This window comes from Sus scrofa, chromosome 13, assembly GCF_054392235.1.
Source record: "Sus scrofa isolate SSC_HxYL_T2T_F1_AM1 chromosome 13, Sscrofa_HxYL_maternal_Yorkshire_Landrace_v2.0, whole genome shotgun sequence".
Classification (NCBI taxonomy): Eukaryota; Metazoa; Chordata; class Mammalia; order Artiodactyla; family Suidae; genus Sus; species Sus scrofa.
This window is the reverse complement of record NC_139395.1, coordinates 81,093,914-81,215,809: the sequence shown is the minus strand read 5'-3', so window position 1 is coordinate 81,215,809 and position 121,896 is coordinate 81,093,914. Positions and strand designations below refer to the sequence as shown.

At 46.7% G+C, this 121,896-nt stretch overlaps 3 protein-coding genes across 20 annotated transcripts in view; all 3 read right to left on the bottom strand.

The window, feature by feature from the left end:
• Nucleotides 1–3,271: 3,271 nt before the first annotated feature.
• On the bottom strand, nucleotides 3,272–23,702 carry TATDN2 (TatD DNase domain containing 2). Of its 14 annotated transcripts, XR_014823812.1 has the most exons (11): nucleotides 23,633–23,702; nucleotides 23,041–23,344; nucleotides 22,502–22,909; nucleotides 22,113–22,185; nucleotides 16,718–17,209; nucleotides 9,665–10,543; nucleotides 7,512–7,639; nucleotides 5,918–6,101; nucleotides 5,621–5,717; nucleotides 5,325–5,500; nucleotides 3,272–5,161 (listed from the first exon to the last, which is right to left on the bottom strand). XR_014823812.1 is itself a non-coding variant. In XM_084989451.1 (9 exons), the coding sequence occupies exons 3-8, from the start codon at nucleotides 22,161–22,163 to the stop codon at nucleotides 5,360–5,362; spliced, it is 1,875 nt and encodes a 624-aa protein (XP_084845577.1). In that variant the 5' UTR covers nucleotides 22,164–22,185; nucleotides 22,502–22,909; nucleotides 23,041–23,702; the 3' UTR covers nucleotides 3,272–5,161; nucleotides 5,325–5,359. The 14 variants fall into 14 exon arrangements, 6 of the variants coding, with proteins under 6 accessions (XP_084845577.1, XP_084845575.1, XP_003132411.5 ...); XR_014823811.1 differs by having other exon boundaries at nucleotides 23,041–23,702; XR_014823809.1 differs by lacking the exon at nucleotides 22,113–22,185.
• Nucleotides 23,703–28,422: 4,720 nt separating this feature from the next.
• Nucleotides 28,423–110,742, bottom strand: IRAK2 (interleukin 1 receptor associated kinase 2). Of its 4 annotated transcripts, XM_084989433.1 has the most exons (14): nucleotides 110,414–110,742; nucleotides 107,442–107,564; nucleotides 83,910–84,092; nucleotides 66,628–66,774; nucleotides 60,934–61,025; nucleotides 57,916–58,110; nucleotides 57,769–57,833; nucleotides 54,393–54,507; nucleotides 51,509–51,618; nucleotides 49,225–49,420; nucleotides 45,047–45,109; nucleotides 34,779–34,979; nucleotides 30,574–30,865; nucleotides 28,423–29,587 (listed from the first exon to the last, which is right to left on the bottom strand). In XM_084989433.1, exons 1-14 carry the CDS (start codon nucleotides 110,709–110,711, stop codon nucleotides 29,475–29,477), a joined length of 2,193 nt encoding a protein of 730 aa, XP_084845559.1. In that variant the 5' UTR covers nucleotides 110,712–110,742; the 3' UTR covers nucleotides 28,423–29,474. The 4 variants fall into 4 exon arrangements, with proteins under 4 accessions (XP_084845559.1, XP_020924978.1, XP_084845558.1 ...); XM_021069319.2 differs by lacking the exons at nucleotides 107,442–107,564; nucleotides 110,414–110,742 and adding an exon at nucleotides 94,487–94,655; XM_084989432.1 differs by lacking the exons at nucleotides 66,628–66,774; nucleotides 83,910–84,092; nucleotides 107,442–107,564; nucleotides 110,414–110,742 and adding an exon at nucleotides 66,512–66,623 and having other exon boundaries at nucleotides 60,934–64,071.
• Nucleotides 110,743–120,658: 9,916 nt separating this feature from the next.
• The window catches only part of BRK1 (BRICK1 subunit of SCAR/WAVE actin nucleating complex), a 9,124-nt gene continuing 7,886 nt past the window's right edge, over nucleotides 120,659–121,896 (bottom strand). For both annotated transcript variants that reach the window (XM_084989447.1, XM_003132361.6), the window contains 2 exons: nucleotides 121,835–121,896; nucleotides 120,659–121,568 (listed from right to left, as the gene is read on the bottom strand). The exon at nucleotides 121,835–121,896 is cut by the window's right edge and continues 21 nt beyond it. In XM_084989447.1, coding sequence (XP_084845573.1) covers nucleotides 121,863–121,896 — 34 coding nt within the window. In that variant the 3' untranslated portion in view covers nucleotides 120,659–121,568; nucleotides 121,835–121,862. The remainder of the gene's footprint in view (nucleotides 121,569–121,834) is intronic.

The following is a 121,896-nucleotide window of genomic DNA, read 5'->3' as shown; positions in this document are numbered from 1 at the left end:
ACAGGCTTGAGAGCCGGTGGTGACGGGTGGGTGAGCATCATGGAGGAGCACCGCCAGCCTGCCCGTCCCCACACAGGCGCGCCATCAGAAACAGGCAGGATGCTCCTGCGCGGAACGGGGTAATATCCACTCTCTGCAAAATGCTTCACCACAGAGGGCCTCTCTAGGAGCCAAGTAGCTTCTCCAGGGAAATTCTGGCCACCTGGAATCCAACGACTCCAGCCCTAACGACTGATTGGACTTGGCGAGGCCCCCGAAACCCAATTGCCACCCCTCAGTGAGAAGCTGCCTGTGGTCCCTGGAATGTCATCCTGACTAGGGAACCTCTTGGCAGTGCAGAGGCTCAGGCATTGCAGAGCAGGATCTGTGTTTAACACGGCCCCCAGAGCATATATATAAAGGGGCTCGGAAGCAACAGGGTTGTACTCAGCAGGGCGCATTACAGAGCCACGTGGCTCTGTGCTGCTTAGAGCAGGTGTCAACTCCTCTAACAAGAAAATGCAGAGCTGGCCGGGGGCGCTCCACAAAACTGAGAATGCAGGAAAAAGCTGTCCTGTTCCACATCCACCCTAACTCTCTAAGCCCCAGCTCTGCTGTCAACTCCATGCCAGTCCATTGGGCAGATAACACACCCACAAGCACACATTCACTCTCCATCTCTCAGGCGACCACACACACACCTGACTATCTAGCTACGCAGTGACTTAGCTCACTGAATCGAAAGCACCTGCCTCTGTGTGATCATCACAGTTTGAAACGAGTCAGCCCCAGAGGAGTCTAAGATATCAGAGCGCAGGTAAACCAAGTGGGGGAGTTGGGGAGAGAGGACACACTCTGCTGTGTAAGCTAGCCCCTCTCTCTGATGCAGAGGCCCACACACCATCCTGGAGCTGAGCCTCATCCCAGCTCTATCGCACTTAGTAGGGGTGCTACCCTGCTCATCCCCAACCATGCCTGTGGCCCTCTTCTCAACTGCCAGAGGAGGCTCCAACATGGTCAAATGGTCCAAGAAACCAGTTTCTGATCAGTGGGGCAGCAGCCACAGACTAGGCTCAGAGGAGGATGGGTGCCAGGCCCTGGGGGAACGCTGGTCAGCTGATGATTCCCCTATGACTCACTCCTTCCTCAAGGGACACACCAGGCTTCTCTCCCATGTGCCTGGGTCAGAAACAGATGCTAGGAACCCTGTCTGGACCAGGCTCTCTGACCTGGGTGAGGCAGCACGATGTGGTAGAAGCATGGGCTTCAGACCCAGAGGCAAATGTGAACACCAACTGTCTGCTCCAGAGCAAGACACGATTTCTCTGTCTCCTCTGATGTCCAACACCCTCCTCCCTGCGTCACTGTCAAGACTAAACCGTATCTCCCATGAAGACACCTGTATAAAATAGGCATTCAATCACCCTAAGAGCCACCATTTACTGCATTCTTGCTGTGCACCAGGCACCATTCTAAACACTGGCAGGAAAGGAAGTTAGGGTCACTGCAGTTAATTTTCACGACAAACACACTTAGGAGGGAGAAAAAAACTTAAGTGACTTCCCAAGGTCACACAGTAAACACGCTTCCAACTCACCCAGAGCTGTAGGCTGGGGCCCATGCTCTCCGATGTCCTACTGCCTCTCAACCAATGTCACCACCTTGCCCTGTTGCCTGGGGTCCAAGTGATCCGCTTTTCATTTTCCTTAATAACACACTGAGTCAACTTGGAGTGGGCTGAGGACCATTTCAAGTCAACAGCTGGCAGAAATAAAATTCACTGCAGAGAACAGGGGACATACCTGAAAAAAATGCAGCATTTCTAACCAGGTCCCACCTCAGCCCTCTAGGACTGCTCCTGCACACATCACTTCCTGACAACACCAAATTCCGGTTCTCTGAAGCAGGTGGATTTACCCCTGGGATGAGCAAGAAGGTATTTGCTGCAGGAAAAAAATCCTCCTTATAAAAAACTGTTGTTTTATAATATACCCAGTACATTAGTATAGTAACATGCTCATTTCTTACACACTCAGAGGTGTGTAAGAAATTATCTTATGACAGTGTACACACACAAGAACAGAGACCCACAGTGAGCCACCTCCCTTTAGTCTGAATCCACTTCGAAACACCGCAGACAGATGAGCATTTATAGCAAGCACAGGGCTGCCTGGCCACTGACTGACTTTGCTCGAGCAGTGGCCATTTGCCCTAATTTTATAGAAATGACTAATGCAAAACCCAAAGTGATTAGTATTGGCCCCAAATTTAATACAGTTAGCAAGATGGTTAACACCAAAAATGCCAAGAGCAGATTTCCAGCCACTGGGTGGACACAGCTGCCGAGTGAGGAATGTGCTGAAAATACCTAAACCAACGGTTGTGCCTGAGATGAAGCATCGACAGATTGCAAATTTGTCTGGCATTCTTGGAACAGAGCCTTCCCTTTGACAGGTTTACTTTTGGCTTGAGCATTTGTGTTCAAGGATACCTTAGGACAAAACTGGAGGATGAACTGCAAGCAGTGAAACAGAGTTTCCTCCCAAGTTTACCCAGAGGCATCAGAGGTGACAGTCCAAAGCCCACAATACAACCAATTCATCAACTGCACCCCATGTACTCAATTTTTCTTCCTCCTATTGCACTGCTCTTGGAAAAAAAGGCTATATATTTTTCACAGCTAAGAAGCAGAAGTAGAGCTGGGTGCTCCCAAGCAATAAAATGACACTTAATGCTCAAAGGTAGTAGAATTTGGTTTTCCTTTTTCTCTTTTGGTCAGTCCACAGCATACGGTGTTCCCAGGCCAGGGATCAGATCTGAGTTGCAGTTACAACCTACGCTGCAGCTGCGGCAATGCCAGATCCTTTAATCCACTGTGCTGGGCCTGGGATTGAACATGCATCCTAGTACTACAGAGATGCCTCCAATCCAGTTGGGCCAGAGTAGGAACTCCAGCAGTAGAGCTTTTAAGAAGGTGTCAGGGATTATTTCCAGCGTCAACTTTCTGAGATATATATATTCAAGAATATCTCCAGGCCTTTGGATTCTCAGGTTGCAAAGCTGGTCAACTCAACCACTGGTGGAGTTCCCTTGTGGTGCAGTGGGTTAAAGTTCTAGCGCTGTCACTGCTGCAGCTCAGGTTTGATCCTTGTCCCTGGAACTTCTACATGCCGCGTGCAGTGAGGCCAAAAAAAAAAAAAAAAAAAAAAAAAAAAACCCCAACCCCTACCCCACCACAACTAAACCATTGTTATCACTCTGAGGAATACAGACAAACGTGGAGACGATGGGAGCTGGCTGAAGATCCGTCACTTTATTTTCGCCAAAGGGGGCGAGGGGGCAGAGGTACAGAGGCATTCTGCCAACACAGCACAATCAAGTCAGCCATTCAGAAACTAAATTAAAAACAATGCCAACCAGCTTTCACGCCCACACAGGTCATGTTTCACTGTGTAACAGAAATGATAATCCTAAATCCTAGAGATAAAAGTATGTAGCACCTTGTGCTTTACCTTGGCAGGGAGACTGCAATGGCTCAGAGACGTCCACTGAGTTAACCGCTCTTAATCCTTGGACCAGGTTGGTTTCTTGTGTAGGCAGTTGTGACATACAGGCCTTGCTGTGCAGGAGATGGAGAGCCTGCAGTTCATCTGGGTGACAGTAAAGCACTCTGAAATACCTAGTCCTCCAAATCTTCCAGGCAGGAGAACAAGGCCCTGGACTCCCCAAATCTGAGGCACAGATGCTGCACAGCTGATCCACGAATGGTCGAGAGCAATCCCACTTCTCAGGCCAGCAACTCGGGTACCAGGGCAAGAGGGAAATACCAGACAGGAACTGCCAAGTCCATTTCCTTGCAGCTTCCAAGGCTCAAAAATATCTTCCAAATTCACCTAAAGGAATCCAGCCTAAGTGATGGATTTTATGATTTAAGCCACTGGCCTCCAAAAAACAGACAAGGGACTAAGGGTGGCCTGTCTCCCTGAGGAAGATTGGAATAAAGGATCCTTTTGTCCAAAGTGCAGAGGGTCCTCACACTTAAGCCTTGACCATTGTAACCTTCCAGGGCCTGTAATGAATAGACCTTCACAAGGCACCAGCAAGGAGCAGAGCACAGCTCAGAACTTGAGATGAACTGGCTGCTCCAAAGTCCAAGGAGGGGCTCTCACTGCCACCAGGGAGACAGGGCATCGTGGAGGCAAAGGCAAGGGAGAACCTCAGAGAGGGATGGGAGACGCTTGTTCTGCACAGAGCGACAGGGCGAGGCGGCACCGGCAGGGGTTTGGAGGCAGTTTACCTCCCCACCTGGGTGGGGCACACAAGGGGCTGTTACATGAGATGAAACCAGAGTATTTTTGGTCCAGGGTTCCAGGAGAAGGGGGCACAGTGGAGCAAAGGGCAGCTGGGACCCCGATAGCAGATGGCTTCTGCTACAAACTTGACCCTCATCAGTTTAACGCAACTGAACTGCAGCCCTGGGGGCATCTGTAACTGGGAACACCTTCCCTGGGGTCTTCTTCCTCAAGAAGGACTTCCTCAAGTCCCCCAGTCTGTCCAATCTCCCCTGGCCAGGCCTTGCCCTGGACAACGAGCGCCCCTTGGCCCCCTCCACATCGACGTCAGTAGAACCAGTGAGACCGGCAGCCGAGGTCCTTCTGCCTCTGCAGACGCAGAGCCGACACGGCAGCAGTGAGAGCCAGATGGAGGAGGGATGCGGGGAAGGGCCAGCGGCTCTTGCCAGCTGCGGGAGCAAAAGCCTCTGAGACAGGTAGGTCTCCTGCAAACGTCCCCAGAGCTTTCCCACTTGGGAGGTCGTTTTCAGAGTGCAGAACCAGGAACCAAGTTACACGCTCACATGCGCTTTAGCTGAAGAGGAGTGTGACTTTATTCACAGACTGCTTAAGACCACAAGCTGCAGAGGACTGGGTTGGCAAGCTCGTTGTGCCCTTACATCAGCCTCTCTCTTCTTCACTGGCCGCCCCAAGCCCCAGGGCCAGGATACTGGCCCCCAACCCCTCGCCCACACCACCCACCCACCGCCCACCGCTGAGAGCAGAAGCCTCCAACGCTGTCTCAGGCAACACTCTGTCCAGGCCTCCTCCATCCCAATGGGCTCCCCAACATCCTCAAGTGGCACCAGCAGAGTTCCCATGGCCTTTGTCCTATCAGGCCACTGGTTGTCCTGGATGGAAAGGAAGAGAAAAAGACAAAGGTTAAACATGAGTTCACTCGGGACAGACCAGGTGTAATGCTCACCCTACGTCTACATGCTCCACATTAAGAAAACATAGCAAAAGTCACCTGTGCCCTGATTTTTTAAAACAACATATTATGATTTTTATCACCTTTTCTGGGAGACTCCTGATGGCACGCTCTCTGTTCAAAGACTGTAGAGGCGACAGGTGTTCTCACGCAGGGTGACCAAGGTGCTGGCGAGCGGCAGGTCTTTGACCCTGGCAATCTCTCGAACTGTGTGCAAGGCCAGGCCCGGGTGGGCATACTGGCAAAGGCTCTTGGGAACCTGGAAGACACCAAGCATTCAGAACATCGCTGTGCCTTCCGTGCACAGCCATCACGCACGACGCCCTCCCCGGCCCTTCCCCAGCAGGGCCTCGCTGGAGCTGTGTCGAGACCCCTTTACCTGCAGGTGCAGGGAGAGTCCCAGTCATGGGGGCTCTGGGTGAGCAGGGTCCCACGCTTCCTTGGACCACCCTCTACAGGGTGGGGCTTTGCACTGCCTGGAAGAGAGTGGTTACCCTTCAGCTTCTCAGCCCCCTAGACTTTGGTTCTGCAAAGCAACAGAGAGGAGACATCTACACAGCCAAGGGTGGGACCTGAAAAGTTGCTGTGGCTCCAATCCTGCCAATCTTGCATGGGTGACCGCCCCCCTCCCACCCTCCTCTCCTCATGCCTCAACTCAGCTCGAAGTCACCCTCACCTGTCGAGGCAGGAAGTAAGGAGCATCCGTTTCCACGATGATCCTCTCCAGCGGGATCTGCTTCAGAGCTTCCCGGGCCTCCCAGGCAGAGGAGTAGGTCAGGACTGCTGTGAAGCCCACGGACATGTTGGGAAAATACTTCAACAGGGGCTCAATGACCGGGTAGCTGCCAGTGAAGCAATGCCTGCAAGAAGGAGAATTCCAGATCAGGGCTCGCTCATAAACCCCTCTACCTCTTTGATATAATTTTCTGTGGATAAATTCTCAGAAATGCAAACATTACATCCAAGGGAAGGACTCACATTAAACATAGGCAGAAGCAGAATCAAAAACTCTTGCCCCAGAGTTCCCATCATGGCTCAGTGGTTAGCAAATCCAACTAGGAACCATGAGGTTATGGGTTCGATCCCTGGCCTTGCTCAGTGGATTAAGGATCCGGCGTTGCCATGAGCTGTGGTGTAGGTCACAGACACAGCTCGGATCCTGCATTGCTGTGGCTCTGGTGTAGGCTGGCAACTACAGCTCCAATTGGACCCCTAGCCTGGGAATCTCCATATGCCACGAGTGCGGCCCTATAAAGCAAAAAAAAAAAAAAAAAAACCACAAACTGTTGCCCCTCTGAAACACAACCACAATAGGTAAAAATTATGTCCACATGATCAAATAAACCGGAAGGAAACAAAAAACAAAAATACTGGGGAGTAGGCCTGTGGGTAAATTTCCTTCTTTTGTCATTGTTGTTGTCTTTTTTAGGGCTACACCTGCGCTATATGGAGGTTCCCAGGACAGGGGTCAAATCAGAGCTGTAGCCACCAGCCTACAGCACAGCCACAGCAACACCAGATCCTTAACCCACTGAGTGAGGCCAGGGATCGAACCCATATCCTCATGGATACTAGCTGGGTTAGTTACCGCTGACCACGATGGGAACTCCAAGGAATGAAAATTTCTTTTCAGGTGCCCTGCAAAGGTCTCTGTGTGCTCAGTCACTGGCCCCACAGCAGCCTCTCCCAAGATCAGCAGCTCTCCTTTCTGAGGGCTGAGCCTCCAATATAACCTGCTGGCAGGGATGGGGGTCACAGCGATCTAGGGTCTTAGCTCAAACCATGTCAAGCTGCCATTTGCTAAGTAAAAACTGGTCAAATACCTGAAATTGCCTTTTTCTTTTCTTTTTTTTTTTTTTTTTTGCTTTTTAGGGCCACACTCTCGGCATATGGAGGTTCCCAGGCTAGGGGTCGAATCGGAGCTACAGCTGTCAGCCTACACCACAGCCACAGCCATGCCCAATCCAAGCCTCGTCTGTGACCTACGCCAGAGCCACAGCAACAAGGGATCCGAGCCGCATCTGCAACCTACACCACAGCTCACAGCAACAGCAGACCCTTAACCCACTGAGCAAGGTCATGGATCAAACTCGCAGCCTCATGGTTTCTAGTCGGATTCGTTGCCACTGCGTCACGACAGGAACTCCCCAAAATTTCGTGAGTCAACCTGAGAGTTAATCTTCAGACAAGACTCTATGCAAAGCTGTAACAGGATCAGTGCTCTCCTCCCTGGGTTCTTCCTTTGCCCACTGAAGTTCTAGTCCTCTCACCTGTGAATCTTGTAGTCTGGAGGCACAAATTTTCTCATGATTTTCAGCAGATCTTCATCAGCATCTCGGCAGTGGATCACCAAGGGCTTCCTTAGAGCCACAGCCAGCTGCAGCTGCCGCTCAAATACCTGGCAGAAGACAGCGACAATGCCTGTGGGTTAGACCACTTCCCATGTCAGTTTCCCAGAATGGCCAGTCCACTGGGCAACCCCTTCTGCCCTCAATTCTTTATTTTTAAACTATATAATAATATATAACACTGAGCGCTTACTAGGTAGTGTTATTATTCAGGTGTATTCTAACCTGTAATCCTCACAAGCACTCTAAGATAGGAACTACCATTAGCCCATCACATGATCAAAGAAACCGAGGCTCCAAATGAGGTCAGGTAACTTGCAGCTGGTAAGCTGCAGCACCAAGACTCAAATCTAAACCCAGACTGCCCATAGAGTAAGCACTAGGTGTGCTTATGTGAGGTTACATGGGCAGGCAGGACTCAGGAGCATTGATGCAAGCTCCACGGCCAGCCTTCACAGCCCCAACCTCTACTCGTACTTCCCATGGGAAGGCCTATATACATCTTCCCATGCAAAAAGCTGCTATATACACATATATACATATGTGTATATAATATGTATATATATGTGTGTATAAAGGTCCATATGTATACACACACACATATATTACACACATATATGTATGAATGTGTGTGTATATATATATTATACATACATATTTAAGGTGCCACAGATATTTATGGAAGGAATAAATACTAATGTATTTTCTGCAACTTGCTTTGTATTTTTTTTTTTTGTCTTCTTAGGGCCCCACCTGCAGCATATGGAGGTTCCCAGGCTAGGGGGTGAATAGCAGCTGTAGCTGCCGGCCTACGCCACAGCCACATCAGATTTAAGCCTCATCTACAACCTGCACCACAGCTAATGGCAAAAAGCTGGATCCTTAACCCACTAAGTGAGCCCAGGGATTGAACCTGCGTCCTCATGGATACTAGTTAGGTTTGTTACCACTGAGCCACAATGGGAACTCCCACAACTTGCTTTGTTTTTTAACCAAAATCAGATTGCCTTCTAGGTGAATAACTATAGATATACTACATTTTTTAAAAACTCTAGCCACTTAAAAACATCTTCAGCAGTTAAAATACACGTTGCTAATAATTTTAATGAAAAAAGTAGAGTTAGAACTTACTCTTTCCTCTAACAAGTTCAGGTTTAGAAAAAAAGAACAAAAACATGAATTAATTATAAGCAAATTACCTGATCTTAAAGTTTCTAAGAATAGTTTCTTCAATGTTGGAATATAATTCATATTTGAATCTTTAATATCAAGTAAGAAGATGCTTTTGATAATCTGAGTCAGGTGATATTCACTTGAGAATGACATTTTCTTTTTCTTTTTTTTTTTTTTTGCTTTTTAGGGCCACACCCGCAGCATATGGAGGTTCCTAGGCTAGGGGTCGAATCAGAGCTGTAGCTGCCAGCAGATGCCACACCAACAGCAACGCTGGATCTGCCACACCTGCAACCTATATCACAGCTCATGGCAACGCTGGATCCCTAACCCACTAAGCGAGGCCAGGGATCCAACCCACAACCTCATGGTTCCTAGCCGGATTTGTTTCTGCTGAGCCACAATGGAATCCAAGAAGGACATTTTCAAGTCCTGCATCTGCACTACCTCTTTGCAAAATAGTGGCACTGGACCGATACCAATTCTGATATAACTCACATTTAACCTGTGTTTGCAACTAAAGGAAAGTGACCCTAGGAACAAACAGTACCGAATGCTTGCCAGAGACTTTGAAGATAGGCTGGTCCTAGCATCTACAGCTGGCTGGAACCCTCCTTAGCATACCTGCCCTCCCTGAATCCCTCCAGAAGCAGGAGACTCTAATTCCAACATTTAATTCTTGCTTCTAAAAAATGATCCCTTGAGAAATTCAACTATTACAGCTATGTAAAAAGATTATATAGCTGAGCTGAAAAGTAAGCAAAGTGTGAGGCCTCTGACCAAGGACATCTAGATGGTGCAGATAAGAGCGATCAAACTTTCAGATTCCAAATTCTTTGGTTCAAAAAGTAGATAAACAACTAAAAGAACTGCAACTCCAGGCAAACTAAGGAAGACATTACCTTGTGCTGCTCTGGGACGGACGTGGTGCACTTGTGAGAGTAATCCAAGCCCATCTCCCCAAATGCCACAGCCTTGGGGTGCCTTAAGGCTTGCAGAAGCTTTCTTTCTTGACTCTCGTTGTAGTAACGTGCGAAGTGGGGGTGACAGCCGAAGGCTCCCCACACCAGATCCTCTTTCAACAGATCCTCCCAGAGGCAATCTGTCAGTGTCCGAGGATCACAGAAGTCAGAGATGCAGCCCTGAAACTCCTTAGGGAAGGAGCTGCTATAAATCTTCCGAAACTTTGTGAAGGTCCCTTTGAAGGCCAACTTGGAATAAAGCATGTCCAAGTGACAATGGGTGTCAATGAAACCCTCTAGCCTGGGCTCCCGACGGCTCCTGGGCAGGGAGCTAGATGCATGTCCTCCACACGGACGTGGGGGAGCATCCTCCTGGAATGTTCTTTTCTCCTTCACGTCTTCCGAGCTTCTGGAGAAACGCAGTGAGCGAGATTTCCGGGATCTGCCTTCCTCGGCGGCCTCTGGCCCCCTGGAGGTGTTCGGGGGGCTCACCGTAGAGCGGGGGGAAGAGCCCCCGCCCCTCCTCCCCGCCTGCGCCGTGTCACTGCTGCCACCACTGCCACCGCCACCGCCCACAGAGGGGTAGCTGGGGGTCTTGGGACTGCTGGTCCAGTAGCTGGCGTAGTCACACCAGGGACTACTGTACAAGTGAGCTGGGTACATGACGTAGTCGGTGGGGAAGGCAGAAGGCTCTGGAGCTGCGGAGAGGTGCAGAGACACGGGCTCCTCCTGAGAGAATCTGACCGTGGAAATCTCATCCACATCAGACCAGTCACTTCCGGAAGAGGAACGCTCTATTACCACCTCTCTTTCTTTAGGCTGCAGACAAGAAAAGAGAAGGTCAGCCTTCTTCCTGTGGGAGGACAGCCACCCCTACTCTGCCATCTACACAACAGAAGCCCCTGGCTGTTTTTCTGGCTGTGGTAATGGCTTTGCCATGAGCACTTTGGAGAAACTGTGTCACCTCATTTCCTGGGTATTCACAGAAAGTGAGGCAGATTACAGCTAGGAAAGTCCTTTGGGCTTCAGGGAATAAACTGTGACCATGGTCTCAGGACGCCATCCCTAAAAGGAATGCCAAGCATGCTTTCCCTTTCCGAATGGCCCGTCTTGGGAAAAACTGCTCTCTCAAACACACTGTGCGTTGGGGCTCTGAGAGGAAAGTAGTGCCTAGCATCTCATCTCTAACAACAGGTCTCACAAGTTCAATGCACAACCAAACAGCTGTAATGGTTTTAAGATGTGTCCCCAAGTTCTCTGACATTACTTAACACTCCATTTAAAGTTGGAGTTTGTGACCCCTCCCCTTGAACCTGAGCCCACTTGTAAACGACAGAACCAGAAGGAACACTGCAGCTTCCAGGGCCAGGTCAGAGAGGCCTTGCAGTTCCCCTGGTTCTCTCCGCTTGCTCCTACGGGGAGGTCGACCACCACATGATGTCAGAGCACCCATGATGCTACACGCCAGCATCAATTGCCTAATGTGTTCACTTTTGAGTGAGCATCGTGGACGGCCAGCCTTGCCAGGCTTTCAGACCGCAGCCTTCCCACTATCTGAATGGATCCACAGGAGAGACCCCCCCTCACCACCGCCCCCCCCGCCCCCCCGCAAGCAAGACCTGCCCAATCTAGACTTTTCTGAAAGTCCTGACTCACAGAACTGAGAGCAAAATAAAATGGTTATTTTACACCACTTGATAGCAATTGTAACTGAACAACCATATTGCATTAAATCAATTTAGCCTTGCTAGAACACCTGGTCCACAAAGTCAAGAATTTTTATTTTCTTCACTGATGTCTCCTGAACACCTAGAACACTGTTTGGCAATAGAGTAACCGCTCATAAATACTATATTTGAATTTATTTGTAGACTACATGGTACAATGATCCTGAACTTGTACAATGGAACCAATGGGGGGCTTTTTAAGGCCTACGACAAAGAGACACTGTGATTCAAAAGGTTCAGAGTGAGGCCAAGTAAGATATACTTATTCTCCAGGTAATTTTTTTTTTTTTTTTTTTTTTGCTTTTTTGGGCCACACCCGTGGCATATGGAAGCTCCCAGGCTAGGGGCTGAATCAGAGCTGCAGCTGCCAGCCTACACCACAGCCACAGCAATGCCAGATCCGAGCCACGTGTGCGATCTACACCACAGCTCACAGCAACACGGGATCCTTAACCCACTAAGCAAGGCCAGGGATTGAACCTGCAACCTCATAGTTCCTAGTCAGAATCATTTCCACTGCACCACAAAAGAACTCCACATTTTTATTTTTAAACAATGGAAATACATTTCCTAAAAAAATAATTAGACATGATTAAACTGTGGCACTCCCAAAAATATACCTCCAAAAAAATGAACACAAACTGCGTGAATGCAATGGAAACAGCTATTTGCAATTAGTGATAAAATTTCCAGAGACAGAATAATACAGTATTTATTTTTTCTTCTTTTTACTGCTGTACCTGCAGATACGGAAGTTCCCAGGTTAGGGGTCAACTGGAGCTGCAGCTGAGGCCTATACCACAGCCATGGCAACACCAGATTCAAGCCGTATCTGTGATCTACGCTGCAGCTTACAGCAATGCCAGATCCTTAATCCACTGAACAAGGCCAAGGGTCAAGCCCGCATCGTCATGGACACTATGTTGGGTTCTTAACCCACTAAGCCACAATGGAAACTCCGAATAATACAGATTTTTAAACAGGCTACAGCTCATCAGTGAAATCGCAGCTGTAGGAAATTCTACAAGTCAAGTGACACTTTTTTTTTTTTTTACAACAAATAACAACATGGGGTTGGGAGGGGAAGAGGACTCTACAGAAGCAAAGAGACCTACATGACTCTTCAATCCTGTTTCAAACTAAAACAACCACGAAACAGGGAAAAGTAATCACTTACTAGAAATTTGATGCTAATAAAGATTATGTGTGTATGTGTGTGAGGAGGATAGGGAAGGGAGAGAACACGAGTGTAGTTATTTTTTTTCCTAAAGATCCTGTATCTAATTTGAGAGGTAGACACTGAAATATTTATGAAGGAAATAATACAGTAGCTGGGATTTGCTTCCAAATAATTCATGGAGAGGGATACAGAGGGATACAGAGCTAAAACAGACAAAACTAGGAGTGAGTTAATACTGGCTGCAGATGAGTGATGGGTATGTGGATAATTTTCATAGATGTTTTAAATATTCCATAATAAAAAGTTTAAATAAAAATAATAAAAGTTAAAATTCCAATTCAGATGGGAAGGTAGAGATGTCCTCTGGCTGCATCACAAACTTCTCTCTCATCCCAGTATTTGCTTATAAAAAAAATACCAATTCCCAGAAGTTCTGATGTGGTGCGGCCCCGATTAAGGATCCACTGCTGTGGCGCAGGCTGCAGCTACTACAGCGAGGGTTCCATCCCTGGCCTGGGAACTTCCACATGCCCCAGGCGGGGCTGAAAAACAAACGAACCAAAACAAACAGTAACTCCGGTGACAACAAAGACCACATTAGAAACACACGTGAAAAAGTTTAATGAAATTATTGGAGGAGGGGATGGCAGAGTGGGGGAAAATTGACTTGAAAGAAAGGCATATGTACCTAGAAATACATCCGATAAACAAACTTATGATAGTCAAGTTGGTCAAGAAAAGGTTTTTGTATTTCCTTTGTGGGAAAATGAGAAAGAATAAAAAGAATTCAAGATTGCCTAAAGTTCGAGCCCATATGGTAAAATTTAAAGCTACATTTATTGAGAGCCTACTATAAACTAGGCACAGAGCAAAGTATTTTCATGTATTGATCAGGGTAAAACAAATAGTGGCCCTCAAGCCAATGCATTGCCTACTGGTTTAAATAAAGTTTCATTGGAATACAGACCTGTTTGCTTAAACAGTGTCTATGGCTGCTTTCACGCTATTGCAGCAGAGTTGAATAGTTCCAACAGAGGCCATATATACTCCCAAAGCTGAAAATATATACTACGTAGCCCTTTACAAAGTTCACTGATCCTTGTATTAGTCTGAGAATATTTAAAGAACCATGCTTTTTTATACAGAGGAAGAAACAAGGTTCAAAGAGGTTAAGTGACTGTCTCACTATTGCAGCTCAGGTGGCAAGAGCCAAGATCTGAACCCAAACGGTCTGATCCCAACACTCATGTGCTTACCTAATCTACACATCCAGTCTGACCAACTCAAGCTGGGGCATGTAAGTTTTGGAAAATTCATGTATGCAATGGAATTCTAAGCAGCCAAACAATGATTTACATTAGACAGGAAACACAGACAACCTACTGTTCTTGGGATTTCCAATTACATACAGCCTATGTGGGTTTTTGTCCTTCCTGCCAAAAAAAACTCTGAAAGTTACAGGAAATATAACTAAAAAGGCATACACCTACAGAGAGAAAGCGTATTAACAGCAAGCAAATTAAATAAAAATTAGATGCTAGAAAGCAGAGAGATGAATGGTTACTGGATAAACAGATCACAGATGGCCAAAACCTAAGCCTGCAGTGAGAAAAACCTAGAAACATGCTGAATCACACTACAGGAATTGGAAGGACCAGACATCTCAAAATGAAGGTGACAGTGCAGATGAAAACTGGAGAATCTGTGAAGTTAGAGCCCCAGATCCCTGCCCTCACCCTGAACAGATGGCTCTGCTCCTCCCCCACCCAGTAAAAGACTATGGCTCCTGCTTGGAAAAGTTAAAACCAGAAGCCTGTGCAATAATCAGGGCCAACAGACACAGGTGAGAGACCATCACATGTTGGACAGTGAGAACCTGGGTGCCTGCCTCAACCTGACACCTAAAGCACCAGCAGCCAGATGTGTGGTCCTAGGCAGACAGGAGGATTCCTCAGCCTGAGGACAGACCTACAGACCCAACAGGAAGCCCCCAGGTTATTACCCTACATTGAAACCACTAGCTGATAAGCCCCTCCATGCACACAGAACTGCTGACCAGCTCTTTAAGCTTCATCTTTAAAATACAAACAGACAGCCAAAACACCTGAGCAAAGCCCTACCACAAAAGACAGAAACCAAAATATTTAAGAAAAAACTCCGAAGGAAAACTCAGAACAAGCAGTGGCAGAAGGAAAACTTGAAAACAAACTTTTCATATTCTTAGAGAAACAAGAAAAGGTATTGTAATCTCAAAAGACGAACAGGATGTTTTTAAAAAGAATAATCAAAAAACTTAGGAGTTCCCGTCGTGGCGCAGTGGTTAACGAATCCGACTAGGAACCATGAGGTTTCGGGTTCGGTCCCTGCCCTTGCTCAGTGGGTTAACGATCCGGCGTTGCCGTGAGCTGTGATGTAGGTTGCAGATTCGGCTCGGATCCTACGTTGCTGTGGCTCTGGCGTAGGCTGGTGGCTACAGCTCCGATTTGACCCCTAGCCTGGGAACCTCCATATGCCGCGGGAGCGGCCCAAGAAATAGCAAAAAGACAAAAAAAAAAAAAAAAAAAAAACTTAAGCCAGGTGTTCTCAGATATTAAGTATGTCAAAAAATTTTTAAGTATATATATCATTATATACACTCACCTTAATTATTCATAAGGAAAGCAGAAATGAAAAGAGACGGGGAAAAAAAGAATCCTAAGGAAACAATTGAAGGAGGTAGACTTCAAAAAAAAATGGGGGGGGGGACAGTTTATTTATTTTGACAGAATTGAGAAGAACTGTATGGCACTAGCAGTTTGAAGATGAAATAATCAAAGGTACAGAGAAAACTAATGGAAAAAAACAAGGCAAGATGAATACCAAGGAAAATAAACTTTTATAAGAAAGGAAATGTAATCATAGTATACTAAGTAACTCAGATATGAATATGGGGATAATAAGTCTTAAATAGATTTAGCTGAAAACTGCATTATGACACAGGGACCTGCAGAGAATACACTTTTGGGCATGGATGCTGTCCAAGGGTAGAGAACTAAATTCTCATCTTCCTCGGTAGGAAGACCACAGACGTCTAAATTTTTAAAAAATAAACCAAGTGAAATTACTTAAAAATACAGAGGTAATATTAGAAGAAAGAGCAGTATGAAGGGAAGGCAGAGATGGGTACGACATAGGAATGCTTTTTCCTCTAAACTATAAGCAATGTTAAAAATCACTTAGTTGCCTATTAGAGTAGATAAGCAATGAGACCCTGCTGCAAAGCACCGGGAACTATATCCAGTCATTTGTGATGGAACATGACAGAATATGGGAAAAAGTATATATATATATTTATTTAAGTATGTGTATGACTGGGTCACTCTGCTGTATAGCAGAAATTGACAGAACACTGTAAATCAACTATATGTAAAGAAATTAAAAAAAAAAATCACACATATACACAAATCTCTCATTTCCCTCCAACAGCATTCAGTATCACTCCTTCCTCTAGAGCAACAGAAGTTTATCTGGGTACAAGGCTCCCCAGATGGAAGTTAATTTCCCAGATTCTCTTGCAGGGGTTGGCTAGGTTTCTAGATTCTTGTCAATGGCTATGAGCAGATACCATGTGGCTAACTTCCAAGCCAAGCTCTTAAAAGGGGGGAATGTGCTCTGCTCTTCTTCTGACCCTTCTGGCTGCAATGTCAGTGTAAGGTGCCGAGTCCCATCACAGTAGCTAACTTGGATGAAAAGCCGGAGACTGCTGAGGGGCCACAGAGCATTGAGACAGAAGGCACCAGGTCCCCCACACTGAAGAGCCATCCTCCTTAGGCTGTACTATTTTCTTTTAGCCACTGTTATGTTGGCGTTTGTTACACAGGCAAACGCGTATCTTATCAAATCTATAAATCAAAAAAATAAAATATTCCACTGAATTGAGGTTTCTTAATAACTCTGAAAGGTATGCTGGAAGAAAACTTGAGCTGCTTCCCGGAGCCATGGGTAAGTAAAGTACTGTGTTAAATGAGTAACACTTAGGATCAAACTAAAAAGACCAAATGCATTTAACAGAACTAACAACCCATGCCTGGCATGAGGCTGACTCACCTTTTGGCTGTTCAAATGGGAGTCAGAGTCATCCACAAACTTCAGGGGTGGAGAGCGCTTGTCAATGACCATCCTTCGGTCACCTAGGGGCTCCTCCTCGGGCTTCTCCTGAGGGTCTATCACCACTCTCCTGTTGCAGAAGCCGCTCTTCTCCTCAGCCTTCTCCTCTTCCACTCTGCCCTCTGGGGTGGACTCTTTCTCTTTCTGAGGAGCAGACACGGTGATACTCGTGGCTGGTCCCTCTGGGCGGCTGGGACGCTCCGCCGCTTTGGCTTTGGACCGAGCGGCAGCCTCTCCCTTCCTTTTTGGCATCGACGTGCCCAGGATGCCCTGGATGGCCTTCAGGTAGATCATCGTAGAGCCTTGGTCTTGAGGTCTATCCCTCTTCCTTTTCTGGACCTTGTTTGATTTCTCCATTGTATCATTTTGACTCTCAGCTTCAGCTGCAAATTCAGAGTCCACGGAGTTACGAGAACTATCTTTGGAATCAACCTGGAAGAAAAAAAAAAAAACAGATTATGAAAGGTGACTTCCCATAGATGAACCACTTGGCATATGAGACAGTGGAGATGTGGTTCCAGCCCTAAGCACCGTTAGGCTGCCCCAGGCTGCTCCCTCCCATCCTTTCCCTCCACGAGCCACAAAGAGTTCTAAAATCCCTCAGTGTTGTACCTCTGCTATAAGCCTCTGCATCTGCCTACAGAATATATTCCAAACACCTGAGCCCAACACCAGCAGCCCTCCCCAGCCTTCCACCACGTTGGCCCCCAACCTCCCTTCCACGTTGTCTCGCACCTTTCTCCACATACCCAGGGGTCCTGGGGATGAAGAAAACACTGGAGAAGGAGGAAAGGAGGGCCCCTGGTACAAGCGGTGTCCCAAGTATCAGACCAGCATTTCCTGATCTTTTCTGGACACTGAGTGTGCCTGAAATGACACTTTTGTCCACCAGGAAAAAAATCAAAGGACACTTTTTCGTTAAGGACTTTGCTGGTGGTCAGTCACTTGTTCCTTTGAGCCCTGGTACCTGAAATATCCCTGTTACACCACTCCACACATTGCACTATGACGAACGATTTTTCAGTCTCTCAACCAATGACTTATTCTCTGCACCTCCAGCCCCAGCACAGCCTTCCCCCCAAGCACTGGACGTCTGCCGAGCGAAGATGCACAAAACGGGCTCACGCATGAACCCTCACTCAAGAGTCAAGACGCACAATGCTTTCTGGTGTCTGGGCTGTGTGATTCTGCATAGACCTCCAGGAAAGGATCCTGCCCTCTGCACCTCCCCACCCTCACATCTAACACTGGGGCAGGACGAGCAGGTGCTCACAAGGGGGTGACAGCACAAGGAACATAGGCTTTTTTTTTTTTTTTTTTTTGCTTTTCAGGGCCACATCCACAGCATATGGACGTTCCCAGGCTAGGGGTCTAATCGGAGCTGTTGCTGCCAGCCTACACAGCCACACCAGATCTGAGCCACGTCTGTGACCTACACCACAGCTCATGGCAACACCAGATCCTTAACCCACTGAGTGAGGTCAGGAATTGAACCCAAGACTTCATGGATATATATTAGTTGGATTCGTTACCACTGAGCCACAACAGGAACTCCCGAAACACTGGCTTTGAGGTCGGACTGATCTGAGATTACACCAAAGCTCTGCACTGTACAAGCTGTGTGGCCTTGGTCAAGTCATTTAACCTTTATGGGCCTCATTTTCCCAGTGCCTACAAACAGCAGGTGCTCAAACACACATTCACTGATAATCTAAGTATTTGTGAACTGATGTGTAAAGATAACACCGCCTACCTCACAAGAGGATTATGTGAGTCTACAGATCAAATATTGAGACTCATAGCTGACAAGGTCTGTCACATCATAAAAGCTCAGATTCCCAGAAAAAGACTCAGAGCCTTCAAAAACAAACTTATGGTTACCAAAGGGGAAATTTGCAGGGGAGGGATGGAGTGGGGATTTGGGACTGGCATATGCACACTACTGTATATGAAATGGATGACCAACGGGGACCTGCTATATAACACAGGGAACTCTACTCAATAGTCTGTGATAACCTACATGGGAAAAGAATCTGAACAAGAATGGATGCAGCTTGGATTTCATCCCTGGCCTGGGAACTGCCATAGGCTGTGAGTGTGGCAAAAAAAAAAAAAAAAGATGTGGGTGTATGTATAACTGAATTACAACAGAAATTAACACAACACTGTAAATCAACTATACCAAAACTCACACAAGAATCATTGCTGTTGAAAAGGTGAGAGGGGAGTTCCCACCGTGGCTCAGTGGTTAACGAATCTGACTGGGAACCATGAGGTTGCGGGTTCGATCCCTGGCCTTGCTCAGTGGGTTAAGGATCCAGCGTTGCCGTGAGCTGTGGTGCAGGTTGCAGATGCGGCTCGGATCCCGAGTTGCTGTGGCTCTGGCGTAGGCCAGTGACTACAGCTCCGATTCGACCCCTAACCTGGGAATCTCCATATGCCGCGGGAAGCGGCCCTCGAAAAGACAAAAAAAAAAAAAGTGAGAGGGACTGAAAAAAGAGAAAAGGAGGGGACCTCAAATTTTCCCTTCCACTACTCCTTCCTTAAACTTAATTAGAAATTTAGATATACACACTAAAAAACTAAATATATGGTAAGTGAAGGTGCTCATAATAGACGCATTTAACCTTCACTATGAAGTAAATCAAGATCATTAGCTACCATTAGAATTTGAAAAAAACCTCGAAAACAAGGATCCTGGAGGTACAGGGCACAAACAACGAGGCTGACCACAACAATTTCCATGGATTCCAAAACTCCAGTCCAGCTACAACGTCCAGCTACAGTCTGAGTCCAGCTACAGTCTGAACGTGTTCTCCACAAAATTCCTCCTAAGGTGAAAGCTGACCCCAAGGTGATGCTATCAGGAGGTCCTTTGGGAATTGATTACGTCATGAAAGTGGAGCCGTTATTGATTGGATTAGGGCCCTAGTGAAGAGGCCACAAGAGTGCTTCTTTGCTTCCTTCTGCCACGTGAGGACACAAAGAAGTCCGCAACCCAGAAGAGGGCCCCCACCGGACGCAAGGTGCCACCCTGATTTTCAGACTCCAGCCTCTACAACTGTGAGAAATAAGTATCTGGTGTTTATAAGCTACCCCAGTCTGGGGCATTTTGTTACAGCAGCACCAATGGACTAAGACAAATACACTCCCCTGTGAACAAACCATGACTTGACACAGACACCTCTGTGCTGAGGGAGGGGTGGGCACACCAAGCTAAGAGCATACCCCTCAGAGTTTACAGAACAAATGCAGAAGAGCATGTGGATGGGTGGGTGGAAGGTAGGTAAGTGGTGACAGGACCTTGGAAGGACCTAGGGAGAAAACAGGCTGTTTTGCGCCTGCCCTTCAGCAATGCTCACTGACAGGACTTTGCACTTATTAAACAAGTTCTCAAATGACTGCAGAAAAGAGGGGGAAGAGGAGCAAACAGCAGAAGCTAAGAGGCACTTGCAAATTCACCAAGAGGAGTATTGTACTGTACCCAGTTTTCAAACTAACACAGGCGCTCCAGGGAGAGCTCTTAACAGTGCCTGAGAAGGCCAGCTGGGCTTAAGCCTAGGGAATATCTACCCTCTCTCAACATGAGAGATCTTCCCCAAATGCAAATCTGCCTGCCCTCTGTAGACAGCTCCCTAAAGGCTCCAAATAAAATTCAAATTCCCTTGGCTCCTAACACTCTCCTGTTCTGTCCCCCGTCTAGCTCCCCAGCCTCCATTCCGGGCTCTTTGCTCCAATGAACCAACCCCATGAGACAGCTTTCAAGTGACTTCTCCAGCCCTCCCACCAGATGTGATGCTCCTTAGAAGCCATCTCTCGGCTCCACCCCAAGAGAATGGTTGGCACACACCCCTCAAGTGCTTATGTCTAAGAGGGAGGCATGGACAGAACCCCAAGACTTCTGGGATGGACTTGTCCTCCGTGGTTAACCATTAAATTGATTTTGGCAAAACAATGCCCTTCAGGCCAAAATGAGCAAAAGGTGGCCCTGTGATAGGATTGGACTGGTCACACCCTCAACTCTCAGAACTCCAAGGGGCGGGATGAAGCATCTGAAAGAAAATCAAGATTAGTCCACAGGCCCCCTGATCGTGTTACTGAAGTTCAGTTTGAGCACCTGATCATAGTACAGCTGTACCCAATCCACTGAAACTGTTTGGAGGATTAATGACAAAATTAGCCTCACATGTAACCAGACTCACATTTTAGTCTTATTTGGTATTAAGTCAGAGACCAAGATTCTCAGCTCACCATTTAAAAAAAATCATCCATGAGCCCATACAAGTGTTCTGACTATGAGGTCCATGTGGAAAACACCCAGAACACTTCAGCAAAGATAGTCTTGAGTGAGGATACATGGCTAAATACAGCCTCACTTCTCAGTTCCATAGAAGAAACCACTGAGCAACGGGTTAAGGACAAACCACTTTCCTTAGGACCAATTTTGGTTTTTTTCTTTGGCCACCCCACAGCATATTGAGTTCCTAGGCCAGGGATGGGATCAGATCCGAGCCACCATTGGGAGCTACACACAGCTGCAGTAACACGGGATTCTTTAACCACTGTGCCCTCTGAAGAACCTATGTCAGGGCGCTGCAAAGATGCCACTGATCCCACTGCACTGCAATGGGAACTCTCAATTTTTTTTTTTTTTTTATAACAACTTTATCTAGGGGAAGCCCATTTCACCCAAGCCAGCCTTCCTTTGTTCCCCAAAGTACAGAACTTCTCCCTCATCTCTCAAGGCCCCAACCTCCAAAACCTTGAAGGCAACTAGAAACACTGCCTGGCACAAACCAGGCCCTCGATAACCATTTATTCAAAACCTGATTGAAGGGGCGGGTGATGCTCACACAGCTTGGGTCGCAACATAAGCTAAGACTCCTCTCCTCTAACCAGGAAACTGCAGACTGCAGGAGACAACCTTTCCAAACTTACGGTCCAGTTATACATACCTGTATGCATACACATACACACACGCACATGCACGAACACAAAGAAAATTAATCTTTTTAAAAAGTTTACACACACACATGCACAGAGAAAATTTAATCCTTAAAAAAAAAAAGTTAACATAAATTGAGTAAATGAAATGCACCTCCTCCGTGAGGCACTCCTCACTCTGCTCCCAAGTATGTTGAAATCCTCCTGTGTGTTCCCGCTAGGGAACCAAATGTTTAGCCTCCAAAACAAACCCTGCCCCACCATGCAAAATTCCAAGGTTCTGAAAACCATAACATCAGTTAAAAGCCACACGAAGAACCAAACTCTTTCTCGGTTCTGTATTTCAAAGTACAAGGGCAAAATTCCTTAAATTGACAACCAAAATACATACATCTGTGTCTCCGGAGCGCACCATCCACCTCCTAGCGCAGCGAGTCTCCATGCTGACTGACGGTTACAGGCACCTGAGGAATAGTTACATACCTGGAAGCTCCGCCCACATCAACATAATTGGATCAAGGGTAGAAAGGCACAAGAATTTTATAGTACCAAAGTGCTGCCAAGTTTGCAAACCATCTCTTCACGGTATTTAGGCCATCCCCTGGTCTTGCAGTCTGCGCTTCAACCTCTGGGAAGACCCCAAGACCGTAAGAGACAAGATCTTTTTTTGGTATCCTTTCACCAAAAACAAAAACAAACAAACAAAAAAAAGTCCCACCCCCGACATATCAAGCCAAGCGGAAAGAGCTTCAACGTTTGCTAGGCGTTGAGGCCACTTACCTTAAGGCTGCAGGTTTCCTCCTCTAGAGAAGCCATTTCTTCTAGAGAGGGTTTGCCAGGGGAGTCCCCTGACGAAAGGAACCCCTGTGAGCTCCGAATCAGGCCTCCCTTGGAGGCGGCCCCACCCACACCTGGGCCAGAGGAATGGGAGGAGGAAGAAGAGGAGGAACTTCTGCGGCGGGATGAGCCCCAGGACAACCTCGGCGAGCAGGCCACATCTTCCTCCTTCTGGGCTTTCAGGCGCTTGGGGCTGCTGGCCCCTCCAGAACGCGCTGCAGAGCTGTGAGTTGGCCGGCTGGAGGGGGCCACATCACTGGGCTCCCGGAGGCAGCTGCGCTTGCGGGAACTCCGCTCCGAAGTGCTGCTCCAGTGGTACTTGACCTTGCGCCGCTCCGACGCCATGGGCACCTGCAAGGTAAAGAGGGGGCTGGAGTCCACCACCAGGCCTGCTGGCAGCCGCTCCTCAGACTCCCGCCATCCCAGGATCCCCTGGGGTAGGGCAAGCCAATTTGTCAGAGCCAGGGTCTGGCCTCACTGACCTTTCCCCCTTCTTTCCACTGCCCATCACAGTTCAAGGCTTCAGAGATGCCAAAGCGCTTCGAATGTGTGCGATTCCAAAGCGCTTCAGAGAATTCCAAATGATCCCAGGATTTACCAAAGGCTTCGTTCGATTCGGTTTCCAAGCCCACAACGTGCTTCCGCGATTACCAAGCGCTTCAGTTTGCACAGAGCTACTTTGCAGATGTCAAAGCGTTTCCGGGACTACGATGGAGCTGGCGATACAAAGCCTTTCAAAGGTGTCAGAGCTCTCCGAAAGGCCACAGGGAGCTGTTAGATCCACACCTGGAGGCCAGACCCGCAGTCCCTAGTCGGGCGCGCGGCCCGGAGGCCCGGAACGCCGAGCACGGGCCGCAGAGCAGGGCGGGACCCGGCGTGCAGTCCGCCCTGCCCCCGCGGCCCCGCCGACCAGCCCCGGGCCGCAAGGGGTTGAGCCGCCCTTCAGAAGCCGGCGGCGTACCAGTCCGCCTGCTTAGGGCGCCCCTGGGCCCGCCCCGCCCCGCCTTTGGTCCCTGCTGCAGCGGCCCAGACGTCGACCCCGCACCCCCCCCCCACGGCCCTGAGGTTTCGCACCGGCCGCCTGCTCGCTGACAGCCTTAGCCCCGCGGGGCTGGCCTTGCTTCTCCGGAGCTCGGACCACACTAGCCTTCGCTGCGTCCGCCTCCCGGAACGAGCCCTACGGCTCGCAGCTCCGGCGTGCGACGGGGGCGGGTCTTGCGCTGAACGAAGAACGCCCATTGCTCAAATGGAAAGAGGCGGGACTCCAAGCAAGACGGAGCTTGCCTGCTGGTCAGGAGGCTGGGAGGCGGGGCCCTACGCCTTACGAAGCTCATTCATTGGTTGGACGCTAGACCCGGCAGGGCCACTCACGTGTGCTGTAAGAGCGCGAAGCTAAGGCTGGGCCGCAGTGTCTCAGGTCTGCCAGCGATGGAGGTAGGGGGCGTTGGCGATCCCGGGTTCTCAGATTGCGGCTCTCTGCTGCTCAACGCTTTCCCTCCGCTTAGCCGGACGCATTCTGATCTGGATGCGCTCGTGAACCGACACCAACCTCATCAGCCCATTTACACAGGAGGAAACTGGCTCAGAGACCAAGTGACAAACCCGGAAAATGAAAGAATTGGAATTAGAAATTAGAAGCCGAGAGAGAGGGAGAAAGCTACCCCTCGCAAAAAAAAAAAAAAAAAAAGACAAAGTTAAAAGACAACATACAAACTTGGAAAAATATTGGCAACACATGACAAAGGACTGATGTCCTAAACTACGCTAAAACTCTGGCAAGAAGATAATTTAGTGGGCGAAGGAAATGACCCGATGAACAGAAACAAATCACCAAGGCTAACATGAAAAAATGGCTCATTTAAAAAGTGCAAATAAAATTGTTTTCACTCATTAGATTAGCAATGATCAAAAAGCATGAGAATATCATTTGTAGCTAAGGATGTGGGGCAAAGTGCCCCCATATATCACCAATTGACGGTAAATTGGTGTAACATTTTGGAAGGCGGCCCTGTAGTAGCAAGAATGAAAACAGTATCCGGTGAGTGAGGCTAGTCACATAAATTACAGAATACCCATACAAAAGAATACCCGGCAAAAAGAATGAAGTAATCCAAAAGTACTGTTGAAGAAGATGTGAAAAAACACAGGATCCAGAGCATGAGTGAAAATATCTGTAGAAAAAAAGAAAAATATATATATATATAATAAATGAGAGAGAAGCGGAGCCTTAAGATAAAAAAATTATTAAATATGTCAGAGTAACCACTGTGTATTTGTATTTCTAACAGCTTTACTGAGATGCAATTTACATAGCATGAAGTTCACTGATATATAATTCTATGGGTAATTTCATGTAATCAGAGTTGTCCAACCAGTACTGTAATCTAATTTTAGAACATTTCGTTACCCTAAAATCTTGTTTTCATTACCACTCCCCTCCAGAAAGCAACTCACACCCACCCCCAAGTACACACACACACTTGGTTTATCTCCATGGCTTTGACTGTTCTAGACATTTCATAAAAATGGAATTATATATAATTGGCTTCTTAGCATTATCTTTTCAAGATTCACCCATGTAGTATGCATCAGTCCTTTTTTTTGTCTTTTTAGGGCCACCCCCATGGCATATGGAGGTTCCCAGGCTAGGGGTCCAGTTGGAGCCGTAGCCACTGGCCTACCACAGCCACCACAGCCTCACCAGATGAGAGCCATGTCTGCAACCTACACCACAATTAACAGCAATGCCAGATCCTTAACCCACTGATAGAGGCCAGGGATCAAACCTGCATCCTCATGAATGCTAGTCAGATTTGTTTCTGCTGAACCACAGTGGGAACTCCAAGTACTTCATTTTTTATGGCTGAAAAATATTCCATTGTATGGATGTAGCTCATTCTGTTCATCTATTGAAGGACATTTGGGTTTTATCTACCCATGGCTATTAGGAATATTGCTGCTATGAACACTGGTGTGCACGTTTTTATATGAACATGTTTTCATTTCTCTTAGATTGATATCTGAGTGGAATTGCTAGGTCATATGGAAACTATGTTTAACCTTTTGAGGAACTTCCAACTGCTTTCCAGAGTGGCTGGCCATTTTACAATCCCACCAGCAATGTGTGAGGGCCCTAATTTCTCCATATCTTCCTGACACTTGTCTGCCTTTTTCACCCAGCCATCCAAGCAAGTGTGAGTGCTTATTTCATTGTGGTTTTGATTTTCATTTCCCTAATTGAACTCAGATAGTCAGCAGTGAGTAATGGCTCGAAGCGAGATTTTCATTTCCTGCTTAAGAACTGAACCTGGGTGGCATGGGTGAAAACCAGGAATCCCAGCCACTAGGCAACCAGGAGCTAGAGGCTAGAAATAGAGCTACCTTTTTTTTTTCTTTTTTTTTTTTTTTTTGGCCTTTGTCTTTTTAGGGCCGCACCTGTGGCATACGGTGGTTCCCAGACTAGGGGTTGAATCAGAGCTGTAGCCGCCTGCCTATGCCAGAGCCACAGCAACGACAGATCTGAGCCACGTCTGTAACCTACACAACAGCTCATGGCAACGCTGGATCCTCAACCCACTGAACAGGGCTAGGGATCAAACCGGCAACCTCATGGTTCCTAGTTGGATTTGCTTCCACTGTACCACAATGGGAACTCCAGTAGAGCTATCTTGATTCTTGTCCCTTTCAAGCAAGAATATTTCAAAGAGGCAAACAGAGCACTTCTGGGACAATACACAGGGAAGCAGTTTGGAAATAAAGCAGCACACTCAGAGAGGATTGTGGATGTCCCTGCAAGTGGGGAGCTGCCAAAGGGGTGATTTTTTTCCACTTTTTAGGGCCACACCCCCAGATATGGAGGTTTGCAGACTAGGGGTTGAATCAAAGCTTCAGCTGCCATCCTACACAACAGCCACAGCAACACCAGATCTGAGCGGCGTCTGTGACCTACACCACAGCTCACGGCAATGCTGGATCCTTAACCCACTGAGCAAGCCCAGGTGAGTGAGGCCAAGGATTGAACCTGTGTCTTCATGGATACTAGTCATTTTCATTACTGCTGAGCCACAATGGGAACTCCCCAGAGGGGTGATTTAAATCACTTGTGTAGGGGCAGACTTTCTGGGTCTTTGGCCAATTATCTTGTTTTATTTCCCACACCTGATGAACCCACGCCCCTCCCCAATGTACATGTGCTTCTTTTAGCCAAGATGGATTCCAGCGTGGGGGTTCAATGGACTACTGACACCTCCTATTACAGGGTGGAGCCGCTCCTTTTTGACCCTGAGGAGTCTTTCTGTGAATGTGTAGTCAAGATCTTAGCCCCCAACTTCGTCCCTCTGCCCCTGCCACTATGTTATTTAAAAGTGTCCACAGGAGTTCCTGCTGTGGTGTGTGAGGTTAAGAATCCAACTGCAGTGGCTCAGGTCTCTGCAGAGGTGAGGGTTGAATTCCCAGCCCAGCACAGTGGGTTAAAGGATCGGTGTTGCTGCGGCTGTAGCATAGTTTGCAGATATGGCCTGGATTCAAGCCCTGGCCTGGGAACTTCCATATGCTGTGTGTGCAGCCATTAAAAAAAGAAGTGTCCACAGGAGACAAAGTCCAGTTACTTACTTTTTTCCTGTTGTTATTTCTATCTCGAAGTATAAACAGAAGGCTGGTTGTAAATGTCTGGCCCGGAGCCCACCTATCTTCTGCTTCATATTGACTAACGAAGTTGAGCAAAAAAGGCTTTCTGAAAAATGTCTTTGTCATCTCTGGAAGAATACCCCAAACTAGTAACAGTGGTTGCCTCTGGGGAGAAGAAATGATGGGCTATGATCCCAGTGGGGAATCCCCCATGTAATCTTTTGTGCCCTTTGGGTTTTTTGTCACGTGCATCTATTAATATTTTTAAAGTCAGGCCTTCCCTCTGGGGATTCATGGAAAGACATCATGGCGTTCATATGTAGAACCGTTTGTAGGGTTTTTTTTTTTTTTGTCTTTTGTCTTTATAGGGCCACACCCACAGCATATGGAGGTTCCCAGGCTAGGCTAGGGGTCTAATCGGAGCTATTGCTGCCGGCCTACACCAGAGCCACAGCAACACCAGATCCAAGCCAAGTCTGCAACCTACACCACAGCTCACCACAATGCCAGATCCTTAACCCACTGAGTGAGGCCAGGGATCAAACTCGCAACCTCATGGTTCCTAGTTGGATTTGTTTCCGCTGCACCACGACGAGAATTCCTGTGGAATTGTTTAAGTGTGAATTTTCAGCTTGCTGAGGGAAGAAGGTTGGAAGCTTTCAGATTCTGAGTGGTTCACTGACTTCTTCAGAAACATATGAAGCCCTGGTCTGCAAACCTGCTAATGCAAATATGTCTGAGTAACATTACCCTTTTGGCATCAGCCTTCTGTTGCTCAAAATGCCCCAGAAACATACTGATCATAATTTTAAGGTGCTTACCACACACCAGGTCCTGTTTGGGGCATGTAATGCAGACTCTAGTTGAATCCTCATGACCATCACAGCTTAAGAAAGGAGTGTCAGTACAGATCACTGTTAACCAGGGCTGGAGCCTACCTGGCTTTATTGCACACTGATACAAACCTGACTTTGCTGGGGGGCTACTGAATACTTTCACCAGGCAGAATCTACCCCTTGCCCTGACAACAAACCTACAAAACAGGTACTTTTTATTCTCCCCATTATATGGATGAAGAAACAGAGGCTCAAAGTAACTCCCTAACTTTGCCATGACCACGCAACTATTAACAGCCAATATTTCGCAGTCAGCACCCAATCTCTAGCCACCCCACAATATACCCCTCATGGATGCAGAGCGCCTTCTCCAAACAAATTCATTTGGTTACAGGATATCTATTGACTTTACCAATGTATTTTTATTTTATTTAAAAAGGGAGGAATCACTATATTAGGTTTATTTAAAATAGGACACAATGAATTTAAAATAGCATTTCACAAAAAGCTTTGCAACATGACTTTTTAGAAATATATCCACTGCATAAATGTTATGGCGCAAATAAATGTTCAATGTCTTTTTTTTTTTTTTTTTTGTAGAACAGGACAAGTGCATGTTCAAAATGCTTCTGTAGCCATGTCTCACCCATCCCTCTGCAACAGCCCAGGGAAGGAGAATGAGTGCATGATACTTACAAGGAAACAGAGGTTCTGGAAAGTAAATGATTGGCTTAGTTAGCAGCAGAATCAAACATGAAACTAGGTCTCCTGGTTCTTCATCCAGCCATAAATAATACATATTCTCTAAAAGCTTTATTAAAAATATTAGCATTAGTGGGATGGGAGGACAAAGGTGCAGAGTGCATTAAATAAATATCTGTGGGTTGCAAGATTTCCAAAAGAGAAAGCAGAAAACTTCTAGAACCCTCTGCCAGGTGTCTGGCATTTGTAAAATTTAAGACCCTGAGGAGGGAGTGAAGAATTGCACTGGGATGTGAGTTGAAAGTCTTCTGGGTCATGGAAGTTTGCAGGCCATTGGCGGCAAGTATTACCCAGAGATCTTAACTTTGGAAAGTGCCCGTGGTGCTCAGAATGCTGTGTCAGCAGTCAAGGGTAATGGCATCTCCTGGGTGGTTATTGTCACACACTCCCTAGAACCCCAAAATTGCCCATATCCTGAGCCCATGTACCACGGTTTCCCCTTTAGTCTCCTGATAACTCTGAGCTCTGACTGACAAATCTCAGAAAGGAAGAGGACTTGGATTTTTGTGTCCCTGAAAGCAGAGGTCTTGTCTCCCCCCAACCCACTCTGTCAAAATAGAAGTGTCTCTCCCCTCCAGGGAAGCTGATGGTTGGTGTTTCCTGGGAGATCTTGATTCTGCCTCAGATCTTTTTCTTGATTAGACATGCATCTTTCCAATGGAAGAACATGGTTCTCAGCTGTGTTCAAATCATCAGGGGCCAAAGAGCTCAATGCTATCCAGTTTCTCCTCTTTGTAAAGTAGAATATTCTCCATCAGTTTCCTTTTGGCCTCATTGATCTCAATTTTCCACGAAGTCTCTGTAGCTGATGTTCAATGAAAAGTTTTTAAAAAAAGGAGAGCAATTTAAACAAAAGATATTTGGAAACAGTTACCATTATCACTATAATTCTTAGAAAGTCAGACTTGGTCGGAATTTCTCACTTAAATCAGGCTTTGGAATCAGGCCCAGAGCTGAATGAGAACTGTCGCAACTTTTGTTTTCACAGGGAAGCCCTGCCCCCTGCCCCCACCTCTCAGAAAGGGGAGGCTTCCATGCTTCTCCCCTGGGGAGGGGCAGTTGGAATGAAGCTTACACCCTCTCTCTTCATCCTCTCACCTCCATGTGGGAGGAGGAACAATAGGAGAGGTCAGAGCCTGAGACAATCATAAAGCCACGTTTACTAGAGATGAGAGTGCTGAATTGTAAAGGCCTTCCAAATTTTTATTTCAGAAGGAAATCTGGTGTATTTGGACCCCAGAGGGATAAATAGAAGGCATTTTTGGAAGCAGCTGGCAAGGTGTAAAATGAGGATGGAGAGGCCGGTGACGACCGACCACAGGGGCCCTTGCTGGTCCCAAGGGAGAGTTCTGACTTGGTCCTTAAGTGCCATGGGGAGGAAGGTCTTTTAAAAGTTCTTTTAAAAGCCACTCTGTCTGGCCCCTGGAGAAGGAACTGGTGAGGGGCCAGGGTGGATCAGAAAGGACACAGGAAGGCTATGTGGCCATCCAGCAAGAGGAAAGTAGCTTAGAGGAGGCGAGGGTGGGGGTAGTGGTAGTGGTACAGGGACAGGCAATGCAGGGAAGCCAAGAGGGCTGAGGTGTGTTTAGGTCAATGGATCTGAGTGAGGGACCAGACATTGGGGGTCAGAAGAGAGGGGCGATGGTTCCCCAGGTTTCTCTTTGTGCAGCCAGCGGGTAGGTGAATGGCTGAATAACCAAATGAACGCATGAATGAGGGAGAGAAGGAATAAATGATGGGCTGAGTTACAGACATAAATGAGCATGTACAACACTCAGACCCCATGCTTACCATCCTGGGGAGGCTCTGGACAGGCGCAAGCTTCAGAGAAGGAGTCAGCTTCCACTTCCCCGCTGGCTGGCAGCCTGCCTTCTCCATCCACTGTGGGGGGAGGCAAGGCGGCAGCCCCAGCCCAGGGGGCCTCCCTCATGGAGCTGGAGGATTCCAAGCTGGAATTGTCCACATCATCCGTTTCTTCTGGGGTGTTGGAGGAAAAACCTGTGCCCTCAGAAAGCCCACTCCAAGAGACCGACATGTCCTGAATCCTCAGCAGCTCTTCTACAGCCGCCACAGAGCCACACACCTTGGGGAGGAGACAAAGGCACTCACTGAGAGCTCTTCCTGAAATTAAAAATCTAGCAGGTCTCCCAGGTCTCAGGAGAGAGAGAGAGACACTGAAGAATTAAATGCTCATTGCGTTGCCTGGAAGAACGTCATCCTTCCTTTGAAAAGAGCCAGTCTTGCCTCCATCCACCATCCATTCCAGCATGTGACCCAGATGGACCAATGACAAAATCCCATAACACTGATCTTAATGATTGATCCAGGTGTGAGCACATGACCCAAGCAGGCCAATCAGAAGCCTTCTGTGGGCTTCTTCCACCTAAAGCTTATTGATGAAAAAGTCCCCTTTCTTTTCTAGTGGCAGGGCCAGATTTCCCACCATACATGGAAAACTCACAGTAGGAGAAAATGGAGCCCCCACATAGAGTGAAACAGAGGATAGAGATGGAAAGAGAGACAAAGCCTCAGAGATACAGATAGCTGCACTTTTGCTGGTTGAGACCCTGGGTCTAGCTGCCCCACAATGCCTGTCCTGCCTACAGTTTGTTTAAATGAGACAATAAATCATTCCCTCATTCACATTCTCCCTGCTTCCTTCTTTTTGTGTACATGTGTGTCTGTATCTAAGAATTTGAGTTGAATTTCTATCACTTTTTTTTTTCCTTTCTTTTTGTTTTTTCTAGGGCCACACCTGCAGCATATGGAGGTTCCCAGGGTAGGGGTCCACTAGGAGCTACAGCTGCTGGCCTACGCCACAGCCACGGCAACTGGGGATCCGAGCCTCGTCTGCAACCTATACCACAGCTCATGGCAATGCCAGATCCTTAGCCCACTGAGTGAGCCCAGGGATTGAACCGGCAACCTCATGGTTCCTAGTCGGATTCGTTAACCACTGCGCCACGACGGGAACTCCGGAAGTTTTGGAAGATTAAAGGCAGATGGGGAAGAAGCATTGTTTTCTTTACACACACACACACACACACACACACACACGGCACATAAACAATCCCTGAGTAATAATAGCAAATCTCATTTGCTCAGTGCCTTGCTATGTCCAAAGCACATTTGATACATGATGTACAATGAGTTTTTATAAATAAAAGAAAATTAAAAGATGAGAGAGGTTAAGTTCCCTGCCTAAGGTCACCCAGTAAGCAAGTGGCAGAACCAAGCATGAAACCCAGGTTGGCTTGTCTTCAAGTCCAAGACCCTGTTGATCTCTCACTTCCTATCTTGGTTCTGAAACATTGGGGGCAAGGACCATTTCTCATTCTTCTTTGGACACCTCAAGTGCCCTATCTCCTTTATTCTACACAGCAAATGCTTCCTCATCCTTCAAGGCCCAGTTCAAATGTCACCTCTTGAAAAAAATCTTCACAGTATATCCCCAATAAATATTTGCCAAGGAGTTCCTGCTGTTGCACAGTGAGTTGAGGATCCAGCATTGTCTCTGTGGCAGCACAGGTATGACCCCTGGCCTGACACAGGGCATTAAGAATCTGGTGCTGCCACAGCTGCGATGTAGGTGGCAGCTGCAGTTGGGATTTGATCCCTGGCCCAGGAACTTCCATATGCCACAGGTGTGGCCCTAAAAAAAAAACCTGCCAAGCTGAAAAAAAACAAATTCACTTGGGAGTTCCCTTTGTGGCTCAGCAATAACAAACCTGACTAGTATCCATGAGAATGTGGGTTCAATCCCTGACCTCACTCAGTGGGTTAAAGATCTGGTGTTGGCATGAGCCGTGGTATAGGTTGCAGACGTGGCTTGGATCCCAAATTGCTGTGGCTGTGGTGTAGGCCGGCAGCTATAGCTCTGATTTGACCTCTAGCCTGGGAACTTACATGTGCTGCAGATTTGGCCCTAAAAAAAAAAACTTCACTAGGAACTAGGTGTTGCCATATAACTAAGTTCTGGCCTACAGGGTGTGGGAAAAAAGTAACGTGTGCATTTCCAGGTCACACCCTTAAAAGGCAGAGGGTATGTTCTCCTCTTCTTTTTAACCTTCTTTTGGTGGCTGGAGTGCAGGTGTGATAGCCTGAGCCAGAGCAGCCACTGCTACTTCTGAAATGGAAGCCACAGGGTAAAGATAGCAGAGCAACAATACAGGAGCCTGAATCCCCAATACTGTGGCACTGCCACATCAGCTCTGGACTGTCTACATTAAAACCGTTAAGCTAAAGAGAATAAACTTCTATGTCATTTTTCTTGGAGTCTCCTCATTATAGCAGCTTCTTTGAATGTGCTCTAACTGAACAAAAGAATGAAATGAATGAAGGCATGAGTCTGAATGAAAGAATAAGGCGGTTGATGGAGAGAGTTCTTTTTAAAACATAAGTCTGATTATGTCCTGCCCCTGCTTAATACCCTCAGTGACTTCCTCAAAATTCTGACTGTGCCTGCAAAGCCCTCTATTGTCAGGTCCCTTCTCTGTAGCAGCCTCATCACAAGCCACTTTGCCCCATGTGCTCTGTGTTCTAGCCACTGTGACCTCTTCCAGGCCCTTGACCTTGCCAGGCTCTCTCTCAACTCAGGCTATTTGCATGAATTGTTCCTTCTGCCTGAATTGCTCATCTGCTTACACATCACTTCCTTGGGAAAGTCCCAGGTGGGGCCCCCTACACTACTCCAGTGCTCACCAGACTATGACTGCACAGTGTCTGAACTCCAGGAGAGTGGAACTGGGCCTGCCTTGTTCCCCGACATAACCCTGGGGGCTAGCACACAACTGCTGAATGAGTGACTGAATGCTGTGGCACTCAGGCAGCTGGAGCACAGCCCAGGCTGACAGCAGTGTCTTGGTCTCTAGCTCATGCCACGTACTGATGCCAGAAGGCACTGACAGAAACTCCCTCTGGACTTATCTTCTCCTCTCTTGGCCTCGACATCCCCATCCATAAAATGGGAGGCTTGGGCTAAGGCAGTGGTATTTGAAGATTATTTTTCAGCTAGCAAAACTTTTCCCCAAATAAAATACTGAGAACCCAGTACATTATGAGAATCGACTGTGGATGTCGGGCTAGAGTCTTGGGTGGGTCCTGCAGCCCCCACAGCAGTCTTCCTGCCAAGAGGTATTCTCAAGGAGTCCCTCTCTGCCAGACACCACTTGAAAAGCACTCAGTGGGGTGATCTCTGAGAGCCCTTTCAGGCAGTTATTTTGTCCTTGAAAAGTCCTAGCAAATTTGGTCCCTAAATTGACACCTGTTACCATGGAAACCGCCTCCACATAAATATTCTATCTGCTGTGGTGGTTGATTTCTGGGGTATTTGCTAAAGAATGAGCCCTTTCTCTGGGACCTGGCCTTCCTACCTTCCGGGCTTGCCCCCTGGCCACCAGGTTTATATAACTGAGCCCACCTCCCACCACCTTATCTAATTGGCCAAAGGCGGGGACACCTTATCCTAGCTAGATCAAACAAGCTCAGTCACTGAGAAGCTGGAATTGCACCTGGAGATTCGGTCTCTCAGTGAAGACAGAACCATGACAGTTAAGTGAATGTGGTTTATCCCCTGACCTAAAGGATGGCTGGAAGGAGAAGGGCCTAGAGAGAAGGGAGAATAAAGCACTTACAGAGAAAGCAAATGGACTTTGGAAGGTGATGGGCCAGGGGGCCAGAAACTGAACCTGCACCACAGCAATGACTGGAACCACAACAGGGACCATGCAGGATCCTAACCACTAGGCCACTAGGGAATGCTGAGGGTGTGGTCCTGAGGGCGAGTAGGACCACACCTCCAGTCTGGCTGCCCTGAGCAACCAAATATTGCAAATATTGCTATTTGCAACCAAATATGGCCCCAGTGTATGAAATCACTTCTCCATAAAGGGACTGTGACCAAGTCCCTGGTAAAGCAGGCCCATTGGGCCCACAAGGTGAGGCCCATCTGACCCAGGATGGGCCTCTCTGGGGGAAAAGCTGAGCATCAGGCTCACCTCGGCCAGGCTGGCGTTGCGCCTCCGCAGGCAGACGCAGGCGGCAGTGGCCAAGGCCTCAGCGCAGGCCTCGGGCAGCCTCCCTACTCTCTTCTCCAGGTATCTCTGGCAGATCTCCTTGGCCATCACCTTCTCCACGTCCGTCCTCCTGGAGCAGAGCGACACGGTGCTGCTGGGAATTTCATTGAGGAGTAAATCCTTCTGTGGGGAGAAGAGGGGAAACACCCGAGTGTGAGCAGCAGGGGTGTGGGGTCCAACCACACGCACCTCGCCCACCTCCAGGACTGCCCCAGAGCTCCAAACACACAGAAAACCAATGGGATTAAAAAAATAATTGCCAGGGTCCCAGAGACAAGTAAGACAGCCAAGAACTGGAGAACTGCTAAATTCCCCACATGTACAGAGCCCTCCATAGCACACATACCACCGGGCAGGCCTAACCTTTCTAGGCCGCGGTTGCTTCGCCAGGAAAATGGGGAGAATAGAACTAATACAAAGATTAAATGACCCTGTGCATCGAAAGCATGAAGTGTGATACTTTTTTTTTTCTGCTTTTTAGGGCCGCAACATACGTATGTTTCCAGGCTAGGGGTTGAATCAGCTACAGTTGCTGGCCTACACCACAGCCACAGCTGCATCTGTGACCTACACCACAGCTCACGGCAACGCCAGATCCTTAACCCACTGAGAGAGGCCAGGGATCAAACCCACAACCTCATGATTCCTAGTCGGATTCGTTTCCTCCTCACCACAACGGGAACTCTGAAGTGCAATACTTGACAGAGAATTAACATCAATAGTCTATTAGTAATAATAATTTATCTTACTAACATTTACAGGAACAATTTATCTTTTTTTTCTTTGTCTTCTGTCTTTTTAGGGCCACACCTGCGGCATGTAAAGGTTTCCAGGCTAGGGGTCTAATCGGAGCTACAGCTGCCGGCCTACACCAGAGCCATAGCAATGCAGGAACCAAGCCATGTCTGCAACCTACACCACAGCTCAGGGCAACACTGGATCCTTAACCCACCGAGCAAGGCCAGGGATCGAACCCTTGTCCTCATGGATACTGGTCAGGTTCGTTACCTCTGAGTCACAACGGGAACTCCCAACAGAAAAATTTCTTTTTTTTTTTTTTTTTTGTCTTTTTGTCTCTTTAGGGCTGTACCCATAGTATATGGAGGTTCCCAAGCTAGGGGTCTAATTAGAGCTGTAGCCACCAGCCTACGCCACAGCCACAGCAATACACTCTCTGAGCCTCGCCTGCAACCTACTTCACAGCTCAAGGCAACGCCAGATCCTTAACCCACTGAGCGAGGCCAGGGATCGAACCTGTGTCCTCATGAAGGCTAGTCAGGTTCATTAACCTCTGAGCCATGAAGGGAACTCCAGGAACAATTTTTTTTTTAAAGGAACAATTTCTTATGATATAAATTAAACATTTTAGGATGTGGGATTCTGGCCCATGTATATTTACTAGGATATTGTATATCCTATTATATAATAATATATAATCATGTATATTTAATTATTCATGATTACACATGATTATATATACATGTTACATAGTAATACATATTATATATAATCATGCATAATCGTAAATTTTTACATGTTTTTATATTTTATACATTTTGTATTAACATGCTATAACATCTTATTCCACTTAGAAAGCAGAAATCTAAACCATGCATAAAACAAGGGAGTTCCCATTGTGGCGCAGAGGAAACAAATCCGACTAGGAACCATGAGGTTGCGGATTCAATCCCCAGCCTCGCTCAGTGGGTCGAGGATCCAGCGTTGCCATAAGCTGTGGTGTAGGTCTCAGATGCAGCTTAGGTCTGGTGTTGCCGTAGCTCTGGTGTAAGCTGACAGCACAGCTCCGATTACATCCCTAGCCTGGGAACCTCCATATGCCATGGGTGTGGCCCTAAAAAGACAAAAAAAATAAAGAATAAACTATGCATAAAACGAGATATGCTATATAAATAATAATAAATATATTTCTATATATTTGTATAATACAAGTTACATGTCACATAGTGTATTTCATATGTATGTATTCACTTATTTGCAGCTTATATATAAACCAACTTACATAAATGGGTTACAAATATATTACTTATATTAATTAAATATATTAAATATAGGAAATTAATATGTAATATAATTATAATAGTGACTGATATAATATATAGCGCATTCATCTATAATATATTACATTGACATAGGAAACATTTATATTTGTTTTTAGGGAGTTCCCATTGTAGTGCAGTGGAAACAATTCTGGCTAGGAACCTTGAGGCTTTGGGTTCGATCCCTGGCCCCGTTCAGTGGGTTAAGGATCTGGCATTGCTGTGAACTGTGGTGCAGTTCGCAGATGTGGCTCAGATCCACGTTGTTGTGGCTGCGGCACAGGCCAGCAGCTGTAACCCTAGCCTGGGAACCCCATATGCCACGGGTACAGCCCTAAAAAGCAAAAACTAAATAAATATATATATAAATATATATATATATTTGTTTTTATATTTGTCATATATTTGTATAAATAATGCATTTATATATAAATTTTCTGGAGTTCCTTTCATGGCACAGCAGAAACGAATCTGACTAGGAACCGTGAGGTTTCGTGTTCAATCCCTGGCCTTGCTCAGTGGGTTAAGGATCTGCTGTTGCTGTGAGCTCTGGTGTAGGATGCAGCTAGGATCTGGCGTTGCTGTGGTTGTAGCAGCAACAGCTCCGATTAGACCTCTAGCCTGGGAACCTCCATACGCCGTGGGTGCAGCCCTAAAAGGACAAAAGACAATAAATAAATAAATAAATTTTCCATGTATATTCTACATATATGCATATTATACATAATGTTCTACATATAAATGTTATACATATGTTATACATTCTACATATAATATTATGTACATATATAACATTCTCTACTTTAAAAATATTATATATGTACATATTTGTATACTTCATAGATATGGAGTATTTTATATAAACATATTAACTATATAAAATCTTTTATATAACTACAAAATATATAATGTATATTTTAAATGATATAAAGTATATAGAAATATTTCAATATACTTTGTTATATGCTATATGCATTATATGTAAATATTGCACAATATTTCATACTACATAAGTTGATGTTCATACATGCAAAAGTTGATGAAAATCCATTGCAATAAATATCAGATATAAATAAATATTTAAATATGAATATGTAAATAATGTAAATTGTGTGTATGTATACATACATAAAATAATAGCAAAGGACAGGGTATCAAATATTAATAGCGGTCATCTCCAAGAATTATTTCTATTTTATTTTTTATACTTTCATATACTTACCAAATATTTTACAAGTCTGCTTTACATTTATATTTGGAAAAATTACAGGGGTTTTGTGTATTTGTTTTAACATCAAGCATTCCTGATGTTAACTATGGCCTTCAGAAACCCCTGACTCGGTGACAGTCTGGCCCCTGCCAACCTACCCATCTCTGCTCCTTCTCTCCCTCTAGCTCACTGTACTCAGCCACTCTGTCTCTTCCTTCCATCTTGGAAGCCTCTGTGCTGCCTCAGGGCCTTTGCACTTACTGTTCTCTCGGTCTAGTCTGCACCTCCCTTGAGTTCTACCATGTCCTGGTCCCTCACTTCATTTGGGTCTCTGCTCTGATGTCACCTCACCAAGAAGTCTTTCCTGACCTAAAATAGCCCTCCCCCGGCCCCTTCACTCTCTCCTCTAACATTACTTCACATTTCTTCATAGCACTTACTGCTGGCCTGGAATTACACATATTTTCATTTACTTAAATAGCATCTGTTTTCTCCCACTAAAATGAAAGCCCCATGAGGGTAGGAAATTTACCTTGCTTCACCTTTGTTTCCCCAGCACCAAGAACAGAACCTGGCATAGAGTAGGTGCCTCATAAATGTCTCCACAAGTTGTACACACTTATTTTTCAGTTAAGTATCATCTTTTCCTTTTTGGGTAATTTTCTTATTTTTTAATAGAAGTGATTTGTTAAATATAAAACTAAATTTTTATTGCTTCATATAGCTTTTTATATAAATACAGTCATAATTCAAAATAAAAGATTACCAGAGATTATCATCAGACATAGTTGTAATATTAGCTTCAAAAACAAAATAAGGGAGTTTCCCTTGTGGCTCAGCAGTTAATGAACCCAACTAGCATCCATGAGGATGCGGGTTTGATCCCTGGCCTCACTCAGTGGGTCAAGGGTCTGGCGTTGCTGTGAGCTGTGGTGAAGGTCGCAGACGCGGCTCAGGTCTGGCATTGCTGTGGCTGTGGCGTAGGCTGGCAGCTACAGCTCCACCTGGATCTCTAGCCTGGGAACCTCCATATGCCAGGGGTATGGCCCTAAAAAGACAAAAAAAAAAAAAAAAGTTCCCACTCTGCTTCAGTTTCCCCATTGAGAAAAATGGGTTGTCTAAGGATCCAAAAATACTTACACACTTAACACTATTAGTAATTCAATACATGGAGATTAAAACCCTCAAGGTGGCAAGGAGTTCATTTTTTTTCCTTTTTTTTTTTTTTGGAGGAGGGGAGGTCACCCTGAAGCATAAGGAGTTCCCAACTCAGAAATCAGATCTAAGCCACAGTTGCAACCTACACTGCAGCAGCAACACTAGATTGTTTAACCCACTGTGCCCTGCTGGGGATCAAAGCTATGTCCTGGCACTGCAGAGACATTGCTAATCCTGTTGCACCACAGTGGGAACTTCAAGGTTTTTGTTTTGTTTTTTTGTGGGGTTTTTTTTGTTTGCTTGTTTGTTTTTTGTCTTTTTAAGGCCACACCCATGGTGTATGGAAGGTCCTAGGGTAGGAGTCTAATCGGAGCTACAGCTGCCAGTCTATGCCACAGCCACAGCCTACACCATAGCTGACATCAACACTGGATCCTTAACCCACTGAGCAAGGCCAGGGAGTGAACCCACATCCTCATGGATACTAGTCAGGTTCATTACCGATGAGCCACAATGGGAACTCCAAGGCGTTCTTTTTTTTTTTTCCTTTTTTTCTTTTTACTGCTGCACCTTGGCACATGGAAGTTCCCAGGCTAGGGGTTAAATTGAAGCTGCAGCTGCCAGCCTATGCCACAGCCACAGAAAAGCTGGATCTGAGCCACATCTGTGACCTACTCTGCTGCCTTTGGCAAGACCAGATCCTTAACCCATTGAATGAGGCCAGGGATTGAACCCGCATTCTCATGGACACTATGTCAGGTCTGCTGAGCCACAAAAGCTGGATCTGAGCCACATCTGTGACCTACTCTGCTGCCTTTGGCAAGACCAGATCCTTAACCCATTGAATGAGGCCAGGGATTGAACCCGCATTCTCATGGACACTATGTCAGGTCTGCTGAGCTCACAGCAACACCAGATCCTTAACACACTGAGCGAGGCCAGGGATTTGAACCCGAGTCCTCATGGGCACTAGTCGGAGATCTGCCACCATGGGATATCTCAGCCCAGGGGTTCATTTATAAATGCCCTCTGCACAACTTTCTTATGTGAACTCTGCCTTTTTAGATGTTTATCTTTTTAAAAAGCGTATTGGTGTTTAAAGTTGGCAAATCAGTAAATAACAAGAGAAGTGTATTATTTATGGATATGGAGGTTACCACCATCTGCAAACGGAATCAGAAACTGTTCAGTGGCTGCCCTGAAAGAAGGCTGTAAGGAAACACTCCCCACTTGACCACCGCCAATGAAATCATGGCTCTCACCCAGCAACATTGGTCAGAAGATGCTGTCCTTCATCAAGAATACAGGGTGGCAGGCAGAGTGACAGGGAACTGAGTAAGGGAGGGACTCAGCAAATCCACCTCAACCCAGAGGACTCTCAGCACTGAAAGGAGGAAGATCTGCCACATGCCTCGTGCTGTGACCCAACGGGAGGTACACAGGACCATCTAGAAGCAACACTGACCATGATTCTAATCAAATCTCAAGAGTGGATAATCAGGGTACAGGAAACAGGAGGAACAGAGAAACAATGCAAGGGCACCACAAGACGCAGTCAGAAGATGCGGTCCGTGAACCCGCCATACAAGTGACCTACTTAATGCAAAAATGCAATGCCAGGCAGAAAGAAAAGGGGGGGGTACGGGTGCAGTGAGACAACTCGTCTTCAGAAACATGTGGACCTTGCTTGAATTCCATTTCAAATGAACCAACCTTAAAAAGCAATTTTTGAGACAATTTGGGAACTCTAAAGATGAAATGGGTATTCAATGATAATAAGAAATTAAGAAAACTAAGTTCTGAAGGAAAAATAACAATATCTGGGGTTCATTTGAAAATACACAGACAAGGATTTCCTGCTGCTCAGCAGTGTTGTCACTGCAGCAGTTCAGGTCACTGCTGTTGATCCCTGGCCTGGGAACTTCCACAAGCCACAGGCACAGTAGGAAAAAAAGAAAATACACAAAAAAGGTTTCAGAGGTGCAAAAGAAATAAAAGCACTATGTGGAAAACTGATGAAATGGATAAATGGAGATTCTTTATATTATTCTCCTGACTTTCCTGTATGTTTGAAACTCTCCATAATAAAAAGGGCTTTTTAAGCAAGTGATCCTCCCTGAGGGCAGGCCAGGGAAAGAGATATGGAGTAGATGACCGGAAGGTTACGTTTTCTAAGCCAAGTATGCAGATTACTTGAATTTTTTTAAAAATGTGGGGGCTGTTCCCACTGTGGCACAGTGGTTAAGAATCCAACTGCAGCAGGTTGCAGACCTGACTAGTATCCATGAGAATGCAGGTTTGATCCTTGGCCTCAATCAGTGGGTCAAGGATCCAGTGTTGACATGAGCTGTGGTGTAGGCTGGTAGCTACAGTTTCGATTCAGCCCCTAGCCTGGGAACTTCATATGCCGCAGGTGTGGCCCTAAAAAGAAAAAAAAAAAAAATGAATCTAACTACAGCGGCTTGGGACTCTGTGAGGCATGGGTTTGATCATCAGCCCACTGCAGTGAAAATGATCCATTGACACAACTGCAGCTGGGATTTAATCCCTGGCCTGAGAACTTCTATAGTTCATGGGTGTGACCATAAAATTTAAAAATAACAAATAAATAAATAAATAATTTAAATATATAAATTAATTTTAAAATTTTTTGGTCACACCTGTGGCACGTTGAACTTTCAAGGCCAGGGATCAAACCTGTTCCACAGCAGTGACAACCCCAGATCCTTAACCCACTAGGCCACCAGGGAACTCCCTAAAATTTTTATTTTTATTTATTTTTGTCTTTTTAGGGCTGCACCCGCAGCATATGAATGTTCCCAGGCTAGGGGTCTAATCAGAGCTGTAGCTACTGGCCTACACCACAGCCACAGCAACGCATGATCCGAGCCGCATCTGCAACCTATACCACAGCTCATGGCAACGCTTGATCCTCAACCCACTGAGCGAGGCCAGGGATCGAACCTGCAACCTTGTGGTTCCTAGTCGGATTTGTTTCCGCTGAGCCACAACAGGAACTCCTAAAATTTTTAAATTAAACAGAAATTATTATAAAATCAATAATGTTATTAAAAACATTTTTTGTTAAAAACTAAAATAGAAGCAAGTTGACGTTTTAGGGCAAAAGTTAACCTTTTCCTTCATTTCAACTCTCCAAAGGTAATCCCTGCTGATAGTTTGGGTTACATTCTTTTAGACTTTGTGCTAAAAAAAATCCACAGTTGTAATTACTTTAGTTATATACAATAATGGCAAGCAATCCCCAAGAGCTATTAAAATAAGAGCAATAATAATAATAATAGCTATGGGGAATTTCCATGTGGCACAGCAGAAATGAATCTGACTAGGAACCACAAGGTTGTGGGTTCGATCCCTGGCCTCACTCAGTGGCTTAAGGATCTGGAGTTGCCTTGAACTGTGGTGTGGGTCGCAGACGCAGATCAGATCCCACGTTGCTGTGGCTGTAGCGTAGGTTGGCAGCTGTAGCTCCAACTGGATCCCTAGCCTGGGAACCTCCATATGCCATGGGTGCAGCCCTAAAAAAAAGCAAAAAATAAATAATAAAAGCTACCACACAGAGTGCTAACCATGTTCTAGTGACTGTTTTGGCACTTCTCATATTTTTAATCTTCACTGAACCCTATGAGGTTAATCCGGTTATTAGCCCCAAATATATAAGAAAACATGCAATTTTTAAAATTCATTCATCTATTTATTACCAAAGATGGGATCACACTATACACTGTTCTTTTTTTCTTTTTCAGCAGCATATGGAAGTTCCCAGGCCAGGGGTCAAATCCAAGCCACATCTGCAACCTACACCACAGCTGTGGCAACACTGGATCCTTAACCCACCGTGCCAAGCTGGGGATCAAACCAGCAAGGCTACAAAGACAAGTCGGATCATTAACCCACTGTGCCACAGAGGGAACTCCCTGTTTTGTTTTGTTTTGTTTTGTTTTTTAAAAATAAGAATGTTTAAGTCAGCTTTATTTAGAATTGCCAGGACATGGAAGCAAGCCACTTATCTGGCAAGTGGTGAAGAGATAAACAAATGGTCAGACATCCATACAATGGAACACTCGCCAGCAGTAAAAGGAAGGGCCACTGATACACACAACATGGATGAACATCAAAGGCATCATGCCTTCAAGTGGAAGGAGCCCGAAAGCAACAGGCATGGGCTCTGTGATTCCACTTACACAACCCTCCAGAAGGGACAGAACTACACGGACAGAAACTAGATCAGGAGCTGCCAGGGGCTGGATGTGGGGAGAGAGCACTGAGTATAGAGGGGTATGAGGGAATTTTCTAGAATGACAGAAATATTCCATATCTTGACTCTGGTGATGGTTATGCCACTGTCTAGATTTGTCAAAACCATACCATCGTGTACATCTCGAAAGTGTGACTTACACCGTGACAGAAATGGACACGGGTCCACGCTGAGGCCTCCACACAAAGGTCGCAGCATTATTTGTAATGGTCAAACACCCCAAATGTCACCCACAGGTGAATGGACAAATTGGGGTATATCCATGAACCAGAACATCACTCAGGGCCCTGAGAAATGAACTCCTGACACACAGAGAGCACGGGTGCACCTCGAAAATGGCAACTTCTGTCCAGCTGTACAGTGATAGAAAGCAGACAGATGGCTACAGGGGACAGCTGGGGTGGGGAGGGCTGTGAGGGGAGGTGACAAAGGAAAAGAGGTAACTTCTTGGGTAGTAGTCATGGCCATTATCTTGTTGGGGTTCTGGGGGATTTTTTTGTTATTTCTTTCTGGCTGCAGTGCCATGGCTTGATGTGGGAGCTCAGTTCCCAGACCAGGGATTGAACCAGGGCTGCAGTGGTGAAAGCACCAAATTCTAATCCCTAGACCACCAGGGAGCTCCCATCACCATCTTGTTTTGGTGATGACATCACAAATATACATGTATGTCAAAATTTATCATATTATATACTTTATCCTCATTGTAAGTATTTACAAACATATTTATAAAGGTTTTTAAATTTTTTTATTTGTTTATTTATTTATTGTCTTTTTAGGGCAGCACCCATGGCACATGGAGTTTCCCAGGCTAGGGGTGGAATTAGAGCTGCAGCGGCTGGCCTACACCACAGCCACAGCCATGCCAGATCTGAGCCATATCTGTGACCTACACCATAACTCACGGCAGTGCTGGATCCTTAACCCACTGAGGAAAGCCAGGGATCAAACCTGGATCCCCATGGACATCAGTAGGGTTCACTACTGCTGAGCGATGACAGGAACTCCCATAAAGGTTTTTTTTTTATAAATAACTTCATGGTATTCCATGGTCTATATGATTATATAGTCTTTTTGGGGGTGGGGGGGACCCACTGCACATGGAAGTTCCCCGGCCAAGGACTATTACTACCTGCACCACAGCTGCAGCAACACCTTAACCTGCTGTGCCACATGGGAACTTCCAGAAGTTATTGTTTTTATTAAAGGGCTGAAATTAACTTTTACCAGTGTAAAGACAAACCCTATTTGATTGCCTGACATATAGAGAGAAAAAACAGATTTTCCCCAAACATTCTAAACTCCATTATCAAGAAAAAGTATTTACTGGTTGGCTCGCAAAGTGGGGAGGTTATCGCGACTTTGCACAGGGGCAAATCAAACCCTGGACCAAGGCCTCATTGGCATCTGTAAAATGGGTACAGTAGAGGTCCCTGCCTGCCCACCCCTCCACCCCTCACAGCTTCGAACCACAAGCACTGGGTTGTCTTACCAAGTAAACCGGGCTTCGGGCGGTATCCACAGCAGGGATGCCAGTGAGCACCTCAGCTAACACCTGCAGAGAACACAGAGTCAGCATGGGGCAGACACCCATGCACAAGTTTAGATAGGAGATTCTGGCCCAGAGAGAGGCTTCCTCTTGGGAACAAAGCCTGAGCTCTAGGCCTGGCTCTCCCATTTGCCAGCATAGACATTTACCCAAAATCTGGAACATGGGAACATCACTAAATCCCTCTTCCAACTAAACATGCCACTCAGCTGACAGGAGAAGGTTTGAATTAATTGATAGCAAGGCACGGAGGATGAAAACCAAATGTGTGTGTATCAGATAGACAGATAAATACATCTCTCTCTCTCTCTTTATACACACACACACACACACACACACACACACACATACACTATACATCTATCTATCTATCTAACTATATATACATACACCCACACTATAAAGATTTCATTTATTTATTTATTTATTTATTTATTGTCTTTTTGCCTTTTCTAGGGCTGCTTCCTGTGGCATATGGAGGTTCCCAGGCTGGGGGTCCAGTCGGAGCTGTAGCCATCAGCCTACACCAGAGCAACGCGGGATCCGAGCCGCATCTGCGACCTACACCACAGCTCATGGCAATGCCAGATCCTTAACCCACTGAGCGAGGCCAGGGATCGAACCCGCAACCTCATGGTTCCTAGTCAGATTCATTAACCGCTGCGCCACGACGGGAACCCCAAAGATGATTTCATTTAATACCCATCAGAAATGGTAGGCAGGCACTGCTATGTCAATCTCAGGAAAAGGAGGAACCACATGCAGATAAGCATTCTAGACAGAAAGTCTCAGCAACATCCACAGCATGTTTCACCCACAGGCTTTTGCTAACATCCTCCACTCGTTAATTCATCTGTTCCCAAAAAAAGCACAGCCCTGAGCCAGTGTGAGCCACCACAAAATCGACCAACTGTGATTTGTGTCTTAAACGGGAAACCTGCTTTGAACAGGAATTCTCAGCAGAGGTAACAGCATGCTGGCTAAGGAGTCTATAGTCAGGCCTGGGTTCAAATTCTCTGGGTCTTACATGCTTAGGTGATCTCTGGGCAACTAAAATCTGAGCCTGTAACCTTCTCTGGTAAATGGTGACCTAGCAGTTGTAAGTATGAGGGAGTGAGTACCCCATCTGTGGTGTCAAATCTCCCTCCCACAACTTCTCTCAAAGTCAGAAAATAGGTCACAGTACTGCTGAGAAATCCTCTGCCCTCAAAGGAAGGGCCTGCAGGGTAACTAACAGGCGGCAGTGGCCAGGAAAGGGCAGCAGAGGGCACCCTTGCAGTGGGCAGACGGGCCCTTGAAAAGGGACTCCTGACCAGCTCCTGCAAGGGAGGGGGAGCTAAGGGGAAAGAAACAAACATTTCCTCTGCCCCTTCCACATGGTAGGCCTTTGACAGACGTCATTTAGTGCTCATCAAAAAACCACAGAGAAGCACAGCGCTCTCCACAGAGGAACCAAAGTTCAAAATCACACCATCCATCAGTGGCAGAGCTGAGAAAAAGACTGAAGGGAGCCAGGAGGCACTCACTGAGTGAGTGAAAGAAGGAAAGAAGGAAGGAAGGAGGAACTCAAATGAGCTGATTTAAAAGGTCAAGATTGGGGAGTTCCCGTTGTAGCACAGTGGAAAAGAATCCAACTAGTATCCATGAGGATGAGGGTTCAATCCATGGCCTTGCTCAGTAGGTCAGGGATCCAGGCTGCTGTGAGCTGTGGTGTAGGTCGCAAACATGGCTCGGATCCTGCGTTGCTATGGCTGTGTGCAGGCCAGTAGCTATAGCTCCGATTTGACCCCTATCCTGGGAACTTCCATATGCCACGGCCCTAAAAAAATGCAAAAAATAAAATAAATAAAAAATAAAAAGTCAAGAGTGAACAAAAATAAGGAGTGAGGGCATGAAGGTAGGAATAATTGCAATAACCACAATAATCATCATCTTGATCTATGCAAGGTACTCTGCTAACCAGTTTATATACATTACCTCCATATGTATCATTACCCCCATTTTACAGAGGATAAAACTGAGGCCCAGAATTATAGGTGATACCCTAGGTCACATAGCTGAAAGCAATTGCAACCCCGTGCACCTAAGTTCTTCTACACTATAGTGCCTGCATCCTTAGGGTCCAGTTCCCCTACTTCTCAAAGGAGCAGGAGCCTGGGCTGGCCTTACTGAACTCACCAAGCCCCTGGCAGTGGGGCTGGGGGAGGGTGGGGGCATTAGAGGGCAAGGAAATCAGAAGGCCCAATGGGCTAAAAGGCAGAGGGAAGCAGAATCTGGCATTTGTTGGGCTGAGGGCAGAAGTGGCTCAGAGGAAGGGCATTAGTGGGAGAAGCAGAGGACAGGAGACCGTGGTCACAGAAAGGAAGTGGAGAGTTTGAGGCTGGAGAAGAGAAAAGGCAAAAGGTCCAAGACGCAGCTAGTGGCTCTTGGCAGAGGTCACTTTTCTCAGCCAGCATTTCCCAGGCTGGGATCTATGGGTCTCCGATGTTTAGAGATACGAAGAAAACAAGGTTCCATAGTCAAATGAATTTGGGAAACGCTACATATGTTTGCTGGGCTATGGTAAATTCAGTTACCAGGTTGAAGGCTCATTACCACATTAAAGGCTCTGATTTTGTGGTCACTTTCTTTTCTTCTGCTTAGCTTTGTTCAACCCAGCATTTCTCAAACCTATTTAAACATGTCAAAACCTCTTTTTTTTTTTTTTTTGGCTGTATGTGCAGCATGTGCAAGTTCCCACGTTAGGGATTGAACTCACGCCAGGGCAGCAACCCAAGCCACTGCAGTGACAATCCGGATCCTCAACCTGCTGTGCCACAAGGGAACTCCCATTAAAATCTTTTAAACACATGTAACCTATCGAGTTCTCAGGGAACTTGTGTGCTATAGAAATTACTTTGGAGGTCTACACTCAGGCCATGAACTCGAGGGGGAGGGATTGTGTTTTAGTTACATTTACTTTCCAAGGGCGTGGCACACAGTAATGATGGATGGGGGTGGTGACAGGATGGAAGGGTGGATGGGTAGACAGACACCGAATGGATGGGTGGCTGCTGTGTGGCTGAACAGACAATTGGAGAGACAATTAGACGGCTCGATGGATGTGAACCAGGGAAGTCAGGAGATACCTGTAGCCTACCGGTATCTGGACATGTGTGAGTAGCTTTATGTCAGGGCTGGCAAACTTTTTCTCTAACAGGCTAGATAGTAATATTTTTGGTTTTGCGAGCCACAAGCAGTCTTTGTCACATATTCTTTTACTATTATTGCTATTATTAAATATGATTAAATCTTTTATAAGCATAAAAACTTTTTTTTAATGGCCACACCCATGGCATATGGAAGTTTCTGGGTCAGGGATTGAATCTGAGCCGTACCTGTGGCAACAGTGGACCCCTTAACCCATGCACCAGGCCAGGGACTGAACTAACGCCTCCCCAGCAACTGTAGCCACTACAGTTGGATCCTTATCCCACTGTACCACAGAAGGAACCCAAAAAAATTCTTAATTATAGGCCATACAAAATAAACCATGGAGGAAAAAAAAAAATAGACCAACAGGAGTTTCCTGGTGGCTCAGCAGGTTAAGAATTAGGCCTTGTCATTGCTGTGACTCAGGTCGTTGCTATGGCACAGGTTCAATTCCTTTGTATGCACAGGAGCAGCCCATCCTCGCCCCAAACAAACAAACAAAAAATAGGCCCTGGAGTTCCCATGATGGCGCAGTAGAAACGAATCCAACTAGGAACCATGAGGTTGCGAGTTCGATCCCCAGCCTCGCTCAGTGGGTTGAGGATCCAGTGTTGCCATGAGCTGTGGTATAGGTTGCAGATGTAGCTTGGATCCTGAGTTGCTATGGCTATGGCTGTGGCTGGCAGCTGTAGCTCTGATTTAACTCCCCAGCCTGGGAACCTCCAGATGCTGTGGGTGAGGCCCTCAAAAGCCAAAAGCTGGGGGGAAAAAAAAGGCCCTGGGCCAGTTCTAACCTGTGGCCATAGTTTGCCAACCTCCTCTGTACTTGATGAAACATTTCTAAGACCCTCTGTTATGTGCTTCCAAAGCAGCCAGGGAAAGGACAAATGTGTGCAGGCCCAAATTTAAGCTGAGAGGGAAGCCCTTACTACGCCACAGCTGAAGATATCCACTCGCTTTGTCAGCTGCCCCACTCTGATGAAATCCTCTGGAAGATATGCAGCTGAGGCCTGGAAAAGGTGAGTCTTCATCATGGTATATTTTGACCTTTTGTTGACAGGACACAGGTGAGCCATCGGATGAGCCAGCTTGGGAGTGAAGTTTTGGTCCAGCAAAACGTTGGAGCTGTGGGAAAGGAAGCAGAGAACCTTCTCATTTTCAGGTGGACAAGAAGAGGCTGTCATGGAAACCCTTTAGGAAAAACACTTAGTGAGCAGTGCCAACAAGTCAGAGTCACTGAGGACCCTCAACAAGTTCATGAGCCAGTCTTTATAAGGGGAGGGGGGAATTGGAAGCCCATCCCCGCCAGCAAATGGGGATGGAGCTGAGATTATCCTACTGCCCCAGAAATGGCATTTGGTAGCCAAAGAGGTACAGCCATCCTGATCCCCACAGATGTCAGCCCTGATCAACCTCAGCCTGATGAGCACATGGGTTGTCGGCTCTGTTCCTTCCAAAGCTGTTCTAACCCCCAGCTCTGGCCCAGCTGACTCTAGATGCCAGCATCCTTTGGACTTGAACCTGCCCAGATTGTGGGGAATAAGAAGAGCAATAAAAATATTCTTGGAGCCAGTCATCTAAACTGTGGGAATGAACACTCTCAGAAAGTACAAAGGAAAAAAATTTTTAACACTAAGCGACATGTATAAATACATTCAAACTAAACCCCAAATGGTTTTTAAAAAGTAGACACTGGAGTTCCTTGGTGGCCTAGCAGGTTAAGGATCTGGCATTGTCACTGCTGTAGCTCGAGTCACTACTGTGGTGTAGCTTTGATCCCTGGCCCGGGAACTTCTGCATACTGTGGGCATGGCCAAAAATATATAATATATGCATTTGGGGAGTTCCCTGGTGGCCTGGTGGTTAAGGATCCAGTGTTGTCACTACTGTGGCTTGGGCCACTGCTGTGGTGTGGCTTCAATCCCTGGCCAGGGAACTTCCGCATGCCCCGGGAGAGGAAAAAAAAAAAAGTAGACACCAATTCCAATATTCACTATTAGGAATGATTATGTAAATCAAGGGCAATACCTTCAACAGAAGAAGTCATGAAAAATGATAACACGCAATGTGGGAAAATGTAATCATGGGAGAAAAAAGAATATGAAGTAGTAACTAGGAAGTGGTGCTCCCTTAGGGCTAAGACTTCTGTGCAGACAGGGGCTGGGAAAAAACCAGAATAATGGAGGTCAGCTGGTGCGTCAAGGCAGCCGGGCCAGCATGACCTCTTGCCCTTTCATTTCCTTTCTTGCTATTACAATTGTTTCTGCAATCAAATAAAAATCAGGGGGAGAAAAGAGGAAAGGGATTCTACTCGCCAAACGGGGAGAGAACTTTGGGGAAGTGGGAGTTCTAGTTTCGAGGTCAGCTTTGCCAGATTTTCCAGAATCCCTCCCCACAGTCCCAGTCTTCAGATGGGGCGCTCTTGCTCCTGGGAACAGGTACTGAAATGCTGCAGTGCACCCTTAACCCCTGTCACAGTATCTATGACAAAAAGATACACAAGCGGGGGCAGGTCTCCAAGAAGAGCCTGAGTTAGGAGCTCAAAAGTCCAGGGGGCCTGGCACACATGGCCCACAGTGCAAGGATGAAGTCCAGGCCAGCTGCTGGGGCAGGAAGTGAAATACCGCAGGGGTACAGAGAGCCTGCTGGGGAAATACCAGCTCAGAAAGAGACAGGTATTTAATGCTAGAGAGAGGCAGTTAATGCTGACAGCAATCAGAGACAGACTACAACCCAGACTGCTGTTTTGTTTTTGTTTGTTTGTTTGTTTGTTTTGTTTTTTGGGTTTTTTTTTTTTTTTTTGGTCTTTTGTCTTTTCTAGGGCCGCACCGCTGCATATAGAGGTTCCCAGGCTACAGGTCTAATTGGAGCTGTAGCTGCTGGCCTACGCCAGAGCCACAGCAATGCCAGATCCAAGCCACATCTGTGACCTACACCACAACTCACAGCAACACCAGATCCTTAACCCTGGGCAAGGCCAGGGATCGAACAGCAACCTCGTGGTTCCTAGTCGGATTCGTTAACCACTGAGCCACGATGGGAACTGAAGACATGCTGATTTCTGAGGGCAGAACCAAGGAAGAAGAGACCCAAGGGAGGCAAGAAGAGGAGAGAAAGTCAAGAGGAGACAGGGAGAGGAATGAGACCCAGGAGCCTGTTCAGTCTCATCCCCACAGCCCCGGCCCTGAGCAGGGCACAGCCCTCCTCCCTCACCTCTTGACATTGCCGTGGATGATCTCCAAGCCGTGCAGGTGCTCCACGGCATGAAGCAGCCCTGAGCAGATGCTGACACGCTGGGGCCAGGGGAGGGTGTCTGAGCCACCCTAAGAGAAAGAAAAGGAGGGGAAAACAGTCACACCTGTGCCTTTTTAAAGTCTCAATGGCAGGGTCCTGGGCTCCCTCCTCCCCTCCAGCCCTCAGATCTGCTGTAACAGCGCTTGGCCAGCAGGGTTTACTGGCAGGGTACCAGTTCTAACATCAGAAATATCTAGTTATACATCCCTGCTCAGATGCACACTACCTGTGTGACTTTGGAAAAGACACCCAACATCTCTGAGCTTCCATTTCTTCAGACATAAAATAGAAATGTTAATCCCTATGCTTTAGGGTTGTCATAAGGATTCAAAGGAGTGTGTGGTATGCCCTCAGTATCGTGCCTGCCACACTGTGGGTGCTCAAACAGCAGCTATTTTTATCACAACTCTCACAGTGGCAGCTCCAGAATTCTCTAGAAGGGGCTGGTTGGGAGAGGAGCTAGGGATCCTGTGCTGGCACACCAAACACGTGGACCAATTTTATGAATATTTGGGGAGATTCCACAAGAGCCAAGGGGCATTATGAGTAATCTAAAGCCCCCACCTGCCACTTCTGTTTTAAGACTGAATGTCCAGGAGAAATCTGAACTTATGTTTTAGGTCTCTTGTCACACATCTTCTAAGAACTAGCCTTGCTAATGGATTTTTTTAAACTCTAGCCCTGACATTTGTCAGCTGTGTTTCTTTGGGTAAGTCACTTTGCCCCTCTGTGCTATAGACTCCTCTTTTTGTTTGTTTGTTTGTTTTAAGGGCCGCAACCACGGGCATATGGAGGTTCCCAGGTTAGGGGTCCAATCAGAGCTACAGCTGCCAGCATACACCACAGCTGTGGCAACGCCAGATCCTTAACCCACTGAGCAAGGCCAGGGATTGAACCCACAACCTCATGGTTCCTAGTTGGATTTGTTTCCACTGCGCCACAATGGGAACTCCTAGACTCCTCCTTTGGAAAACGGGGGAAACTTCTGGGGTTCTGGCAAGGCCTGAAGGACATATGTAAAGCCATTATCAGTGTCCTGCAAACAGTGAGAGCTCAACAAGGCTAACGATCATTATTATACCATGAATAACTGCTTTGTCTGGTCCTTACCAAAGGAAGCAATAATTCTCTTGTGGAATAACTTTGTTCCTTCTGTTTGAAAATTTTATGGAAAGGAGGTTTGCCTTAAAAATCGTAATTTTGTGGGAGTTCCCTTTGTGAATCAGCAGTTATACGAACCCGACTAGTATCCATGAGGATGCGGATTCAATCCCTGGCTCCCTGGCCTCACTCAGTGGGTTAAGGATCTGGCATTGCCAAGAGCTGTGTATAGGTCAAAGACTCGGCTCGTATCCTGCATTGCTGGGGCTGTGGCATAGGCCAGCAGCTGTAGCTCCGACTTGACCCCTAGCCTGGGAATTTCCATATGCCACAGATGTGGCCCTAAAAAGAAAAAATAATAATAATAATTTTGTAGGTCCCACATTCACATGATATGATATGCAAAAGGTCAAAAGGGTGTGTAGTAAATGTTTCCCTCCCATCCAATGCACCAGCCACCTGTTCTCCCCAGAGGCAGTCAAGGCAACAGTTTCTTATATCTTTAGAGATATTCAACAAATTCATAAGCAAATAGGAATTTATTAGAATAGCATTTTTCTTTCTGTCTTTTTAGGGCCACACCTGCAGCATATGGAAGTTGCCAGGCCAGGAATCAAATCAGCGGCAGGGCATACACGACAGCCACAGGAACATGGGATCCAAGCCAGGTCTGTGACCTATACTACAGCTCATGGCAATGCCAGATCCTTAACCCACTGAGTGATGTGAGGGGTCCTCATGGATACCAGTCGAGTTTATTACTGCTGAGCCATGACGGGAACTCCTAGAATAGCATATCTTAATAAAAATTTGCCTCCACATTTCCATACCATACCTGTTAATTCCCTTTTCTTGTCCTATTGCATTGGCTAGCACCTTCAAAATAACGTTTGAACAACGTTGAATAAAATTAGTGCGATGGGGTAACTTTTTCTTGGTCTTGACTTAAATGGCTGTTGTCAAAAACCTTTTTATTTTTTTAATTTATTTTTATTTTTATTAGAGTATTGTGTTGACTTACAGCGTTGTGTCAATTTCTACTATACAGCATAGTGACCCAGTCATAGATATATACATTCTTTTTTTCATACTATCTTCCATCATGTTCTATCCTAAGAAACTGGATGTACACAACCTACATCCAGCTATACAGCAGGACCTCATTCTAAATGTAATAGTTTGCATCTACCAACCCCCAACTCCCAGCCCATCCCACTTCCTCCTCCCTCCCCCATGACAACCACAAGTCTGTTTCAAAAAACCTCTTTAAATACTTTTTTACCTGAAGATGTTTGGCTATATCTTAACTACCCTGGCCCAACTTCTCTTTTTGTCTTTTCAGGGCCACACCAGCAGCATATGGAGGTTCCCAGGCTAGGGGTCCAATAGGAGCTACAGCTGTTGGCCTACACCAGAGCCACAGCAACTCGGGATCCGAGCTGCGTCTGCAACCTACACCACAGCTCAGGGCAATGCCAGATCCTTAACCCACTGAGCAAGGCCAGGGATTGAACCTGCATCCTCATGGATGCTAGTTGGATTCGCTAACTGCTGAGCCACAAGGGGAACTCCCCAACTTCTCTTTTTGAAGGGCTCCTCTGGATAGCCCCTTTCACCTTTGGACTCCTAAAAGTTCTTACCCTTGATTCTCTAAATGGGTGCTGCCTTAGTCCTATTCTTTGATCATGAGCTGGCCACTTACCTGACCCTGAAGTCTGTCCTGTAAAGAACCATTTGTCATGTATGGATAAATCAAGCTGTAAAACTGTTCTCCGGTGCAGAAGCCCAGCAGAGGTAAGATGTTGAGGTGGCAGCATCTGAAATCAGGCATCAGTGCAGGAAGGAGAAGTCAGACAGAAAGAATACTCAGACTGCTCCATTTCCTACCTCCTCTTCTGCCCTTTCTACCTCCCTCCCAGGAAACAGTAACCTCCCAGGAACCTAATGCTCTGACCCCTAAGGGCCCAGCAACAGGGTAGAGAGATGACAACTGCATGCCTTCAAGGAGCTTGAAGTCAAGGAACTCAAAGTTATCCTGACTCACTACTCTGTAGCACATGATACCCTACACATCTGTCTTCCAGAAACAGAGGTTTAGAGGTTAAGGAACTTGCCCAAGGTCACAACTAGCAAACTGCAGCCAGGACAGAAGACAGGTCTGTCCAACTCCCAGGACTGGGGTTCTCCCCCTGAAACCCTTTTTTGCTGGGGTCTGCGTCACTGTTCCTTCCTGACTGTCCTCCTGCCTCTCTGCCTATTCTTTCTTGGCTTTTTCTGCTCAGACCCTCCTCCTTTGCCTTCGAAATCTGAGTCTCCCCAGCTGGGCTCATCATCTTGCCTTTTTTTTTTTTATTTTGGTCTTTTCTAGGGCTGTACCTGCGGTATATGGAGGTTCCCAGGCTAGGGGTCCAATCGCAGCTGCAGCTGCCAGCCTACACCACAGCTACAGCAACACCAGATCCAAGCCGTGCCTGCCACCTACACTACAGCTCACGGCAACACCGGATCCTTAACCCACTGAGCAAGGCCAGGGATCGAACCCGAAACCTCATGGTTCCTAGTCAGATTCGTTAACCACTGAGCCACGACGGCGACTCCGTCATCTTGCTATTTATAAGCTGCTCCTCCAGGAACCTCTCACCTCTAGAAGGACTGCCCCCCAATCTCTCATCTCCAGGCCCATCCTACCTTCAGACATGAACATCGAGTTGCACCCCAATGCTCCAGACGAAGAGCCTTAGACTCGACATGTTCCAAACCTGCCTCTCTGCCCACCATTATTTTCTCAGTGAAGGGCACCACCATCCAGCCAGTGTCCTACAAACTTCCTTTTCTCCTCTATCTAATTAGTCACCATCCACAGTCACAAACAGCTTTCAAATGCCCCCTTCATTCTCCCTCCTGCCTTGGGTCAGACCCCAATGGACTCTCCTTGGCACTGTTGCAACAACCTCCTGCCTGATCCCTCAGCCCCCCTCCACACCCCTAGGCCACCCTACTGTACACTTTTCACTCTCATTAATGTTATTTACACTTCACTCTCCTCATTGGGCCATAAACTTCCCCAGGGCAGGCGCTGGGTATTCTTCACATTTGCACTCTCTAGAACCAGAAACAGCCTTGACAATTGGCCAAATCAATAAATGAAGGACTGACTGTCAACTCCAGAAAGGCACTCTGGCAAGGAGGACTTGGCAGTTTCCATTAAGTGTATATGTGTAGATAAGTGTGTGTGTGTGTGTGCACAATGTGTATATTCATACATATGTATGAAGAGAGGAAGGATTAAATATATCAAAATATAAATACAGCAGTAGTTATTTATAGGTGGTATGGAAAATTGGTGATTTCTGTTTTCCTTTTTGGCCACACCTGTGGCATGCAGTAGTTCCAGGGCTGGGGACTGAACCCACGACACAGCAGTGACAAAGCAGGATCCTTAACCCACTGAGCCCCCAGGGAACTCCTCTGTTTTCCTCTTTATAATTTTATTTCTGAAAATACTTCAGAATCATCATGCTGGCCTAAGGCTGCACACTGGCAGAGGAATTCAGACAGTGATGTGCCAGGCTGAATGACAGCTGGTGTTCACACCAAGGTGCTCCATGTGCATGTGTTAAATCCATCAGGCAACGATGGCAGAGCCAGCACAAGTGTCCAGGTGTCCAAATGACCTCCCTTTCAGATTCCCAGTCTCCCTAAGCTTTGTGACAAGGAGGCTCACTATACTTCTCCAGCCCCACTTTCCTTATTCATAAAATCTAAGTTTGAGGAGGACTTTTTTTTTTTTTTTTTTTGCTTTTTAGGGCCACACCCATAGCATATGGAGATTCCCAGGCTAGGGGTCGAATTGGAGCTACAGCTGCCAGCCTACACCACAACCACAGCAACACGAGATTCAAGCCGCATCTGCGACCTACACCACAGCTCAGCAATACTGGATCCTTAACCCACTGAGCCAAGCCAGGGATCAAACCTGCGTCTTCATGGATACTAATCGGTTTCGTCACCGCTAAGCCACAACAGGAACTCCTGAGGATAACTTGTGAAGGCCGTTATTGCTCAAGACCAAAGATCAGCAATATCTCTCTGTAAAGAGCTAGACAATATATTCTTTAGCTTTTGGAGGCCATCTGGCCTCTGATGCAATTATTCCACTGTGCACTATCACATGCAAATGCAGCCATACGCAACACAGAAATACACGGGTGTGTCTGGGTTCCAATAAAACTTCATTTTAGAGTTCCCATTGTGGCGCAGCGGAAATGAATCCGAATAGTAACCGTGAGATTGCAGGTTTGATCCCTGGCCTCACTCAGTGGATCAGGGATCTGGTGTTGCCATGAGCTATGGTGTAGATTGAAGACACAGCTCGGATCTGGCACTGCTGTGGCTCTGGTGCAGGCCAGCAGCTGCAGCTCCTATTCAAATCCTAGCCTGGGAACCTCCATATGCCACGGGTGCGGCCCTAAAAAGCAAAAACAAACAAACAAACAAAAACTTCATTTTAGACACTGACATTTGAATTTCATATACTTTTCACATGTCATGAAATAATCTTTTTATTTTTTTCAACACTTTAAAAATGTAAAAACTACTCCTAGCTCTCAGGCCATAAAACAAAGTCTGGGCCGGACTGAGTCTGTGGGTCATCATTCGCCCTTAGGGATAGAATCAGTAAGTCTCTGTCTGTCTCAAAAAAATGGGACAGAAACAGATTTCTTGACCCCCGGAAGGAGGGAGCTGAGCCAAGCGAGCCAAGGTTGTTTTACAATTCTAATCTATGCATAGGGTGGCTACACAGAAAAAGCATGGACTATAGAGCCAACCTAGGTTCAAATTCCAGCTCTGTCACTTATTAGCTTTGTGACCCTGGACAAGACATTTAACCTCTCTGTGCCTCAATTTGCCCATGTATAAAAGAATGTGATAATAGTAGCTATGTTAAAGGGTTCTCATGAGGGTGAAATGAGTTTAAGCAAAGAGAGTTTCTAAAACCTGGCTGCTACACAGGAAGCACTATCTATATAGGTTAGCTGTCATCATTAAACAAAATATTTTCCAAAGGGGAGGCTTACCTACAACAAATTTGTACCTCTGCCTGTAAGAATTTTTCAATCAATCCTGGACCTGAGCCAACCATCTGCGGAGAAAAGACAATGAAACATGAAAATCCAGTCTCACCATCAGCCTCCACCCATTACTGGAAACCAAGAAGTGCCCACCTCTCGGAACTTCTTGAAGACAAATGGCGTGCCGTGCCTTTGCCCTTTGTAGATGTCAGCAAAGGTCCCCTCGCTGATTTTGTGGTTTGGGTTGAAGTTATCAGTTGCCTGGGCCACGTCCACCTCATTCCAGAAAAGGCTATCTCCAGTCAGGTTTCCAAGTGTTTCCTTCTTAGGGAAAGAGGTGCTGACTTCCTGAGAATTCAGAGAAGGAGATTAATATGGAATTAATACAGAAAATGTTATTTTCCCTAGTACCTCAGGGAATCTTAGAAATACCAGAGCTGGGGGTGGGGGGGAGACAACCATCTCCTCCAGTGAGGAGGGATGGCACAAAGAATAAATCTGCTTCTAACTTGCTCCTTGACCTTGGACAAGTTACTTAACCTCTTTGAGCCTTAATTTCCTCATCAGCAAAAATGAAGATAACCAGAGTACCCTGGAGGGTAATTTTGAAGATTAACTAAAACTGGGAGTATTCCAGGAGTTCCCATTGTGGTTCAGTGGAAACGAACTCAACTAGTATCCATGAGGACGCAGGTTTGATCCCTGGCCTCGCTCCATGGGTTAAGGATCCAGCATTGCCATGAGCTGTGATATAGGTCGCAGATGTGGCTTAGATCTGGTATTGCTGTAGCTGGGGCATAGCCTGGAAGGTGAAGCTTCAATTTGACCCCTAGCCTGGGAACCACCATATGCCGCACCTGCAGCCCTAAAAAGAAAAAATTAAATTAAATTAAAAAGTAGAAAATAAAATAAATAAAATAGGAGCATTCCTGGACCCATGAATGATGTTTTCCTTTTTTTTTTTTTTTTTCAGTTTACAAATGTGAACACCAAGGGAGTCAAAGAGCTGAAGTGAGGTCACAGCAGATCGATGGCCGGGCTATGCCCCCCATCCTGCACATGGTATACTTGCTGGGAAGCAGGATACAGGTTCACATAACCACACACAATTCTGTGTAAGCCTAAGAAACGTAGCTCTGCTTCAATTACTTCCTTTCTTTAAAAAAAAAAAAAAGTGACATAAACTTCCATTTATTTTCATTTACATATGCTCTTTTTTGGGGGGGGCGGTGGAGGAATGCCAAAGTTCCACATGCCAAAGTTCCTGGGCCAGGGATTGAACTTGTGCCACAGCAGTGACAATGCTGGATTCTTAACTACTAGGCCACCAAGGAACTCCTAAGTTATATATGCTCTTATAAACTGTTTTAGAAAATTAGAGCATGGTTAATTATCCACGATCCCATTATCCATTTAGTGTAATCCTTACCAGTTAGATTAGATACACAGGTTTTCTTTCTTTCTTTTTTTTTTTTTTTTTTTTTTTTTTGTCTTTTTAGGGCTGCACCTTGTGGCCTATGGAGGTTTCCAGGCTAGAGGTCTAATTGGAGCTACAGCTGCCAGCCTATGCCAGAGCCACAGCAACTGCAGGATCCAAGCCACGTCTGCAACCTACGCCACAGCTCACAGCAACACCAGATCCTTAACCCACTGAGCAAGGCCAGGGATAGAACCCACAACCTCATGGTTCCTAATCAGATTTGTTTCCACTGTGCCATGACAGGAACTCCAAGGATTTTTTTCCTAAAAATTGTGATCATGTCACACACATAGTTTTGATTTTTGGTGTTTTCTCTTAACATTATACCATGATCATTTCCCCAGTTATTAAACCATTTTTGAAAATGATTAATTATTAGAAAATAAAACAATCTTGCTTAAGTGACAGTCCCCTTTAAGGATGAGTTCCACTAATTATACCCATGTAAGCCCTGGCTTCTCCGCCAGGCACCCAGCCCAGGACACTTAGGGGCCCATGAAAACATCTTAACATAATTTCTTTCAAAGTCTCAAGAGCAAAAACGAACTTTTTCAAGTCGAAGAGGAAAATTTTTTTATTTTACTTTTTGGCCACAGCATTCAGTAGCTTGACGTGGGATTGATCCCAGGCCAAGGTGGTAAAAGCGCCAAGTACTAACCACTAGACCACCAGGCAACGCCCCAAAATGTTTAAATTTTTAATCCAACTTGGATTAGGATCATCTTTATACTGGTGCCATCATAAAATATAATTTAAAAAATTTTTTGAATGAAAGAAAGGGCCTTGGAAGGCAAAAGTGCTTAAGACCCACAGAAATCACCTGCGATCCAAGTCATTAAAAATTCAGAATAACACATATATTTTCGGCAAAAAAATGGTTGGAAGGGAGGCAGGCTGCAAGCAAGAGGTGAGGGAGAAGCTAATTATCAGCTCTCCCTTAACACAAATAATGGAAAAGCTCATTAAAAACTAAAGTGCTGGAGTTCCCGTCGTGGCGCAGTGGTTAACGAATCCGACTAGGAACCATGAGGTTGCAGGTTCAGTCCCTGCCCTTGCTCAGTGGGTTAACAATCCGGCGTTGCCGTGAGCTGTGGTGTAGGTTACAGATGCGGCTCGGATCCCATGTTGCTGTGGCTCTGGTGTAGGCCGTGGCTACAGCTCCGATTCGACCCCTAGCCTGGGAACCTCCATATGCCGCGGGAGCGGCCCAAGAAATAGCAAAAAGACCAAAAAAAAAAAAAAAAAAACTAAAGTGCAGAGTTCTCACTGTGGCTCAGTGGTAATGAACCCATGAGGATAAGGGTTCAATCCCTGGCCTTTCTCAGTAGGTTAAGTATCCAGCACTGTTGTGAGCTGTGGTGTAGGTCACAGACACTCAGCTCAGATCCCACAGTACTGCGGCTGTGGCACAGGCCAGCAGGGGCAGCTACAATTTAACCCCTAGCCTAAGAACTTCCATATGCTACACGTGGGGCCCTAAAAAGAAAAAAAAAAAACCTAAAGTGCACCCTCTCTGCACCCCCTCACCCCCGGCCCAGTTTTATTGAGGACCAGACTTAGAGTCTTAGAAGCTTAGAGAAATTCAATGGGTCTCCTTTCTCCCCCTTCCCCCCAACCCCTAACACCCAAACTGGTCTCTAGGAATAAAAACGGTGCATTTCTGAGAGAGAGACACAAACTGGAGGATTTACCTTTGAATCAGATGAGGGGAGAAGGTCGGTTTTTAAGGAAGAAGGAGCATCTTCAGGAGGCACCAGGAGGCTGGCTCTGGAGAGAGTGGGCCCTGAAAAGAAGGGGCTGTGGGTCAGGCCACGGCTGCTGGAGGAAGGCGGGAGGGGTCCCCGTCTGGGCTCCAGACCAAAAGCCAGTCTCCCATTCACTCCAGAAACACCTATTGTCAGTAATGATGGCTGTCCTCCCTGACACCCCAGCACCAGCCTACACACTGCTCTGGTGTTCCCTTCAAGAATTTCTGGCTTATATTATCAGGAAAGGAGTGATTAGTCTGGAACTTTGGCCATTAAAAAAGCTAGTTTCGGAAGCCTGAAAGATCACTATGGCAAAACCAGAATCAGCCTTTCACAACTCTTAACCCAAGCAGCTGATAAAATAATACTCACCTGATACAAAGCCTGAGACTCTTTCACCCCCTCGGAGCCCAGGAGGAGGACCACCCAGCGCCTCTCCCCCAATATTGTCTGCTGCTTCTAGAGTCGTTCCTTTGTGTTTTGCTTGTTTTATTCCCCCTACCACCCACCACATTTCTCTGAATTGGCTTTAAGTGAAAGAACTACACTTGAGAAGGTAGCACATTGGCAAACCCACAGGGCACCAGAGAATGCAGACCCCAGAATGGCATACTAACAATAAAGAGCCCTCCCCAAAGGACACAGATGCACACATGCAGTCACACACACCCCTTCTGTCCCTAAGTGCACTGTCACTTAAACTGAGCTTCCAGCTAAGAGCTACAGCTCAGACATGGGAAGAAAACTTTTGTCCAAAAAAGTAAATAGGAAAACCAGAATAAAAAGTAAGATAAAGGAGTCCCATCATGGCTCAGTGGTTAATGAATCCAACTAGGAACCATGAGGTTGCAGGTTCGATCCCTGGCCTTGCTCAGTGGGTTAAGGACCTGGCATTGCCATGAGCTGTGGTGTAGGTCGCAGACACGGCTCGGATCCCGCGTAGCTGTGGCGCTGGCGTAGGCCTGCGGCTACAGCTCCGATTAGACCCTTAGCCTGGGAGCCTCCATATGCCACGGGAGTGGCCCTAGAAAAGGCAAAAAGACAAAAAAAAAATAAATAAATAAGATAAAAAACAAAACACGAGTTCCCTAAGGGCTCAGTGGGTTAAGGACTGCTGTGGTGTGGGTTCAATTCCTGGCCAGGGGACTCCCACATGCCAGTGGGTGCTGCCAAAAAACAAACATAAAAATCAACAAAACCAGCAATGTATTGCAGATCAGATGCAGACAACCACTGGCAGCATAACTCCCCAGAGTCCCGAAGCTCATGAGGATCCATCCATGCATCTGTGTGCTTCAGAGGTTGCTCCCACCCTGCCACCACCCACGCGACCTGGGGCAGAGTGGAGACTGCCTTGCAGAAAGGTGCCAGGCCACAGCCACTCCCGTGACGGAGGCCTCCACCCTGGCCCTGCCTTCTCTTGGCCTCCACTCAAACACCCTTGGACTGAGTCATCCAAACTGCGGTCACAGTCATCCATCTACTAAGTTTTGCCTGTGTGTCTCTGCTTCTCCACAATGAATTACTTGATGTTTTCTTTCAATCCACTCGAATTAAGGTGTTAAGAATTTAGCTTTAAAATCCCTAGTTTTTGGTGCATGTGATATGTGCCTTTTTTTAACACCAGTGCTCTCACCTATCATGGGGGGGAGGGGTGGGGGGGGACCCACACTCTGGGGACTGCTGCTCCTGCCAACTCCACTTCCCTCCTGCTGCTTTCCTACCCGCTCTCTCCGCTCCCCTCCAGCCTCACAGCAGCTGCACACATGGTCAGCCCCTTTCCTCTCCCACTGCCCGCCCAGAGCTGGCCCCACACAATCATGATTCTCCCATCTGACTGATACCTGGGGATCTGACTCTCAGGGCGGGGGGATCGCTGAGGTCTGCTCTTGTGACACAGGTGGGCTACTAGGGGTGGCTGAGTCTATTTATCCTGTTGATTTGCAGGGGCAAAGGGAGGGAATTGGGGCTAATACTGCAAGCTGAGAAATCAGGTAAGAAATAGCCCTTGCTTTGTAAACACTTGTAGGAGGTCTGGGTCAGAAGACACTGGTCTACACAAATGTCATTTCCAAAACACTAAGAGTTTAACCTTCATGTGCCATTTTCCACAGAAATCTTTCTAGAATGTTCTCTCTCAAATGGAATGCACTGAATCTTGTCCTGCTGAGTTGCGTCCCTGTAGGCAGGAACAGAGAACACAGGGCCGTGCTGTACCTCATTTGGGGTCTTCCAGCTTCTGCCCTGTGGCTGGCAGTGGTTCTGCCCAGCTCTCCCATCTCCGTTCTTGGCAGCAGGCAGAACTGAGCTCAAGTCCTGGCTCTGTCATGACTAAAGATTTGACCCTGGGTGACTTGTGCTTCATTTCTTGAGCTTACTCCTTAGATGTTAAAAAAAATAAATAAACAGTAATAGTCCATTCTTTGTAGACTTCTGGTCCAGGTTAAAAGAGACAGTATAAAGCACAAAGACCAGTCTCTGGTACACATGGAGAACAGCAGCTGGTAAAACTACATGCAGAAGAAGTGTAAATCAATTCTGATGGACACCCAGTGGCCTCTCCTACAGGTAAGGCTTGCAACAGATATTGCAGCTGCTCAGAGCCCTTTAATCTGCATTCTAGCTTTGAGCATCTGTTTGTTTTAGGAGATGCCCAGAACCTGTCTGTGGCTCATCTGCTCATGTGCTTTCCTCCTCCATGCCTCTCCCACTTCCTCTCCCACCTACGTTGAGGGGGTCAGTAGATACAGAAGTTAAGATGTGGACTCTGGGAGTTCCCATTGTGGCGCAGTGGAAACAAATCTGACTAGAAACCATGAGGTTGCGAGTTCAATCCCTGGCCTTGCTCAGTGGGTTAAGGATCCGGCGTTGCTGTGAGCTGTGGTGTAGGTCGTAGACGTGGCTCGGATCCGTCATTGCTGTGGCTCTGGCGTAGGCCAGCAGCTGTAGCTCCAATTAGACCCCTAGCCCGGGAACCTCCATTTGCCATGGGTGCGGCCCTAAAAAGGCAAAAGACAAAAAATAATTAAGATGTGGGCTCTGGGAGTTCCCTGGCGTCCTAAGAATCTGGCACTATCACTGCTGTGGCTCAGATCACTGCTGTGGTGTGGGTTTGATCCCTGGCCCTGGAACTTCCCCATGCCTCAGGTGCAGGAAAAAAAAAAAAAAAAAAAAAGGTTTGTGGGCTCTGGAACAACTTGTCTGAATCCCATCCCACCACTTTTTCAGCCATAGAGCTTCGGCAGGTTATGTCCCCTTCCCCAGCTCTCAAGCGTCCCTCTCCCTGGGTTGTCAGGCTAAGGCAGCAACAGTGGTCAAGCACCATTCCCACCTGTCTGCGCCCTCCTCCCCAGCCACCTCCACCTCCCAGATCTCCACTCCTACGAGATAATCAGCTTGAACTTTGGGGCCCAGTGGTACCTTGAGGTTTTCCCAAGAGAAGACAGACTTTGGGTTATTTGATGCAATTAATGATTATGCTCTCATTTTCAATTTGGGCAATTAATGTCCCAATTTGGGAAAATTGATTCAATTTGATAGACAATTGATGTCTTGTCTCCACCTACAGATGATACTTATCATCCAGGCCTGTCTAGGCACATGTCCTCCCAAGTGCCAGCCAAGAAAGCAAAAGGTGCAAAGCTGCCAGAGATCTGATGTTTCTTTTCAGGGTAGCCTAGATAAGGAACCTCTGGCAAAGCTGCTCTACCTGTCACCTCATTGCCCTATTGTATTATTATCATTCCCCTTGGTCATCAATTAGCTTTAGGACCATTTCTCCTTATCTTTAATTGCTGATCAAAGTCCTGCCTCTTTTTTTTTTTTTTTAATAAATAGCTACAGGAAATAATTCAGACTCCTTGACCTAGAATGAATTTTCCAAACTCAACCTCGCTGGGGTATCTAGAATGTTCCTAATATCACCTAACGTGTAAGGAGCACCTACATTAAGGTACATGATTCCTTACTACATATGATGACATAGCTTCTGTTATTAGGCTTATTTTTTTAGATGAGGAAGATCAGGTACAGAGAAGCTAAGTCACTCCTGCTGGAAAGTGGCAGAGTTGGGATTCTAATACGGGTCTGCCTGGTATTAGGTGACGCAGCTGCTTTCAGGTGACGCTGACCCTGGCTTCAGGAGCCACATCAGTGGACTGTGGATTCATGGATTGGGATCTCTAGTTCATCACTCAGGAGCTGCAGGAGAGCGGAACAGGGGCAAGGCTCCGAGGGATCGGTGGTGAGGGTGGTGTAAGGAGCAGTTCCCCTTGGGGAAGTCACCCTCTGGTTGAGTACTTTCATCATAGTCCCTGAGCCCATCCCTGGGCATGAGGGCATGGAGACAAGGCTGGAGTGGGCCCCAAGGCTTTGGGACAGTGGGGGGTGCAGTGGTGGGGACATAGGTGTTCAAATCCCATGGCTCAGGTGCTACTTCCTACTCTAATTCCAACCCTTGAGCAAGTCACTTTCCCACTCTGCACTCAAGCCCCAGAGAACAAAGCAGCAGATCTGTACCTGATGAGGGGATGGGGGAAGGTAGGTGGCACCACCCTCACATGGATGTGAGGGGCAAGGGGCCTGTGGAGGGCAGAGAGGTCACCAGGTTTCCAGCCCAGAGCCTGTGCTGGGGCCTTGGGGGACCACAGGTAAAATACCTGGGCCCTGTAGCGTATGACCTTGGCAGGCTGTTTAACCTCTTACTGCTTCAGTTTCCTCCTCTGTGAAATGGGGAGAATAACAAGACCAAACTCATACAGTTAATGGAGGATTAAATAAGTCAACATCTTTGACAAACTTAGAACACTGTCTCACACAAAGAAAGACCTCAATTACTGAGTTTCTTTTTATAAAAATGGTAATAGATGGTACATGGCATGTGGAAATTCTTTGAGCCAGGGATGGAACCCATGCTGCGGCAGGGACCCGAGCCACAGCAGTGACACCAGATCCTTAACCTGCTACACCACCTGGGAACTCCTGTTATCTTACCTTTTTTTTTTTTTTATGGCCACACCCACAGCATATGGAAGTTCCCAGGTCAGGGATCAAACCTGCACCTCCTGAGCAACCCAAGCTGTTACGGTCAGATCTTAACCCACTGAGTCACACTGGGAACTCCCTCACATTTTGAATTTTATAAACTCAATATAGCACGAACATATTTCCATGTATGTACACATGCCTACATCACTGTCAGCAGGATTTCATTATTACCAACATCTGTGATCAATTTTGCCATCCACATTTGTTTTTCCAGTTTTTTGCTATTATATTCTGAGCTAAATAGCCTTACAGATAAAATAGTTCCTAAAGTAAGTCTCCTTTAAATTAAAAAATTAAGTTTAATTAAGATTACCTGGGCCTGGAGTGCCCCTCATGGTGCAGTGGTTAATGAATCCGACTAGGAACCATGAGATTGCGGGTTTGATCCCTGGCCTTACTCAGTGGGTTAAGGATGCCCACTGCGTTGCCATGAGCTGTGGTGTAGGTCACAGATGAGGCTCAGATCTGGCATTGCTGTGGCTCCAGTGTAAGCCGGTGGCTATAGCTCCCATTCGACCCCTAGCCTGGGAACCTCCATATGCCGCTGGTGCGGCCCTAGAAAAGACAAAAAAAAAAAAAAAAAAAAATTACCTGGGCTTGGAAAAGTGGCTGGCCTCATGGGCCACCCCATTTCCTGTTTGTCCTCAGCATTTTGTACAGAAGCTGGAAAAGGCTTTCTGGGCTTCACAACATCCAGGGAGTCTGGGATGGAAGATTTGATTTCAGGAACAGGTTTCCCTGAAATGGGATAGGAAGAAAGCAAGCTCTTATTATTTGATGTAGCAGGTTAGTCATCAAGAGGCTGGGTGGAGAAGTCACAGACCTGGGTCAGAGCCTTAGCCCAGCCTTGACTTCACACTGTGCCCAGCAAGAGTTGCCTCCCTCTCTGGACCTCAGCCTCCCCATGACTGAGGGGTAGTGCTCAGAACCAGCAATCTCCTGCCATGGGCCTGGTTCCAACACACTGAGTCAGATACCCCTGGCTTCTAAACCTACCAGCTGTGTGACCTTAGACAAGTCACTTTCCTTCTCTGAGCCTGTCTCCTCACTATGAAACAGCGATGATAATCATGATCACATTTGCTGGCCTCCCTCACAAGGCTGCTAGGCGGGGGGACTGAGGGTGCAGACATGAAAGGGTTCCCTGAACATGCAGCCAAGTCAGAGCTCTCCCTCCCACTGAGTCCCCGTGGAGCCCCTAAAGAGACAAGACCTGGAAGTCCTCCAGCTTCCCTTTCCATGAGCAGCACAGACATGCGTGTCCTTCCCTGTTCTAAAGACAGGAAGCCTGAAAATAGCAGCCACATTAACCGCATGCTGACGATGCCTGGTCAGGCCCAGCTCTGCACAAAGTCCTTACAAGGTCCTTCCCGGGATCCTGGAGGAGATGAAGCCTGAGAGATTAAGTGGCTTGTCCGAGGTCACACAGCTTGGCCAGGCAGGACCAGCTGCAAGAGCCTAGGTGAAGGTCACCTGTCTTTTGAGAATAATCACTTCCCCTTTGCACTGATTTGGGAAACCCCAAAGGTGCCAGAGGGCGTGTCTACACAGCTTCCACAGAGCCTGCTCCCTGTGAAGTGGCTTCCTCTCCCCTCCCCCACATCTATCGTCATCTCTCCAGTAGGGCTGGTGGGGCCTCTGGCTCAGGCGGCTTCCATGCCCTCCCCAGGATACATCTGACCAAAATACAGAGCCAGTCTCTCCACTTCCCTGTTTAAAGCCTTTCTGACTCCCCCCTGCCAGGATAAACCACCACTCTTCATCAGAATCCTCCCGTCTCCCCCGTGCCTTGCAGACCAAATCCTCCAGCCTGCATTCGAGGCCTTTCATGCTCTGGTGGTGTGAGGTGAACCCACATTTGAGAACGAAGAAAACTGGAGTCCCAGGAGGGGGCTGCCACTCGCTCTCTCTCTCATACTGCACAGCCGCTGGGATTTGGGGCAAAGCACCTCCAGTCTTTGAGGCTCTGGGAGCATTTATTCCTCCAGGTCAAACATGTCTCCCTCTGAACACAACTGATTGTGACTACAGGACCAAGCTGCTTGAACCCAAGCTTTAGCCACCTCTGTGTTTTGCCACCAAGTCATGCACTTGACACCTTCACTGTGCGTGTCCTCACCCCCAACCTTGGGGGAAGCAGGGAGAGAAACGGGAACTCAGGGAGGTATAACCTGCAGGGGGGGCAGGGAGTGCTGGGGCAGGAAGGTGGGGGCCCTGGGGGACGCACACTTCGTTTCTCCCCACCTGCAGTCCTCGGGTCTCCACTGTCCCCACCCTCATCTCATCAGGCAGCAGCCCTTCTGGCCTCAACTGTGACGCCAGAAGGGAGGTTCCTCCCCAGGGGCGGCCCTGCCAGCTAGACTCACGGAATCCCCCGTCTCTATTTGTGTCACACACTGCCTTCCACAGGTGCAGGGTAACACACAGTCTGTCAGACAAAATGACAACAGAGACAACTGCGGGCAGGGAAGCCTGGCTCGTGGGCAGGTCCAGAGAGAAGCTGCCTGCTCAGGGTGTGTGCAGAAGTGAGCACCCCAAGAGGAAGGGGCCCCCGTGCCACACACGGCCCTCTCCTCCCTGCCCTCCCCACTCTGACTCCTCCTGCCCCAAACCTCTCTGAGTGGGTTCTGCCCACGCTCCTCAAAGGGCCACATCCATGCCATCCTTATGACGGCATCTGTGGATGAGGCACAAGGCAGAGATGACTCCTCTGAGGCCCCTGCCCCCCTTGTGCCAGACCTGCTGGTGACAGGGACCCCAGACAGCCCACCACAGGAGGAGGTGTCCTCAGCTGCACTGGCTTCTAAAGGTCCCACTTGTACCCCAACTGCCGGCGGCCCCAGAATAAGCAGCACCTTCCCCCATCTGAGGCCTGGCTGACACCATTTTGTCACCAAATGGGAGTGAAGGTGACCCTCCTGGCCTGACCTAACTTCAACATCCTAGTCCTTTTCTCTTTTCCTTTCTGCACAGATCTTTGCCTCTCGCTCAAGACCTATTTGGCAAGAACACTGAGGCCACCAGCCCATTTGTAGCTGACCTCTCTGGCCTCCACCCACAGGGAAGAGAAAAGCTTCCATTACATTCTCAACCTAAGGAGAGTCCACAGGGACATGCAGTGGCCTACAGCTGGCAAACACGTGGGAACAGGGCACATGCCTGAGGGGGAAGAAACTATCCCAGCACCAGTGGGGGCTCCAGCCTGAGACTGAGCTTGCCAGTGCGTTTTGAGCTGATACCCACCCTCCCACCTAGTCACGCAGGAGGTCCACACCCAGCCACAGAGGACAGATGACAGCCCCACATCAGGGCCATAGTGACAATCTGATGAGAAGCTTCGTTTCCTGTGAAACCTCTGTCTCAGCACGCTGTGGGTTTTCAGATGGTTTTTAGATGCACACAATAAAATAAGATGCATAAACATTACACATCTTCACTTAGACTCCTGGGTTGCTAGTGGCTGATCTGAGTTGGAAGGTGCAGGCTGAAACTAAAGGTTCAGGAAGACTTTGCTGGCTTCTTTTCTTACCATCAAAGCCAGAGGGGGGAGAAACTGTAGCTTTTCGGCTCTTTGTAACTGATCTGAAAGCTGAGCAGATACAATGTCCACTCCTTTGGGCTGGAACATACACCAGAGAGCCATTTAAGTAAAAATAGAAGAGCAAGGTCAGGATGGGGAAAAGGAGGACAAAATGTTCACAAGAAAGGGTCATGACAAGCTTTAAAGGTCACTCGAGTTTCCTGTCTGCTAAGGCCAAGCCCAAGAAACAAGCGGTTGCATCATTTATCCTTATGACTGACACATGAGAGCCACCTCACGCTTCTGGGGCAGCTTTTACTCCCCCTGGAATTATATTCTCAAAAAGATTCCACACATTAAGTTGATTCTGCAGGATCCTGAGATCCAAAGATATGAATTGTGATCACAGAGCAGAAGCGAGAGTAAATGTGGGAAAGCAACTGTTTGCGGAGCCGGCCTCTCTAAGGCCTGGCTGTGCACCCGAGGGCAGATTTCTTAATTCTCTGAGCTTCCTTTGCAATTTCTGTGGGGTCAGATTAACTCTTCTGTCCCAGGACTGTCCCTTGACTCAGTGGGCCAAGATCTGGAAAGCATCTGTGCCAAGGCCAGGGGCAGGACACAAACTGTAGTGTGCTCATCCCCTGACCTCTGTCCTCTCTCCCTGCTCAACCCTCTAATGGACACATGATCCTCAGTAGGCAGTGGCAGGGCCTTGAAGGTGCAGTGGCAGTGGGGCCGAGCAGTACAGGAGCCCAAGAGGGAAGCATGACCTGCTTCTGCCCGCTGTGCGGCTGGCAGCCAGCCTGGTCACACACAGGATGGCAGGCAGCTGGAGGTTCTCCCTGGGGATCCTGGGGATGGGAGGAGGTGTCGCCTGAGGGCTGAGGTCCTGGTTCTCAGAACAATTAAGTCAGAGTCTGGATGGTTTCATGAGTTCCCCAGGTGAGGCTGAGAAGCACTGGCTTAACCCAGAGTGATGAGGGTAGAGTTTCTGGCACCAGGGGGAAGAGGAAGGGGGGCAGAAGAGTTTCTCTGTGCTTCTCCAGGGTTCCCAGGGGATGACAACACAATTCCTTTTTCTCTCTGCTTTGTATTTCAGGATGCCACTCTCTTTCTCTCTCTTTTTCTTTTTTGGCAACCCCACAGCATATGGAGTTTCTGAACCAGGGATCAGATTCAAGCCACAGTCACAACCTAAGCTGTAGCTGTGGCAACGCCACCTGGCCAGGGATCAAAAATTCATCCCAAGGCGCTGTCACAGGGGGAACTCCAGGATATCCTACTCTCTCCATTGAGCATGAATCACGTGTGCCATGGAGCCCAAGGATGAACTCTCAGCATCCAGCCCACAGTGCATGCCGCAGCCAAGCTCATAGACAAGGGACCCTCCCCAAGTCTCATCCAACAAAGTGGAACGAGGAACTGTACCCTCTACCCCAGAGAGTTGCCATGGGGATGAAATAAGTAAGTGCTCAACAGTTATTTACACTTGTTATTATCATCACCCAAGTCTAGGTCAGGCTTTTTCTGTCTTATGTGCTTTCCCATACATGCGGCCCATTGAACTTAGGTGACAGCTCTGGAGAGAAGGCCCAGTTGCTATTTCTGTTTTATACTGCAGTTAAGTGAAACCTGAAATTGTTCTCTTCTTTCTTTTCTTTTTTTTTTTTTCTAGCCATGCCCACAGCATGCAAAAGTTCCTGGGCCAGGGATAGAACCTATACCACAGCAGTAACAATGCTGGATCCTTAACCTGCTGAGCTACCAGGAAACTCCTCACCCTCTTATTTCTATTTTGCTTATTCACACCCCACTTCCTTTGGGTGAAAGGCTTATGCATGCTGGGCCCTTGGCAGAGGCCACCTGGGAACATTTAAACAGTGGCACATCTAGGAGCCAAGCGCCCGATCAGAGGGAACTCTAGCTGCTGGCAAGGTCTTTCCTTGGTGAGCACACTCTGGAATCCCCCCCACCCTTCACAGCCCTCAACTTAAACAGCCACGTAATATTTACATCTTTGTTTCTATTCTTTCCATTCATTCTGACTCATGTGGCTGAAATAGACTCTTCCTAGAGCAAATGAAAGTAATTCTGCCCTAACCAAAGAACTCAGGTGCTGGCTGGTCAAATCAAGGATAAACAGAACTTTCCAGGCCCTCTCTTTTCCTTTTCCTTTACCTCCCAGTCCCTGAGTTCAATCCTCCTGGGCGTCCCAAGTACACACACATACCACTCAAAACTCCCAACTCAAGCCAGACACAAAGATAGGCAAGTCTGGGGACGTGCCCTCTCTTCCTAATCACCTTATCTCTGCTCCTCCATTGCACCTGCTCACCAGCTACTGAAAAGACTCATCCATCCCCATTCATTTACTCATTGGGTTAGGGACTGGGGATGCTAACCATTGTCAAAACTCACATCCTCCTGACTTTAAGAGAGTTAAAAGAGGAGTTCCCGTCGTGGCGCAGTGGTTAACGAATCCGACTAGGAACAATGAGGTTGCAGGTTCGGTCTCTGTGCTTGCTCAGTGGGTTAACGATCCGGCATTGCCATAAGCTGTGGTGTAGGTTGCAGACATGGCTCGGATCCCACGTTGCTGTGGCTCTGGCGTAGGCTGGAGACTACAGCTCCGATTAGACCCCTAGCCTGGGAACCTCCATATGCCGCGGGAGCAGCCCAAAAAATAGCAAAAAGACAAAAAATAAAATAAAATAAAAAAATAAAAATAAGAGAGTTAAAAGATATCTCATTATAAACTAGGAGGAGTTCTGTGAAGAAAACAAACTGGAGAGAAGTAGGGCTACCTGACACTTACTTCCATGGGGTGCTCAAGGCAGGCTTCTGTGGACAGGTGCCATTTAAGCAAAGACCCCAAAAATGAGAAGGATGAGCTAAGGGAAAAATTCAAGGGAGTTGGGGAGAGACCAGCATCCTAGGGAGAAGGAATAGTCTATGCAAAGGTGCGGAGGCAGAAAACAGCTTGGTGCATCTCATCAAATAAAGGACAACCCTAGTGGCTGAGTTGAAAGAAGAGGTGGGGAGAGGAAATAGCAGAGATGAAGTGAAAGAGCTGGGCAAGGGTTAAGATCATGTGAGACCCCGAAGGCCATGATTAGGTAGGACTTTACCATAAACCCCTCTGAACTAAGGTTACCTATGGTTGACACAGTACTAACCAAATAGTCATATGCTCCCTCTCAGACCCAAGCCTCCCTTGCAATTAGTTGGGACCATGTGACTTGTTCTGGCCAATGGATTTTTTTTTTTTTTTGGCTTTTTAGGGCCGTGCTTACGGCATATAGAAGTTCCCAGGCTAGGAGTCCAATCAGAGGTACAGCTGCCAGCCTACACCACAGCCACAGCAACGCAGGATTGGAGCCAAGTCTTCGACCTAAACCACAGCTCATGGCAACACCAGATCCTTAACCCACTGAGCGAGGCCAGGAATCGAACCCATATCCTCATGGATACTAGTTGGGTTTGTTACTGCTGAGCCACGACAGGAACTCCCTGGCCAGTGATGGAAAAGCTACTGTCACTTCACGGACAAAACAATTAAAAGCAACCAAGCCTCCTCCATCCCTCTCTTCCCCTGCAACAGTGACCCTGGAAGCTGTGTGTTCCAGATGACCCGGCCAAGTGCAAAACACAAAGGGCAGCGTTCCCTTCGTGGTGCAGTGGAAATGAAACCAACTAGGAACCATGAGGTTGGAGGTTTGATCCCTGGCCTCGCTCAGTGGGTTAAGGATCTGGTGTTGCGTAACTGTGGTGTAGGCTGGCAGCTGTAGCTCCGATTAGACCCCTAACCTGGGAACCTCCATATGCCCGCGGGTGTGGCCCTAAAAAAAAAAAAAAAAAAAAAAAGCAAAATGCAGGGGGCAGCACTGGCTTTTGAGAAATCAATCATGGCTGTGTTGAACAACTAAGATTTCAGGGTTTATCTGTGACTGCAACGTAATCTAATGTATCCTGATTAATGAATAACCTTAGTATGTGTCCAAAGCCCAGGAGTTTCCACAGTGGTGCAGCAGGTTAAGGATTCGGTGTCGCTGCAGCTCAGATTCAACCCCTGGCCCAGGGCACTTCCATATTTAGTGGTGTGGCCCAAAAAAACCAAACCAAAACAAACAAACAAAAACAAAGCATGTAGCCCAGGGGAGCTGCTTACAACAGTGTAGCACAGAGCAAGAGTTCGATAAACCACAGCTCCTCTGCCTCCAGCTCCTTCTCCACCCCTGAAAAACTGGGGGCTGGTTTAGAGGCCCTGCACACACACCCCTGTCTAGCCTCACGTTAACTCCCAAGAAACCTACAGTGATTAAAGCCTCGATTTTCTGCAGTGGAATGTGAGTCAGGAGACCACCATGAACCACACAGCAAGGATGTAGAAGAGCCTTACATGGCTTACATTCTGAAGCTTCCCTGTTTCCAAGAAAAGCATAAAGGGCAATATCTACACCTATTCTACACCTTTTTTTCTGGGGGTAAATGAGACTCCATCTGCCAAGTGGACACCCAACCCCCCCGCCCCACCACACACACACACACACACACACACACACACACACGAGTAGAGTAATTAGGTCAAGCAGACCGGCCTCCCTTCCCAGCCCATTGCTTACTGACCGTGTGGCTTTGGGGGCATTGCTTAATCCCCGCACCTCAGTTTCCTCATCTATAAAATGGCACCTTGAAGTTCCCATCATTGCTCAGTGCAAAGAAATCTGACTAGCATCCACGAGTCAGGATGGATGACTGACTTGCTCAGTGATCCATCAATCACAGGTTCGATTCCTGGCCTTGCTCAGTGGGTTAAGGATCCGGTGTTGCCGTGAGCTGTGATGTAGGTCGCAGAGGTGGCTTGGATCTGCTGTTGCTGTGGCTGTGGTGTAGGCCGGCGGCTACAGCTCCAGTTTGACCCCTAGCCTGGGAACCTCCATATGCCACTGGTGTGGCCCTAAAAAGACGAAAAATAAAATAAAATGAATAAAATAAAATGGCACCTCTTTGGGAGAGAAAGAGTTTATTCACTTTCATTTCACTTTAGGCGGGAGACAAAAATTCCCCACTCAGTAAAAGCCTGATTGCAGGAAGAAAATGACTGGCTGAGACACCAAACCAAGAGTTAGAAACTGCGAAGGTTGCACAATCCAGAAGAGACAGTGTGAAAACTGGGAAACTTGAAAGAAAACTCTCGGGAAGATGGTAATAGTGAGAGGAAAATGAAACCTTGGTCACCTCCCTTGGAGTCCCTTCAGGTTCCAGAAGCTTCCTGCTGTCCTAGGCAGCTGACACCGGAAACTCACAAACCCCCATTCCCCACTGTGGCCAGAACAATGGGGGTTCTCCTTGGCAGAACCCTCTAGAATCTCTCCCTCATTCTTGATGAAAGCAGACCTTGAGTTCCTGCAGGGGTTCAGCGGTAATGAACCTGACTAGGACTCATTAGAACTTGGGTTCAATCCTGGCCTCGCTCAGTGGGTTAAGAATCCAGCATTGCCATGAGTCGTGGTGTAAGTCACAGATGCGGCTCGGGTCTGGCATTGCCATGGCTGTGGTGTAGCCCAGTTCCAATTTGACCCCTAGCCTGGGAGGGGGGTTGGGAAGGAGGAAACTGGTCCCACCTCTCCCCAGCCCACTATACCCACCTTGTCCTCTAGCTGAGGCCTCCATGCTCCCTATGGGTCCTCAAGCATCACTCTTCCTACCACCAGGGCTTTGCACACGCTGTACCCTCTGCCTGGAAATGCCTGCATGGTCACCCACCTGAGTTGGCCCAGCCAGCCTTTGGATGGAGGCTCAAGTTTAAGTTCCTCAGGAAAACGTCCCCAGATGAGATCAAACCATCCCCTTTCCCACTCTTCTACCTAATAACCAGCCCTACCTATGCTTCTCCTTCCAGCACTCCCTCTGCAGTTGGGCACAGGTCTCTATGTCATCATCCTCCCCCCCCCTTTTTTTTTTTGGTCTTTTGTCTTCTTAGGGTCACACTCACGGCATATGGAGGTTCCCAGGCTAGGGGTTGAATTGGAGCTGCAGCTACTGGCCAGAGTCACAGCCACAGCAATGCCAGATCCGAGATGCATCTTCGACCCACACCACAGCTGACGGCAACACCGGATCCTTAACCCACTGAGCGAGGCCAGGGATCGAACCCGCAACCTCATGGATGGTAGCCAGGTTTGTTAACCCCTGAGCCAGGATGGGAACTCCCTATGTCATCATCCTTAACAGCAAAACTGCAAGCTCCTCAAGGTTGGAGACCTTGTCTGTATTTCCACTGCTGTGTCCCCAGCACTCAACACACACTGGGCATTTGATAATATGTGTTAGTTCACTATTGACTCATCCAGAGTCTACGTCTCTGACTCCCCATGGAGAGGAGCAAGGGAGAGTTTCACCTCATGGGTCAGGTGCTCTTGGCTTCCAACCTCCATCCTCAGAGTTACAGCCATCAGATCCCCACCAGTGACAGGATCAGCTCCCCAGCCTGCCTGAGTGTCATTTAATCAATGCTGGAGCTCAGCAGTGACGCCAGCCAACCTGCCTTTGGCAGAAGCCACAGCTCTGATACCTAGGCCTCTGCATTGATTTGGTCCCTGAGACCAGCACTAGACTCTGGGGCCCAGCTCACAGTCCTCTCCCTAAGCCTGGTGGTTGGGAAAAGGCCCCCTCAAGAGTAGGACTCTCATGTTTGAAGCTGCTGGGTGATGGCTGGCCCCAGCCCCCAGGGCCAGGCTTCTTTTTTTTTTCTTTTTCTTTTTTCTTTTTTCTTTTTTTACAGCTACCACCTGCAGCATGTGGAAGTTCCCAGGCTAGGAGTCGAATCAGAGCTACAGCTTCCAGCCTACACCACAGCCAAAGCAACACCAGATCTGAGCTGCATCTGTGACCTATGCCACAGCTTGCAGCAACACCAGATCCTTAACTCACTAAGCAAAGCCAGGGGTTGAACCTGCATCCTCACAGATATTATGTCGGATTCTTAACCCACTGAGCCACAACAGGAACTCTGTCAGACTCTTCTGAATGCTGGCCTGACCCTCCAACATGAGGATCCCCTGGGGTGCCCAGCAATTTGACCACAGCCACCATTTACCAGAGCAGTGATTCTCACACTGTACTTGTTCCAAGGGACTATTATGAGTATCAGGTGAAAAGGGGCCAAATATAAATGGAAAACACTAGCCTAAATAGGTTGCTACAGAATTTATCAGAGCCTTAATAGGCTGGTGTGCACTGGAAATCTCCAAAGATAGGGGGCACTGATAAAACAGATTTCCCAAGCTGGTTGTTCATGACCCCTTTGTTTTGCTTTTTGGTTGTTTTTGCCTTTTTTTTTTTTTTTTTTTTTTTTTTGTCTTTTTGCCTTTTCTAGGGCCGCTCCCGTGGCATATGGAGGTTCCCAGGCTTGGGGTCTAATCAGAGCTGTAGCCACTGGCCTACACAACAGCCACAGCAACGCCAGATCTGAGCTGCATCTGCGACCCACAGCTCACGGCAACACTGGATCCATAACCCATTGAGCAAGGCCAGGGATTGAACCTGCAACCTCATTGTTCCTAGTCGGATTGATTAACCACTGCGCCATGACGGGAACTCCCATGACCCCTTTGTTGGTAGGGAGTAACTTGCCATATACACATCTACACATCGGGAGCTTGTGGTTTGGGAAATGCTACTCTACACTATGACTAACCCTGCGGGCATCCCATGCACACAGTACTTTCCCCATCACAAAAGACATTTTTCAATAAGGACGCAAAGGCAGTGTTGCTCTTCCTGCCCTGACCCAGAGGCTGGGGCTTCATCTAAGATGCAGCTCTTCCCCATGGGCTCAGAAGAGACTGGAGATGTGACAACATCCGTGGAAGACTACTTTATGACCAGTCTTTGCCAGAAGCTGGGAGGAGCAGGGGGAGAGGGAGGGTAAGAAAGGGCAAGGTAACGTCTTCACCTTACAAAGTGAATCATCAAGAGGCACTGCCTAGAATGGACGGAGAAAGAACTAGACAGGTAATGACAGTCATTAAAAGTTACAAAAATGGGAAGTTCCCATCCTGGCACAGCAGAAACAAAACCAACTAGGAACCATGAGGTTGCAGGTTCGATCCCTGGCCTCGCTCAGTGGTTAAGGATCCAGTGTTGCTGTGGCTATGGCCAGCAGCTATAGCTCTGATTTGACACCTAGCCTGGGAACCTCCATAAGCTGCACATGAGGCCCTAAAAAGCAAAAACAAAACAACAACAACAACAAAAAAAACCACTGATCAGAAGCTGAGAGACCAGAAGCTTCTAAAATTTTGAGAGAACTGTACTTCCAAAGAAACCATAGGCCTGGTGTGACAGAAGCTGGCCATTATCTGACCTCATAGTTCCTCTCAGGCCCCCAAACCTGTTCCCCCAAATCCATTCACAGGAAGGCCAGCTATGAAAGCCATGTAACACCCCCCATCAGGGCAGCCTCCCCAGTTCCCACTTCTAATGGGAAGAGAACAGGGAACCGCTCCCAAAGCCTACCCCACCTCCAAGACAGAGCCAAAGATCAGAGAACCAGGTGCAGGAGCAGAGGTTCCTAAACCTTTATCTGCAACCAAGTCTCCTACAGGGAGACTCGAGTCCACACCTATGGAGTTTCTGAATCAGCGGCTGAGGTAAGGCCCAAGAGCCTGCATTTATAACAAGTCCCCAAGGGATGCTGATACTTAGAATCTGAGGAATACACTCTGAGCATCACTGGTAAGCTGAGAACAAGGGACTGCCAGATAGACCAAGCAAAGGAACCTCTACCACAGCCGCTCAGCCAGATTTGCCTACTGCTACGGACAAGTACTGCAACATGTTTCTCATTTCAAATGGGAGTTCTGATTGTCCCTCCGTGTTTGCGCTGACCATTGAGTTTTGGGTGTATTAGGGGAAGGGAGCGGATAACTTGTCTTTGATGGTAAGGTACCAGATCACCAGGGGCTGACACCCAAGATCCTGGGCCCTGAGCTGAAGGACGTAACTGCTTGGGCCTCCAGCTTAACTCCACTGGGGAAAGGCTGAGCATGTTTTGTGTGTAGGAAGAAGGGTAACCTAGAGAGGAGAACAGTAGGAAGACTGCAGTCCCTCCCCCATGTATCCTCTCTTCTTCTAGAGTAACATAGGTTTAGTTGTGCACACAGCCCCCAGCTAGAGACTACATTTCCCAGCCTCCCTTGCAACTAGGTGTGATCAAGTGACCAGTCCTGGCCAATGATTTGTGAAGGGAAATTAGGTTGCAACTTCCAAAGGACCCTGCCCTTCTTCTTCTTCTTTCTTTTTTTTTTTTTTGGCTGTCCCTGCAGAATTTGGAATTAGATTAGATCTGAGCCGCAGTTGCAACCTACGCCACAGCTGCAGCAACACCTGATCCTTTAAACCAGTGTGCCAGGCCAGGGATCAAACCTGAATCCTGGTGCTATGGAGATGCTGCTGATCCATTGCACCACAGCAGGAACTCCAAGGGACCCTACCCTTCTTGTCAGCTGGCAGGTATCTGTGGAGGCACAGAGCAGCCATCTCAGGTGTGAGGTGGCAGCCAGGTGTCCCAGAGGGCAGGGCAATGAAAAAGAAAGAACCTGGTCCTTGGCACTGGGGAGCTGCTCTGTCAGCTGCAGGCAGCTTGGATTGTCACAGGAGAGAGATATTAACATCTGTCTTACTGAAGTCACTGTAGTCTGCCCTTAGTGACAGCACTGAACCGTGGATGCTAATACAGGACCACGAAATAGCTGAAAGAGTAAAAAGGGTTGACCCTGGCAAGCAGATCTGCCAGAGGAAAGAAGGGTAAGCCCTCTGTACTAATTTATTCTAATTCTTATAACACTTAATGTTTGACCACTGAGTAACAATGGTCTCAGCAATTAAGGCTGAGGAAATATCAAGGAACAGAGGCCCACAGACCCAACTCTTTACACAAGAGTTAGCAGCCCCCACAGGACATGATTTCAAGAGACTGGACACACATGTGGCCACCAGTGGACCCTACATACCACCTTTCAGTTCAGACACAACCTTCAGAAGGCCTCTGCTAAATGCAAATATATTTCTTGGAGCCATAAGTCTCTGAGGACATCACTTTTTATCTAGGACTTTTTGGTGACTGTGGTTTTCAAGCACTGTTTTATTTAAATCTATTCTTAAAGCTCTTTAAGAAGGGGTGGTCTAAACTCAGGTTCTCAAACTGCTGGGGGCACCTGAGCAAGTTCATTAAAAATCTTCAGGAGTTCCCGTCGTGGCTCAGTGGTTAACGAATCCGACTAGGAACCATGAGGTTGTGAGTTTGATCCCTGGCCTTGCTCAGTGGGTTAAGAATCCGGCCTTGCTGTGAGCTGTGGTGTAGGTTGCAGACACAACTCGGATCCCACATTGCTGTGGCTGTGGCATAGGCCATGGGCTACAGCTCCGATTCGTCCCCTAGCCTAGGAACCTCCGTATGCCATGGGTGCAGCCCTAGAAAAGACAAAAAGACAAAAAAAAAAAAAAATCTTCAGGGAGTTCCTGCTTGGGCACAATGGGATCGGTGGCATCTCTGGAACACTAGGATCCAGGTTTGACCCCCAGCTGGGCACAGTGTTTTAAAGGATCCAGAGTTACCTTTGCCACAACTGTGGCCTGTGGCGTAGGTTGCAACTGCAGCTCGGATCTGATCCCTGGCCTGGGAACTCCATAGGCCATCAGACATCCAAAAAAAAAAAAAAAAAAATCCTCAGCAAGTACATGCAAATTAGGTTTAATTAAAGTTACAATTAGGAAGGGAAAACTGACCAGTTGGAGTAACAGAAACCTAAATGCTTCACACATGCCTTCTACAGTCACTTCCAAAAAGTGACCAAGATTTATGGCACTTTTTTTTTCCTAATGAAAAAATAATAATAATAAACAAGCAAAACAGCAAAACCCAAAAACCCCTAATTTACAGAAAGAGGAAGTGTCTTGCCTGAGGATCGAAAGCAATAGTGAACACACAGCCAAACTCCCAAAGCAGAAGATGTGCTTGTGGAGACAGGCTTTTAGAGCAATTTTAGTTAGCAAGACTAAGCGGTGGAGAAAAGAAGTTTGGGGAACAGAGGCTGACTCCTGAGGCCCTGAGAGGTTAGAGGCGGTGGACTGGGAAAGCAGGAAACTGGGTAAAGTTCTAAGAAGAGAGGCTGACGGACAAATATCACTGTTTCTTGGAAGCCCCAACACTGCGTTCAGTGAAGTTCCCATGAGAAAAGCTAAGAATGAGAGCTCTGATCCACCCGAGTGTGACCTCCGTCTCCACATCAGACCTGTGCCCTGCAGGGGAGGCTCTGAGGACTTCCTGACCTCAGTGTCCCTGGAAGAAGGAGCTTCTTAGAGCACACACCTCCAGGGACTTCAGGGAGAAGTCAGGCTCGCAGCTCAAACGTGCCCAGCACAGCATCAGCTTCATGTTGAGTGTCACCCTGAGATGAGTGTGTTTCTTTGAATGTGGCACTGTGCTGTGTGCTGACTCCAAATCGTTAAGAATATGTTCAAGATTAGTCAACAGCCAGGTTCTGACGTCAATGGCAAGCTAGTGTGTGCATCGAGAGGCCTGTGTCTCAATCCCCAGGGGCAAAACCAGCATGACCCTCCCCAAAGTGGCTTGGGCGGGAGGTCTGGCCCCTCCACTCTGACCACACCTAACCCAGTGGGCTTCCCACTCTCCTTCTGTAGCTCCCTCTCTCCACGCCTGCCTCACTCTCTCCCTGTCTCATGCTCCCTCCCTCCCTCCCTCTCCCTCTCTCTCCTCCTTGGGTGGGCACAAATTTCAATCCCTAGACTGGAAACTTCCACATGCTGCGGGTGCAACCATAAAAAAAAAAAAAAGTAATTTTTTTTTTTTTTGTCTTTTTAGGGCTGCACCTGCAGCATACGTAGGTGCCCAGACTATGGGTTGAATTGGAGCTGTAGTCACTGGCCTGCACCACAGCCATAGCCACAGCAACACCAGATTCGAGCCATATCTGTGACCTACACCACAGCTCATGGCAACACCGGATCCTTAACCTACTGACTGAGGCCAGGGACCAAACCTCCATCCTCATGGATACTAGTCAGATTCATTCCCGCTAAGCCACGGTGAAAACTCCAAAAAAGTGTAATATTTTTGAAGGCACATCCCCCTATAATCAAGTCTCACAGTCTACCATGTGCCAGGCTCTGAGAAGGAAGACAAGCCAGGGTCTGCATGCAGCTACACAGAACAGACCTTAGTCAGACCAACCAGTGTGCCATGCAGGCTGAACAGGTCCCCACCTGCAAGGCCAGCCTGATGTCCCCTGATTTAGCTCTGAGGGTGGTGGTCTCTAAGCCCCCATCCCTCCTCCTGGAAGCCTTCCCTGATTCCAGAAGGCCTAAGGTACAGTCAGGAAAGTGCTGAACTGGGGTCTATTGGTTCAGCCAGGTCATTCCCAGCTCAGGAACAACTCCAGGGCCCATACGGTCTCCCATAGGCCTCTGGGCCTCTGAATGCCCTGCTCTCTACCTACCACACCAGATTTATGCTAGTTCCTTCAACACCCCAGGGCCTTTGCACAAGCTGTTCCCTCTCCCCGGGCTCTCTTACTCCAACTCTTCACCTGGCTGTCTTCTTTCCACTCCTCTAACCATCTCCTCGGACTGGCCTTCCCTGACCACTGTATCCTAGGAGGCTCCCCTACCTGGCCCCTCCATTGCATTATTTTTACTTGTTTTCCTGTCTACTGTCTCCTCCTGACTCTGCTCTCATGAGGGCAGAGGACCCATTGCTTTGCCCACCTGTATTCCAGCACCTTGGACAGCACCAGGCACTGGCCAAGGGCTCAGGAAGGACCTGTGAGAAGCCAGGCTTACTGCCCCACACTGAACGGGGGTCTCTTTAGGGACATGCAGATGGTAGGTGCATCCTCTGGCCTCTGCTGAGCACTGGCTGAACACTAGGCACTTGACATAATTTACTCCAATTTCACAGCCAACCTTCAAGGTAGGGAGATATTATTTATTACCTGCTAAATATGTTCCCGCCATGGTCATATACTCTTGTAGGAGGACAATTTGGTAATTCAGATATGGACAGCAATCAAAACTTATAATACGCGAACCTTCAACTCAGTCATTCCAATACTGGGAAAATCATCCCGCAGCTGGATTCCCATGTGGGCAAATGGGTACACATCACAACACTGCACACAGAAGGCAACTGCTAGAAAGAACCTAAACATCTACCAATGGGGCTGAAATAAATAAATCATGGTATATTTGTCAGAGGAGCACCATGCAGTTGTTGAAAGAATGTCCTAATATGAAACAATCTGCAAAACAGACCACTAGGTGAAAATAAAGAGTGTAGCCAAACAGCCTAGTGTGGTAGCTACTGTCTGTATTAAAAAGCATTATAGACACCAACACTCACTGGCCTGTGGCTAGAAAATTTCTAGGAAGATAGACAAGAAATTGTTAACAGTGGTTACCTCTTGGGATACAAAACTGGGAAACAGGATGAGGACATGAATAATTTTCACAGTAGATTTTCTTGAATTTTTATGTTATAACTACTTCAACATTTTAATTTTTTTAATTTTTGAAACAGAACCAATTTTTTTTCTCACTTTTTAGGGCCACACCCGCAGCATATGGAAGTTCCCAGGGTAGGGGTCGAATTGGAGCTGCAGCTGCCAGCCTGCATCACAGCCACAGCAATGTGGGATCCAAGCCACGTCTGTGACCCACACCTCAGCTCACAGCAACCCCAGGTCGCCAACCCACTGAGCGAGGCCAGGGATCAAACCCCCATCCTCATGGATACTAGTCAGATTTGTCTTCACTGAGCCACAACGGGAACTCCCAGAACCAAAATTTTAAACATGCAAAATGACTTAAGAGTAAAGTCTCTCTCTACCACCTTGTTTCTTGGCCGCCCAATTCCTCTCCCCAGGGGTAGCCACTGTTACTTATTTCTTATTTGGATATACACTCTTTCATTCAAAAAAATTTTTTTCGGTCTTTTTAGGGCTGCACCTGAAGCACATGGAATTTCCCACATAGGGATCAAATCGGGAGCTGCAGCTAGTGGCCTATACCAGAGCCACAGCAATGGGGGATCTGAGCCATGTCTGCAACCTACATTGCAGCTCACAGCAATGCCAGATCCTCAACTCACTGAGTAAGGCCAGGGATCAAACCCGTGTCCTCATGGACACTAGTCAGCTTCATTACTGCTGAGCCAAGATGGGAACTCCTCCACTCAATTTTTTTTAAGATAAAAGAGCGTTTAAGGCCAGAGAAGGCAGCTCATGCTGAAACACACTGGGGGCCGGCTACAAAGGGGACCTTGGTCACTCACAGTTCAGGATGATCTGGGCAGCACGGTAGAGCTCCAGGTGGCACAGGAGGTCCAGCAGTTGCTGGACGGTGGCCTGCCGCATGCCCCACCACCACAGCAGCTCCCGAGTGATGCTCACGCCCTGCGCCCGCTCCATCGACTTGATCTTCCGTAGCTGGGTCAGGTCTGTGATCACATAGGAAGCTGGAAGGCAAGTGAGAGTGTCTGCTTAGGGTCGGAAGGGCAGCCTCTCCACCAGAGGTCACTATCCTAACCTAGCTTTGTCCATCACAGAGCTGCCTGCCCCCACCAACCTGAAATTCCACTGTGAGGTGTGGTCCACAGGCAGCCCAGGTCATAATGCTGATTCCATTCAATACCTGGGAGGTCCAGAATGCTCATATTTGAACATAAATATCAACTTGGTTGCCAGACAAGACTTAGGAGAAAGACCTGAACAAGAGGGTCAGGACTTCGTGTTTTAGCGAGTTATTTGCTTTGGGCAAGTCACTTCCTCAGTGGGATGGGAGCCTCGGTTTCCTCAGTTGTAACAGGGGTAAAAGAACTTTGCCTGCCTTCCCTTCCAGCACAGAACCCCATGTAGGCAGAAAGTTTTATCTGTTCTGTTCACTGTTAGATTCCAGAACAAAGAAGAGTGCCTGGCACAGAGTGGGGGCAGGGCCAGGACGGAGCTGAGGCAAGGAGGTGCTCCCTCTCAGGGCGGATCCTGCACTCACAGCAGCCAGAGAGGAGCGGCCTCCTTAAATATTGCCCTCACCCTAAGTTCCAGCCCTGGCAGGGGGAGCTCAAGGAAGACAGGAAGGAATCCATGGCCCACCGTCCTCACAGAACTGTTATAAGGAGTAAGAGAGAGCCGCAGATCTAAAAGCACTTTGCTGGGAATGCCTGCTGTGGTGCGGTGGAAACAAATCTGACTAGTATCCATGAGGATGCAGGTTTGATGCCTGGCCTCACTCAGTGGGTTAAGGATCAGGTGTTGCTGTGAGCTGTGGTGTAGGTCGCAGACATGGTTCAGATCCTGTGTTGCTGTGGCCGTGGCATAGGCTGGCAGCTGTAGCTCCGATTCGACCCCTAGCCTGGAAACTTCCATATGCCATGAGTGCGGGCCTAAAAAGATAAATAAATACATAAATAAATAAAAGCACTTCGCTGGAGTTCCCTGGTGGGTCAGTGGGTTAAGGATCCAGCATTGTCACTGCTGTGGCACAGGTTCAATCCCTGGCCCAGGGAACTTCCACATGGCAAGGGTGCAGCCAAAAACTAAAACTAAAATAAATTAAATAAAATAAAAGCATTTTGCCAGTTCCGAAGCACTGTACAGAGGGCTACCACTGGCAATATTAAAACTAATGCACTTTTTTTCTTCTCTTTCTTTTGTCTTTTTAGGTCTACACGGGCGGCATATGGAGGTTCCCAGGCTAGGGGTCTAATCAGAGCTGTTTCTGCCAGCCACAGCTACAGCCACAGCAATGCCAGATCCAAGCTGCGTCTGCAACCTACACCACAGCTCAAGGCAACGCCACTGATCGAGGCCAGAGATACTAGTTGGGTTCATTACCACTGAGGCATGACAGGAACTCCTAATGCCCCTCTTCTTATCACTTTTCATGATAAAATTAATGGTTGTTCACTAAAGAAAACTTGGGAAAACACAGGGGAAAAAAGCTAATAAACTACCCAACATCCCACTAGTGTACTTTCCCTTTCCAAAACGCTCCCCCAACACATAGAGCTGTGGTTCTAGGTACAGTTGTTGCCCGACTGCAAGTAGGATTGTGCATCTAGCTCTTATTATAATTATAACATTTTACCATAAGCATTTTCTAGGCTGGTACAAGCTCTTTACAAATGGCATTCTGAATGGTCACATGGTATTCTGCTGGGTTTCCTGAAGTAAGAGATGCATTTTAAAAAAAACAACTAGGACTAAAATAATCACACTTCAGTTCCAGATTTCAGAAACCACAGAGCAGATATCTAGGTGAACACCAAGTCACACATTCATTCAACAAAATATTACTGAGCTCCAGGCCTGTGACAAGCTCTAGCAATACAGCCCACGGAGCTATTCTGTTTGAAAAACACAAACACAAGTGAACAGAGTGGGGAAGAGATGAAGCCCAGGACCACATAACGAAGGGGCCCGAATGCCGGGCTACAGAGTTCAAACCTGATCCTAAGGGCCAAGGACACCAGGGCACCATGGAAGACCTCAGAGCAAGGGAGTAACACGATTGTGTTACACAACCTCTGTCCCTCTGGAGGAATACGGACGGTTGTGACCACCCCCTGCAGAGAGAAGTGTCCTGTTAGGGATGGAAAGTTCTTGAGTTGCAACTTTAGTCACTGGAAAGCCCAGGCCTGATTCCTGGTCAGTGGGAAGTGATGTCAGCAGGGCCAGGGGCTGCTTCCACTGGCAGTGAGAAAACAGTGGAGGGAAGAGGAAGGAACACCTCCCTCCCACCCCTCCCTGCACGCAAAACTCTGTTCGCCCACACACCTCCCACTCCAGAAGCAGCGGTGTGATGTCATGGGAAGAAGAGGGGCCCAGGGCCACCTCCAGCCCGCCCCTCACTTCTGAGGGCTGCACTTTCCTCACAGGCCACAGGAACAGGAAGGACACTCAGAGGTGACTTGCAATGTGAATGTTTTAGCTCCCTGAAAGTGACATCTCTGAAGGTGTTGACCTATCAGCATTTAACTAGACCCTTAAAACAGGGTGAAGACGAGAAGGGGGATCTTGGGGGGGATAAGCCACCGCCAAGGGCCCTGCTGAATCCATGGCTCTTTGCCCAACACACAGAGAAATACCTGGTCATAATGGAACATTTGGAAAATGGGAGAAAATGAAAGTCCCCATGATCATCTCACTTGGAAGACATCCAGAAAAGCACCAGTTATCCTTTTGCTTCTAATCTAAGATTTTCTCTTCCTTCCTTCCTTCTCTTTCTGGCCACACCTGTGGCATATGGAGGTTCCCAGGCTACGGGTCAAATCAGAGCTGTAACCACCGGCCTACACCACAGCCACAGCAACACCAGATCTGAGCCATGTCAGCCACCTACACCACAGCTCACAGCAATGCCAGATCCTTTAATCCACTGAGTGAGGCCAGGGATCAAACCCACATCGTTATGGATACTAATTGGGTTCTTAACCCACTGAGCTACAATGGGAACTTCCACACTTTCCTATAGATATAAAAACACATGCTTGTGTCAGCAGGATGGTACAAGGGTGGTTCAGGGCCCAGACTTTGGTTTCTGAAGCCTGGGTTCAAATCTTCTCTCTGCTACTTCCTTGCTATGTGCTGTGGAAGGCCCCTCACCTCTCCCTGGACCTCAGTTTCCTTATTTGCAAATGAGGAAAACAACAGCACCTGCCTCAGAGGCTGTGGTAAGGGTCAGATTAGTTTTATGCATAGATTACTCTGTATGTGATATAAACGGCCGCTGTAATTGTTAAGCCATCTCCACTCTGTGAAAACCTACTTTATCCCCAGTGGTTAACACGACCTGGTGACCATCACTTGAGTTCTGAGTTCCTGAATCCTGAAGGACACAGCCAAAAACCGTGCCCATCTTTAAAGCCCCCTGGAGCGGAGACAGCACGGCCTCTTGAAATGATCTGCCCTCGGGTGAAAGGCCCCTTTTCTGGACTAAACCAGACTCTTTCCTGGTTGAGGGAAGGGCAGAGCGTCTTGTCACCTAAGCCTCTCATCAACTCATCCCCATTTTACACATGAGAAAACCAAAGGCTCAGAGAGAGGCAGTCACTTGCCTGAAGTCACACAGCGAGGCAGGGACAAAGCAGAGCTGTGCACAAAGGTTGGCACATGCATGAGAGAACAAGATGGGGAGCCATCCAATAAAGGAAACCCTCCTGCCCTAGTCCCCTTGGAATACACCTGATGTAAGAAAGCTGTGAGAAGCCTGTTTTCCCACAAGGGCTAAGAACAATGCAGCCACAAATGAATAGGAGGCAGCCACATTAACCACCAAATGGGATTGGCGGCATTTTGTGAGCACTGGGAGGCAAATTCAATCCCTTTCCCAGCACAGTGGGTTAAAGATCTGGCTTAGGTCTCAACTGCAGCTCAACAGCTGTGGTTTAGGTGGCAACTGCAGCTCAGATCTGATCCCTGGCCCAGGAACTCTATTTACTGCGGGGCAGCCAAAAAAAAGTGAAAAAAAAAAAAAAAAGTATGGATACTTGTGGCTGTGTGATTGAATCACTTTATGGATTTTTCCACCTCCACTCCCCTCCACCACAATCAGCCCTGAGGTATTATCTCATCTAAAATGACTCATGGAGGTCCAAAGACTCTTTAGGACAAGAACGACAACCACAATCACTGGCTCCGCTGAACAGGAAACCAGAAATAGCTGTGGCTTGGCAAGGCGCTGCTAAGTGGGGGCCCATGACCTCTGATCCAGCACAGAGGGATGGCCAACCGCAGGCCCCAAGCCATCCTGCGTCCTCATCATCCCTACATCCTTCAGCCCCTCATTCACTCCAATGGTCCTGAGTGTCTGCTCACCAGCCAAGTGCTGCCCTAGGCACTGGGAACACAGGAGTGAACTAGAGGGTGATGTCTGTGACCTCGTGGTGCTTACATTCTACAAGGAGAGACAGACATAAACAATTAAGAAGCAAGGTTGGAGCTCCTGTTGTGGCGCAACCCAACTAGTATCCATGAGGACATGGGTTCAATCCCTGGCCTTGCTCAGTGGGTTAAGGACCAGCAATGCCGTGAGTTGCGGTGTAGGTCACAGATGTGGCTTGGATGGTCAGAGCATATTAAGAGGGAAGGAGATAAAACATGGTGATGAGATCAAGAGTAAAGGGGGGCAGGATAGGCCTCTCAGACAAGGTGACATACGCACAGAGAAGTGAAAGACCATAGCCCCCCAAAGATATCAGTGTCCTCAACCCCAAACCTGCGAATGTGGTACCTTACTTGATAAAAGGAACTTTGTGGATAGCATTGGGTTAAGGATTCTTTTTGGCTTGCTTGTTTGTTTTTTTGTCTTTTTAGGTCCACACCTGTGGCATATGGAGGTTCCCAGGCTAGGGGTCAAATCAGAGCTGTAACCACCGGCCTACACCACAGCTCACAGCAATGCTAGATCCTTAACCCAATAAGAGAGGCTAGGGATTGAAGCTGCATCCTCATGGTTACTAGTCAGATTCATTTCTGCTGAGTCATGACAGGAACTCCGAGTTAAGGGTTTTGAGGTGAGACTACCCTGGATTATCTGAGTGAGGCCAAGGGTCCTTTATAAGAGGGAGGAAGGAGTGTCCAATTCAGAAGAGATGCGGACAGAAGCAGAGGTCGGAGAGCAGACATCTGAAGATGCTACGCTGCTGTTTTTGAAAGTGGAGGAGGAGATGCTGGAAGCCTCTAGAAGCCAGTAAGGGCAAGGAAATGGATTCTCCCCTAGAGCTTCTAGAAGGAAGGCAGCCAGTGGATGCCTTGATTTCAGGACTCCGGCCTCCAGAACTGTAACACAACAATGGCTGCCTTTAAACCGTTACATTGGTGGTAACTTGTCACAGCAGCAAGAGAAAGCTAAGAGAGACTAGAAAGCCAGCCATGGGGAGGATGGGGGAAGAGAGAACAGCAAGTACAAAGGTCCTGAATCAGGATCAAGGAGGCCAGTGTGGCAGGAGCAGGGTGGGCAGGAGGGTGTGGGAGAGGAGAGGAGGCCAGAACCAGCAGGGCTTAGATTGAGCCAGATCGGGCAGGCCTGGCAAAGAATCTGGATTCCAACCGAAATCGCACTGGAAAGCCTGAGGGCCTTGAGCAATTCTGGCATCTCCAGGGTCTAAGGTGTCAGAGGTATTCTCCACAGAGGATGTCACGGATATGTGAAGAGACACCCAACATCATTAGTCATTAGAGAAATACAAATCAAAACCACACGGAGAAACCACCTCACACCTGTTTGGATGGCCCGACTCAAAAAGACAGACAATAACAAGTGCTGGGGGGGTGAAATTGGACCTTTGTACATGACTGTTGGGAATGTGAAATGGTACATGCATTTTGGAAAACAGCTGATAGTTCCTCAAAATGTTAAACATAGAGTTACTCTATGACTCATAAATTCCTCTCCTAGGTATCCACCCAAGGGAAATGAAAACACAGCCACACGAAGACCTGTACACAAGTGTGCACAGGAGCATTATTCATAAAAGCCAAAGAGTGGAAAGAACCCAAATGCCTGTCAACTGATGGGTGGATAAATAAGGTGTGGTACATCCACACCATGAAATATTATTCAGGAGTAAATACGTGCTACAACATGGATGAATCTAGGAAATACACTAAATCAAAGAAATCAGTTATGAAGGACTACATCTTGGGAATTCCCGTCGTGGCACAGTGGTTAATGAATCTGACTAGGAACCATGAGGTTGCGGGTTCGGTCCCTGCCCTTGCTCAGTGGGTTAAGGATCCGGCGTTGCCATGAGCTGTGGTGTAGGTTGCAGACACAGCTCAGATCCCGCGTTGCTGTGGCTCTGGCATAGGCGGTGGCTACGGCTCCAATTCGACCCCTAGCCTGGGAACCTCCATATGCCGCAGGAGCGGCCCTAGAAAAGGCAAAAAGACAAAAAAAAAAAAAAAAAGGACTGCATGTTGTATGGTTTATTCCATGTACATGAAATATCCAGAAGAGGCAATGCCTAAAGCCGGGGGTGGGGGGAATGGGAGATGTATGTGGGAGTGTTGGGGGTGATGGTTGAAGGGTACGGGGTTTCTGTTGGGGGCCATGAAAATGTTCTCAGATTGATTTGCATCTGGATGTACGACTCTGCATATACTAGATGCCACTGAATCGTACATTCTATTTTTGGCCAAGCCGCTATGTGCAGAAATTCCCAGGCCAAGGACTGAACACGCACCACAGCAGCAACCAGAGCCACAGGAGTGGTGACATTGGATCCTTAACCTACTGAGCCTCCAGGGAACTCTGAATTGTGCACTTTATTTATTTATTTATTTTGTCTTTTCTAGGGCCGCTTCCCGCGGCATATGGAGGTTCCCAGGCTAGGGGTCTAATAGGAGCTGTAGCTGCCGGCCTACGCCAGAACCACAGCAACTGCAGGATCCAAGCCACGTCTGCGACCTATAGCTCATGGCAACGCCAGATCCTTAACCCACTGAACAAGGCCAGGGATTGAACCCGCAACCTCATGGTTCCTAGTCGGATTCGTTAACCACTGCACCATGACCGGAACTCCTGAATTGTACACTTTAAATGCATCAACTGCATGGTGGGTGAATTATATTGCTGCAAAGCTGTTTAAGAAAAAAGTCATAGGTGTGCCTTCTAAATTAACAACCTAGACTGGGAATTACATCTAATCACCTATGATGGAGCATGATAATGTGAGAAAAAGAATGTATACATGTATGTGTGACTGGGTCACCTTGCTGTACAGTAGAAAATTGACAGAACACTGTAAACCAGCTATAATGGGGAAAAATCATTAAAAAATGTTTTAATTAATAACCTAGCAACAGAAGTTGTTCTGGCCATTACAACTGAGGCCAACACAGAAAAAACTAGAGGAAGTCATTTACACAAAGCTGCTCTGCCCAGAACACAGTCTAATTAGTTTAAATCACAGATCATCCAAGCAAAGGGACACAGTGCAGTCTAGAAAATCATGTGGTGACATTCTCAGAAGTGTCTTGACATGTTCCCAAGGCAGGGCCTCTTCGGGGACAAAAGGTGAGGTGAGGGACCAGGGAGGGGAAAGATAGTGGTCTTCCCCTCTGTCCCCAGGAGCATGATTTACATCTGTTAACCTAACGCATTTGTTCTTTTTTCCATTAAAAAGTTAATTAAAAATGCACACTGAGGAGTTCCCATCGTGGCGCAGTGGTTAACGAATCTGACCAGGAACCATGAGGTTGCGGGTTCGATCCCTGGCCTTGCTTAGTGGGTTAAGGACCCAGCGCTGCCATGAGCTGTGGTGTAGGTTGCAGACGTGGCTCGGATCCCACGTTGCTGTAGCTGTGGTGTAGGCCAGAGGCTACAGCTCCAATTAGACCCCTAGCCTGGGAACCTCCATATGCCAAGGGAGCGGCCCCAGAAAAGGCAAAAAGACCAAAAAAAAAAAAAAAAATACACACTGAAAGTAAAAACCTACATCTATATTGCTTGGCAAGGAGAAATAACTGTGAATACCTTAAGTGAAAAAATCAGGCTAGCAAAATGTACAAAATGATACGATTTTTGGAAAATGTACACACATAAAGAAATTGGTTAGGAGAAAAGACAAGAAGGCATAAGACACCTAGCACTCCGATGGCACATGGGAAGAAGCCAATACACATAAGCTGCCTTTGCTGTTATTATTATTATTGGCATCCATAGTAAGAACAGTATCCCTGAGTGGTGGAGACTGAATTAGTCTTTGTTTCCCACAGTATTTTGCAATAAGCATGTTTTTTTGGCTTTTTTTAGGGCTGCTCCTGGGGCATATGAAAGTTTCCAGGCTAGGTGTTTTGAATTGGGGCTCTAGCTGATGGCCTATGCCACAGCCACAGCAATGCCAGATCCAAGCCACATCAGCATCCTACACTGGATTCTAAACTCACTGAGCAAGACCAGGGATCAAACCTGCATCCTCATGGATACTAGTCTGGTTTTTAACCCACTGAGATACAACAGGAACTACCTGTATTATTTTTGTTATTGGTTTAAAAGAGGGTTTCTGGAATTCCCCAGTGGCTCAGGGGGTTAAGGATCTGGCGTTGTCACTGCTGTGGCATGGGTTCAATCCCTGACCCTGGGAACTTCCAAATGCCACAAGTGTGGCTAAAACAAGCAAAAACAAAAACAGAGTTTCTGAACCTCAGCACTGCTGGACACTTAGAGCTGGATGGGTTTTTTGTGCATTGTAGCAACACCCCTGGTCTCCACCCACTACCCCCCTCAAGATGTGACAACCAAAAATGTTTCCAGGAGTTCCCATTGAAGTGCAGCAGAAACAAAGCTGACTAGCCATGAGGTTGCGGGTTCGATTCCTGGCCTCATTCAGTGGGTTAAGGATCCAGCGTTGCCGTGAGGTGTGGTATAACTCACAGACATAGCTTGGATCTGGCGTTGCTGTGGCTGTGGCGTAGGCTGGCAGCTGTGGCTCGGATTAGACCCCCAGGCTGGGAAGCGCCATATGCCACAGGTATGGCCCTAAAAAAGGAAAAAAAAAAAGTCTCCAGATAGCCACATATATCCCCTAAGAGGGCAAAATCACCACTGGTTGAGAACAATTAGGTTAAAATGTATATACTATTTTCTTCAAACTGGATGGATAACATATACATATTCATTTTATTATTACTCTTTCCAGTGTATATTATATACTCTTTGTACAAATGGCATATATCATCTCAATTTTAAAAATATAAATTAACTATACTTTAGCAAAATGTGAAAAAATGAAAAAATAAATTTAAAAAAGGAAAAAATAAAGAACATATAGATACTACTTAAAAAATAAAGTGGGAGTTCCCGTCGTGGCGCAGTGGTTAACGAATCCGACTAGGAACCATGAGGTTGCGGGTTCGGTCCCTGCCCTTGCTCAGTGGGTTAACGATCCGGCGTTGCCGTGAGCTGTGGTGAAGGTTGCAGACGTGGCTCGGATCCCGCGTTGCTGTGGCTCTGGCGTAGGCCGGTGGCTACAGCTCCGATTGGACCCCTAGCCTGGGAACCTCCATATGCCGCGGGAGCGGCCCAAGAAATAGCAACAACAACAACAACAAAAGACAAAAAGACAAAAAAAATAAAAAAATAAAAAATAAAGTGGCACCAGTCACACCGACTTAAAACATAAAACTAAGAATTATAATTAACACTTCCTTATTACTTACAAGAATCTGACAAAAGGGGTCAAGTGCTTTTTATACAGTTTTTTCTAACCACCACCTCCAGTTTGCAGATTAAGAAGCTGAGGCCCAGAGGGGTTAAGCAACTTGCCCAAAGTCACCAGCTCGGATGAGATGGAGACTGGGATACAGACCTCTGGGCGCATGAGGGCCACACTGCTGCGCAGCCTCCCCCGGATGCCAAAACCTCAGCCTATCACCAGGCGCAAACAAATTACACCAAGGACAAGCAATATCCTGGCAGGGCCAGATACGGGGTTCAAATCCCACTCCACCACTTAGCAATGTCTTACCCCACCCATCCGCTTCCGCGAATGACTCTACCTCTAAATCCCAGGCCGCTGTGGGAATTAAATGAGATAAGCCGTGTCAGGTGCTTACATGGGGCCGAGCACACAAAAAGAACCAGTCATTTCTGACAGGAATCAGTTTAAGCTTTACTGTAACCAGGCAAGTCGAGCCTGACATTACTCAGCAACAGAGTAATAGCAGAACTCGTCCACGATCACCTAACACCTTCCCGAGGACCACATTGGGCTCCAGAGAGGGGGCAGTGCCTGTCCGGGGAACAGCGAGGCTCGGGTCCAGGACGGCAGCGCCGAAAGCCCCTCGGATCAGGATTCACATAAACAGAGGTGGGGAGAGGGCTGAGCGGGGTCGCAGGGGGACAACTCACCGAACTGCATCCAGTCCCACTCGCTCAGCGTGTCCATGTTGCGGCACAGGTCGTCCAGCACCCAGGAGGGCAGCTGGTAGATGTAGCAGGACATGGCCGGGCTTCGCGGGCCGGCGGGAAGGCTCGCAGACAAATGAGTCGAACTCGGCTGGACTCAGCTTCTCTAGCTGCAGGCGGGGAGATGCACCCCCGTCGGCCGCCCGGGAAGTGGGCGGGGCTTCCCTGTGTGCGATCGGCCCCCAGCGGCCACCGAGGGCATGACGCCTCCCGGCGGGCTGAGCGGCTGTGAAACTAGGAGGATCCCAGCCGGGAGGGGAAACCAACCCATATTTGGGAGGCAACACGTTTAAGGCCACCTGGGAATCCAGTGACAGTCCCGAGAGAACTTCTGACTCCACTTCTAGGGTTTTTGGCGCTCCACCATATATGATTCATTCAACGGATAGTCTATTAATTACCTGCTATATGTCAGGCACTGTCTAGGTGTTGAACATGCATAGGGGAGAAAACTTTATAAAGTCCTTGTACTTATGGGACTTACAATCTAGATGGACCGGAGTGGGGCCAGAACTAGCAATAAATAAAGATACTGAATAAGTAAGTTACTTAGAATGCTAAGAGGTAGTAAGTGATATTGCAAAAGAGAAAAAAAGTTCTTTAAGAGGAATCAGGAGTTAGAGCAAACAGGGAAAAGACTCTATACTAAATAGGATGGTGAGGATAGACTGTGATTATAATGGCTAATATTTACTGATTCCCTCCTCCATACTATGCACTGTTCTAGGTGCTGGGGATCCTTCTGAAGAAAACAGGGCAAAATTCCTGCCTTGGATGGAGATAACACAACAAGCAATAAAATGCTAAATAAGTAAATAATTTAGCTCTTTAGAAGGTAATAGGTAATGTTTGGGAATAAAAGTAGAGTACTGTAAAAGAGGGCAGGAGAGTGGCTAATTCCATTATTCACTGTCTTAGAAGGTGATAAATACTATTGGGGCAAAGCAGAGTATGGTGAGAGGAACTGGGGAGCAAATTGAATTATTATTAAGTAGGGTAGAAGAATGTAACTGCTAATTTTATTAAGCATTTATGATGGGCAAACTTCACCAGGCTTATTTTACTTAAAATGATCTTATGTGTCTCCCTCAACGTACAGATGAGGAAACTGAGACACAGAACAGTCAAATAACTTGCCTAAAATCAGCGGTACAAAGTGGCAGAGCTGGAATCCAGTCTGACCATTAGCTACAAACTGCCTCTTTATTGTAATAACTACCATTTATCTACACCTGCAATGTGCTTTGTGGAAATCATTTTATGTGATTCTCATAATCCTGTGTTACAAATATTATTAATCCCTTTTTTACACAAAAGTAAATGGGTTCTGGAGTTCCCTGGTGGCCTGTTGGGTTAAGGATCTGGCATTGTCACTACTGTGGCACAAGTCACTACTGTGGCACAAGTCACTGCTGTGGCACAAGTATGATCCCTAGCTCGGGAACTTCCCCATGCCACAGGCCTGGGGAAAAAAAAAAAAAGTAAGTGGATTCCAAGGAGTTAAGCAGCATCATTGAGGGCAGACTGAGCACCTCTTTGGAGCCCTAAACATCGGCTGTTGAAAGAAGAAGGAAACAAAAATGAAATTTATTTTTTAATTTTTTATTTTTTGGCTGCCTCTTGGCACATGGAGTTCCCAGGGCAGGGGTCAGATCCAAGCCTATAGGTTACGACCTACATCACAGCTGTGGCAATGGCAATGACCTACACTGCAGCTGCAGCAATGCCAGATCCTTAACCCACTGCACCACAGCAGGAACTCCTTGATTTCTACATCTTTAAAGTGGGAGTAATCATTCCTATGGCCTTGTGAGCAAGGGAAGAGGATTAAATCAATCTACAGAAAATACAATTGATTAGTTTATAATCAATTGTTGATTACATCAATTTAGACAGGGTCTTCCTTGCACAAAGACTGTGGTCAAAAAGTGATAGCTGCCAGGAGTTCCTGTCGTGGCTCAGTGGTTAACGCATTCAACTATGAACCATGAGATTGCGGGTTCAATCCCTGGCCTTGCTCAGTGGGTTAAGGATCCAGCATTGCTGTGACCTGTGGTGTAGGTTGCAGATGAAGCTCAGATCCCATGTTGCTGTGGCTCTGGCATATGCTGGTGGATACAGCTCCGATTAGACCCCTAGCCTGGGAATCTCCATATGCTGTGGGTATGGCCCTATAGAGACCAAAAAAAAAAAAAAAAGACAGAAAGTGGTAGCTGCCATTGATAATATTGTTGGTTTGTTGGTTTTGTTTTTTTGTTTTGTTTTGTTTTTTCCCGTCATGCCGGCGGCATGTGGAAATTCCTGGGCCAGGGATTGAACCTGAGGCACAGCAGCAACCCAAGCCTCTGCAGTGACAACACACTGGATCCTTAACCTGCTGTGCCACAAAAGAATTCCCAATAATATTGAGAAGAACACCCACTGACCTTGGAGTCCTACCGGGATACTGGTCCTTGTTCATCCACAATCTGGTTCTTTATCCTTAAGCCAGTTGGCAGTTTTTTTCTTTTGTAAATTGAGTATCCTGACTCACCCACTTTGAAGGATTTCTATGAAGCTTAAATGGACCCCAAAATGCTCAGGATAAACTGTAAAGTGCTGAGCCCAGTAAGGAGTCACTGATGTTCCAGAGTTCTGAGACTACTCTTCAGGGGTGTCTTGTGTTGCAGCAGTGGTTGAAGGAGAGTTTTTTGTTTTTTTGTTTTTTGGTTGATTGGTTTTTTGTTTGTTTGTTTTTTGTTTTTGTTTTTTTGGTCTTTTTAGGGCTGCACTCACATCATATAGAAGTTCCCAGGCTAGGGGTCAAATCAGAGCTGTAGCTGCCAGCCTACATCACAGCCCCAGCAACTCGGGATCCAAACTGCGTCTGCAACCTATGCCACAGCTCATGGCCATGCCAGATCCCTCACACACTAAGCGAGGCCACGGATCAAACCCACATCCTCATAGATACTAGTTGGGTCAGTACTGCTGAGCCACGACAGGAACTCCTGAAGGAGAGATTCGAGGTAGAGGAGCTCCAGGGATAGTCTGATGGAGGGCAAGTGGGATACAGATCCCAAGTAGTAGGTCCCCAGATTACCCATAAGTTCTGTCTAACTTGGCTACAAATTAGAGGTTCCCAGGACCCCTCCTCAAGTTCAATTAATTTGCTACAGTGGGTCATAGAATTCAGGGAACCATTGAGATTTACCAGTGTATTAAAGGATATGAGGGGTGTTCCCTCTGTGGTGCAACAGAATCAGCAGTGTCTTGGCGGTGCTAGGACGCAGGTTCAATCCCCAGCCCCGCTCAGTGGGTTAAGAATCCAGTGTTGCTGAAGCTGCAGCTTAGGTTGTGACTGCAGCTGGGATATGAACCCTGGCCCAGGAACTCCATATGCCACAGGGCAACCCAAAAAGAAAAAAATAATATTAAGGATATTGAGACTGCTCCTGAGAAAGACTATATTTACCCAAAATTACAGGACTATTCCTTATCCATGGTTTTGCTTTCTGTGGTTTCAGTTACTCATGGTCAACCACAATTTAAAATACTAAATGAGTTCCCGTCGTGGTGCAGTGGTTAACGAATCCAACTAGGAACCATGAGGTTATGGGTTCAATCCCTGGCCTTGTTCAGTGGGTTGGGGATCCGGCGTTGCCGTAAGCTATGGTGTAGGTTGTAGACGCGGCTTGGATCCCGCGTTGCTGTGACTCTGATGAAGGCCAGCAGCTACAGCTCCGATTAGACCCCTAGCCTGGGAAACTCCATATGCCGCGAGAGCAGCCCTAGAAAAGGCAATAAGACAAAAAAAAAAAAAAACTAAATAAAAAAATCCAGGAGTTCCCGTCGTGGCGCAGTGGTTAACGAATCCGACTAGGAACCATGAGGTTGCGGGTTCGGTCCCTGCCCTTGCTCAGTGGGTTGATGATCCGGCGTTGCCGTGAGCTGTGGTGTAGGTTGCAGACGAGGCTCGGATCCCGCGTTGCTGTGGCTCTGGCATAGGCCGGTGGCTACAGCTCTGATTCAACCCCTAGCCTGGGAATCTCCATATGCAGCGGGAGCGGCCCAAGAAACAGCAACAACAACAAAAGACAAAAAAAAAAAAAAAAAAGACAAAAAAAAACAAACAAAACAAACAAACAAACAAACAAAATCCAGAAATAAACAATCTGTGAGTTTTACACTTGAAAAAAAATTTTTTTTAATTAGAGGATATGAGGGAGTACTTACTGTAGCTCAGCAGGTTAAGAAGCCAACATAGGGAGTTCCCGTAGTGGCTGAGCGAAAATGAATCTGACTAGCATCCATGAGGACACAGGTTCAATCCCTGGCCTTACTCAGTGGGTTAAGGATCCGACATTGACATGAGCTATGGTATAGGTCACAGACGCAGCTCAGATCCCGTGTTGCTGTGGCTGTTGTGTAGGCCAGCAGCTGTAACTCTGATTCAACCCCTAGCCTGGGAACCTCCATATGCCAAATGTGCAGCCCTAAAAAGACACACATACACAAAAAAGAACCCAATATAGTATCCACAAGAATGTGGGTTCTATCCCTGGCCTCTCTCAGTGGTTAAGAATCTGGCATTGCTGTGGCTATGGCACAGGCTGGCAGCTGCCGCTCTGATTCAGCCCCTGGCCGGGGAACTTCCATATGCCAAATATGTAAAGAAAAATAAATACATAAAAGATAGGAGTTCCCTTGTGGCACAGCAGGGTAAGGATTCAATGTTGTCACTGCAGCAGCTCGGGTCGCTGTTATGGCACAAGCTTGATCTCCAGCCCAGGAATTTCTGTATGCTGTGGGTGCATCTCCCCCACCCCCCAAAAAAGGATATGATAAAGGATACAGATGAACGGCCAGATGAAGAGACAGAGAGTGAAGTCTGGGAGGGTCCTGAGCACAGGAGCTTCTGTCCCTGCAGAGTTGGGTTGCATCACCCTCCCAGAGTGGGTGTGTTTGCCCACATAGAAGCTGTTTATTTTGTTTTTTGTTTTTTTGCTTCTTATGGCCGCACCCACAGCATATGGAAGTTCCCAGGCTAGGGGTCAAACCAGAGCTACATCTGCCAGCCTATACCACAGCCAGAGCAACATGAGATCTGAGCTGCATCTGTGACCTACACAACAGCTCACGGCAACGCTGGATCCTTAACCCACTGAGCAAGGCCAAGGATTAAGCCCCAAACCTCATGGATACTAATCGGGTTCATTACCTCTGAGCCACATGGGGAACTCCATCTGTAAGTCCTCTGAACCTCTTCCTGGAAGTTTACGGAGGCGCCCTGAAGAAGGCATGATTATTAACTTCATTTCCAGCCCCTCTCCCCTCCTCTGGAGAAGGGTGGGAACAGGCTGAAAATTTCAAGCTTCCAATCACTGCTTGGTGTTTCTGGTGATGGGCTCCCATCCAGGAGCCCACCCAGAGCCGCCCATTAGAACAAAAGATGCTCCTAGTGGCCTTATCACTTAGGAAATTACAAGGGCTTTAGCAGCTCTGTGCCAGGATCCAGGGCAGAGACAGATATATATATATCTTTTTTTTTTTTTTTGGTCTTTTTGCCTTTTCTAGGATCGCTTCCCACGGCACATGGAGGTTCCCAGGCTAGGGGTCGATTGGAGCTGTAGTCTCCAACCTACACCAAAGCCACAGCAACGCAGGATCCGAGCCGCGTTTGCAACCTACACCACAGCTCATGGCAACGCCAGATTGTTAACCCACTGAGCAAGGACAGGGACCGAACCCACAATTTCATGGTTCCTAGTCGGATTCGTTAACCACTGCGCCACGACGGGAACTCCCTACATTTTATTATTGCAGAAAGAAAGAGACAGAGACAGACAATGAACCCCTTCCTATAGTCTCATCCTGAGGGCCCACTATTATTAATAGTTTGGTGTATACACTTTCACATGTTTTCAGATGTCTAAAAAATTAATTTTAACATTTTTAAAAAACACATTTAATTGTCTGTAAATGTTTTTCAATTAATAGTAATTTTGGGGAGTTCCTATCATGGTTCAGCATGTGAAGCACCTGACATTATCTCTGTGAGGATGCAGGTTCCATCCCTGGGTTAAGGATCCAGCTCAGTAGGTTAAGGATCCAGCATTGCTGCAAGCTGTGGTGTAGGTCCAAGATGTGACTTAGATGCCACATTGCCGTGGCTATGGCATAGGTCGGCAGCTCCAATTCAGCCTCTGGCCCAGGAACTTCCTATGCCAAGGGTGCGGTCATAAAAAGAAAGGAAAAAATTGTGGGGCCAAGCCAGTCCTCTAGAACTCAACTTCTCCCAAATGGAACAAAACAACCTTGCATGGAGTTCCCGTCGTGGCGCAGTGGTTAACGAATCCGACAAGGAACCATGAGGTTGCGGGTTCGGTCCCTGCCCTTGCTCAGTGGGTTAACGATCCGGCGTTGCCGTGAGCTGTGGTGTAGGTTGCAGACTCGGCTCGGATCCTGCGTTGCTGTGCCTCTGGCGTAGGCCGGTGGCTACAGCTCCGATTCAACCCCTAGCCTGGGAACCTCCATATGCCGCGGGAGCGGCCCAAGAAATAGCAACAACAACAACAACAACAACAACAAAGACCAAAAAAAAAAAAAAAAAAAAGACAAAAAAAAAAAACAACCTTGCATGTTTTCTACCTGAATAGGGAGAGAACATATTGCTGTGCATTTGTTTGTTAAGCTGATTTGTACTTTCCAGAGGTTTCATGTTCCAAGTTATGAAACAAGTATTGTGGGTTTCTTTTTCATTTATGTATCCAGCGCTATTGCCCCACCTTTTTGGTTACCATCGCAAGTACATCTAATTTTCCTGTGATCTGCCAATGGATTACTGGGTAAGTGTGGTGACAGGAGAGTCCCCAGAAAAATGTTCTGTTGGGACAGGGAGCTTAGGTATGCCAACAGAAAGGGAAAAATCTCCAAGGAATATCAGTGACTAACACGGAGTGTGGTGAAGTGCTAAGAATGGGAGACAAACCTAGCGTGAAAGTATCTGAAAAGTTCACACTAGTGTTTATATTTCAAGAATGCAAAACCCCCTTATCTATTTCATATCATTAGTGAACTGAGTGCCCTGTCCCTGGCGAAATATTAACCAGTTACCAATTTGGGGTGTTTTTTTGGTTTGCTCTTTTTTGGCCACACCCAGGCATTCGGAAGTTCCTGGGCCAGGGATAAAAACTGTCCAAGGCACAGCAAGGAGAACACCAGATCCTTGACCACTAGGCCACCACAGAACTCCGGTTTTTCTTTTTCTTTTTGTCTTTTTAGGGCTGCATCCACGGCATAGAGAGGTTCCCAGTCTAGGGGTTGAATCAGAGCTGTAGCCACCAGCGTATGCCACAGCCACACAGGATCCGAGCCGTGTCTGCGACCTACACCAACCACAGCTCATGGTAACGCTGGATCCTTAACCCACCCAGCAACGCCAGGGATCAAACCCATGTCCTCATGGATACTAGTTGGGTTCGTGAACTGCTGAGCCCTGACGGGAACTCCCTAATTTTTTTTTAAAGACTATTTTCTAGAGCAGCTGTAGGTTCACAACATAATTGAGAGGAAGGTACAAGATTTCCTATATACCTCCTGTCCACCCAGAGTCTCCCCCATTATCAACCCCCGCCCCATGGTACATTTATTACAACTGATGGACCTACACTGAGACATTGTTACCAACCAAAGTTCACGGTTTACCTTAGGGTTCACTCTTGGTGGTGCACATTCTATAGGTATGGAAAAATGTATACTTACATGCATCCACTATCATAACATCACACAGAATAGATTCTCTGCTGGGAATTCCTGTCATGGCTCAGTGGTTAACGAACCCAACTAGGATCCATGAAAATGAAGGTGCGGATCCCTGGCCTTGCTCAATGGGTTAATGATCCAATGTTGCCATAAGCTGTAGTGTAGGTCACAGACAGAGCCCAGATCTGGTATTGCTGTGGCTGTGGTGTAGGCTGCCAGATGTCACTCCAAGGAGGTTTGACCCCTAGCCTGGGAACCTCTGTATGTCTCAGATGTATTCCTTAAAAGACCAAAAAAAAAAAAAAAAAAAAAAAAAAAAAAAGAAGAAGAAAAAAGAAAAACAAAGCTAAAAGAAAGTTGTTTTTTTTTTTTTAAATCTCTTTGGAACAAGAAAGGACTGAGAAATAAGTTAGGTTTCTTATGCGCCACCCGCCCTAAGTCACAGGCCCCCCCCTTAGGCCTTTACACAAACATGGCCTTCACACGTCTCCAAAAGAGAAGAGCCTGGCTAAATGCACCACCACATCCTAACTATTTCCTTTACTCAGCACCATTAAATGTATCAAAGAAAAACTTTTTCTTTTTTTAACTCGAAATAGATAAGATCACAAATTCTTAAGAGCAGTACATTTAATACATTCATAAGATTTCAAATGAATACATACATGCTACAGGTTATCATCTTTCCTTGGACAACACAAGAAACACAGTACTCAAATTGCAAGTTTTAACAGGAACATGAAATCTCATTTTGACACAAAGGTTGAAAAAAACAGTAATAAAGCCAACCTTGAACTCATCTAGCACCGTAAGATCCCTTAAATCCCCACCCTATCCCATTCTCGAAATCATAGGCTGCCTTCTATACCAGCATTTCCTTTTCCCTACGCAACAATTCAACCAAAATAAAAAAAAAATAAAAATAAAAAAAAAAAAGAAAATTATAAGTGTGTCATTGAATGAGTACAACAGGCTGGAAAAAAAAAAAGCCCACTTACTTACCAAATGTTAAAAGAGTAGAATATTAGGTGGGAAAACTGTAAGGCATTTGATTCACTCACTTCACTCTGATAGCAGAGCACAGGGACTATGCTCAAAGGTTAGCAGAAGGAACTAATAAAGAGACCAAGAGATATCCCAACCTTATTTATAAAAGGAAGGCTGTACGCATGTCTCTGAAGAGTTTATAATATCATGGAAAAATATTTAAGTTATAAAGTTAAATAAGAAAGTAGAATACAAAACTGTATATGCAGTATGATCTCAGTTATGTAAAACCGAACCAAACAAAAGCCCTAAAAAAGGCTGAAAGTCCAAAATGTTAAGTTAGTATTTAAGTAGTGTACCTACTTGGATCTTTTCTCTTCCTTTTATTTTTCTCTTTTCCAAAAATTTTCTCTACTGAGAAGATTTCTGTTTTAACAATTAGTTACCCAAAAAAGGATGCCTGATAGAAGTACTGAATTTGAATCAATGAATTTAGGTCCATCCTGCAGGAGAGGGTTTGTACATTTATAAAACTAGAAAACATTCCTGGCTACCCTCTGAATCCACGGTGTGTGAGCAATAACTTCCCAGAGGCTGGAGGGCTTCGTCCTCTTCTGCAGCCAGGTGCAAAGTGTCACCAGATCCTGCCTGATGAAAACTGCTGAATCGAACAGAAATGTCATGGGTTTACAAAAGGGAAAAGAAATACCCATACTTGGCAAAAACCTATTTATAGTTGCGGGAGTAGCTCCTTTATCCTATAATTAAACAAGGGTTCATTTTCTTGAAGCTATTCTCTCCTAACCTCTGTGCAGATATCATGCTTCAGAAAAGCTATCATCACAAGAACTGTAGAAAGCACATTCTGTTTTAGAAACAAAACCACCCTGCAAGAATGGCAGACTGAGAAAAGCAAAAATTTAGAAAATTATAAAAACTGCTGTCTATAAAAATGATCTCCTTTAAAATATTTGTTTACTGTACACGCTTTAGGTCCCCATTACCCCACCCCCACCCCGCAAAAAAGGTCAAAACCTCTAAACACCAAAGCATTGACTGATTTGTCCATTCAACAAACACTGACTGAAGGCTCAGGATGTGTGAGGCACTGGGGTCGCAAAGAGTAGATGGATTTGTCCCCATCTCAAGGACATCGTGGTCTCTCAGAGCGGGAGGTGGACACATCACCAACCACAGTGCAGTCAAGAAAAGCAGATGCCTCTGCTTTCTCACAATTCAAGAAGGAGCCACAATTCTCACTGAATGACTTACACCAAAGTCCATACAAAGAAACTTTCCTGACTCAAGAGGAGGCAAAAATGCAACTACTTTTCCCTTGATAAATACTTCTAGAAAGGGCAGGCATTAAATTACATTTTGTGATATTTGCCCTTCAACATCACAATGCCTAGTGAGGTCAGTTAACGTTCTTTTAAGCAGTGGAGCATTTTTACTCCAAGCATTGAGACACCTTGAGGCTCAGAAAAAGTGACCAGTCCTAGACCTAGATCAAGACTGATCAGGACCGTTAAAAGCTGAGAGCCAGGAGTACACATTTCAGTTAAAGTCTTCAGTCTCCCCTGCCGTCCGCTGACTTTCCATATGCTCCTGCTTCAGCCGCTCCAGGTCCTTCCACACATTTGGGTGGTCTTCCAGATCTTCGTAGAGTGATCTTGCGATGTCCAGCCTCCGGTAATTCTCAGGCCTGACTAGGCTTCGCACAACCTGGAGGCATCGTTCTTTCAGGGTATACACTGAAAGGGCAGAAAATGGAATCTCAGCAGCAGACTCGGCCCAGGAATGAGGGATGAGCAAACTGCAACAATTACATTTGCTACAGCTGAACCTCACGCTGGACAAAAAAAGTGAGTACACAGGTGGCGGCAGAGTTTAAAGTGATGGACATCTCACAGTATTCATGACCTTATGTAGTAACTTCCCTTTCGAGTACCCTGGACCTGGTATATGCATGAACTAAATGAATGTGGGCAAATTGACATTATGGCAATTCCCGGCCTTAGCCTTAAAAAGGTCCAGCAATGTTCACTTTTACGCGCTTAGGAGCCCTGAGCTACCCAGAAGGAAAGACCACACAAAGAGGGCCAGGCCCTGAAACAACAATGGCAGAGAGGCCCAGTGCCCAGCCAACCTGCCAGCAGAAGGCAGCCACACCAGTGACCCCCAGTGAGCAGAATCACCACTGAGTTGAGCTCAGCCCAGGCTGCAGAATTAAGAACAAATAAAACAGTTGTTATTAGTTTAGGGGTAGCTGTCATACAGCAATAGATAACCACAAGAGTGTGTAACTGGATTTTGGGGGAATTCAAATCCAATATTACGCTCAATGGGGAAACTTACTTTTTTTTTTTTTTGGCTGTGTGTGCCTGTGGCATATGAAAACTCCCAGGGCAGGGACTGAACCCACACCACAGCAGTGACCCAAGCCAGAGCGGTGACAATGCCCAATCCTTAACCTGCTAGGCCACCAGGGAATTCCCCGTCTTACCTTTTAGAAAGACAGGCTGCTGAAATAAGTAGAGACTACGCTACTTTAAGGAGCCCAGCCCTTAGTGATTTTTGTCTGATGTTGGGCAATGTATCCAAACTTTCTACATCCTATTCTCCACTGTAAATAAAATGGAAGTAATCTATTTGTATGCTCTATGTTGAACAAAGATGTCATGGTGTCTCAATAGCTCTTTGGGTTTGTCAAGAGCGGGCTAAATTAAAATACTTGATTGTAGGAGTTCCTGTCGTGGCGCAGTGGTTAATGAATCTGACTAGGAACCATGAGGTTGCAGGTTCAATCCCTGGCCTTGCTCAGTGGGTTAAGGATACGGTGTTGCCGTGAGCTGTGGTGTAGGTCACAGACACAACTCAGATCCCACGTTGCTGTGGCTCTGGTGTAGGCCGGGGGCTACAGCTCTGATTAGACCCCTCGCCTGGGAACCTCCATATGTCACGGGAGCAGCCCTAGAAATGGCAAAAAGACAAAAAATAAAATAAAATACTTGATTGTAGAAGTATGACTGCATCCTGTTTCCCCGGCCTTACTGCAGAATTATGCCCTGGAGTCTCAGGAGAAAAGGTGAGAAAATGAGATATTGTGGTTTATTTATGACTTTTAGCATTGTATCTTTTTTTCTGGTTGCACCCACAGTATACAGAAGTTCCTGGGCCTATGCCACAGCTGTGTCAATGCTGGATCCTTAAATCACTGTGCCAGAGCAGAAATATTTTTTAAATAATAATAATAATAATTTATTTTTGTTCAGCCACACCTGAAGCATGTGGAAGTTTCCAGGACAGAGATCAAACCCATGCCACAGCAGCAACCTGAGCCGCTGCAGTGACAACACTGAATCCTTAACTCACTGCACCAATTTCATTCCTATCCTTTAATGAAATTTAACCCAGTCGAGCTCCAAGTGCCAACCAGAAGTTAAAGAAAAATCATCATTGGAGTTCCCACTGTGGATGGGTGGTAACAAACTCAACCAGCATCCATGAAAACGCAGATTCAATCCCTGGCCTTGCTCAGTGGGTTAAGGATCCAACATTGCCATGAGCTGTGGTGTAGGCTGCAGATTCGACTCGGATCTGGCATTGCTGGGCGGTGGTGTAGGCTGGCAGCTGCAGCTCTGATATGACCCCTAGCCTGGGAACTTCCATATGCCGGTGAGGCCCTAAAAAGACAAGCAAATGAACGAACAAAAAAAGGATGATCTTTTGGGTTAAAAAAAAAAAAAACAAATTACTGGAGTTCCCTGGTGGCTCAAGGGGTTAAGGATTCAGCGTTGTCACTGTTGTGGCTGCTGTGATGTGGGTTTGATTCCTGGCCCAGCAATTTCTGTATGCCACAGGTGCAGCCAAAAAAAAAAAAAAAAAAAGAAAAAGAAAAAACCCAAATACCTGCAGCTTTGTAAGGTTCAAACTAATATGTGTTTCAAGGCTATGGGTATACAAAAGTGAGCAATGGAAGTTAAATGTAGGAATTTTTGCCTTGGAGAATACCGTTAAAGAGTAAATTCTATAGGAATTCCCTAGTCATAGAGCGGATTAAGAATCTGGCACTTTCACTGAGCAGCTTGGGTTGCTGCTGAGGCACAGGTTTGATCCATGCCATGGGTGCAACTAAAAAATAAAAAGTAAGATGGAACATCAGTACCTGGTAGTGTGATATTGGCAAAAATCGGCTGTCCATCAACATTGAGAGATGGCACAAATAGTTCAGTTTGGTTAACTAGAAGCCCATCGGATGTCCCAGCATCTCGGAAGAGCCAAAGGTGACCTGTTAAGACAAGCGAGGTTATATAGCCACGCACCTATTTCCTTCATCTCCCCCAGATTAACACTGAAATACTTGCCTCTCGTTCTGCTTAAATTCTATACCTAGCCCTTCCAATAATGTTATCTTACTCAATCCTCACAACAGACCCAGTTACAGATGAGGAAAAAAGGTCTGAGAAAGCAAGGTGACTCCCTCAAGGCAAAAGGACAGTAAGCAGAAGATCAAATACTTAAGTCTCCAAAACCCGCACCCTTTCTGCTACCATGGGGCAAAAGCACAGCCTGTGAACTGCAAATCACACCAATGCCGCAAACTAAAAGCAGAGAAAAGGTCATCAACTCCTCAGATCTGTGCTTCTCAAGAACAGGAAGGTACAAAAACATGAGGTTGAGAGAAAAAAGCCAGACAGAATAGGACACATTCTGCAGGAAGAGATCAAACTAGTCAATGGTGTGAAAAATCAGAAGAGTGTAAAGGGGCAGGAGGGAACTTTCTGGGATGGTGGAAAGATTCTATTCTGTAACTTGATCTAGGTGTTGTCAAAACCCATCAAACCCTAAGATCTGTGTATTTTACTATATGTAAATTACACCTGAATTTAAGAAACAAAACAAATATATCTTTTTTTTTTTTTTTAAGGGCTGCAGCGGCATATGGAAGTTCCACGCTAGGGGTCAAATCAGAGCTGCAACTGCCAGCCTATGCCACAGCAACTCAGGATCAAAGCTGTGTCTGCGACCTACACCACAGCTCATGGCAACACCAGATCCTTAACCCACTGAACAGGGCCAGGGATCGAACCCACATCTTCATGGATACTAGTCAGGTTCATTACCGCTGAGCCACAATGGGAACTCCCAAAACAAATACATCTTAAACAAAAAAAAAAAAAAAAAAAAAGGAGTTGTTCCCATCATGGCTGAGTGGTTAACAAACCCAACCAGTATCCATGAGGATGCAGATTCGATCCCTGGGTTAAGGATCTGGTGTTGCCATGAGCTGTGGTTTAGGTCCCAGATACGGTTCAGATCCTGCATTGCTGTGGCTGTGGTGTAGGCTGGCAGCTATAGCCCTGATTTGACCCCCTAGCCTGGGAACCTCCATTTGCTTGGGTGCAGCCCTAACAAGACAAAAAAAAAAGGAGAGTGAAAGGAGACAAATCCCCAGGACTAAGAGTCAGTTTAAGGAGGGAGGAGTTTGTCTCAGAATAAAAACAGTATGTGTTTCTAGGGCACAAACTTGCTTGAAGATTTGGTGGGAAAATTTAAGAAATGTAAAGTGGGAAGTTATTTTTTTTATTGAACTAAAATACACATAATATAAAACTATTTTAACCATCTTAAGTGTATAGTTTAGTAACATTAAGTACGTCTGCACGGGAAGTAATTTTTTTGAAATGTTTATATTAAATCAGGAACAAATAAATTTTGGAGAAGGATGCAAAATCCACAAAATTTCCTAGAAAAAATAGGAGACTACAGAAATGTTGATGCCTGGCACAACTGTGCTCTTCCTCATTTGATATTAAGGGAACTTTGATGTAAAAGTTTAAAGAGCATTACTAAGTACACCACCCTCAAGGAAAAAAAGATCCATGGAGATCCTGCAAGGGGAGTTCCCGTAGTGGCTCAGCAGAAACAAATCAGACCTGGAGTTCCCGGTTGTGGTGCAGTGGTTAATGAATCCGACTGGGAACCACGAGGTTGCAGGTTCGATCCCTGGCCTCGCTCAGTGGGTTAAGAATCCAGTGTTGCCGGGACCTGTGGTGTAGGTTGCAGAGGCAGCTCAGATCCCGAATTGCTGTGGGTGTGGTGCAGGCAGGTGGCTACAGCTCCAATTGGACCCCCAGCCTGAGAACCTCCATATGCCTCGGGTGCGACCCTAAAAAGACCAAAAAAAAAAAAAAAAAAAAAAATCTTGCAAGGAAGGTAGTGAAAATTAAGCAAGTATTAACTTCTCTTCTTGAAAGCCAAGGAAGATGACTGCCTCCTTGGGCAGTAAAGCCTAGATATCCCCCACCTGGGTTACTAGGACAGTTTCTTAACCTTTACCAGTAGTCTTTCCCCTCCAAACCACTTTGCCACCTGGTAAGCTTTTCAGTGTTATGTCTGGCAACGCCATTCCCTGCTTAAAACTTTCAATGGCCCCATTTCTCAGGGATAAAGTAAACTTTCAGGCTTCCTCTCCCACCATTCCATACCCTCTCCTCTCCCCAAGACCCCAGGTGGTAGGTTCACTCTGCCTATTACTCTCACCTCCTAACCCGGTTGGTTAGATCCCATTCAAACCCTGCAGAATTCTCTTTCTTCTCCGAAAGCGCACACCCCTCCCTTTCTCTGAGCTGGTGCCCCGCCGAACTCTGCTCCAACCACAACACTTAGGACACTGGCTAGTTCTTATCTATTTATGCATTTGTCTCGTCTACTGCACTGGACCATGTACTTCATGAACGCAGGGATCTGAGGCGGAGCTGGCCCACTGGGCACATCAGAGGATATGAGATTCTCCCCTTCACATACAGAACAAATGGGCGTCAGGGATGGAATACACATGTGGCCATCATCAAATGCAAATTATTCAGTTTTAGAACAATGGGCTGTCACGTACTGGCAGCGTCAACCTCTCTGGGGCCTCAGTTACTCAAGGGTAAAATGGGAATACTAACGACAATAGCATCTGCCTTCCCGGATCGGGAGGGGACTCGGTGAGACGTGCCACCGTTGGTTGCCGTTGTTATCAGGCCTGGAGCACTGGGCGCAGCTCAGCACGGGCGACGGCAGGCGCTCGCTGCCCACGGGGACAAAGCGGCGGCGCGGCCCGGCGCGACAGGACGACCCCGGCCAACCTACCTCGGTAACTGTGGATGCGGCGGCCCGTGCCGGGGGGGAGCGTCGGGTAGGGCTGCGGCTCGCCGTCGAAGTTGAGCCACACGGGCAGCACGACGCGCGGGCTGCGGTTGCAGAAGATGACCTGGGACGGCTCCCGCGAATTCACCGAGCGCAGCACAGGCCGGGACCGCCCGGCCTCCATCTCCTTGGCGCCCAGCTCTTTGGAGTCAGACTCTTCCGTGCCAGACTCGGCGCCCGCCTCCTCCGCGCCGGCCCGGGCCTCTTCCGCGTTCCCCGCCTTCCCAGCCTTCCGGGGCATTACGTCGGACAGCCTGGACTACCCGGGCCTCGCCGGGCGGGGCGGGGGCGGGGCGTGCGTGCGCGTCCCCGGGCCTGCGCGCTGTTTTCGCGCGCGCTCGATGGAGAGGGTGGGCTACACCCCCTAAGATGGCTGGTTTGAGGCTGCGCGCATGCGCAGGTGCATCCTCTAAGCAGGGGCCGAGACCTTGCTGAGGCCGAGGCTATCACTGGCTATCCGGATGCCCGGTTTCCCGTATAAGTTGGATTCATGTGCGACCCATACGTTTTTGGCACAGCGTTCTTTAGCTCCATTCATTCTCTTAAGACCTTCGTGGTTTTTGTTATATCCTGCCCAACATCTGCGCTGTTTAATAATTTTCTCATTGATCATTTTTCTCTTTTGTCTCCATTTTGGGTCACAAAATTCGAATTTTGCACAGAAAAGTAGAATAAAGTGAAAATTTAGCTATCATCCCACTTCCCCCAGCCGCCTAGAGGTCCCTGGAGGCAACAAATATCATCAGTTTTTTTGTTCTTCCCTTCCAAGTTGTTCTACACATACGCAAGCAATTAAACATGTTTAGGAATTTTTTTTTTTTTTTTTTTTCGCCACCTGGGCATGCAGTTCCTGGGCCAGAGATCAGATCTGAGCTGCAATTGCGACCTATACTGCGGGTGCAGCGACGCTGGATCCTTTAACCCACAAACCTGTGTCCTGGCGCTTCAGAGATGCTGCCAATCCTGTTAGGTCACAGTGGGAACTTCAAAAAGGAATTTAATATCACTACAGTCAATGGAAATTCATTTACTATAGAAGGGTACAGTGGAACTAATCTCAAAACAAGTTACCGGGTTTTATCTATTAAACAAACGTAAAGGCGCTGAGCCTGCACTCTTCTTAAACAGCCAGGCGTTAGATGTTAGATACTGAGTGTTTAGTTGTTAAGTCAATTTTTTTCTGGACATAATTAGAAAGATTAAAGGAAACTGAAAAGGGAATCATTTTCATAGTTCAGTCTCTGCACTCTGTAATTCGTACCCACCTGGGTTCTCATTCCAGGTTTAGCTGCAAGTATGTGATCTTATTGCAGAAACCCTGGCAGCGGAAGGAGACAAAGGGCACTTGGAGATGCAGACAAAAGAAGGGTTTATTCAGCCCCTGTGCAGGCTCAGAGGAGCTCAGGCTCCAGAGTCTGAGCACCAGGTCTTTGGTCTCAGCAGCTTTTATACAATACAGCGTCTTGTTCTTTCCATGTAAGCAGCCAGGGACCTCCCCTTTCCCCTAGCAGACAGTGTTCCTGCCTAAGAAACTGAGCAAGCAAGGTTGCAGAAGCAAAACTGATAAGCAATGCTTGGATCACTCACTATTAGCAGGGCTGCTAGCTTGGACATAGGGCATGAAGTTGCTACAGAATTACAAGAAGGATGGTATGAGGCCAGCATAGGTGAAAAGGCAGGGGTGTGTTGGGGGGGGTGTCCCTTACTTAAAACTCTTACTTCAATCTTGGGCAAAACTCCTTAATTCTCTGAGACTTTAATTATTCATATTTGAAATTGGCATTTTTAAGAAGTACCTATGTCCTATAAGTATGAACTAAGTGGAAGTATTCAATGCCTAGCCCAAAGCAAGCAGCAAAAAGTGGCAGTTACTATTCATAAAGAGGAGTAAAGTACTGTCTCTACCCTCAAAATCTGCTGGGCTCCTGGGAAAGTATAGGACATGTAGATTGTTTTTAATTTTTTTATTGAAGTATAGATGTAGAACATGTTTTATTAATAGCTATAAAAGAACAGGTGGAAGGTGACTAGCTGAGCTGAAAAGAATTAGGTAGATCTTCCCCAGAGGGGTTAATGGCTGAGATGTACTTTGAATAAAAACTGAGTTTTGCCTTCCCAATTCCCATCGTACAAATACCCAGCCTGTGTGTCAGATCAGGGCCAAGGCCCATGAGGAGACTGGGCAGACCCCACAGTAGGCACTGATTCCCCAAACCAGTTTGTTTCTCATTGATTTTTTTTTTTCTTTTTAGAGCCACACCTGTGTCATATGGAAGTTCCCAGGCTAGGGGTTGATTCGGAGCTGTAGCTGAGGCCTACACCACATCCAGAGCAATGCCAGATTCGAGCCGTGTCTACGACCTACACCACGGCTCATGGCAACGCCAGATCCTTAACCCAATGAGTGAGGCCAGGGATTGAACCCATATCCTCATGGATACTAGTCAGGTTTGAAACCCGCTGGGCCACAGCAGGAAATCTGTTTCTCATTGATTTTATACTCACTGCCTCCAAGCCCAGGACTCTTACAGGCCTACCACTTACTGAAAACCCACCTGATGGCCCAAGCCAAGAAGGGACACATATTTATGACCATAGACCAGCACTATACCTAACAGAGCCCACAGACCTAACATTTAAAAGAAATATCAGGGGGAGTTCCCATTGTGGCTCAGCAGAAACTAATCTGAGTAGTATCCATGAGGATGCGGGTTTGATGCCTGGCCTCAATCAGTGGGTTAAGGATCTAGTGTTGCTATTAGCTGTGGTGGAAGTCTAAGGTGCAGCTCAGATCCTGAGTTGCTATGGCTGTGGTGTAGGCCAGCACCTACAGCTCCAATTCGACCCTAGCCTGGGAACTTCCATATACCTCAAGTGCAGCTCTAAAAAACAAACAAACAAAAAGAAAAAGAAAAAAGAAGAAGAAGAAAGAAAAGAAAAGAAAAAAGAAATAGCAGGCAGAATGGAACAGTTAGGCTTTTTTGTTTGTTTTTGGCTACACCCCTGGGCAGCTGTTCTCAATCAAATCCACAAGTAAAGGAGTTTAGAAATACAATTCTTGGAGTTCCCACTGTGGCACAGTGGGTTAAGAATCCAACTGCAACAGCTCAGGTTGCTGTGGAGGTGTGGGTTCCGATCCCCAGCCTGGTGCAGTGGGTTAAAGTATCTGGGGCTGCCACAGGTGTGGCAGAGGTTGCAGCAGCAGCTCAAAATCAATCTCTGGTTTGGAAACATCCACATGTTGCAGGTGTAGCCATAAAATTTAAAAAAAATTTGGAGGAGTTCCCATCATGGCGTAGCAGAAACAATCCAACTAGGAACCATGAGGATGGGGATTCAATCCCTGGCCTCACTCAGTGGGTTAAGGATCCGGTGTTGCCGTGAGCTGTGGTGTAGGTCACAGACACAGCTCAGATCCCAAGTTGCTGTGGCTGTGGTGTAGGCCGGCGGCTACGGCACTGAATCAACGCCTAGCCTAGGAAACTCTATGCCACCAGTACAGCCCTAAAATATATATATATATTTTTTTTAAATTATGATTTTCACTCATCTGAGCAACCTCATTTTCAGTTTCTTAGATTGCCTCATATGAAAGGCTGAAGCAAACTCTTCTCCACTATCTTGGAGAATGGCAATGCCATTAAAATGAAGGAAAGCTTGCAGTTCCCTGATGGCTCAGTGGGTTAAGGATCCAGTGTTGTCACTGCTGTGGCTCAAGTTCGGTCCCTGGCCCAGGAACATCTTCATGCCATGGCAAAAAAAAGAAAGTTAAAAAAGTTAAAAATGAAGGAAAGCTTATTCAGGGAAAATGAAATAAAAGGGGGAAAGAGCTATCAAATTGTACATGTAGCGTGATGATGTGTAAAATGTGTCATTATTGCCCTACCCACCCGTTTTTGTTCCTTTTGGCATTTTCTAGAATGTAGTTTTATTACCTTTATAATGAAAACAACTAAATCAATCCTCCCTCCAGATTTTATTGACATATAATTGACTTAAATCAATTATGAGCCATGGATATCTGGTGAAGAAAAAATAATCAGACCTACTATGTGCAGGGCACTATGGTGAAATTTCGAGAAGCTATTTCTGGAAGATCAAAACAAACAAAGCTTCAACACTCATTTCTCCTTCATTCTGTGAATATCTGAGCGCCAATGAGGAGCCAGTACTGTGCCAAGTGTTGAGAATATTGCAGATAAGTCATGGTCCCTTCCTCCACAGCATTTCAATGAGGGTAAATCATCACATGAATAAAAACAAAGTTGCAGTTATGACTAGTGCAACAAAGGATAGACCTGCTGTGGTAGGTAAAGCTGAAGGTAGGTGGTACACAAGTCCGTGTAATTAGATTTTAATGGCGTGAAATAGACTCCACTTGGAGAAGCTCAGAAATGAGTTCAGAAGGTTTCATTCTAGTCAAAGATGAACTTCAAGGAAAAAGAATAAATCTATCAAATGCTAGGCACTATTCTAAGCATGCCTCATGCATTAAAGCCTTGTCAGTATCTCTCCAGCTAAGGAAGCTGAGGGGTTTATAAGGGTATGAAGGGTTGGTCAGAGGAGAGTGTGGCATTGGAGGCTCATCATCTGGTGCCTTCGAGAAAATGACAGTATGAGTGAATCTAAGGAGTCTGACACATCAACAAAGAAACTGGCACCCTGAGTCCAGCTTATCCTGCTCTGGGCTCTCCTTGACAGAGCGGTAAACAGAGATGGCAGATCCTGGCGGCCTGCAGCAGAATTAAATGACCAGCAGTGACACAGACTACCAGGTAATAGAAACATTTGTGGAATAAAACTTGAGAAAGACAGGACTTCCTCTTAATCAAAGCCATCAAAATGTTCTGGATTCATGCAAACATACCCTCATTTGTACTCCCAAGATAGTGCTGTGAAACATACCAGTTTAACGTGACAGAGATGCCTACATCCCTAAAATAAAAGCTGACATAAATGCAGACCTTAACATTGCTATTATATCACTGCAAATGCTTACAAAGTTACTTTCAGAAGGTAAACATTTTTAGGATAATCAAAGTGAAAGTAAAGCTACAGGCTATGTTGTCCTTACAGTACACTTTCCACTAGGCAAAACCAAAGTAGAGAAATAGAAAATGCACCCAAACATTTTAAAACTGGTGATTTTTTCCCCCTTCTATTTTTCTGTCAAAATTTCCTTTTGGAATATATTTTACTTTATATTTTTACCAATTAAAAATACAAGTACAAAAAAGCAAAAACTGATAATCTCACCATATAATTAACTATACACTGTCATAGCTACCTTTTAAATTTAAGACAACATAAATGAGGCTAAAATCCTCTTTTATTAATTACTATTATTATTTTTGTCTTTTTAGGGTTGCACCCGGGGCATATGGAGGTTCCCAGGCTAGGGGTCTAATCAGAGCTGTTGCTGCCCGCCTACGCCACAGCCACAGCAACTTGGGATCCGAGCCGCGTCTGCAACCTACACCACAGCTCACAGCAATGCTGGATCCTTAAGCCACTGAGTGAGGCCAGGGATCAAACCCACAACCTCATGGTTCCTAGTTGGATTAGTTTCCACAGCGCCACATGGGAACTCTTTTAACTTCTACCCTGATCCTACTCCCCTCCTTCCTGCTCAAAAGCAGTAACTATCACAAGCTTAATGCCTTTTTTCCTAATTCTAAATTTCCATAGAGTTGACCCTTTTTGGCATATAGAATTGATAAAATGCATAGAACCAGGAAACCATCACCACAAGCAAAGCACAGAACATCCCATCATCCCTCCACCCTCTACAAAAAGAGATTAAAGAGTGTGATCAGCAGTTCCTGTCCTGGCTCAGTGGAAACGAATCTGACTAGGAACCATGAGGTTTCAGATTCAATCCCTGGCCTCGCTCAGGGGGTTAAGGATCTGACATTGCTGAGGCTGGTGTGTAGGTTGGCAGCTACAGCTCCAATTAAACCCCTAGCCTGGGAACCTCCATATGCCATGGGTGCGGACCTGAAAAGACAGACAAAAAAAAAAAAAAAAGTGTGATCAAACCCTACCCCAGACTTAAGCCTTGGTCCTTTGTTTGCCTTTTCCAGATTTCATATAATGGGATCATACAGTATGTAGGCTTGTGATTTGGCTTTTCACTTAGCACAGTGCATTTGAGACTCATCCATGCTGCAGGATGTACCAAGAGTTTATTAATTTCCATTGCCAAGTGCTATGCCACCATCACTCACTCACCAGCTGAGGGACAATGAGCACTCATGAATAAAGCTCCTATAAACACCTTCTTACGGTTCTTGTGTGTGACCATGTTTTCATTTCTCTCAGGTGAGAGTCATCTAGAGACAAGAGTGCTGAAACATACAGTAAGTGCATGTTTAATTTCATGAGAAATCGCTCAACTGTCTTATCAGAGTGGCTATATCGTTTTACATTCCTGCCAGCAATGTCTGAGTCTTCAAGTGCAGACATCCTTGTCTGCACTTAGTATTATCATTATTCTTCTTGAAAAACTTTAGCCATTGTAATTGATCGTAGGGTGGTATCTTGGTGAGGTTTTAATTTGTCTTTTCCCAGTGACCAACAATGAACAACTTTTCATGAGCTTGTTTGTCATCCTTTTGTCTTTGAAGTGTCAGTTCAAATCTTACGTCCATTTCTGTATTAGCCTATTTTCCTATTGTTGAGTTTCAAGAGTTATTTTATCCAGGACAATTTTTATTCATTATGGTGCGATGACTGAGAATAACTTGGATTCAGAAAAGCTAAGTATAGTATTTAACCTCCCTGAAACTCACTAGTCTATCTATGGTTCAAGTCAAAACAGCTAACCTGTGAACATCTTAGTTCTGTATAAAAGGATAAACCATTGTGTTCTTTTAAAAAACTGAACAATAAACACAAATTAAAATGTAAAATATGGAGTTCCCGTCGTGGTGCAGTGGTTAACGAATCCGACTAAGAACCATGAGGTTGCGGGTTCGGTCCCTGCCCTTGCTCAGTGGGTTAAAGGATCTGGCGTTGCCCTGAGCTGTGGTGTAGGTTGCAGACGCGGCTCGGATCCCGCGTTGCTGTGGCTCTGGCGTAGGCTGGTGGCTACAGCTCCGATTGGACCTCTAGCCTGGGAACCTCCATATGCCGCAGGAGCGGCCCAAGAAATGGCAAAAAGACAAAAAAAAATAATAATAATAAAGTAAAATAAAATATAACTATCATCCTCAGTGACATCAATAAAGAGAATATCTAACTACATACACTGAAGTGACACATTGGGGACAAAATAAATGGTGGCTTAGCATAACACTGTTTATGGACCAAAATGACCTGTGAGCCAAGAGGTGTATGACTTGAGAATAAAATCCCAGTTTCTGGAGCCTGACCACCTAAGGTCCTTCAGAAAAGGGATGTGTTTGCTTCTTTAGGCTGCAGAAGCATTTCTAACCCAGAGATAGCTAGGGGAAGGGCCAGAATTGATTAAATTCCCTAGGCAAGACTTCCCGAAAATACTACACACAATAAAGTTTCCAGAGAAAGGGAGCTGAAAGAAGTGAGACTGGATGACACAGACATCAGTGCAAATGGTGTCTGCCAGACCAACAAGGAAACCCCAAGAAGCCTTCCTTGCCAAAGAAAGGATGGTGAAGAGGCAGCTAAAACTAACACAGGTATGTAACAGCTTGAAAATTATCTAATAGCACTGAACTAGGAGAGAAAGTAAGTGTTAGGTCTAGTTATACCACATTTGGAAGAGGAGCAGTTAGGGCAGTCTGAGTCAGCAAGCCCAGGTACAAATCCCAGCACCTTCACTTACTTTGTAGGACTTTGGACAAATCTGAACCACTTTAAAGAATTACCTGGAGATTAAAAATGCCTACTTCTTAGGGCTTGAGGAGTAAGTGAAATTTTACAGTATACAAAGCACTTAGCACAACTAGGACACAGTAACACTCAATATAGACAATACTATTCACATACTCCTGAGTGAGCCAGGGCTCTCTTTATAAAGGGTGTGATTACACAGCAAAGCACTCTGACACCTCAAAGCACCAGGTAAGATGGGGGCGTCACCTCTACTAGAGGAGGCTGGGCTCGGTGGTTCCCACACCAGTTGCTCTTGACAACCAGCAGTTCACACTAGGAACATATTAGTTAGGGCACCAACTTTTTTAGAAATATTACTCTGATATCAATAAGTTAACAGTATCTATAGGATTATAATTTTTTTCTTTTTAGGGCCACACCCACAGCATATGGAGGTTCCCAGGCTATACCACAGCCACAGCAATGCCAGATCTTTAACCCACTGAGCTAGGTCAGGGATCGGACCTGCGTCCTCATGGATACTAGTCAGATTCATTTCCACTGAGCTATGATGAACCATAAAAGTTTATCATTTGCACATCATCTAAGCTTTTCCTGCTTCTACAGATCACACTCACTTCTGCCTCTATTATTATCTCATTATGGTCCTTGCATATAAGCATCATTAAACTGACTGCAAAGCATCAGATAATCTAAAACTGGAACTTCATAAGTACCTGTTTCTTTATTCTGGAAGAATAATCAATTCAAGCAATGGTTAAAAGCACCTTAGATGAGCTCAATGTTCAAAAACAGCACTTACTAATGTAAGGATGTCAGTTTTGTCTCCATTGTAAGATCACATTTTTAAATTAAGCTACTACCTAAAATGGTCTTCCAGGAGTTCCTGTTGTGACGCATCAGAAACGAATCCGACCTGGTACCATGAGGTTGCAGGTTCAATCCCTGGCCTCGCTCAGTGGGTCAAGGATCCAGCATTGCCATGAGCTGTGGTGTAGGTTGCAGACGCGGCTCGGATCTGGCGTGGCTGTGGCTGTGGTGTAGGCCGGCAGCAACAGCTCCGATTAGACCCCTAGCCTGGGAACCTCCATATGCTGTGGGTACGGCCCTCAAAAGACAAAGCAACAAAAAAAAAAAAAAAAAAAAAAGGGGCCTTCCAAAGGTGTAAGCACAGATCTAAAAAGACTTGACAGTACAAAGCAGTTGAGCTCACCAAGTCAGTTCGACTGCTATTTAACAATTACCCACCTTCTGCAAGCTACCCAGCTGAGCAACACAAGAAAAGGTGCTCATGCATGTTGTAGGGCACAGGCAGGAAATCAGAGAACAAGTTCAAACCCAGGGCTGAAGTGTAGCATAAGCATGGCAAGATGGGAGGGACTGAGAAAAGGAACAGGGAAACAATGAATGAAAAAGTGAAGCCAGAATTTTCCGGAGGAGATTTGGCTTAAACTAGACCCTGAATGGCAAATATGATTTGAACAGGGATTAATGACTTTTATGCAACTAAAATGGAAATTCTAAATAGGGGTTAAGCTTTTAGGAATAGGCTGGCACAAGTTTACAGAAAGCTTTCAGGCTAGAATGAAATTTTAGACTCTTCTGTTTAAATAATTTTTTTTTCAGCCATACCTGCAGCATATGGGAGATCCTGGGCCAGGGATCATATCCAAACCCCAGCTGCAGGAGCACTAGATCCTTAATCCACTGCATCATAGCAGGAGCTCACAATTTGCTTTTCAAAAAAAAGGAGACATTTAGGAGTTCCCATTATGGCTAATCGGTAACAAATCCAACTAGTATCCATGAGGATTCAGGTTCAATCCCTGGCCTCGCTCAGTAGGTTAAGGATCCAGTGCTGCCAGGAGCTGTGTTGTAGGTTGCACAAATGGCTCAGATAGCACATTGCTGTGGCTGTGGTGTAGGCCAGCAGCTTCATGCAGCTCTGATTCAACCCCTAGCCTGGGAACTTCCATATGCCAGGGGTGCGGCCCTAAAAAGCAAAAAAAAACAAACAAACAAAAAAAAAAAAAGTAGACATTTTCCTTGTGTTTTTTTTTTGCTCTGTAGGGCCAAACACTCAGCATATGGAGGTTCCCATATAGGGGTTGAATCGGAGTTACAGCTGCCAGCCACAGCCACTGGATCCAATCCTCATCTGCAACCTACACCACAGCTCACAGCAATGCCAGATGCTTAACCCACTAAGCGAGGTCAGGGATAGAACCCACAACCTTATGGTTCCTAGACAGATTCGTTTCCACTGTGCCAAACGGGAACTCCATATCTTGTACCTTTTAAAACTAACAGTCTACCCTGGATTGCAATTAAACCGTGTGGATGCTGTTATTTCAATAGACTGTAAGCATCATGCCTGATTCAACACTGTATCTTTTATTGGAATTTAAAGTGCCTACATAGTAAGTACTTGGCAAACGTCTGATGAATGACCAAACAAATTAGTCAGCTCCGAAGTCCAAATAAGGGGGCTCCAGCTGGCAAGCCACCTAGGCTTTGATCAAATAGCTACATCTAGAAGTTTTACAGTGGAGTAAGAATCCCACACATCAGATTTCTGTGGACGAGGTGAGCCCCATCTCTAGCTCCTCTCCCCACCACAATCACAGCAGTCAGATAAAGTTGAGGAGTTTATTAGGGAAATATGAGAGGCAAAGACACCCCAAGTGACAGAAAGAAAATTCTGAAAATGTCCCTTTTCAAGCCAAGTGGGAGGCCTTGGCCTCCCCAAATGGACAAGAAACTGGTGGGTTGGCAACAACATTCTCTGGCGGCCACCTCGCCAGGGTAGGAATGTCTTGGCCAGGACTGCTTCCCACCCCGACCAAAGGTGGGGAGGAGACAAAGACTGTGTACAGGATCAGTGCAGAGGCAATGAGAGCTGTAAGGAAAGGCTAAGAGAGAGAGAGAGAGATGGGGAGGACCTTGACAGAGTCCCAGGCTTTTGGCTCTTAGAGCCTCAAATTTGTTGACAAGGAGTTCTACAAAGTGTTACTGAAAAGGTAAAATGCTTAATGTTGTTTCCAAGAGTTTCCCTGGACTCCTCCCCACCTGCCTCATCACATTCCTGGGTGTACATCACAGAGCCCAAAGGCCACATTTTTGAAAAAAAAAGAAAAACAAGAATAAGCCCTGTTGTTCTTTAAGGAGAGAGGAAGGAGCTGAAGGCTGCTGGGGCCTTTCCCACGTGGGCCCATGTTCTGTAAAAGCAACTTCCCAGCAGCAGCATGGCACAGTTCTAGGTGAGAGTCTCACCTTTTGTCACCTGTCAAAGGAAAACTGACAATTAGACAAATTCAAAAGGATTAGAGGGGTCTAAAAAAATCTTATTTTATACCCTAGCTAGTTGGAAGTGGTAGAAAAGACGACAGCTTCTGAGTCCCAGAAAGCTGGCTTAAACCCAAGCAAGGTACTTAACTTCTCTAAACCTGTTTCTGCTTCCAACTTTTTTCAGCAACAAGTGGAAATATGCACGCCCTCCTGCACAGCCACTCCTGTCTCAAGAGGAAGACCTTCGCCCATCATACTCACCCTTGCTTCAATGTACTCTATTCTCCGTTCAAGAGCTGTCAATTTCTCGTTTAGTGTTGCGA

What these genes read in the sequence shown, in the direction of transcription:
- IRAK2 (XM_084989433.1), bottom strand. Translation starts at nt 110,711, where the DNA reads ATGCCCCGGAAGGCTGGGAAGGCGGGGAACGCGGAAGAGGCCCGGGCC. An exon ending in ATATCTTCAGCTGTGGCGTA is followed by an intron (nt 45,110 to 49,224) that starts GTAAGGGCTTCC and finishes TGTTCTCTGCAG; the next exon opens with GTGTTAGCTGAGGTGCTCAC. An exon ending in TCCAGAGCCTCCCCAGGATG is followed by an intron (nt 29,588 to 30,573) that starts GTAAGCATGGGG and finishes ATTGAACATCAG; the next exon opens with CTACAGAGACTTCGTGGAAA.
- TATDN2 (XM_003132363.7), bottom strand. Translation starts at nt 22,903, where the DNA reads ATGGCGTCGGAGCGGCGCAAGGTCAAGTACCACTGGAGCAGCACTTCG. An exon ending in CCGTCCCAGAGCAGCACAAG is followed by an intron (nt 7,640 to 9,664) that starts GTAATGTCTTCC and finishes GTCTTCTGCCAG; the next exon opens with GTATTTGAGCGGCAGCTGCA. An exon ending in CCAGACTACAAGATTCACAG is followed by an intron (nt 6,102 to 7,511) that starts GTGAGAGGACTA and finishes TCCTTCTTGCAG; the next exon opens with GCATTGCTTCACTGGCAGCT.